The sequence below is a fragment of the Pollicipes pollicipes genome, unplaced genomic scaffold (genome assembly GCF_011947565.3).
Source record: "Pollicipes pollicipes isolate AB1234 unplaced genomic scaffold, Ppol_2.1 Scaffold_3087;HRSCAF=3621_pilon_pilon_pilon, whole genome shotgun sequence".
Taxonomy (NCBI): Eukaryota; Metazoa; Arthropoda; class Thecostraca; order Pollicipedomorpha; family Pollicipedidae; genus Pollicipes; species Pollicipes pollicipes.
Window position 1 is genome coordinate 6,256,178 of NW_023596225.1, and position 144,179 is coordinate 6,400,356.

A 144,179-nucleotide genomic window follows, 5' to 3' on the forward strand; every position below is an offset into this window, starting at 1 on the left:
TAGCTTGCTTTGCGACAATATTGCAGAACTTCGTTGTCTCCCGGCAGCTTCTTATGGCTCATTGTTATCTCGGACTTACGTTATTGTGAATAAAGCACGCAGACCAGCCGAGCTCACCTCCACATTCAAAAACACGTCCCATGTTGGCTGCTCGGCGCAGGCCGCTCGCCCTGACCCGAGCTGGCCCGACCTGTCCCGACCAGACCCGAGCTGGCCCGATCTGACCGGACCTGACCAGACCTGACCAGACCTGGCCCGACTTAACCCGACCTGGCCCGACACGGCCCGAACTGACCCGACCATACCTGGCCTGACCTGACCCGACCTGACTTGATCTGGATCAACGCGACCTGATCTGACCTGACCCGACCTCAACCTGGCTTCATCTGACCTGACGTGACCGGCCCAACAGAACTTGACCCCACACATGTACCCGATCTCAGCTATTATCCTTGTAATTTATCTGATTGCGGATGGATTACAAGGTTCGCGCTCACATATTGTCTCACCAGATGGAAACGGACCCTGCATTACACCTGCGTTCGGATAAGGGGTGGTGATGGCGAAATTCCGTTTCTCTTTATAGCTCATGCAGTAACCTGCTGACCAAAATTTTGAATGCATACACATTTATTTGGCATCAAATGTGTGATGTTTTCACGTCTCATGCGTCTTAGACAACATTCGCCTATCTGACCACATCCATGTTAGTCCTACCGAAGTGATGCAGACCGTCGAAAAACAGCAAGTTTCCATCGGACTTGGTGTCGTGAGAGCTGAATGCATAGGTGACATGTTTACAGAGATAGCAACGGACCTACAGGCACGCGACATGACTCATAACTGAGCTGTTTAAGATCTCGAATTTTGCTATGCAGCACATGCCTATCAATACTCATTCATCGATTAACTGGGCATGCAATCAGAACAAAGGGTGCGGTTCTTTTGGCCGTAGCGAACAGGGTCCCTGCCGCTGTCGTTTGCAATAGGTACCTGCCTTCTCCCTCAGTCCCGTCTAGGCGTCACGCGTAGTCTGGATATTGCTCCTTACTGATCTCCAAACCGACTGATTAACTGCTGCTTGCCAATCAGTCAGCCGCACTTAAGCAGTAGAGCTCTAGGACAAAACGCTGGATGTTGGAGGGAGACTGAGGCGACCTTTAAACAGTACAACGCTGGCCTGAAATGCGCTGGTGTATTTGCTAATTAAGGCCCAGAAATACTCATTATTTCCGCGTCGCCTAACTGCCGCCCAGAAAGCAAGCGTCAGGTGACATGCCTTACTTTGCTATGCCTGTTGTATGGCCACCTTATGGGGCAATGTTCCTGCACTGTCGTATATTTTTTTAAAGCCGCATTCCTCGGTCCCGTGCTTAAAGGACCATTCTACATTTGTATGGGCTTTGAGCTGATATAACAATTGTCATGATCATTCCCTGCACCCTGCAACCATGCCCTCTTTTAGACTTCGAACCCTCATGTTCTGAGCGTGATGCGCGGAAACTTGTGCAGTCTACCTCGCGCTGCATATGGGAACGTCACCTTGGCATGTATTACGTCATAGAGACGTCACGGGAATGCCGCACCTCATTGGCTGTATTATGCTCATGGTCAAGCTCAATGTGGCCGTTTGAGCATTCGTGTTTGCGGTTAGAACGCAATTGGCCAACAGTCAGATTGTGCGGCTGAGTGCGTGTCTCGACCACTAATCGCATGCTGCCATAAGTAACACACATTTGGGCCACTTCTAGATATGAATATGAGGCTGGAAGTTGAATAACTTAAAAGTGGTGCCGTAATCGAACCGACAATGTAACTATGGAAGAAGTATGCCATCACGGTAAATATATGCAAACATGCCACAAGAAAAGCCCAAACCACACGCTTCTAATGCTCGTACGCTAAATGTAAATGTGTAAACCGACAACGCCACCTTTCGGCGTGTAGAAGTACCACAAATGAGTCACACCGTTCACTACAAGGGCAGTTCTGATCTGACAACTTGGTCAAGGACTTTGACGTCATAAAAACGGCTCATAGCGTAATCAAACGATGGTATATTGAAGCACAGAGGTGCCTGTAGGTGCAATTTCGTGCTTTAGAGCAGTCTTTTGCATTTAAAGGATGTCAATTAGAAGCGATGTTCTCCGTTACATCTAACGCTTGCCTCAATATCTTCTAATGTGGAACATTCCCTTCAACTTTTGTGGATTCGAGTTTGTCAAGGGCCGCTGAGGACATTTTACTGCATCATTCATTTCAGCGTAGCAAATGAAGGCAAGCTGCGCCACGCGTTTGCCTATTTTATTGGAAGGCAGGCTGCGCCTTGTGTTTACCTATTCTATTGGAAGGCAAGCTGCACCCTGTGTTTACCTATTCTATTGGAAGGCAAGCTGCGCCACGCGTTTACCTATTCTATTGGAAGGCAAGCTGCGCCACGCGTTTACCTTTTCTATTGGAAGGCAAGCTGCGCCTTGTGTTAACCTATTCTATTGGGAATGTTCCGGTCATGAGTCAGGGTCATGACCGCGGAGTCATGGGTCATGAGTACTCGCGGTCGGGATTTATGGGCAGCAATCCATCGAGCTATAATGCCGTGCGGCTGCCAACGCCGTCAGACTGGCCTCTTTGTGTTGTCGGTAGGACCCGCAACGATGGAACCAAACCGCCATGTGTAGTGTGTTCGTAGCCGCTGAAGCCGCGTGGTGGGCGGACGCCTTAGCTGCCGCCGGTCTGACGGCCTTGTCACCCGTCTTCAGCGGCTGAAACAGACTCTGCAGCGCCAGGAGAAGCCGGCAGCGGCGGGCGCGGCCGCCGAGCGCTCGCCGCCGGTCGGCGCCCACCCGGCACTGGGCCAGGCCGCTACTCCCACCGAGGATAGTCTGCGGCGCGAGCGGAACAGGTAAGAGCTCGCTCACCCGGCGCTGGGTCAGGCCGCCGCCCCCACCGAGGATAGTCTGCGGCGCGCGCGGAACAGGTGAGAGCCCGCTCACCCAGCGCTGGGTCAGGCCGCCGCCCCACCGAGGATACTCTGCGGCGCGAGCGGAACAGGTGAGAGCCCGCCAGCCCGTCTGCGGGCGCAACCGGAGTGGTACAGACTTTTGGACAGCTGGAGGTCGTACACCGGTTGCGAACCTGCCACAGTTGTCGCGTCAAGGAGAGATTCCCCGTGGCCTCTTTCCGATTGCCGAGGAATTTCCGAGAAAACCTCTCCGCTCGTACTGCCTAGGAGCGGAGAGAAGTGTTCTCGGTAGACGCTCGCACCAGCGGGACCTCTGGTGCATGACAAGGAAAGGGGGAGGGGGAGAGAGAGAGAGAGAGAGAGGGGGGAGAGAGAGAGAGAGAGAGAGGGAGAGAGAGAGAGAGAGAGAGAGAGAGAGAGAGAGAGAGAGAGAGAGAGAGAGAGAGAGAGAGAGAGAGAGAGGAGAGAGAGAGAGAGAGAGCGAGAGAGAGAGAGAGAGAGAGAGAGAGAGAGAGAGAGAGAGAGAGAGAGAGAGAGAGAGAGAGAGAGAGAGAGAGAGAGAGAGAGAGAGAGAGGAGAGAGAGAGAGAGAGAGAGAGAGAGAGAGAGAGAGAGAGAGAGAGAGAGAGAGAGAGAGAGAGAGAGAGAGAGAGAGAGAGAGAGAGAGAGAGGAGAGAGAGAGAGAGAGAGAGAGAGAGAGAGAGAGAGAGAGAGAGAGAGAGAGAGAGAGAGAGAGAGAGAGAGAGGAGAGAGAGAGAGAGAGAGAGAGAGAGGAGAGAGAGAGGAGAGAGAGAGAGAGAGAGAGAGAGAGAGAGTACTGCGGTGACGTGGTCGGTACACTGATTTATTACTACGATCACATGCTAGGCAGAGCACCGCGTTCTAGTACCGTCAACAGGACCGTGCGCCTGCCGTCGGTGAGTCGTGATCTACGCCGCAGATGTGATGGAGACAAACAGTGCGACGTCGGGAGACGGTCGGATGCCCACCCGCGACGTCCTGGAGTGCGTTGCCATGCGAATAATGGAGCCCCCGTGGCCTTGCTGAGCATCGCAGAATCATGCATTATGCATCTGTGATGATAATTACGATGTCGAGTATAGCTGGTTTCCCAACGTCTTTGCATCATGTGGCGCGCTCATGTCTGTGCTCCATGACCTCATTAGAGGGGAGGAGGGGGGAGGGGGCTTCGGCCGCACCGGGCCGCTTTGTTGGCCGGACGGCTTGGTCGAGCGTTGGGAGCGATTGCACATATGCGGATTTGCTCCGTAAGCCTGGTGAAAACGATGCGCCAGTCCGGAGCACTGGGTTAGTGCAATCAGGCTGGCAGCAAGCTCGTGAGTGTTGGAAAAGCGTATGATTGAAGCGATCCGGCTCTTTGGAAGCACTGTGAATTGCTGGAAGTCCCAGTGTGTCGTGCAGCAAGACTGTCCAATAATATTAACAATGTTGATATATTGAAGTGAGGGAAAATGTGGAACAACTAACGGACATCGATCCTGCGCAAGTGTATGACTCTTCACAAACGTTGACATGAGGGTCGAACGGCGAGTCTGAGCATCGGATGGCCGGCAGAGCCCCGCTGGGCTGGCGAGAAACACCGCCCTGCTGACGAGAGCCGTGGCGCCCTGTGGACGGGAACGGTGCAGTAATACCCTTTTGACGGGGGGGGGGGGGGGGAGAGGTGCGGTGACACCCCATTGACGGGGGGGGGGGGAGAGGTGCGGTGACACCCCATTGACGGGGGGGGGGGGCGGTGCTGTAACATCATATTGGCAGGGGCGGTGCAATGACACCCTTATGACGGGGGCGGTGCAGCGACACCCTATTGACGGGGGCGGTGCTGTAACATCTATTGATGGGGGCGGTGCAGGAACACCCTATTGACGGGGCGGTGCAGTGTCATCCTATTGACGGGGGCGGTGCAGTGACACCCTATTGACGGGAGGGGGGGGGGGGGGGGTGCTGGACATTCTATTGACGGCGGCGGCGCAGTGACGGCCTGTTGACGGCGGCGCTGCAGTGACAGCCTATGGACGGGACGGTGCAGTGACAGCCTGTGGGCGGGGCGGTGCAGTGACAGCCTATGGACGGGGCGGAGCAGTGACAGCCTATGGACGGCGCCCGGGGCGTGAGAGCATCGGCCCTATCTAATCGCCAGCGGAGGCAAACAGCCTGTCTGTCCCCGGCCGACAGCGCTTCCGCAATTAGCCGCCGCCGCCGGCTCACTCGCAACGGCGCCCCGCATTGGCGCGGTCTCTTTCTTCTGCGTTCGGGCCTCGTCTGTGGTGCGGCGCCGCGCTTCCTGCTGGCCGGGCCGGGCCTCCTGCGGCGATGGGCCGTTGTGCTGGCCACTATATGGCCGGGGCTGTGTTCGCCGTGTTCCGGTCGGCCGCGTGGCGTGTCGCCCGGTCGGCCGGGCCCCGACGAGCGGCGGCACCCCCGGCTCTTTTGGACTGCCGCGAAATCACGACCCGGGCGGCGGCGGCGCCGGCCCGGGCGGCCGGGCCCCGACGAGCGGCGGCCACCCGCGGCTCTTTCGGACCGGCGCGAAGTCACGACCCGGGCGGCGGCGGCGGCGGCGCCGGCCCGGGCGGCGACAGCGGCGGCACCCCCGGCTCTTTCGGACCGGCGCGAAATCACGACCTGGGCGGCGGCGGCTACAGCGGCGACAGCGGCGGCGGCGGCGGCGGCGGCGGAGGCGGCGGCAGCGGCAGCGGCAGCGGCAGCGGCAGCGGCAGCGGCGGCGGCAGCGGCGGCCGGGCCCCGACGAGCAGCGGCGCCCCTGGGTCTTTCGGACCGGCGCGAAATCACGACCCGGGCGGCGACAGCGGCGGCGGCGCCGGCCCGGGCGGCCGCCCTCATATAGATATGGGCTGCGCGCGTATCGACCCAGCTTGAGCCGGGTGTCGGCCGATCGGCCGGCCGGACCGTAGCCGGGTCGGCGCCGCCGAGTGCGGCCGTCGGACCCGCGGCACCGGCAGAACAGGCCCGGTCCGGCGGCCCGCGCTGGTCGCCCGGCATCTGGGTTTCCACGGCGCCGCTCGGGCCGCGCAGAGACTGGGGCCGCGGGCTGCAGGTGGGAATGCTCGCTTTCAGCGCGGTGGAGGGGAAGCGCAGTGATCACTCGATGACCGTTTGTTTAGAGATTAGAAATGCGATGAAAGAGGTCCGTCAGAGCGCGGCGCCACCTATCCGTGGTCGCCCACGGCTCGGTTGTCTTCTGCTGTGGGCGTTGCGCCAAAATGGCCTCCGACATCGGAGGATGCTGCGCGAGGAAGGAACGAAATTGAACAGCCACAGCTGATGTTATCTGATGACATCTTGGCAGTGGACGGGCTTGGATATCGACCATCAGCTCCGCATGTGTGGCATGCCAGTGAGACGTCTGGCGCGGCACGGGGCGGGCGGGACGGTAACAGAAGCGGCCAGTGAGACGCCTGGCGCGGCGCGGGACGGGCGGGGTGGTAACGGAAGCGGCCAGTGAGACTCCTGGCGCGGCGCGGGACGGGCTGGGTGGTAACAGAAGCGGCCAGTGAGACTCCTGGCGCGGCGCGGGACGGGCTGGGTGGTAACAGAAGTGGCCAATGAGACTCCTGGCGCGGCGCGGGACGGGCGGGGTGGTAACAAGGGCGGCCGGTGAGACGCCTGGCGCGGCGCGGGACAGGCTGGGTGGTAACAGAAGCGGCCAGTGAGACTCCTGGCGCGGCGCGAGACGGGCTGGGTGGTAACAGAAGCGGCCAGTGAGACGCCTGGCGTGGCGCGGGACGGGCTGGGTGGTAACAGAAGCGGCCAGTGAGACTCCTGGCGCGGCGCGAGACGGGCTGGGTGGTGACAGAAGCGGCCAGTGAGACGCCTGGCGCGGCGCAGGACGGGCTGGGTGGTAACAGAAGTGGCCAGTGAGACGCCTGGCGCGGCGCGGGACGGGCTGGGTGGTAACAGAAGTGGCCAGTGAGACTCCTGGCGCGGCGCGAGACGGGCTGGGTGGTAACAGAAGCGGACAGTGAGACGCCTGGCGCGGCGCGGGACGGGCGGGGTGGTAACAAGGGCGGCCGGTGAGACTCCTGGCGCGGCGCGGGACGGGCGGGGTGGTAACAAGGGCGGCCGGTGAGACGCCTGGCGCGGCGCGGGACGGGCGGGGTGGTAACAAGGGCGGCCGGTGAGACGCCTGGCACGGCGCGGGACGGGCGGGGTGGCAACAAGTGCGGCCGGTGAAACGCTTGATGCGGGGCGGGGCGGCCGGGACGGTAACAAAAGCGGCCAGTGAGACGCTTGGTGCAGCGCGAGGCGAGCGTGGCAGTAACCAAGAGCGGCCGGTGAGATGCCTGGCGCGGCGCGGGCGGTAACAGAAGCGGCAGCTATCAGCTGTCAGGTAGATGATGTCAAAAGCTAAGCTAGTAGAGCGAGATGCGCCGGGTAGCCGATACCAGTAGCTTTCATCAGGGCGTTGGAAAGTTAATATTTTATGAAAATCTGACGGGCCGAGATCCGCTAAGGCAACATTTGTGCACCAATCTGCAAACAATGTACCTGAAAATGTGACTGGTCTGTTAAGATCTGCATTGTAATCCAGGACACCGATAACCGCAGTGGTTTACGGTTGTTAGAGTCGTCACCAGAATAACGTTGCGAGAAACGTTGTTTTACGTCTACGTTTTGAGCTCACTGACGAAAGCATACGTGTTGCTTAAAATATATATATATATATATATATATATATATATATATATATATTCATATCATAGGCTGTTAAGTTTGTTGGTCTACCTAAGACAGTGATAGTTCACCCAGAGCCTGGCAAAAGTCCGTGGTATGAGGCCATTGAATGTGCCGAGCCAAAACTTTGCAACGGCACTTAGCCCTCAAAAATTGCTCGCCCGGTCCTGGATCTGGGATCTTACAGAATCCACGGCACATTTTCGTGTCTTGTCGGATGATGTGTTATCCAGGACGCATTGTTGAGTTTTTCTTAAAGACTTTCCAGAATCTGGAATGTCTGGGAACTTTTCGAAGTGTTTTGGATCCCAAAACTGTTTTATCTTTTAAAACTCGCTTGTCTTGATTTCGAAGCATGCCTTAGGATCTGGGATGCTTTCGGGGATGCTGGCACATAACTGGTGGCATTCTTGTTTTGCTGAATGACGCGGGCGTGTGGACACAGTCCGGAGGAAAACCGCGCTCCTCTCGACCCGAAAGAAAGGTATCGCTCCGCAGCAAGGATATGAGGGGAGGTGGCTCGGGGATCGATGCTAAATTTCAAAGAGATGCTACCGCGTGCCGCTAGCAGGTATTTTTGACGGCCCTTGAGGATGTAGATAACCGAACAAGCTCTTTGGCTTCAAGGTCCGGCTGACACCATTGGCAGCAGTATGGAATGGTGACCGAGGTCGGGACACATTTCACGTTTGTGTTCTGTGACTGGCCTTGGTTTGTGAAGAATAAATCGCTCTATTTTTCCGCTGATCGAGTATTACAACTTGGCACATAGTCGGTCTAGTTTGCTATCTGAATGATAACATCATGACGCATGTTGACAGCTGTCAAGGGAAATAATGACAATTCATTGTGCCCGCTTGAATACATTATTTCGCTTTCGGGTTTCAAGTCAGCAAATAATTTTGGCACCACCCGGATTTAAGAGCTCGTTTGGTCGAACCCCGACGACTGAAACGTTGTGGGCCAGCCGCTGATGCAGTTCACATCAAATGCTGTGTATCGTCTGAAGACATTTAAAGACCCGCGCCCCTGAGCCCCAACCATTACATCGTAGACCCTTGCGCATTCCATGTCAGCTTGTATCGATTTTTGTCAAAACGGCACGCTAGTGACAGCGTTCCCACGCCAGTTTTGTCGAAAGCCACTTCTTCGCGTCGCGCTGAGTGACCTTCATGCTTTTGCACCTCCTAGGTCGCGGAGCGTGGCCGATCGCGGCCGGACGGGCCGGCGATTGCGGCGCCGGAGCGGAGCCCGTCACTGTCGGCCGCCGCCGCCGCCGCCGCCGCCGCCGGCTCTGATGATCGCTCCCCGTGACCCCGCCCGTCTGCGGCGCTATCTCCCCGCGGCGCGCCGCACTTTGGCCGCCGATCGATGCCGTGTGCTGCGGCCGCCGCCGCTGCCCCGGGGGCGGCCGCCGCCCACGGCCCCGGCCGCCGCCCTGCCGACCTTGTTTGCGCGCGGTGTGCGGCGAGCCGGTGAGGTCCCTGATTAGCCCGAGTCCGAGCCAGCGGCCGGGCGGCGGCTCGGCTCGGCGCTCGCGCTGCAGCTCGGCCGCCGCTGGACCGGGCGCCGCTGCCGCAGCCAGCAGCGTCGCACGGCACCGGCCCGGTGGCACGTTCATTCCGCTTTGGGCGTGGACAGTACGCCATTTTATGCTGTCGGCGCTGGGCTTTATAGAATTTGCTTCACATTACCCAATTATGTATGCAATTTGCGCGTAACGAAGTTTTCCAGGCTTCTAGTTAAGACATGAATAGCGCGGATTCGAATTCAAAGTGATACGTTAGCTCGTTAGTTTGAAGAAAATTTCTAAGAACTTCATTTTGCTGTGATTTATGGAGCATATCGCTGTCGTAAACACTGAAATCGATCGCTCAACCTTTTTAGTTGTCACATAGTCGGGGCCGTAATATACTGCAGCTTTCTTACCGGGGCCATGGCCAAACGACTTGAGTTCTCCCACAAACGCCCTGCGACTGACTCGTCCGATGTGTGACTGCCCGGGCGTGACCGGGCGCCCCACCATTGACCGCTCACGCCGTGGCCGCTGTCAGCTGCAGCGTGCCGCACCCGTCGGGTGACCCCTCCCTCCCCGCCCCGCCCCCCGCTCTGGACCTCTGTGACCTCGGCCCACACCGCAGGGCTTCCACTGAACGCGGAATGGTCTGACCCGGCGGGGCGGCCGTCTCGACCTTGACCCTGTGACCTTGGCGGTGCCCCCGGCGCCACGTCTGCTTAGACCTGACCTCTGTAACCCCGGCCGTGCCCCAGGGCGGCGGCCAACCGGTGGCGGGCGCGGAAGAAGCGCGACCAGCAGCAGATGGCCAGCTCGATGGAGTCGCTCTCGCTCAGCGTGCGCCAGCTACGCCGCGAAAACGGCGAACTCAGAGCGGAGGTGGCCAAGCTGAAGCTGCTCCTCATCCAGCACCGCGAGTGTGACGTCACCCGTGGCCTCAGGCGTGAGTACATGCGTGGCGTTACACCCAGCACGGCGAGCGTGACGTCACACGCGTCGTCATATGCAGCGTCGTGTCGGGCATGGGGCTTGTGACGTCCGACGCGACCTCAGGTGTGGGCTCAGATCTAGCCGTGTTGAAACATCCATGCCGGAGCAAATAACAGATGTTTGGCCATTAACCGTAGAAAAGCCGTCGATGTTATGCCCAGTCACAGGGACACTTCGGTGTGTATGCTGCTGACCCGCACGTCGGCTGCGATGCGCAGGGAGCCCACTTAATGTCCAAAAAAACAATATTTAGCATTTATGCGGTAACCTACCTCGAACATGCTTGTCTTACCATCGCGGTTGTTACCTAATCCAGGGTTTTTCGGCAATCGTACAAATGGTGCACCAGCAGCCGACAATACTGCGACTTATGCTGTGCCTACTGCAACTGCCTCTAGATATGGTCCAATTAACAGAGACGTTGATTGAATTTACCAGTGGAACAAACCAAAGGAACCGAAGCGGATGTCGGACTGATGTTTTTTGTTTAACGTCCAGCACGAGCCTTTAACGTTGAAATGTTATTGGCTGTGGCTGAGGCGCTCTTGAGATTCGTACGGTAGCAGTTATTATATTCTGGAATGGCATAAGGACTCGCCAGCGTTTTGTTACCTTATTAAACTAAACCGCTTCCTGCGCCCCCCCCCCCCCCCCCCCATGTATTCGGGTTTACCCATGGAGCAGAAATGTGATGAGCGATGATGAGAGCGATGCGAGCGAGCGATGATGAGAAATGAAGATTCGTCTAATGGTGAATTTACAGCGTTGGTGAAATGGACTCAAGCTTCGCTGCTCAGCACCCTGCATGCCATGAAGCATGTCAAACCGGGAATTGCGCATTAAATCCTGTTTAAATGGATATGCCTCCTGCCTGAGATATCACTAAAACCACCTGCAGTGAGCGCGCGAGGCTAGCCAACGCCGCACATACAACAAAGCGCAACTGGCCCTCCCAGGGTGTACATTAGCATGCTTTTTATGAAAAACGGCACGTCTAAAGATCCGTTCCGAGTTTTGCACGGCATTACATTGCTTCAAATATTTCCGCCGCCAGCGCGTCGTTGGGCGGCCAATCACAGAACAGATGTTTGAATATCGGCGTATATCGGGCCGACAGGCCTCCAGCAGCCGCATTGTCCAACGATTTTGCATCAATCGCGGTCTTAAATATGCACTGCAATGCATAGCCAAAATGCTGGCATACTCCCTGGCTCCCTGCTAACTTACTGCCTGGTCTGTGTCAAACTAAAATATTGCGCACGCTCTGGCAGCCCTTTGATAAGTATCGTATAGATGAGGGTGTTATGGACCCGCTCACCAGCGAAATATTCTGTGGCTAACGACGTTGAATATACCATTTATTTTTTTTAATATTCGCACTTTCGCTGACCGCACAAATCGGCATGGCTGCGATCAGATTGCGTGCGTGCCACATTAACACAGCAGTCAATCTTCACCCTGCGTCATTATGAATGGATTTATGTCCAAGTAGAGGCCTTGATGGGCAAGATTTTTTCCGCCCAATATTCGCCTGCTGCCCATGGGGCTTTGCCCGTGCCCACCCGCGACCCAGTCTAAATTAGTTGAAGACCCCCCCCCCTCCCCGTTGCTCGCCCGTTTGTGTTTTTCAGCACCTTTATTCTAAACTATAGAACAAATTCAGGAAATTTTACACCCAAACTTCGTCTTTCACGTTTATAATTGACATAATAAAGCGAATGGAGCTTGCTATAGCGAAGCACAGGCATCAACATTGTGTAGTATTTCGTTAAGTACCTAAGCAAGATTTCGTGAACACCTTACCCGTACCCTTAACCGTAGTTTTCCCAGAATATGAACCCAACCCAACCCGCTGGCATTCCATATGGATTACTCATTGGCTTACCCAACTTGTGAAGTTCGTTATGCATAATAGTTCCAACCTACGGTTTGAAGCAGGTATGCGTCCCTGCTCAACAATTATATATGTTCTTGTTTTTACCAAAACGACCGGCGGAGGGCACGCGGAGTCTCCCATCCATGCTCGTCAAGATGGCGGGCATCTGTGATTATACAGGTCAACTACAAAACGTTCCAAGGTATGGGAGTTTGGTGGGCTTGAAACGTCCTAACCGATTCGTAACGACACGTTGCGAAGGGGGCTTGCCGCTGCCAACATGTGGTTGATATCGGGCGCGGAAGCCCTGTTCCTTGGTGACTGTAACGCCTCGCGACAAGATTAACGGAATGTTTATTGCTGAAAGAATGTAAAAGTTACTATGAGATGTGTTTAAGGCATCTCTCTGACAAATGGTACAGAACACAGATTTGGCCACAAGTGCGACAAAAAAATGAGCCAAGGTAACCATTCATCTTTGTTGCGATGGCTTACCGAGACGTAGCGAGAAGTGGTACCGCCCTCGACGAGTGATAATACGGCGCTCAACGACACATGCAATGCATGCTATGTAGGGACCTTGTTTAGTTAAATATAAGCCGCTTTCGCGATGGATTCTAGAACAAAACTTAATTTTTCTAACGGCAAAGCTTTTATCAGCGATTTTTGGCTTTGAGTACTTGGTGAAAAGTTTGTGAAGACATACGTTCTGATAAAATTGGACACGGTCGGCTGGCTGTAAGCAAGACCATGTTTTACGGGCAGGTATGATGCGAGATTTCTTCCTACCGAAACTTTTCAAAGCTCCTTAAAAGCTTTCGGTAACATGTCTCACGCAGAGACGACAAAACAACTTCCAGTCGCCTGGCCGCGCCCCTGCTCATAGGTATGCAGTACTTACAAAGCTGATGTGCCTGAACACGATCCACGATTAATGATCCTGAACGCCGGCCTTGCTCCACACAGCATCAATGCAAACAATAATGGCGCAGCCAGCGTCTAACGCCCTACACCGATCCCCACCACTGATTGGCAGGCTTAGCATTCGCCTAGACTTGGGATGAAGTAAAGGCATGGGCTAAAATAAGAAATGCGTATAAAGTGGCTCGTATTATATAAGTAATTTATTCTTCGATGCGCGTGTCTTAGCTATGAAATGTCAATGAAAGTGCATGGAAACGACCAAATTCTGGTTCAGTGTTCCGTATATGTTGGAATTTCAAAGAAACATTTCAAAAACTTCAGCGCATTGATCTGTCGTGAAAACCGATATAGGTTCATCTCCGTAATTTGCGATTGTTGGGGCCCCACCAGTACTGTCTTTGTAGATGGGGGTGGGGATGAAACTCTCGCACTGTCCTTGTATTGATGCCGGTTGACAATAGCGGTTGTAACGCTTGTTCATTCAACGGTTATTTTAAACAAGTATGTGGTGCAGGCCGGTATAAACCCGTGTTTGATAAAAGTATATGTGTCTCCAACCATGGACCAGCCAAAAATCCCCCAAAACGATATCGCTAGAGAGGGCTATCAACATATTTGTCACAGCTAGGACCCTCCTCGAACATTCTGCCTGTTTCCCATGACAATGTGGACGCTGCAAATGCCTGCGAAATAAATAATGTGTTTTTCTCGCGTCTGCCCTCAGGACAGATGGTTCTGGCGCGGGACCCCGCTTTAAACAGTTGCATAAATGCCAAATCTAGGCCATTTGAAGGGTCATCCATCGTAAAGGGAGCAAAAGAAATTCCTGTGAAAAAGCTTGCTAATTGTATCCGCCTGCGCGTGGCTTCTCTCTTCTGCGCCATGCGGGTCTCCCCCCAGCCGCGGTTATCACGGCAGGGTGCTCATCCGTCTAGAGGCTGAAGCACGGCGAACAATCTGACTGCACACACAAACTTCCGCACTCAGGCTGTCGCACTGCTCTCAGCGGAGCGGTGGCCGGCGGCCGTGGCCCGTGGCGCGGCGCCGCTCGGCTCGGCGCCGCTCGGCCGGGAGGTAACCGAAGCCGCCGGCGCCGCCCGCTGCCTCGCGTCTCCAGGGAGCGCCCGCAGGCGACGCCGGCGGTGCGCGGCTCGCGACGACGGCCGCCGGCCCTATAGCGTTATCAGGCGGAGATGGCGCCGCTGATTACGACGCTGATGCTGTTTCGGAAGTGCGCGGGTGCTGTATTTGAAAGGAATGTGGGACAGGAATGGTTCGGTTTGAGTGAATCTACAGCTCGGAGAAATTTGTCACGGCTGATATCGCCTGGGCGCCGGCCGCGTAAGAAAGAGTAAGATGGCGGATAAGACGGGCTGGCTTTGTTGCGGGCATTTTAAGTCAGAATTCGGCTCCAGTTGGGTTCGAGCGCCGCCAGGGTGCAGAGGGCGGTACACGCGGGAGACATTAGCGGGGATACAAGTGTACCAAGGCAAGAACTGCCATCATACGGATCATAGGGCCCGGAGACGCAATCCGAGACACTGCTGGAGCGCTCCGCGGCGGGGTGGTGGCGGCGTTCGGCTGCGCCCGACGTGAGCAGTTTTGTTACATCTGCCAGGATGATGTCTACATGTGAGCCAGTCTGAGCTATGCTGGCAACACATATATTGCATTCATAATCATACTTTTGCCGTTCTTTCCAAACATCTTAAGCAAAACCAGGCTGAGGTTGAACACAAACCTGCTTAGTTTGCAGGCCGTATGCTGATGACTTCTCACACAAGACTGCATACACGCCAGCTGGAAGGAAATTGAAAATGTTAAGTTGGTGTCCCTTTTGATGTTGTCCGAGGGAAAATACATCAATAAAGATCTGAAAACATGATTAATCAGGGTTGCGCAGTTGTTGCTCCTGCGATGACAAAAAAGATCAGGCATCGAAGATCAACCAAGGTCAAATGCCGACACCCGTGCATTTCTTAACATCCAGCCGAAGAAATCAAATAAAAACGCCCGCGTCCGCAAACGCCGCCCAGGGTGAATACGGCGAGGTCCGGGACAATGGGCCCCACAACACAGCGAATGGGAGGCCATGCCGATATGGATAGGATTGCAGCCACAACGGAATGGCGTAATTAGTGTATTGTAAATGGCCTCAATTGAGCGTTAAGCTGCGATCGCTGCCACGGCAACGAGTCGCAGATTCAGCTCGGGGCGGAGTGAGATTGCTGATCCCGGTGTCTGCCCGACTGACCACCTGCCCCGGGAGGTGGTCAGTGACCACCTGCCCCGCTAACCCTGGGAGGCCCTCAGCACCGCCGCTGGCCCCGGGAGGCCCTCAGCACCGCCGCTCTCCCCGGGAGGCCGTCAGCGCTGCCACTCGCTCGACAGGGGGCTTCCGAACACCCGTTGGATTTGGGCCCGCCGAATGTTTTCGCCAATTGTGTTTATTGGTATGTGGTTGTCCTGTTCCACTTGCCAAGCTTTGCAGCTGTGGCTGTGCCATTTTCGTCATGTTTCATACCTGTTAGTAGCCGAAAGTCGAGACAACGCTATATGATATTTAGAAATAGCGTGCACCGTTGCAGTGAGTACGGTTAAGCGTTAATGTGTCTTGTTGCTGAACCCCTTCCGGATCGTTCAAATTGAATGGTGAACGCCAATCGATACAGCTCTAACGTCATGCCAGAGATAAACCGTCCGTCTGTTCCGGATCCGGGGACGTAACGTGTTCTCGAATGAATATCGGATGATCACTTCTGAACGATCAATTTCTGCCGAGCCCCTCGTAACCTCGTTATATGTGCTGAAATTCAATCTGCAGAACTAAATTGTTTGCGAACGGCACGCAAGTGTCTTTTTCTTCGTCGTAGTTTGAGGTTTAAGCGGCTAGCCACGGTTTCTCAAATATGATGACGCGTCAGAGAGAGAGAGTGGTAGCTCTTAACCTTTTGCTTTGTGGCCACTGCGTCTAGGTCCGGCGCTGATGTTCCTCGTAAACTCTCATCGACTCAATCTTGTTCGCGACCTTTTCAAAGTTAGGGAAACTTCATTCGAGAACTGGCCGGAGGACTATGCTGCTCGACGACCCGGGACAAGACAGCGCACTTTACACAAGCGCGACGGCACTTCCTGGCTGGATACCACGTGTGCTGTATTGCTGTGGTGGCTTTGGAAAGGACCGAGTTACTTCATGCAGGCGTTTCTGTCATGGGCCGTTTTCAGTACTTCCCACGGAGTTTGACGGCAGCTGGCTGCACTGGCTGTAAAAGCGTTCTGTCGACGATCCGCTTCCGGCGGCGGCCAAGAGCAGCACCAAAGGGTGCGCGACGTCCGCATGCAGCGCCGACGCCCTTCAGAGCCGCGCTTATAGTTTTGCACGCAGGCCATCAGTTCAGAGGAGCCATAACATCGCCGTGCCTCACGACCCAGTGGGCCCTCCGAGAACTCCATGATCAGGTCATTACGGACGAAAACGCTGGTGGTAGGATCAATCAATTTGAGCCTGGTGGAAAGAGACCAGCGACGGGCGTGGTTAAAGCCCGACTGCGATGTTTTCTAACCCAGCCAAACTAGTTTAAAGTAGCAGATGGTGTTGCCCAGGCCCTCAGCTACGGCGGGGTAATCAAGGTGGCGATTGCATTAGCAACACCCACGCAGCGAAGAAGAGGCGGATAAAACACGTTAGGCGTTGTCATGAGACCAATTTGAGAACCTTGACAGCTATTACCATTCAGTGTATCTCTGCGGCTCCCGGCTATGCCGCGTTTGAACGGCTTGTCCGCCGTGTACTCCTCTCGTCTCCGACGAGCCGCGTACGTGTCTGTCCGGCTGGCCGCCCACGCCCCGGGGCGGACCGACGCGGCGGAAGCGCACGTGACGGACCGAGGCCGGTCACCGTCCGGGCCGGCGCGGCAGCGCAGACCCGGCCGCCGCGACCGTGTAGATTATGTAAATACCGCTCGTGACGCCGCGCAATCATTCACAGCCGACGACTGGTCGGGCTCGGGGCGCATCCGGACGACGCATGCTTCTGTATGCAGTGACGGCGTGCAGCTCCGATGGGCGGCGTAACTCACCCCCGCACCGCAGGCGCGGTCCCCGGCGCTCCGGCGCTGATGCACGGCGATGGCGGAGATTAACTTAACTGGCTGGCGACTGCTCGTGCATTCAGCGGCGTCGTGGCGATTCGACTGCCGCCATTTCTCCGGTCTGGCGGCAGACCGGCCGCGGCCCGGGGGAGCCGGCTGCGGCGAGCCGTGCCTTGCCGGCCGGCCCGAGCCCGGCGCGCCCGCTGGGCGGACGGCGGGGCCCCGCCGTCGCCCGTGCTCGGTCTGCCGGGCGTCGCTAGGGCGTGCCGCAAGCAAGAACGGACGGCGGCGGGCAGGAACCCGCAGGCTTTTGGCTGGATTATGGGCCAGACTTGGCGGGCTCTTGCGGGTCAAATATTTTAGCAGGCAAAATAATGTTAGTTTTTTTTCGCTATTCATTCAGCTTTAAAATCAACCCAAAACCAGGGTGTGCTTACAAACTCAAAGAAAACAAGAAACAGGCGTGTGTTTTACTTGTTACAGCAGGAACATCAGCGACAGAAAACCCATGGCAGACAAAACATCAGTAAACCAGGTTGCATGGATTGGATAGCTTAAAGCAAATACCTCACTTAAAAATTCAAGAACAATGCCCGCATTTTTTAAACCTGATTGATTTTCTACCAATAGCTTGATTTCACTGAGCAACAGGCAGGTGGGTCCTTAATATAAATACAGCTGCATACCGCACTTTGCTGTTACTGTCAGAGCGTGGTGCACTCAATCTTTCTTGATTCACACAAAGACCATACCTCACAAATCGCAATCAATATCCATGATTAGTGAAATGGATGGGAAACTCAGTCTTTCAACCCTAGCTTCACTCACTTCTCAATAACCCAGCAGTTACGGGCTTATCGAATGCGCGACAGTTGTCGAAACCGAAAAAGGTGGTAGTGGCATCGAGTTTGTTCGTCCTTGTCTGAGGAAGACGCAATTTGCGACCACGACTACAGAGCACTATATCCCCTTCGCACTGTATCAAGCGGCGCGATGATGTTTGTGCGATGGAGCGCGGATGGTGGTAAGAGAGAAACGTGGATCATTTGAAAGCTACCATGTGGTAGCTTTGAAAGCTGCCGTGTGGTTGCATGGTGTATCCACTAAGGACAGGGCACACTAGATATGAGGCTGGCGCTGTTTCTTCAATGAGAAATATGACATTATTACAATTGTGACCCAATCGAATGCTGATCGAGCGTATGTGCGTTGTAATGAACTGACACCATCCTTGGCTCGAAACATCCAACATTTTTACTCAGCGCAAAGTTAATGCAAAGGATTCATTTAATGTATGCAATCTTAGAAGAAATCACCCTTGGTCTGTTGAGATGGAGTAGGAGGGTGAAACATTTGGCGCAATCTGGTGAAAGGCAATTTTATGCACACTTAAGTGCACAGGTCTAAAGTTAAGATGAAATTATGAAATGCATCTTGCATTAAATAAGGTCTTGCGAGTTAATGGCGGATCAGTTTTGAAGCATAGCGGGCTTTTGCGGTCTAGATCACAAGCTAGGGGGGGGGGGGGGGCTCAGCTCCGGACTTGTTTTGTGGTGGGCTCAGCTGCGGACTTGTTTTATGGTGGGTTCAGCTACGGACTTGTTTTGTGGAGAAAGTTGCGTCTCAAGTTGGGATCCATGATCCGGTGGACGCACAACTGGTGTTGGGATATGCGGACGGCTGGTGTTGGGATATCCGGCGGGCGAACGGCTGGTGTTGGGATATCCGGCGGACGGACGGCTGGTGTTGGAATATCCGGCGGAAGAACGGCTGGTGTTGGGATATCCGGCGGACGCGCAGCTTGTGTTGGGATCTCTGATCCAGCGGACGGACAACCGGTGTTGGGATATGCGGACGGCTGGTGTTGGAATATCCGGTGGACAGACGGCTGGTATTGGGATATCCGGCGGACGGACGGCTGGTATTGGGATACCCGGCGGTTGGACGGCTGGTGTTGGGATATCCGGCGGACGGACGGCTGGTGTTGGTATCTCTGATCCGATGGACGGACAGACGGTGTTGGGATCCCTCATCCAGCGAACGGACGGCCGGTGTTGGGGTCTGATCCGGCGGCCGGTGTTGGGATCTCTGATCTAGCGGGCGGTCGGCTCCGCGATCAATGGCTCCGTCCTCCGCCAGGAGCCGCTGCGGTGGCGTCCGTCGCGCGGACCGGCCGCTCGTGCTCGACTGAGCGTGCCCCCCGCCGAACTTCTCGTGTAGGGGGGGGGGGGGCGCCGCCCCCGCATCGACCCGGCGGAGCGGCGTCGTGGCGGGCGGCTCGCAGGCGGCAGTCGCCGGCGGCAGATTGGGTCACGTTGCCTGTCCCGGCTGAAATTGGATCGCGCCGCGCGCCTGTGGCGGACGCTGGTCTCGTCTGTGACGGGCGCGGGTCTGGTCTGGCGCACGCTGGCCCGGTCTGTGGCAGACACGGGTCTGGTGGACGCTGGCCCCGTATGTGACGGATACTGGCCTGGCGGATGGCCCGGTTTGTGACAGACGCTGGTCTGGTCTGTGGCGGAAGCCGGTGTCGCCTGTGGATGAGTTATAATGAACACAGCCTGACCCCGGATACGAAAAACAGATCTCTGGACGCGGATCCAAATCTTGTCATTGAATGACTACGGAATCGAAATACCTTGAATTCAGACACACGTTTCCGGTTGGACGCTGTGCTGGGCTGTGATAGACACCGATTTGGGCTGGCGTCGGATACATTCTAGGGTTTTTGAAGCTAGAGGGGTGCTATAAAATATTGGACACTCGTTCCAATCAATGGCATGGTGCGTGATGTAGCATCACGTATGTTCTGGATATCTGAATTTAAACTTAAGTCTGTACACGGCACACGACGGCCGGGATATCATCACGGACGTGTATGCCAGCTTCGATTTTGCGCATCCCTCATCTGACTGCTCTTGATGCGAACCGGAACAGTAACAATATCATAATTGTTTGTCGTTCCTGTAATCTTGTGAGCTTCATTTCGCTGATGGTCTATTTTTCTGAGAGAAAACCGAATTTGGTTTAGGTCGGCTGCATTTGATGGAGAGCCGCGTCTCATTCTGACAGCCCATCGTTGCACTAGGATTAGCCTCGCGTGTTCTTCTGATTTGGGACGCTTGTGAAGTAGTGTGTCTGATCGTGGCAGGTTCATCCATGCATAATCAGTGTAGCCTATGCTCGATAGAGACTGAGCACGGGATTATACTGCTTTCTGTGGGCGCTGGGAGTGCTTGTGAGCGCGTTTGAGCGCTTGTGAGCGCTCGCGAGTGCTGATAGCGCTTTTGAGCACTGAGTATTGCGCTTGTGAGCATTGTGAGCACTTGTGAGCACTGCGAGCGCTCGCGAGCACTATGAGCGCTCGCGAGCACAATGAGTGTTCGCGAGTGCTGTGAGCAATGAGCACTGAACGCTAAACTCGATGGGTTTCCTTTGCTAGAGCTGATTGCGTGTGACCATGGGGACAGTTTCTCTGGGACTGAGGTTGATTGTGACATGTTGGATGCTCCCGTTTTAAGGAGCAAGGGTTTGATGCGTTTATTTTTGCACCCAGCCTAAACATACGAGCATTGCTAGCATCTAAGGCGGTGTGTGGGGCTTGCTGCTGACTGGCCGGCTCCCGGGCTCTATGCTACGTGGAACATGTCCTCTTGTCGCTGAAAACACCCCGTTTTTTGGCGGCATTTTGTGTTTTTTTTTGTGTTGACTTGAATGTCTCAAAAACAGCGAAAATGTTTCGGAAGGATCATTTATCTAGTACTTCATCACACAATTATAGTATTTTAAAACTGCAGGTGGTTGCGAGATTTCCATTCCCGCTGTTCAATTTATTTGAGGCGGTTGCACGAGCAGGTGAGCAGAGGGGACTCAGACTGAGATGGAACTGACCACGTTCAAGTGTTCCTCGCAGGCAGTGCATGCCACGGATGAAAAAACCATGTTTGGTATACCGCGACTCTCAGTGACCATCCGCCTTGCACCATGCGGGGTCGCGGTGCCACCTACCGTGGGTATAGGGATGTGACGTCAGACGAAATGGTGTGCCCCTAAACACTGACTAATTGCCGCCCGCAGTAATGCCTTGCCAGTGTAACCCACCGATGCCGAATAGAAGAGTGAGGAATTTGATGCTTGAAACACGACCATGGTGGTCAGTCACACGGTTTCAGCTAACGTGCTCTATTTTGTATGGTTCTTAAATAACGCGCTCACAGCTCGGTACAAAAGGGTTATAAAGAAGTACGGTGTATGGCACTACATGCCATAATTCGCAGCAGAAGAAGACAGCGCCTTTTTACCGCCAGTGCCAGAATAACCAGGCGTAAAATGAACTGGCAACTTTATGCACGCTATGTTTACTATAACATCCATCACGGGCCAGCTGAGCTACTAATTGTCTTCAGCTTTCAAACTCACCTTCTCACTCAGCGTCTTCGAACCCCTGTAAAGGGCGGTTTGTGGAGCTATATAGAGCCAGTGTTTCAGTCGCATCATGACGTATATATTCTGCTTATTTACGGTGCTTTACTTGTAGCACCGTATCATTATAATTACGTACGTCGTCATGATGTTGGTTATGACGTATGTTTGGAGCGTGTCCTGTCGCTGTTTTTATGCCAGATGTTGTGATTCCAACGGCCTTTAGAGATGGTCGTGTCGCGGTCGAGTCGCTTGAATAAACATGCGGGGGGCTGCTGACTTCATACATATTTTGACAGATTTCTGTTCGCACATACACAACACGCGGGCGTGCCCTGAAGGAACTTGCAAAGCTGGAGTGTTTGTAAGCAAATGGATAGCATTGCCATTTTTAGATGATGTTCTCACGTTTGATGTATTAAGAATGCCTGAAAAGTTTTCTTTCGCCCGTTAGTTGCTTTCTTGTCCTCACTTCCTGCTTAAGAGGCCACCACGTTCGTCTCAGATGGTTGTGAATCATTGTTGGACATTGTGCAGAGCACGCTGGTGAATTCGGCCAAAAGATGCGGGCCGTGAGCCCGCTATGTGAATGCCAACTGACCGGGAATGTTGCAGCGACAGCAACCCGGCCAGACACGACTTTGACGGGCTTGGGTTTATGCACCCACTGATCGTATCGCCAATAGCTTTTCAGCAATGCTAGTGCGGCTCTTAAAAAGGTGGGCCGCCACATTATCATGACGCCTCGTCACGGGCCGTGTGGCCAGCGTCTCGGTGCAGCGCTTCTTCATCACCTTTATGTCATATCTCCGTTTTATGAGGTCAGTTTTTCAAGCGGCAAATGAAATTAAGGGGAGTGTTTCACATTTATATTAGGGCCTCTACTGAAATAGCCATTTCGTTTATCTGAAATAGCTTTCTGAAATAGCCAGATCGATCAGTGCAGTTCACGGTACTGCCTTTCTTAAGATGTGAATTCATCTAGTTCCTGAGCTACACGCCGCGAAGATGTGCATACTATTTCGGGGAGACTATTTCAAGGTAACCTAGACATTCATAACATGACAAGATCATAACATTCCTGTCATTGCATTAGTCATGCAGCGAACAATGCCACAATAAGTCGAAGTGTCGAGTTGTTCGTGTCTGGCGTTCACTGAGTGCAATATCCAGACATAACGGCCTCCAATTAGCTCTCAATCAATGTTGCGCCTGGTGCAATGACGTAATCATATAATGACGTATGGAGGAGCATATTTACTTAAGGAGATATTGTGTTGTGAACTGTCCTTGCCACTTTTAAGTATATCAACGGTTATAAGTGAGAACATTTCATCACGTCTGATGCCTGCTTCAATGTCTACAAATGAAGAATATTCCCTCAAAGCAATCTCGCCGCCATTTCACCCATAGGTGCCCCAGCAAACAAAGGGAGCAGCCGTTCCATCCTTATCTGAAGGCGGCTTAAAAATTATCTCGCTGTGGTCGAAATTAAGACGGGTGGAACAAGAAAGCTGCGGAGATCTGCGGCGCAGTTTATTGACAAATCCACCCAAAACATTGCCTTTTTCTACAGGTGTGCCACAGTCACCAGAAGCGGAGACTACCTCAGTTTTTACTTGCCCTATTTTATTTGTCGACGTCAACAGCCGGTAAGGCAACTTTGGCCTGGCAGGAAACGCTACGTTTTTCAAGTGGAAATTTTTGCTCCCTGCGAGCCAAAAGCAAATTGTCTCAAGTATACGGGCGAACAAGTTGGAAACTTGGCGAGATGTCTAACTCACTTCTTACCTTGCAGTGGCCATGACGTGGCGGATTTCGGAATTTCAAAAATTTCCGCAGTCCAGTACGGAAATTCAAAGTTTGTTCTATACCGTTACCCAAGAACAGGTAACCGGTAGTGCCCTCCCTCTATACCATCGACGCAGTAAACCCTGCGTTAAGCATAAAAAATCAAGTTGCGGGACTCCTAGCTAAGAAGAGGAAACGAACATGAAGAAGCAGCCAAGGAGGTGGTGCAGACCCGGCAGGTTATCGTGTTATGCAATAGACAGGGACAAATACATGAGAAGGCTTAAAGTAACCGCGGCCTAAATCAGCTAATGACAGCCCACAAAACCACCCAATAAGCTACTACCACTCATTTACGGTGTTCGTAGGGATTGTATAGTCACACTAGTCGGAGGGGCAATGGCCTGGCCTTTTCGTGCTGGGGTTGGAGCTGGATCTCCTGGGAGTCCACCCAGTTAAGCGGAGCTTGTTGCTGGGAAAGCTCTCGGAACCAGCGCCATGCAATTTGGTACAAGTGTTTGCAATGTCTTCAGATATGTTGGTTACGTTAATAGGTGTGCAAGAAATGCTTGCGAATGGTGTTCTTAACGATGGTTTTGATCCAGAAATATCAGTTATTCTTGGGAAATATGAAATCATGATATCGTTCCACAGCTTAGGGCCAAGACGAGATGCCGTAAATAACCTACAATTGCGATCATCGGCGACTGGTATTAGTGATTTCGGTATCGGAGAATCGGTGATTAAATTCTTTTACTCCCCTCGTGCGCATTTTATTTGGTTCGTAGAGTCTGGTTATTGAATCGAATGATACATGAAGGTGGAAGTTAGAAATTTGCGCATCATGATTAACATTTGGGATTAAGCGATATCCGATAGTTCCAAAATCTTGTACCGTTTAACACGCGCCCGGGTGGCCGGCTAGATACCCTTCACTCGGGTGGGGGTCAATTTGACCCCCCCCCCCCTGAGGTCTTGTGAACTAAGAAAGCTAGAGACACCAAATTTATAGGGTGTGTTGAACAATATGTGAACTCACCTACGTCAAAGTTTCAAATTCCTGGGTCATGACTTTCGGGCCAAAAAAGGTCAAGCAAGGTCAAGTTTCAGGTTGGTGTCCAAAGTGCCCCAGAACCTAGTTAACTGTTTCTAAGCGAAAGGTCACATGCTCGTTGAAGGCCAGTGACCTTATTTGACCATTTGAAGGCCAAGGTGATAAAAATTATACAAGTTTGCCTTGAGTTTTGCATCTGACTAAGCGACAAAGATTACGCTAGGCAGTATGTTCCTAAAATAACATGTTGACCTGGGTCATGTTAGGTTAATGACCAATTCTGACCTCTATCTAGTCCGTGGAAGATGTATAATGCGGTTCCTGCTATCAGTAAATTCGAAATGAGCACCAGAAACTATCCCATACAGCAAGCCCTAGAGTAACAAAACAGGTTGGTTTTGACCTTGTTGTGACCTTCATACCTGACCTTAGGTCAATTTTACTTCCTCATTCAATGGTTTCGTTGCCTAAGAAAGCATCTCAGAGATGTATGGCTTCCTCTAACACTCCGTTGTGATCAGATTGAAGGATTCCCTAGAAACTGACCGCTGAAACCATGGCCTGACTTTGACCTGCCATAGGTCAGCGACCCTTTTAGGTACATGTAAATTTTGTATGCCAAACGATTCGCTATTCAATTGTCTACAGCTACGCAAAATTTGGCGCGGCTACGCCGCACTATTCGGAAACCATTCTGGTAAAACCTCCGGGGGGGGGGGGGCAGTTTAACCCCCCCCCACCCGAGCGCGTGTTAAAGATGGGCTCTGAGGTTTATGTAGGATACACGTTTTCTGTAAGACGCACAGCCTTTTTTGCAAAATTACTAACCCATCTAGTTGAAAAACGTTGTTAACACCCCGAATCAAGCAGCAATACTCCAATTAGAGAAAAATTAAAGTTTTATAGAGATGTGACTTTGTTTTATCAATGAAGTACCTAATCCTACTAGTTGTTTCAATATCTGTGCTTGATACGCATGCAGCAAAATTAACGTGAGGCGTAAATTTAAGAGATATGGCAATGAGCACACCAAGGTATTTGATTTTTTTTCTCTTTAATGGGTGAATCGTTAATTTGTACATTTAGTTGGAAATGCGAAGAAAGGGTAGTATAATGCTACGTAAATGTTCTTGATGCGTTGAGTGAAAGAAAACTGGCACTTAACCAACAGGTCATCACGAGCATGAGGGCATTGACATTGCTTCGAAGCTTTGCAATACTTAAATTACTAAAAATTAATCATAGATGGGCGATGATTTTCTATCGCCCCTCTAGTTAAGGGCATTCCTTTGGTTTTTTGTGGACTGCCGATGCCATTTAGTCATGTCGCAAAATTACATCGTTCTCAGTTTATTTAACGTAGATACGCATAAGTTACCCGGGATTATTTTATTTCTTTTCATGCGATTCGAGTGAGAGAATGTGGCGACGTGAGTAGTCATTGGTTGAAGACAGAAGGCAGTTAACACAAAAATTAGGAAGTTTTGAACAACCTGATTTTTTGACACTAGATGGATAGCTGGTCCATTGTTGGACTTTGGATTCGACCTTGGACAAGAGCTTCCTGAGGGCGACACCTCTGTTTAAAACACGGTAGCCCGAAAACCTATCAGAAGAGCATATAACAGTGGTCTCTAGTGTCATTGCGTCGCGGCATTTGTAGTGTGGTGCAATGGTGCAGTAACCCGATGACCCCACATACATGGACAATCGTATGAACTGAGCACAACACACATGAATCTGTCCTCTGTAATCTACCCATCTGTTGAAATCGGCATGCTCTCTTTGCCGGGAATTCCATGAAGGTCCAAAACTGCTCCCTGAGACGTAAACCTTCCGCCTAAAACTTATTTGTAACTGTCTCCTGCTTCGTGATTCCCTGGCGCGCTTTGCGAGTCGTTTACCCCGACACGGTCAGTGGTTAACTATAAATGTTAAGACGACGGTGTTTTGTTTGCCCTCCCCAAATTTTGCTGTGTTAGAAATCCTCATTGTCTGAAGAAGTCATGCGATTGAGAACCAATAATTTTCCCATTTTTCGCGTGGTTCTCAGTTGTAGACATGGCGCATCAATGTTGGGAATAGTTCGGAGGTGTTGTGACTGTGATAGTTGTTGAATGTGCTCCAGAACCTTCCCTCTCTGTGTTTTACTAAGCGTGTTGAACACCTACCCAAAATTTCGGACTATGCAGTGTACTGCTTAAGAGCATGCTGGTCTATTTCCTCGTCCTTTAGTCGTGTTTTTCTCTCCACCGTTCATTTGCCAGGTAGGGGAGAGGGGGAGGGGAAGAGTTGGGTTTTCACAGAGCGCATAGATTCTCCTGGCAATCAACGAATCGTATTTCTGCGGCCTAAACCCAAAGCCCAACGATATGGAGTGGCATCTCCCGCTAAAGTAGTCACCCGGTTACAAATGCAACACTGTCATTTGGGTGATGGTGATCGTTTGCCTTCCTCAAATGATATACGGCCTTCTGAGTAGCGGTCGCCTCCAGCGGCCGGTGGAGATGTGGTGCATTCAGGGCAGCCGTCCGACCTGAATGCGACAATCTCGAACAGGGACAAGGCAGCGGTCTGGCCTGAATGCGGCAATCCCGATCGGGAACAAGACAGCGGTCTGATTTGAACGGCAAAATTTCGAAGCTGTACTTAAAGCTGTACAATTCAGTGGTAGTTAGCAACTGGCGCACTGAAGTCTGGTAGAAATAATGTGTAACCGTCTGTTGGAAGCCCTTCCGAACGGAACCAGCCCGCCAATTATGTGTACTGGAATGACACGGGTGACGATGGGCACCGGAACAATGCCCGTAAATAGCACCTGGGCGTCTCCATGGTTGGTGCCTCGGGATATCAGCCGTTATCACCTGTCGACACGTCCGTGCGACGCGACGGTTGGGGCAGAATTGGCCGAGTGTGATGGAGCCATGATATGGGTAGTGTTACATCCCCATGTATGGACTTTGGCAGTTAGAACTGTGTTTGAAAAAAGAGTCAAGTTGACACCTCTATACTTGCTATATGAGGCCATGTGATGTCGACTGCCTTGATCTTTTTTCATGGAAACATGCCCTATGTAGGTAGGAAGTTAGGATATCCAAATCAGCTCGCGGCACTTGTGCAAATTTGAGCATTTCTCAGATTGCAATATGGCGGCCACCACCGTTTCAAGATTTTGTCTCCTAACGTTTGAGAATGTCGTGTGACACCGGTTTTTTTTTTGGGGGGGGGGGCGGTGGGAGGTCTGTGGCAGGGAGCCCATTTCTGCAGCCATAGCGCAGTCGGGTGGCATGCAAACTACTGCGAGTGTGGGGGATAAATCACATGCTATAGCCGTTGCACCAGCAAGCAGATGGATATCGAAGACAACGGAGGGGAGCTAGGTGTACATAGTGATGATTATGAAAGGTAGCAGGGGAACGTGACAGGTGCTGGCTGGTAGTGGTGCGCTCAAGGTCTCTTAAATTGTCACGACACTCGGAGGTCGGAGGTCGGAGGAGGACTGGCGTGGACCTTAAGACCTCGTAACCCAAAAATATGCCCAGAAACAAACTGAGTCACCACCCATGATAACCCCATGAAGAGATATTATTCGACCGTCTGTGACATCCAGATCAAAAGCAGAAAATATATTAGCCGTTAAGGTAGCGGAGGACGCCATCTTGAATTATGAAAAATGGTTAAAGCTGCAAAATATCACCCGGGCTAATTTGGCTTTCTTCATTACATTGGCCATATTTATCTTTAAAAAACGTTTGCAGTAGTTAATATTGCGGAGTCAACAAGTTCGCAACTTGACTGAATATGTGGTCTCGATTGCAAACCATGTTTGGGCTTCATCACATTTATTTGTTCCCATCCATTCGTAATGAAACATTCCTTGGATGTTCACGATGCACACAGCTCACGTATTTTGTCAGCTCAATTATGGTCATGTCTGATATAAACTTCTGACCTTTAATGGCTGGACTACGCGTAATATCATCGTCTTGAACCACATTGGAACCTGAAATTCATTTTGTGTAAGTTCCGAAATATGTGCCAAATAAGGTACGTCATATCGTCCGTAACCACATTGGGAACTTAAACTTGTACTGTGTACGTTCCGAAATGAATTCCGGATTTGCTAGCGACTAGACAAATTTGTTTCGGTACAGAGTTACAAATTCACCAGTCGAAGTCGCACGAAATCATGCATCAGGCTTATGGCCAACGGTGCATTTGACGACGTAGGCGGTATGCCGAGTAGTTGTTAAATGAACTCGAGTACTCTAATTTTTCAGTAGTCTTTCTTTGTACAATCTTCCGGGGTATCGTGATAAGGCAAGTGCGCACATCAGCCCAATATGGCCCCCAGTTCTGCGGAAAACAATCCTTTAGGTATTCAGGAAATGAATTAAACCAGTTCTATCACCGAATCGTTGTCATTCTTCGTTATCTCAGTATGCTAGAGCGCTAGACTCGTAAACAGGAGATCCCGGCTCGAATTTCAGCAATCCCAAGGAGAACATGACGACTGGAATATCACCGGCCCGCAGCGTTGTGGACACATTAACACAGTGGAGGAGGACAACAGCTCGAACAATTATTTCACCCGTGATCATACATCGCGTCAATAATTCCGTAAGACTAGGCCCGGCGGGGTCTTCGTGGTGTCATTCCATGCTGCCTCAGGCCAGGCAGGTCACACATTGCAGTGAAGTGTCCGACCTGGTAGCAAAGAAAGGATGTCCTTAGCGAGTTTTTCTTTGTATTTTGCCTCTCCGTCTTTGCATGTCTTTCTGTTTGCCCACATCTCCAACTCTTCGCGTCGTTGTCGCTCCTTCCAATCCGAAGTTCATTCCTGTGAACCCAGGCCTGTTCCAATCACCTTGGTCTTAACACCACTGTGGTATTAGTTTCTAAATCCAAAATTGATCCGTAGTTGAACGTCTATGTTGAGCGACCCGGCTGACTTTATCCATTATCAGTTCCCTCCTACAGCAATTTCATTTCCTCAAGGGCCTTTCGGAACGGGTCGGACATGTGAATGAAGCAGCAGCGCCCCGACATCAATGCTCTCTGGGGGTAATGCGAGTTGTAGCCCCGATATTAAAGCGACGTCTAGCGGATCACAGTCGGCGGGCCCCAGCAGCCTTAAATTAGTATGCGGGAGCAAGCACACTTCGTCGATGAAAAACGTTTGTACACGTGTGCCTTGTAATGCATGGTGTGGAGACCTGTGCTAGCCGTGGTACGAAATTGAGTGTTCGCGTGGTCATCAAACTTCGGGACCGTGGTCGTGTGGTCGTCAAACTTCGAATAAGCACTGCATTAAGATGGGATTCTGCTGTTGAGCAAACGGTTTTGTGTATTTAATTACGTCCTGATATGTTTCTGTATAGGGGCTTCTTAATGAATCAAAAGTTATCGGTATCCAATGTTTTACGAGTCTAAGAATTTAAGAAAACAAGCTTTAATTTCATGTCATAGACCTAACATTAGCATTCGTAAAATGTGTGTTCTTTTCCTCGTCTGCATTTGTGTTGATCCGTTCCACATGTTGTATTGCACAGTCAAATATGAAAGCAGCCAAAATGGATAAGATCTGCCCAAATAGTAAAGCTTACACTGAAGCGCCTTTCCTAACATCCGACGACAAAGCCTTAGAAGAGTCGGCCGCCAGGGCCCGGATTTCCCCGCCGCTGGGGCCCGCTCTGACGGGCGTGAGATGAGAGGTGCGATACTGGAGACAGCACTGAGCGCCGCGTGCGGTTGCGCCGAGCCTGTCGGCAGTCGGCTGAGAGAGGGCTTCACCGCTGTCATGCGGCTGCCCGGCACCGTCCCCGACAGCCTCCCGTTCCGCTGAGGCAGAGCCCATGCTTCTCGGCGGGGGTTTATCGTCAAAATCGTGAGAGCGTAATGTGCTCCGCGGTGTAGCGAGACCTGCACTGATTTTAAGGAGGCGTCAAAGGTGACTGATTTGCGGCTAGACGTTGGAGACAGATACGATCGTGACGTAGCCTGTGCTGTTCGTCGCTGCCCGTCGCTGGTGGCCAATGTTTCCGGACCAGCGCTGACGGTCCCGTGGTTATATCACGCGTCATCCATCACTGTGTGAACATCGCCGATCTCTTGCGACACGATGTGTCTATCCATTGGATGTCGAACGGAGATGCATCTGACATATCCGGATCTGTTACTGAGGGAATGGACGCCGGCGAAAACTGTATCGAACTGTGATCGCGACTGTGTATTCGTGCTTCTGCTTTGCGCTTACATGGTACGAATATTTCACCAGGGTGTTGATGATTTCTATAGCCTTTTGAACCGAGCTTATTTGTAAAAAATATTGGTCTAAAGGAAAGCTTTATGTTCGTAGAAAGTCATTTGAAGTTTTATGGCCGAAGTTTTCCTATGTGAACAGGCGGCTGCTCGAGCTTAGTTTGTGGCGAGCCGCAGCGTGGCGCCTCAGCCCGCCTGCCCGCGGGTCGGCGCACGGCCGCCTCGTGCCGCGGCGTGACCCAGCCAACCCTCTTCCGGCAGCATTGGCCGAGGCCGACGGCCTGGGCCATCTGGAGCTGGAGGCGTTCGGCCGGCCGGAGGAGGCGGCCGCACGGCCGGCGCCGCTACCGCTCGTGCTGGCTGCTCCCGTCTCAGCCATGCCCGTGCAAGCGGGCGCCACGCACCAGCTGATCCTGGTGTCGGCGGCCGGTGCTCGGCCGGTGTCGGCGCAGCCTCCCGTACAAACCGTGCCGGCGCGCCACTGCCGCCGCCCGAGCCGCGCTGCAGACCAGCCGCCGGCCGGGCCGCACTGCTGACCCAGCCGCCGGCCGGGCCGCCCTGCTGACCCAGCCGCGGCGCCGACCTGCCGCCCATCGCCGCCGCCGGCGACGACGCGAAAGGCCGGCGTCGCGCCAAGAGGCGGCCGCTGCCGTGAAACTGCCTACGTCGGTCGGGCAGTTGGCCGAAGTTTCCGGCAAACTGCTGATCGGGCCGTCCGCAGACGGGGGCCGCGCGGCCGGCTCGGTCCGCTCATAAAATCAGCCTGTGGTCTCTGTTTGGTACTGCGCCGACCCGGCCCGCCAAGTGACGGACGTCGTCGGCCTGCTGCGATGACGTGCCGCGACCAGATGAGTGAAGCCAGTCAGCGATTTTACTGGCGCGCCGCTACGAGATGACAGCCGTCGCTCGGACGCGACACGGCCACGTCGCCGGCGGGGACAGGCGTCGTTCGGCGAGACGCCGCCGGCGCCAGCGGTCGATCTCACTGCGCGGCCGCCCGCCGCTGCCTAGCCCGTCCGCCCCGCGAGCGGTCGCCGGGACGAGTGGCGCCGAGCGCGATCCGGCCCGGCCCGGGCGACTCCACTTGTCGGCCGGCGGCGCGGGCACCGGCGGCCGCGTTCGGCGCTCCCGCGGGGCGTTGGCGTCGATCGGCCGACCCCGGCTGGCTCGGCACCATCCGGCTGACCTTTGTCCGCTGCCGCGGCGTCATTTGGCCGACTTGGCGACGGGCGCTGCCATCCGGAAGCGCAGTGGCAGCGGCGGCCGGCGGGAGGAACGTAAGAGGCTCTGGACCCCGCTGCCATTCTCCGCCGCTGCGGTGGAGCCCCGGCACTTTCTTCCGTCTTTGTGGTGGAGGGCGATTGTGTACGCTCGTGTCGTGGTGCCGGTACCCGTCTCCGGCAGAGTAACCGACTTCTGTTGCTCTGCCTCTCCCACGCCGTGCACTTCTGTCCCTCTGCACTGCCTGGCGTGTTGGAAGCACCCCGCAACATTACACGACTCCTGTCGTTCTGGCCATTCTTTTAGCACGCTAATGATGCCTAGCGGTCAGCGAAGGTGAGTTCTTATGTTGGGTAATAGATGAGCGATGTCAGGTGGATCCCCCAGACCACTTGAGCGCGGTAGCCGAATGCCCCGAGTATCACTTCCGTGTGTCTCGTGTGCGTCGTCGGTGTGAACGAGTGGTGCTTTGGAAGCTTTTGACGCACGTCGCGGGTTGGCGAAGCGTTGTAGTTAACAGAACAGCTGACGGTAGTGCCGCGCCGCGTGTCTCGTCACTGTGGTGCGTGCAGAGGGGGCCAGGCGCGCCGATAGCTGGGAGCAGAAGTTGATACCGAAGGCATCATGTGCAAGTACGGATTCTGGAACGCTGAGAACCATTGTACATATACCATCCGATCTTACATGTCAATATTTGAACGTAGTCATTTCCAGAAAAAACGCGTTTGTCAGCTGGGTGAGTGCATTTTTGTGAGAACGTAAGCGCTGGTGAATTGAGTAGGATCTTTGTACGCGATGCCATTGAGGATCTGTGCACGCGATGCCGTTGAGGGCGATGTGTGTGCGTGATGCCATTGAGGGGATCTGTGTACGTGATGCCATTGAGAGGGATCTATGTACGCGACGCCATTGAGGGATCTGTGTACGCGATGCCGTTGAGGGCGATCTGTGTACGCGATGCCGTTGAGGGCGATCTGTGTACGTAATGTCATTGAGGGCGATCTGTGTACGTGATGCCATTGAGGGCGATCTGTGTACGCGATGCCATTGAGGGGATCTATGTACGCGATGCCATCGCGGTTTGTTAGCCCTGACCATATTGTTAGGCTGGCACCGGGAAGGCTTATGCATTTTATGATTGGTTTGTGGTGGGTTGTTTACCACAAGCGAGTATGCATGGTTAAGCATTGGCAATGCCAGTGCCTGCAGCTCGTGTGTCGTTTCGGCATAACGAGCCTTTTAGTGAAGGTGTTCGTTGCTTTCCGACAGCCATTTGTAGATCACATTTAAGTGGCATTCTGCTGGTCATAGATTATGTTGAAGCACTGAAAATGGGACGGATATCACTTGGTTAACTCATGAATAGATTATCGCATGACATGGCAAACGCACTACCATTGTTTACGTTGAAATGTTTTAATAATGACATAATCCCGTACATTTGAAGTGTTGGCATGCACGCGCTTTTCGTGTTCTTGGCTATAACCGATGGCGTTTTTGCTCTGTCACGTACCTGACGGCCCCCGCCCCCGGGCGTGTGGAAGTGGCGGCCAGCGGGGTGTGCCAGCGCAGTGTACCTCTGTACGGGTGCTGGCTCGCCGACGCCGGGTGGGGCGCCGCTGGCAACCGGCCAGGCTCTGACCCGACGGCCAGACCTCACTCGTCTTCGGTGATGCATTCGTGATCGCGCGAGAATACACTGCCGACCTGAGACGGTGGGGGTTTCGGCGGGGGTGGGGTCTGTCTGCAGCGCTCGTTTCGCGCGAGAATACACTGCTGACCTGAGAGGGTAGAGGTTTCGGCGGGGGTGGGGTCTGTCTGCGGCGCTCGTTGTATCCAGCTGGGGCTAGCCGAAAGGGGGGGGGGACTGGGGCGTCAACCACTCAGCACCCTCTCTGGGCGGTGTCGTGTGGGGGGGGGGGGACTCCGACTATTCGCTGCTCCCCTTGAGCACAGGCATGACAGGAATCTCCGACCTGCGGGCCGTGGGAAGGGGCTGACGCAAGCGCTCCTGGCAACAGGTGAAGGGTGCTCGCAAACGGTCCGGTCGGACTCGTGATATCACACACCCTACACCCCCGATCCTAACATCAGGGCACATTACACCCGCTTTGTTTGGCTTACCCCCCCCCCCCCCCCCACCCGCCCTCGCATTCGTCGATGCCTTGCTTATCGATGGCAAATAAATGGGTCGAGGTCGTGGTGTTTGGTGGCGCTCCTGAGCCTAATATTTGCCGACGATGTCAGAGCCGGATAGACACTATGGCAACGTTCCGTGGTGTCGACCATCAGGTCTTTTCCAGAAAGGCGTGGCCGAACGCTGGGTCAGGGTGATGCCAGCTGGGTTGAATCAGCGGTCGTTCTACATGTTGCCTGGGGGACTCAGCCTCACACCGCCAATCAGGTTTGGTGCCTTGCCGAGTCAGTGCGGCAATGATTCATGGCGGGCCGCGACAGGCAAAATTATTATTGCAGCGTGTTCGCTTTCGTTGCTGATGTGTATTCCGAATGCCGAGGCTTTACTTTCTGGCTGGAATGCAAAGCGACTGAGACGGCTAAAGCGACGATGCCCCGCTCAAGTCATACACTGATATCGCGTGTGGATGGTTGCGAGCAAACAAGTCGTATCCGTCATCAACAGGCATTGGAATTGTGGCAATGGACTAGAGGGAGCCCAAGTAGTGACGGTGGCGGGGAGGTAGAGACGCCCATGGATCGTGCTTGTCGTAAGCCGCGTGTTAAGTAGCTCGTCAGCGCCAGGCGTCACTGATGGGCGCAAAATGACCACTGCAGTCGACGCGCCCGAAAACTCCAATGAGCAACAACAACAAAGCCAGGCGTCACTGTATTTCTTGTTGCGATTCTGAGTGAACTGCCAGCCCGGTCCTGGTTATGCAGCCCCCCTCCCCCCCCCCCCCCCCGACAGAGTCTGGACGCGATGCGATAATTGCGATGCGGGGCTTGATGGTACATCGGTCCCCGGACTAATCCCGAGTTGCGGTATAGTCTGGCTTGACGTGCTCCCAGTTCCGTGAATGATTCCGGTAAAATGAGGTCTCAGATGCCTGCCAGGCCTCTGCTATGTATGTGGCGCGCATTCGTTTGCGGCGGTGTCATTGGCGACCTGTTCGCTAACAATACTCCGCACTCAAAGCCAGTTCAGAGAATCTTTTCTGGACTCACCGGGAGCCGTTAAGCCCGTTCGGCATCTTTCTTTGTCAGGTGTGCTTGCACGATATATTCGCCGCGGCGAGGTGAATGCCTGTGGAAAGGAGCTGGGCAAAAACCGCGTTGTCATCTCCACACTCGAGAGAGTCCACCGTTACGCTTCTACCGCGTTCTAACGCGGTTTTGTGAACAGGATTCTGCTGAGTGACACCCAACGCCTATTACCAACCAAGCACGCCGCTAAACCATATCTTCACTCGCCCGCATGGCCACGAGGGTGAAAAAGTACTCTTCGCGTTGTGCCGGAAGGTACCGAATGGAAATCTGCAAATGAGCATTTACTAAATGATACAGTTACAGAATAAATAAACAATGAGAGATGGAGGTCAATGTTTGGGGGCTTGTGCTGATCGCAGCGTACGTTGTTCCAATCAGGCCTATTTACGGTTATTTGCGGTTATTTACGGTATAATTTCCGTCGGAGTGGACAATCGTGGTGAACCACGGCATGCGCCTGGATGCCCCTGTCGAGGCAGCCCGCACGGTTACCTCTGCACGGAATATGCGTCCGACGTCGGAAGGAGCCAGTACCAGGAGCACTTAGGCCCACTCATGGCTGGCGCATGGAAGATGCAGGACGAAGCAGTACTGAGGAAAAGATGTCGGATTGGAATAGGACCACTTTTGAACAGCCAAGTTGAAAAGTCCGCAGGGCACCCGTGCGATAAAGAAACTTAGTACTCATATAGTTTTGCAGCAGTCAGGTTCACAAAGAAAGCAACCATGCATACATCTTTCATTTGTCCCTACGTCGTTTGCGGGCCAAAGTGAGGATGCCGAAGAAAAATGGTCGACCATAGGGTGTGCTGCGTGAGGGAGGAGAGATCGCGTGTCAGGAAATTATTATTTTCACACGACACATTTTGCACTGAGGTAAAGTGGGTCACCCCAGTGCAGTTCTCATAGACGTATGCATGAAACATTGATAAACATTGATCACGCTCCATATATATATATATATATATATATATATATATATATATATATATATATATATATATATATACATACATGTGTGTGTGTAGGATCACTTTTGTGTGCAAAATATTTTCATATGTATTTATGCACATATATATATATATATATATATATATATATATATATATATATATATATATATATATATATATATATATATGTATGTATATGTAGTTTGTGCAAAACCACTCATGTCTTCGCCATTGTGTTATCACGTTTCAAGATGTTATTTCATCGTCGGATAAGTCTAAACGGCACAAAAAAATAAGTTTTGAGTTTTTAATGATCAATATTGTGTGTTACTTTTGCAAAACATTTTTAGTACGGAGAAGGCAAGTGAAGCATGACCAATTGAAGACAGAATCCTTTTATCACTTTGATGCATATAAAATACACCGAGAATGGAACCACTACAAAGACACGAAATGCATTGCCGCAATCACGTCAAAGTATTTATCGCCCAGCATGTAATGACTCAATGGTTGTGCACGAATATCTTTGTTTAGGGCTGGAGAGTGCGTTAATAAATAGACTTCCCCAAATTCGAAGGCGTCTTCTGTCATTGCACGCCTGAAGAACGTGAGTGTTGCTCGTCAATTGTTGTGTCAATGTCCTGTCATGTTCGTGATACATGTTGTCCAGAGGTGCCACATCACCTAAGTGTATTGTCAAGCGTCACCTCACGAGGCCTGACAATGTACTTACGTGATGGGGCACCTCTGGACCACATGCGATACGACCATGACAAGACATTGACACAACAACTCACTGACAACACTGGCATTCTTCAGACGCGCAGCGACATAACATGTCTTCAAATTTGGGAAATTATATATATTAACAAACTCTCCAGCGTCAAACAGACAAACAGATTCGTGCACAACCCTCGAGTTATTAGGTAGTGGGCAGTGGGCACTATTGATGTGGTTCTGGCAATGTCTTTGTATCTTTGTAGTGTTTCCATTGTGGGTGTATTTTGTATGCATCAAGGTAATAATGATATTCAATCTCATTTCAATAGCTCATGCTCCATCTGTTTTCTTCGTACAAAAATATGTTTTCCAACATAAATCCACAATACTCATCCTTAAAAAATTCAAAACTTATTTCTTGTGTCTTTTAGACTTCTCCGATCATGAGATTACATTTCGGAACGTAAGAATATACAGATTGACGAATATATGAGTGATTTTACGCGAGTTTTCTTTCGTCTGAACGATAATGCTCAGCCAAAAACCCAGAAACTCGAACGATATATATATATATATATATATATATATATATGCGCCAATGGATTTATATAAAATGTATGTGCAATTGGGTGTTATCACTACGGAATAATCAGACAACATGGACTTGTGATACCGTGTGCTGGAGAATGCTTCTTCTGCAGAATGAGATGTGTTACAGCATTGGAAAGTTAAGTAAAAAAACAATTAATTGGAGATGTTGTATACCCACCCCATTTTTGCTAGTAACGCCCAAAAAAGGTCTCCTAGGGGTCTCTACGTAGGCTAAGGCTCAGCAGTTACCCCACGGCTAAGCCGATGTAGTCTGGCCGCACCGTTGTAGCCAAGCCGCACCGTTATCCATTCTCCTGCATCTCATGGCCCCGAAATGATCACTTCTGATCGAAAGACTTTAATCCAAACAACCAAGCAACCAATTGTAATTGCAACTTGCACACCTTGCTCAATATTGGATGAGAGTCAATTGACGTCCACTAGAGTTGAAAATCGTGCCCACCGGCGCCACATTTGAATGACGCGACGAAAATTTTCATCCGGGCCTGGAACGCGCGATAGGCTTTGGGGTGACAGGGATTGAATGGCATTGATATTGCGTTATGCAAGCCTGGATGGCCTTGCAATAGTTTAGCTTAGAAACTTGAGGGTTCTAGGGCGTAACACGCGCTCGGGGGGTCAAATTGACCCCCTCCGAAGCTTTTTTCTGAATGGTTTCTGAACGGCGGGCGTAGCCGCGCCAAATTTTGCATAGCTGTGAACAATTAAATAGCGGATTGTTTTGTATCAAAATTAAGATGTACCTTGGAAGGCCGCTGATTTATGGCAGGTCAAAGTCACGTCATGCCGTCAGCGAAGTCCATTTCCAGGGACTCGCTCAATCTGATGCAACAACGAGGTGTCAGACAAAGTCATACATCCCTAAGATGCTTTCTTAGGCAACACAAATATCGAATGACCAAATTACGTTGACCTTAGGTCAGGTATAAAGGTCAGACCAGGGTGAACACCAACCTCTTTTATTACTCTAGGGTTTGCTGCATGGGATAGTTTCCGGTGCTCATTTCGAATTTACTGAAAGCAGAAACCACATTATACACCTTCCATCTACTTCTTTGAGATCAGAACAGGCCGTTGGCATAAATCAACCCAGGTCAACATTTTGTTTTCAGAAGCGTACTGCTTAGCGTAATCTTTGTCGCTTATTCAAATGCAAAACTCAGAGCAGTCTTGTATGATTTTGGTCACCATAACCTTCAAAAGGTTAAACAAGGCCACTGACCTTGAATGAGCACGCGACCGTTTGCTTAGAAACGGTCACCTGGGTTCCGGGTGCACTTTGGAGACCAACCTAGATTTTGAACTTGTTTGACACTTTTTGACTCAAATGTCATTATCTAGGCACCTCAAATTTTGGCCTAAGTGAGTTCACGTACAGATCAACACACCCTGTAAATTTGGTGTCTCTAGCTTCCTTAGGTCCCAAGATCTCAGGGGGTCAAGTTGACCCCCACCCGGGTGAAGGGCATCTAGCCGGTCACCAGGGCGCGTGTTAAGAAGGGCGGGCTGTCAACTGCACTGTAGGGTCTTCAGAATGGCTATATCAGTACAAAACCTCATACACATGTGGAGCACTCCTTTTAAGCCCCTTCAGTGTCCTTCTGAACCCTCGTCCCCAATGCATGTGAGCAAAAAAGGGAACATCGGTGCAATAAAATGCAGCTAGTGTCTGAACTGCTAGTACAGTGCGTCAAAAACGCATCCCTATCTGTATCGTCATTATCGCTCACATCAGCTGCAAAAGGGAATTCATTTCTCAACATCAAAAACATTTGAAACGAAAATCAATGTGGACGAAATCTGGGGATAATTTAGGATTTGAGGGTAGGTTAGGTCAACTCTATTGGGTCACCAACCTATTAAGAAAGTTGCACCCCTGCGTCCATCCTTGCTTCGGAACAACATGTGAAAAAATACATAATTTTTTTTCAGCCTGTGTGCTTACAAGGCCAGGAGCCAGAGCACCGATGATGGGGTTGGCAGTTTCCATCAGACCGAGCGGCAGCCGGCGCCTGACACCCGAGAACAGCTGTCGTCAAATGATACTTCCTAAAAATCTTTCAAAATTGATTTGTGTAAAATTGAACTGAGGCATAAATTTCAGAAGTCAAATTTGTAGGCGTCCTCTGAACACACAACAAGCGCTAGCAACAAGAAGAAAGATCTTATGCTTGCTGGTCTAGTTTAACCACCAAAGTCGGACACCGGTTCGCAGTGCTATGAATGATAATCTATTCCCATTATAAGTATATAAATTACGTAGGTTAAACATGTTCCCGGACCACCCTCTGCGCGTACAAATTGACACCCTACACGCTCAAAGGTACTGCTTTCGGCAGGGGTGCTAAAACTCGCCGACTTGGTGGATAAGGTCCGCGACAAAAAAGGTTTATTTTCAAGCGACACTGAGTGGCAAAAATGTTTTGGCCGACAGTTTTGGTGACGACCACGACAAAACATTACAGCGTACATTCCATAACGTTACATGGGTTTCAATGATAATATACTTCACCTCACAACACCAACAAGCCAACATGCTCTTGACCGTACCCTATGGCCCTATGGTATCTTTCTCAGGCTTCGTTCCAAGCCGGCGACAAAAATGCCGTTTGTTTTTTAGTTGGTCGCTTGCTTCGGTGACAGGTCGGCGACAAATCAGTGCATTTCCAACAGCCCAGCCGGTCGGCCGATTCGCTGTTTTTAGAGCCGACTCTGTGTTTCAGCATTTCCTACTTTGCTAGACCGAAGGAAATATTGCTGTGTGCAGCGTGAAGAAAAATGTCCGTGCTGAATGAGAATGACCCATCCTCTGCCTCCTCACTAGGACCCATTTGGCTACCCATAGGCCCCTGTCACAGATAGGTGAGCCTCAGCTGGCCACCGTGTGCATTCGAGTCGACAGTTAGGTCCCTTTTGCCACGAAAAAGTCCCTTCAGCACATAGAATAACTTCGGAATTACCTAGGTCCTCCTGGACCGTTTTAGTGTGATCGTTAAAATGCGCACCGGAGAAACCAGAGATACAGCGATCGATTCTCCGCTGTGCCCACCCTCTCCGCCAGGATGAGGAGCAGGTGACGCCATTTAGCATAACGTCTCAGAAGCTCCGCTCGACGTCAGCCCCATGACAGCATCCTTTCACGGGCCGCGCTCACCGCTCGACCCTCTGTGTATCCAGGGCCCCTCTGGTCGCTCACAAGCCGTTTTTGCTGATCAATGCACTTCTGGCTGCTGAGGGGCCCCTTTGGGTAATGACGAGCCTCTTGTAGTTGGGATCCCTCTCTGACAGCTTAGGGACTTAACTGGTCGCCCAGCCTCCCCGGTCGCGAAGGGGAACTTTTGATCGCTTGTGGCCCCTTCCGGCCATCGAAGTTTTCGTTTGGCTGCTGATAGTCCACTGCCGCCCAACAACTCATCTGGCCGTCAGAGCATATATCTATGATTAAATGACCCGCCTGGACACCTGTGTTAGGAGGACGATCAGTGGATAAGATAAGCTTGTCATGCTGCTGAGGGACTGCCCCCGGGCCCCTAAAGCCCCTCGGACTACTGAGATGATCTCTGAGTTTTCAGAGCTCAGGGTCCGCTCAGGACTTCAATAGGAGCTCAAAACCCTTTATGTCCGCAAAACACTCTGTATAATTGCATGAACTTTTCTATGCAAAGGGTAATAGAGACGCTAGGATCGCCGATAGCTGCTTTGTACCGTGTTGGTGGAAGTAGATCCCATTTCATTGTTCAAACGGCGGGAAATCGTTAAGCCTGAGTCCGGAATTTCAGGTCACTTCGGTTCGTCAAAGCATGAAACAATCTTCTGAAGGCGGATCACAGCCGTAAAGGATTTTTTTCCGTTCTTTTATGTTTTTGTTTTTGTGTCTTACCCAGCATGACAAGAATGTGAAACAGCCGACATTTGCATCCCTCAAACAGTTCCGTGATCCCCTTTTTCCGCGACTCCGATGCATTCTTTTTCCAGCACGCCCCCACCACTTCTTGCCCAGCACTTGCGAAGTCGCCTTCACCTCAATGTGAGCCCAACCCGGAACCCAATATATTACTCCTTCTTTTCCAGGCGGCCTACAAACCTATTTTAAACCTATAAAAACATCGAAAGAAGCCCACCAGGCAACACATGCCGTGCCAGGCTTGGAGCATGCCTCAAGTATGGTGGAGAGTATGACTATGGTTAGGGTCGGGCTCGAAGCGCACGCGTGGCTTCCATGAGAAGACGCGGCCTCGAGAAGGCCTGCATGTTGAACGTTATCCCTCAGCGTTACCTGCCACCGGCCAAATAAAATTTTGTCACGTGCTTAACCGTCCCGGCTGTCGAAGTCCTTCGCCGTTTTTTAAAACGGTCGAGGATGGCAAGTTCAGCCGTAGGTCGAACTTTAACGTGAGGACAAGGTAAGTCCCGAGGGTGAAGAAAGGCTGTTTGTTTCTGATTGAACTATCCCGCGGCGTGGCGCCGGTGCGCCGGCATTCCTCGCGGCAACACATATTCTGGTATTAGTTGAATGGCATTGTGTAAATGAACGTTTCGTTTGCTGTGCATGATACTGCAAGTTGCGGTGACAAAAGAGGCTTTCGGTACTACGCCGATTTCTGATTGCGCTGCTGGACATAGACGTCATTGCCATTTATTGTCATATATTATCGCGTTAAAATGCTGACGACAATTTTGGTCGCGAAGATTAGGTCGGCGACTCAAAGTACATTTTATCACCGCTGACTTTCAGAAACGTTGCCGTTTTCGTCCACTACTCACCGGCCACCGCCAAATATCAACAAGGCAGTCAACCAGGCTGCAACAATGGAGACTGCAACGCCGGACATCGGAGTTTGTTCCAAGGCTTGAAAGCCCGCATGGTCAAAGCTGTGGCATAAATTATTTCACTTCGCGGTTCTGGACGGATATTGAACCTCCCTTGACGAACATGGTCACTGGGGAGACAGCTAAACCAGCAACGCTTTTACAACCAACGTGCGTTGCGTGTGACGTTGGCACTACGGTCGTTTCACTTGCCGTACATCCGAACTACAGCAGGTTGAGGTCACTTTTCTTATGGTAGGGTTACAGCTTGGAACGGTGTCTCCCAGAAGTACAGCTGGCTCACAGTGCGTGTTTTATGAAGTGAGCAGGGAAAGGCATTATCAAGAGCGGGCACACGCCTTAGCATTTTGGGGAAAGGCTGAGAACCCTTTTCTAAAATGATATGTGGGGGAGCGCTTTTATTATCGGTACAATTTGGGACATGTCGAGAAGCTTCATGTAAACGTGATGCAACGCCAAATATGTTGGGGACACTATTCTTGTGAATACATGCATATACACAACAAAAAATAACAGAAACACAGGGTGGTAAATTGTGGGCATATTTTACGTTTCAGTACGCAAGAGAAGTGCAAATACACCCCTTCAGTTTCACGAAACAAGTGCGTTTTTACGAAGCTCATGCAAGCTGTCAGGCTGCCATATGTGATTGCTGTAACTAGACACATGAGCTTAGAAAACATGTAGTAGGTTAAGTTAATATATGCACGCATATATATATATATATATATATATATATATATATATATATGCGTGTATATGTATATTGGGTGGCCAGAAACCAGAACATAAGTTAACTATAGCCCAGAAAATTTTCATATGTGTCATCCTATGGGGACTTCCAAAACTCTCCCCCCCCCCTCCAATCGTTTTTGCACACCCACACCCTACCTTGGCAGTGCTTTTCTAGACGGGCTCACAAAATTTTAGCCGTTGTTGCGTTTGTTGGAAATCAAATGGGACCGACCATTATTTCTGGGGACAATAATTATCTGTCAACTAAACAGCATACGTTTGCACCACAGCTGCGACGTGCATGTCCATTGCTGTAGCGTTTCGTGCCCTTCGATCTGCAATGGTTTGAGCCACATTGCTGGGATCTGGAGTAAACATTTCTGCTTTGCGATGCGATCTGTGGTCGAAGTTCGGAGATGTGCCATTGCAGATCACCAACAAAACTTCATCGCTGGGACTGCGTGGCTATTACACGCATTTTCTGAAACGGTGGCACGCTATCACAAGCAATTACACGCAACCGCCCTCTCGCCAGCAACGAATGGATGCACGTTTCAAAAGGCCAATCAACTCCCAGCGCTGAATCGCCCATGCTGTGCGGCGGACTGGCTGACAGTGCTGTTAGTAATTGGTCCGCTCATTTGCCCATTCAGACGCGTCATCGCAAGCGGCAGCATTGACCCATCGGTCGTCGCAGGGAGGCAGTTCTTACATAGTTGGTCGGAAACTTTTGAATGGATGGATTTGTCGGACCGGAGCCCTCACTAAGCAGTGCCTGTTACGTGAACCCTCCATCCGATCGTGAAATTCTACGCTACCTTTTGTGGCACAAGACTAGCGTGCCGCAATGCTCGGCCAGGTCGACCTTGCCGCCGCAAGCCATCCCTCAGAAACAAAAACAAAAAGCGACTTAACCGATTTGAGCCCACCTCGCCACGCCTAGGTAAACCGGGAGTACGCGCTCGATCCCACTAAGCTACCAGGAGTTTGTAGCATGCGGGGATGCAATTTCAAAAACGCTTTCTTTTTTTCAAATCGTCTATAATACGTGAAGACCAACTGCAATTCACGGCCAACATCTCGGAGAACGCACCCTATCAGATTACGCACTCCCGGACGTTAGAAAGATGACAGTGATACTGCTCCGGACGAATCCCCCACACCAGATGGATGCTACCGTCCGAGCGCCGAGAAGAGAGTGGCTGCGCGTGAAATGTGCCCTGCCGGCCTGGCCCGGTCTCTCCAGGGCTTGTGTACTGTGACAACATAGCCTCGCTCAGCTCCCAAGGCGTTTTATCTCAGCCCTAATTAACAGTCCCGTCGCCATTCAGGAAGTGCTTGAAAATTGTCAAGCCGCGTCCCGCGGACGGCGAGACCTTTACACGACGTGACAGAGCATATTGATGCAAATCAGCGAGGTAAAATCCTGCGAAGAGCTGGCGCGGGCATAAAAGAGTCTCGTCTCTCTCGACGTGTTTTTCGTCGCATCGAATATTAAAGACGGCCAATAGGATTCGAATGAGCAGTCGGAGCACTGGAGAAAGATGGAGATCAATAAATACGGCTATAGCAGTGGACGAACGATAGTCTAGCTGTTAAGGACAGTGACCCAGGACGTCGGCTGCCACTCTAACTAGGGATCAGCTCATTCCTCCCAGCTCCGTACCGTACAGCTCCGCAGTTCCGTCAAAGACCGCCACAACTGATTCGCCCCACTTGTAAAACCATTAGACCATAAGACCATTGAAGACCAAAAACAGACACAGCCAAGAATCGTCGATGATATCACTTGCCCCCTCAAGTTTTGATTGCATACCTTCGGAAATCGTCATTGAATGCTCTAGAACGCGGCTCAGCGGCAGTGGAGTAATTATTCCCAATTGGCTGGAATGACATGGCTATTGGTGAGTTTTTGGGCTTTTTCGTCCTGCTTTACTCCAGGATCCTTTCCACTTTCCTTACATCTTTATTTTGGCAGCACGTTGTCACTGGATCCAGCGTAAATAAAAACTTACCTCAGTAATGGTTCCTGTAAAAGCGTCGGGTCAATTGCGTCTTCCTCTTGCGAACAGGCGTCTTCCAGTCTCGATGTAGGGCTTAAGGTCAACCACGCGCCCGCCTGCACACACAAGCCAAAGTGAAGGCCGGTATCTATATCAACCGTTAAATTTCAACAGGAAAATTTGTTTGGGTTTAAAGAGCGTTTTTTTGTTTGTTTGTTCCCTTCAATGCTGTCAAACGGTATTGCTTTAGTATGGTGTTAATAACGGTTTTGGATGTACTGAACCTTGGAAATCTAGGCGCATTCTTTCAATGGGAAACAGCTTGTTTTTTCGCGCATTACTGCGGCAGACAAAAACTGAGGCTAAAAACCTTAGTTGTGATCGGTTGCTGGAAGGATTACAATGTGCATACAGTTAATACTTGCAAACATACCAGAACCGTATTATCAGGATGCCCAATAATATCCGCATTACATTATACACTTATTGGCAGTCTCTCGGGCAGAAAATCACGTGCATGGGGCTGCAACGCAATTACGTCTTCTTCCCATCTTTGTCAAGGGTTTAGTGTTTCGTAGTCTATGTAACCATATTAAGTCGATCAAATTCGCGGTGAAATTGAGGATGTCGATGTGAGTGATACCAAATGGCCGAAATATTGAAACTGATTGTCCTGTGTTTTATAGGCTTTTCATTCGCGCAACAAGGGGAGGATGAAGACGATCCCAAGGTGAAGGCAAGATGGAACGACTACAACTCAATTTTCATTCGGTACGGATACCGAATGTTCGACGAGGGTCAGATTAGGAAGTTTGAAGTTTGGCAGAACATGCTCATGCCAGTTAGCATCCGTGACATGATGGTCGGCAAAGCTAAATTTTTTCATCCATCAGTCCCATGGCTTGCACCAGATGGTAGTGTGGCTGAAATAAAGTATATGCTGAGTAAGGATAAACCTCCAAATGAAACTCTCTTTGAGCATGCTAAAAAGGAAGTGGAAGAAAATACGTGCATCCGTTTTAAAGAAGTCAAAGAAACTCCTGACATGAATTGTCAAGCAGAAGGTGAGACGGAATACTTTTGTGTTTATGGAGAGGAAGGGGCGTGCGCGGCTGAGTATGGGCAAAACCTATCGCACCCAGCTCTTTTTAGCGTATCTGATAACTGCGGAAAGCGTGGTGCAGTCCGTGAGATTGGTCACGTACTGGGCCTTCAAAACGCACAGAGCAGATCAGATAGAAGAAAATTTATTGCAATAGCTTTCAAGAACATTGGTTATACGCATGATGACTTGTTTCGGAGGGCAGCCTTCTCTGATTTTCAGTCATGCGTCGATTCAAGGGAAGAAAACTTGAAAATGCCATACGACTACGTATCTGTAATGCATCAAGGGGTCCTGCAATGGACTGACAACTATGAGCTTGTGATGGTTCCAAACGATCCAAAGTACTTGTATATGATAGATTACGCTCAAGACTTCCATCCCCATTTGTCCCACTACGACAAATTGCTGCTTAACACCATTTACAAATGTGACAAAAGACTCGGGAAAAAATGTGGCTCTAAGTCATGCAAAAATTTAGGCTACCTGACCAAGGACTGCAAATGCGTATGCCCGAAGGGAACATCCGGAGAAACATGTTCGAGCGTTGGTTCTTCTACGGATGTGTACGATCTCCCAGAAAAACCAGCGTGCTGGAGGGAGGTTACATCGGATGACGACAGCTTTACGCTAAGTAGCGCTGGTTTGGCCCCATTAAAAGATCTCCAGCCCCCATTTACCCAGCACTGCGTCATCGTGGTAACCGCAAGTCGTTGCAAACTACCGATGGTTACGGTAGATGCACGGATTGCCATGCTAGGCTTGCGTCCGAAGATAAAGTGGTGGTTTGACAACGATCTATTGTCGTGCTCCTACTTCAGCATTTTCTACAATGTGAGCGGAATGCATACTAGAAATATCTGTTGGGATCAACTAGTGGACAATCCGGTTTACTGGATATTTTCGAGAACAGGTCACATGTGGCTTTTTGCCCGATTCCGAGACCAAGAAATGGCGGGAGTTGCTGGACGGATCAAGCTATTCTTCCATAGCACTGGCGATTTCCGTTGCAAACTAGGCAACAACGAGATCTTTGACGCGGTCAATGCAGGAAGAATGCGATCCACCGGGGGCGCCGCTCAGTCAGCACAAGCTATGGCGATTATTCTACCAGCAGTGGCCGTGTGTTTGCTGCTGGTACTGGGCTTTGTGTACTGGAAGTTTATACGAGCGCCAATGGCCTCAGATGAGGAGCAGGCTGAAGAAGAAAACGCGGATACGGGTGATCAGCCGCCTGCCGAAGATGCTGAACAGCCTGCTGCAGAATAAAGCTTCGTCGTCCCAGAGCCACCGGTCGCCTCTTTTGTCAGAGCCAAGCTCATTAACCGATTACAAATTCCTGTGTAGTTGTGTTAAAGCGAGACCACGAAGATTTGCATTGCGTCCTGTTGATGTCAAGGTATGTGTTGTTCACATCTCGATGATAACTAAATAATCACTAGCGAGGGTGCATATTTTGTTACACTCGCTATCAGAACATACGCACTCAGTGTAGAGACGAGCTTGATCTGACCTTTGCCGGGGAAGTGGATATTCGGGCTGGTGTTTTGGCCTTCAACCCATGCAATGTCGTTACAAAAGTTAAGAGGAATGGCTACGTCCGATTGATATCAGCAAGTGCCAGCAAACCGGCCTGAATGCGTTTCGGTTTACGATTGCTGATGTGCTGAATGACTTTCAAAATACGGTTTGTTTGCGGAAATCATCTGGGCTGATTAGCCTCCTGAAGAAGGGTTGGCATATAAATATATGAGAGTACCACTTAAGATTTTTAACGCCAAACGTTTGGGTCTTTTTCTTAGCTCCAGACAAACTTCTTTTTTTCTTCTTGAAAGGTAGAAAATATGGTCGCATGAAAGTTGTGAGGATACACAGAACACATCGTCGCGACCAAGGGCGGTGCCAGAGATTTTGAGATGGGGGGAAGGATTTTTCAGCGTGTCTCCGGGACAAAATAGGTGTTCTAACAAGGGGTTTCCAGCGCAGCGTCCTTTTCGAGGGGGACGTGCACCGAGGGCTCGTGCCCTTTATCAAACCGTTACATGTATCGTATCCCAGTAAATAAAAATCGACATTTGAAAATTCTGGAGTAGGGGCCATCCAATCACTCGGCAAAAGGTCTCACTAACCCAAAACAAGGCCTACCAATGTATAGGGAGGCCTCCTAACTTAGAACGGAATGCTACGACTCACGAAGGAGACCTCCAGATCTATCCAAGAGACCTCGCTGTCCCAAATCAGGGCGTCCCGATCCGGAACAGCGGCCATCTGATGCATGAAAAAGACATACTCTTCTAGAAATGGGGCCTTCTGCTCCAGAAATGGGGCCTCCTAGCTGAAAAGGGTGCCTCCTAAATCAGCACAGGGGCCTCCTAGTTTGTAACGAGAGCCTCCTGAGCCAGCAAATGCGGACCTCCTTAACACAATACTGGGCCTCCTGATCAAGACCATAGGCTACCATAGGCGCAAATATGGCCCCAGGACCCAGAAGACATATCTATTGATGTAGCAGAGGGTCTTTTGAGGCAGCTATATCACTGTATAGTTCAATTATGAGGCCTCCTCGGTCTGGATTTTGGAACTCATTGTGTGGGTACAATGCATTTAGTTGGGGGAAAAGGGGCCTCCAAAAAAGGGAAGGGAAAAAGCCTGTTTTATCCGCTACCTTGCTTTCCTGCTTGCTGGTAGGGGCAGTTGTCCCCTTTGCCCGCCCCCCCCCCGCCCCCCCCCTCCCCTGCCGCGCCGCCCCTGGTCGCGACATATGAACATGTCTCCGTAGAAAACAAAAGATCCAGCAAGCCAGCAAGCCAGCAAGATCATCTGCAGAGCTCCCCGTGCAATTCGAGTACGCGGCAGTATGGCTGAAATGATGCTGAGCTAGATGAATAATTACATCACAACATGGACAGGTGTTTTCCGGGTCCGTACCCAGCGCTGCGCTGTGTAGCATCACATGACCGTCATTGCTTGATCTATCCGGTCACTTGGATTCATTGATGTTGCAAGTGAAACATCACGAGCAGTTTCAACACTCAGTTATTCTTTGATTGGTGCCAAACATTTGCAAAATAGGCTCAGCATACACCCAGCTGGAGCAATGTTGCACTGGCCCATACATCAGTCGGTGACGATGGAACTAGACGCGCTTCAGTCCAATAGGTTCGAGAGACCTGCGCACGCGGCGGATGGAGGGGCTCATATCCTGGTTGAGGTCACTCGAACCTATAGGATCATCAGACACTAATAACATCTCATGAGTATTCTAATGCCCAAACACATGCCATAACACGTAAGCGTTTCCACGCGGTCACGACGGCGCCGACACCGCACGGCTCGGGGAGCGTCACTGTCGCAGCGCTACACTGCATGTTCTTGAAGCACGCGGTAGTCGATCCACACAACGAGCGCGGCGCTGAGCATGAGGCCTATGACCAGCAGTATCTCGAGCACGCAGAGCGCCAGCAGAGTGTCGCTCAGCGCACCGCGACTCAGCGTCAGCACGGTGAGCACGATGAGCACGGTGTTGCCGACGCCGGCCACCAGCCACGTCACGGTGACGCCCAGCGCCGGCTGCCGGGTCAGAAACAAATGTCGCTGCACTCAGAGCGGCGGCGATCAGACGCGAGTCAGACGGGGCTTCTGGGAAGAGAATGTCAGAGAGCGGTGTCCAAGCGGAACGTCAGAGACGAGTTTACCAGGGGAGAGCCAGAGAGTGACTTTAGGAGTGCATGCATCAGACGATGCGGGAGGGAGTGTCGAAGGAGAGACCACCGGAAAGGGTGGGTGTCAGAGAGAGAAAGTCTCTGGGATGAGGCCGTCAGAGGGCATTGTAGGAGACGGCCGCCAGTGATAAGTCCACCAGAGGAAGTCAGACGGTGATTTCACAGAGGAAAGCGTCGAAAGTGTGTAAGAAAGTGACATCAGAAATCAGGCCGTCCGTAGCAGGCGAGGCCTCAGAAGGGGGTGCCAGGAAGGGCACCATCGCAGACGGAGGCATCAAATGGAAAATCATCGCTTGACCGATCTTTAAGTTCGATCCCAGTATGCACTCACACACGTCAGCCCGTAAACGTAAGAGATGGATTTCATTTTAGAGCAGAGCATCACCGCACTGACGCACATTTCAGACACTAAATAAGAAGGGCTTATAGTGCATGGGATACTGAGCAGTACGCTGAAACGCGTTTTAACATGAAGTCTGTTAGGAAATCAGATCAAACCTCGTATGCAGTCCTGTTTATTTTCAACATGTGAAGCATAATTCAACCGTAAATGGACGATTCACTGTACCTTTTATTGGATGCTGCTATGGCCATAAGAGTCAAATGCTTCTTTGGATGCCACCATGAGCCACAATGCAATAAGATGCGTCATGAGCCACAACGCAATAAGATGTGCCATGAACCACGAAAGAGTAAGACGTGTTAATAAGCACAACATTGACTAATATTGGAGTTAGCATGCTCGTTCACAGTACGTATTTTGTCACGTCATGTGCACCACATGTGTCTTTTGGTCGTCTTACTCGAATTTGCATCAGCTTTCGCAATACGCTCCTCGGGCCTTCCGTGCACCACGCGTGCATTATGCTAGTCTTATGTCAACATTTAATGTGCGTCATGGACACAGTTTGGAGTTGCCATACTTGCGATGTAACATCATGCATGCAGGGATGTATGCAATCATGCCTTCGATCTTTCGAATGATTCTCAACTATGCATGAGCAAGTATGGTCGGCATCGTGAACAATAACAGGCCTTAGGACGACCAACGCGACAAAGCACCCGCAATAACCGAAATGAGCCAAACATTCATGGCGAAATGTCCATACCATACTTCGTTTCGTCGAACCCAACAACGCAGCCGAGCTGCACCAAGAAACTACGCTGAATTGCCCCTCTTTATTGATGGAGCAATATCGACACATGCCAGCCATTCATGTGACACGTCCGCGACATATATGACATCCGACATCGCAGACGCAACAGGCATGCCAGTCAGCCGAATGACGGGAAGCCATGCGCGCTATTCTGTGATGGGTTGTGCACATGCGGGACGTATATCAAGATGCTCTTACCCGGTGCGGTTTAGTGAAGATGGACGGGAGATGAAACCGCGGCTGCCGCTTGATCTCCACGTTCCACGAGTGATACAAATTGTCAAAGTAACTACTGTGCTGTATACTTACACCTGGGGACAGAGAAACTAATGAACATAGGGAGCTGCACTCGCTTTCAACGCCAATGAAAAATTACGTGGATGACATTATCCTCCAGCCACCTCTACCGTTTTATTCAATCCCTTCGCAGCACATCGCGGTTCCATATGCTGAGTAGACAGAGGGGGTTTGGAGAAATTTGCGATGGCAGATATATTATTCTCTCTCAGCCTTTTAATTTCTTCCGATGAATCAAACATGATTTACCATGGTCGAAAGAGTCTCCCAACCAAACCAAGTCATCCATCAGGATCGCTCAACGCATGACAGATATCACTCCCTCAGTGTTAACTCCCAGTGTCAGTGAACTTCATGACATTACAATTTGTAGAGACCAGTCACCGGCTTCTATCCACTTGTGGAGTCAACCCGCTTCAACATAGTCGGCTAAGACAACCTACCATACTGGGGAAAAAATCATCCAAACTAGGCCATCTTGCTGGTGTGAAAATAAATCAGTGGCTTCTTGTTTTCGCTATCGGACTGATATCGGCAATGATTGAATACTCCCTTGGAAAGACGATTATCAACGCTTAGCAGTGCATCCGTATATCAGACAACTTCGAGGATGACAAGGTAGCCTCCTGATTGGCTTATGCAAGGTAACTCTTGATTGGCTTTTCCAGGAAACCACCCCCGACGTATGCTGACGTATTCCTTCTTATTGGTCGACCATTATGTAAGATCACATTTCTGTTCCACGTGGTCACGGTCGCTCACCCTGGAAAAACACTGTGCTTAAAATGAGTCGCTTGTACCTGGGAGGATTTAAAGAATCACTGAGGAACTAGACTGGTGTTGGTGACGATTATGCCTATGAGTACTGTTGGGCGTGGTGTGTGTTGGTGAAAGTGGTTGTGTGGAAAAATGACGAAGAGAAGCACTGAGCTCCCGAAGATTTATCTTTGAGAGGAGCTAGTAAGAAAGAATGACACTGGCGAGATCGTCACTGGTCGAGCTGTAACGCCAGACAGTCGGTAATCTGCTGCAAAGTGGTATACAGGGCCTTGCACAAGCCTACGTTAACCATTTACCGCAGGGGTCTTGACATTTTGGAAGCATGTGCAAATCGTGGTTGCGCAACCACCAAATTTGGTAACTATATCAAATAGTCTAGAAAATGTACCAGGCAAACCTGAGAGCCCGACATAGGGGCGATCGTCACCTTAATTTTTCCTCTGCTTTATGTTTTGTTATATCGGCCTCTCTCCGTTTTCCTTGCTCTCCCTCTCCCCCTTCTCTCTCTCTCTCTCTCTCTCTCTCTCCTCTCTCTCTCTCTCTCTCTCTCTCTCTCTCTCTCTCTCTCTCTCTCTCTCTCTCTCTCCTCTCTCTCTCTCTCTCTCTCTCTCTCTCTCTCTCTCTCTCTCTCTCTCTCTCTCTCTCTCTCTCTCTCTCCTCTCCTCTCTCTCTCTCTCTCTCTCTCTCTCTCCTCTCTCTCTCTCTCTCTCTCTCTCTCTCCTCTCTCTCTCTTCTCTCTCTCCTCTCTCTCTCTCTCTCTCTCTCTCTCTCTCTCTCTCTCTCTCTCTCTCTCTCTCTCTCTCTCTCTCTCTCTCTCTCTCTCTCTCTCTCTCTCTCTCTCTCTCTCTCTCCTCTCTCTCTCTCTCTCTCTCTCTCTCTCTCTCCTCTCTCTCTCTCTCTCTCTCTCTCTCTCTCTCTCTCTCTCTCTCTCTCTCTCTCTCTCTCTCTCTCTCTCTCCTCTCTCTTCTCTCTCTCTCTCTCTCTCTCCCTCTCTCTCTCCGGCCTGAACACAGCCATTGCAGTCGGCGCACCTTAAAATTCCAATCAACGCTATCATCACCAGCTTGCCAGTCATCCTCTCTCAGAGTCCTTTCTTTCGAAGTCACGTCTCCCCAGATAATAAACACCGCTTCTACTTTGTTGGGAAGGGCATGCCATGATTGATTTCACCGTTACCAGAAATTTCCGGAAACCGATGCCATACCTAGTGCCAAAGCAATTAACGGACCAGGATTTCTCAGTCAGAATGTGGGAGCTCCATTATACTATATTACGTCATTCACAAACGATGTAGGTGCGTGGACGAGTTACGATGCACGTATAATCGAATTCGCGTGGTTATAGACAGAAAATATATGAGCAACTTTGCTTTCTACCCGATTATCTCAAGGTGATTTTATTCATAAATTCAGCAATACCACGTTGTCAGATAGCCGACCGAATGTGGGTTTGGATGAGTTGATGGCGATGGTAATCAAAGCATGGCGAAGCAGTGGAAGTGGTGCTGCAGAATATCAATAAAACCTCCTCTCTTCCGGTTTACCTCTGAATCCTCACCCGCTCGCTAAAGCGTAACCACGGTCCTAAACTTCATGACCCATCTAGACGAGGAATACGCATTTTCAAAACACCGGTTCCGCGTCAAGAGATACGTTTACCATACAGCCAAATGATCGTTCCCGTCAATTCGCATCTACCTTCTACGCCAAATCACCGTGAGAGTGCCGTCATCCAGCGGGCTAATCATGTACGCGGTTTCGTTGTTGACATAAGGCCCTGCAGACGTGGAGACAATGATTGCGAGACGTGAAATCTGTGTGATCTTGGCACATTAAAGTAACGTTCACCTTCGTAACGTTAGATTCTCACAGTGCTGCGGAGCTTGCCACATGATGAAAATCACTTATGAGGCTATCATCCTATAGGATTTAGGGCTCATGTCACATGCTCTGGTTAAAAAATATGTGGTACATCGAAACAACGTCTTAAGTGAATGCACAAAATGCTTTAGCATGCCCTCCCGAATAATTTGTTTCCTTTTTGATACAAACATTATTTTTACGTGCAGTAATTTTGCACAATTTTCAGTTTAAAACAGGGCCAATGGCCGGAGAAGAGCGCACCTGGTTCTACATCATTGCAGCAGAGCGTCAACAGCCTTACGGCCGAGGGCAAAGAGCTGAAGTACCATTTCAGGTGTTGAGAGGGGTTGAGTCTGTAGGCTGCTTTCGGAACCTTCCGCGCAAGCAATGCAGAGAAGATATGTTTGCATATTTCGGGGACAATAAGATACACACGTTTTCGAAAAGTATAAATCCCTTAAATCAAGAATGAGAAACGTGGTGGTGAAAACAGCTTTAAAATTTATAACTTAGCTTACTTGGCCCAGCCTAGCATACACAGCCGGGTAACTCACATTTGTCACATATTTGCTATTTGGTCAAATGTTTGTACCAGCCCGGTGGACCTTCATGACGTTATCAATAACAAATAGCACAATGCTTTACAAGTTGAACTATACGATTATTACGGCAGTCTTAGCGTACACTCTTTGATCCGGTGACGTCTTTCTGCATTGTCGCAATTGCGCCGCGATTTCACCAGGCCATGGGATTAACAAAGGAAATAGAAATTCTCAAATCGAAAAAACAGCTAAAAAATGGGGCAGGAACAGGCCCAGACCTCGGCTACCAATGCTCAAAGCACGATGAGGTTAACGCATGCTGACGGAGGAAAACACGGATAATCGTACTAGCAAAAATGTAGATGCGTCGAAAACATGCCACGCGCAATTGCACGCGAACCTGGGATTCGCCCATGTTTAGGCGCCTCAAGGACTAAGATCAGGACTTGCCAGCCAGAGCAGGTGGAGACATAAAACCACCTGTACGGTGTAGGCGAACTCGCCGTCTTCAAAATATCAGCCGTCCCCATACCTTTTCACTTATCCGTGCTCCATTAATAGCCTGCAAAGTACCGAGTGCCTTTCTCCAGAAACCGGCCCCAAAAGCAAACACATTGGCTTGGATTAACACAAAGCGGGCCGTGCAGTTTGTGTAGACCCGTGATTCAATTTCTTGTGACTGCTACAGATCCAAAAAATTGAAACTGAGCATTTCCAACGGTTTCTTCAGTCATCAAAAATACATGCTAATTCAAATTTATCTGCCTTGTTGAAGTTGCCCTGTTTCACCGGCGTAAAACCAGCTAATAAATACACCAGCAACATCAGTTGTAGATTTGTACGTGCATGACAAGCCTCAGCGTACGTCTGCCTGCCAGTCTGATGAAAAACAATAACTCCATAGCGTATGCACCATAACGTCTTATGCACCAAAACGTATGCACCATAACGTCCCGAATAGGCCGATGGCCCCACTGACGTGTTTTTGGTTGGAGTCCCCCGGTGACCACGGCTGTGGCGTTATTACCCCGCTCGTCCCACGCCAAAGCAGGCGTCTCACGGACTCCCAGCGAGGCCGCAGACCAAGTGAGCCTTCTTAAAACATGGGATTAAAAAAATAATAAACAGCCGGGCGGCCGTCGTCTTTTTTAAGCCACCATTTTGCATCCAGTCTCTGCAGCCTTGAGCAACTTTCCAACATAAATAACGCAAATCTTTTAAAGTTTGGCTTCAAAATGACTGCACATTGGCATGCAAGCTGCTTGATCTGGTGCAGTTTTCCGAAAACATCACAATTTCAATGCGTTTATTTTCCCACATTCGAATAACATGGGAAGTGTTCGGTTTTCAAACTACAACGATGCTGAAGAAGGCGTGTCGGAACCGCATTCAGATCTTGACGACGCGCCGCCGCAGCGACACAGTCCGAACGGACTCAGACGGAGAATCGGACGGAGCATCGTACTTGCAAAAGTATGGGTCCACGTTTACGGGCGATCATGCGCTGTCGTGAACGTGTACAGGCGATCGCGCGCTCTCGTGAACATGTACAGGCGGTTGCGCGCTCTCGTGGACATGTGCAGGCGATCACGCGCTCTCATAGACGCTTACCGGCGATCACGCGCTCTCATGGAGAAACCATAGTTTTGCGTCGTTTTTAAGAATTATTGTCAGATCTTGGTAATTAGAGAAAGTGAAGGCGGGAAACCAACCGCACGGTGTGGACGGACAGTCCGGCGGCGACCCGCCATCGATCCTCAGAACCGTCCGACTCGTTAGCAAACCTCAAAACAGTCCGACCCATACATACGCCAGTTACCGACCGCCGCATTGCGACTTATCAACTTCGTTCATTATAATTGCCGAGCCTCATCGGATTCCGCAAGCTATTTTTTCAAGCAGCGCTGTTCGTGACTTTGACCGCAAATGGTCCATCAGGGGGCCATCACCACCTAAAAGCTCACGAATGATAGACATTGAAAGGCACTGATAAAATCCATTGATATTATTTGCCGAATGTGTCAGGCTAGTTTTTGGCAATATCTTCATGACAGGCGGCATTTCTCGCACCTGTTATCGCCTCTCTCGGCCCACGTCGCGCACAGTGTCTTACGGGCTTGTGAAGCAATGCATCTAAGTTAGGTTATTCTGCCAGCTGTACTCTGATGAAGTGCTTAAACTATTATGTATTCTCGGCAAAAAGCTAAAATTTCGTCTCTAGCTTGCCTCCGACACCTTTGAAGTATCAATCGTTAACTCAGGTAAGGTGGTTACATCAGGAACGATGCATGACATTTTGTTCGAACGGCCCGTTCTCACTTTGCCAAGTGGAAGATCTTTGTTCACATATTCACGGCCTACAAGTTATCTGCTATTATTTTCACATACTTTTGTCATCAAGTCCAAGGAAATGTTCGCCAGGACAGCCTTTGGATAACGTAACAGATTAAGCATGATATCGAAGATAAAAATCCTTTCCTACTTATATCGAAAAAGAAGGGAGACGCGCAAGCGCCCACATAATGTACATTTCACGCCGAAATATCCCTATTAGCTACGGTTGTGCAGTTTAAAGTGTCTTACTATTGTACGTGCCGCACAGGGGCGAGCGGCGCGCGCGCCGCCGACGCGGTGCCGGGCGGCCGGTCACACCGCAGGCAAATACCACGACTCTACGCCTCGGGGAGGTTGACCGGGTGACCTGAAGTCTAATCAGGGAATCGCAGTGTGGCAGGTGAAGGGCGAGGCATAATGTTTTTCTTACTTGAGCTTAAACATTTATGATAAACAGAATTCTGGGTTGACCACCTTTGGAGACGCGAACTAAGAACATGCTGCTAACATGCCCGCTGCATGTAGTTCGTATCGCTGCGAAAGGTTCTCACCATTCGTTCCATTGCGCGACTATGAATCAATATAAATTATGAATTTGTGGGTTCCCTGCAATTTTGAGTGAAAGCTAATTCATGGAGAAAAATGTATTCAGGCAATCATGTTGCCAGTCATGCCAGTTTCTGATTGAAAGACGTTCTACCTCGTTCAAAGAGGAACCAAATGCGATGGAATGAATAGCTGATTTAGTTAACGGCACCTGGCACCATTAGTTTCAAATTTAGGCAACAATGAGCACGTGAAGCCATGTTTTTTCCTTCAAAATAGGTCGTGCTATTGCACAAGCTTTCGCCGTTCACTCAGGTTACAGCTCAGTTCACGAGGAATACAATTTCCCCCCAAAACTAACATTCTCTTTTAATATCCGAACAAAATGCATATCATTAATAACGAAACACTATTTTTATAAACATTATGTGCCAAGTGCGCTTCGTAAAAATGGTTCTTACTTGCGGCCAAAACAGTTAAGGCGCCGGAAAGAAGCCCCATGGCTAGGTTGAAGCGTTTCTCTTCGATGAAGGCCACTGCTGCCAAAATCATGCAGCCGATTCCGCAGAAGATCTGTGGACAGGGTTTAAAACACCAGGTAGCATGCCAGCACCGAAGAACGAACATTCAGCAATGTCTGGCAAGGCCTATTTTAAGGTGTAAGTGTCGCAGCATACGGTACATAATCGAATGAGTGCCTATCAGTAAACACTGCACGCACAGCTGAGAACTGTACCCACGTGTGATAATAGTTCAGTATCCATCTTGACATTTGGACACGGTTACATGGGATACGGACTGACAGTTTTGGCGTGGGCAAGACTGATATGGATTAAAACGTCGTGTTTCGCGCTACTTTCATATTTTACATGCGCTCACACTTTTCCGCTCTGTTCCGTTTCACACAGCTGCATTCTGGGTTTTTCCCTGAGCCTCCGGGCCGCGACAGCACTATCACCACCGCACCCTCTCCTGGTACGGGCTCAGCAAAATGGAAACAACACCTTCGGAACCCAGATCCCCGAGGCTTGTTGGCAACTAACTGTCTAAGGATACTAGGAGAAGGCACCCGAGGGAGCGGCGGGAAAAATAGCGAACCTTCGCAATTCAAGGAAACAGACGCTGAAATAGACACCGGCGGGAATGGGCCGACGACCTGCGTGCATCCCAACAACGTCAGGCCGCCGAGAAGACACCGGGCTGTGACCTGGCGACCTGCAGTCGGCCCGTCCCGGGACAGTCACAGTTCGTCGTGGCCCAGCCCAGCCCAGTCCCACAGTCCCATAGCCCCAGCACGGCCCGGGCAGACTTCCCGGTCCAGCCCGACTCAGCCCAATCCCGCCACAGGCCAGACAGGCTCGCCCAGCCCGGTTGAGCGGACAGCGTCATCTTCATCCATAGGCCCGAGGACGAGGTCCCGCCCAATAACGCGTCGGCGCTCACCTGAAATACCCGTATGCGGAGCAGCTGGGAGAGTGCGCGGCAGTGGGCGGGCGGCGCGGCGCCGCGGCCACCGCCCGTCAGCCGCACCGTCTCCACCATCTCGATGGTGTCGGCCTCAGGGCCAGAGGCTGCGCCCGCCGGGTCAGTGGTCACCATGTCAGAGGCGGCCGGGCGGGTCACGCCACCCCACCGCTCCCTCGCTCAGCCTGCCGGCACGGGACGGCCAACCGGTCAGGTCAGCGGGGCGGAGAAGGCGGCCCGCGGGGAACGGGCAAGAGTTTTTGTGGAAGGACAGGGAAGAGAAGTCATCGCGGGGGGAGGGTAGACAACACGGCAGGACACGACAGGTTGAGGCAGGATGAATCAATATTTGTCAGCTATAGGCGGGGATGGGACGAATAAAGTAGGGCAAGACGGGCAGGGCAGAATAGAGGTGGTGAGGGGGCTGAGGGCCCGGGACAAGCCAGGGGAGCAGGACAGAACGCGTCAGGCGCGTCTGGAGATGGCGGCGTAGACTAAAGCTAGAGGGCACAGGAGTCCGGTCATCTGAGGCTGCGGCGTTGGCCGGGCAAGTTAGGTAGAGAGATCTTGTCCCAAACTCCCCTGAAATGGCATGCAGTTTAGTTAAGCCTACTTGGTAGTCGTCAGACAGAATGGAGACGGTTTTTAAGGAGCGCTTGTTTTGCGCTGGTCGCCTAACTTATTGTTTTGCAACGTTAATTTTCAAAGGCGAGGGTTACACCAGATCCAGAAGGTGACACGTACCGCCAAGTTCATTTTGCTGCCACATCGTGTCACGTAAAACATCCCAAGTACAACGTAGTTACAGTCAGTCCTGTGCTACACCGATAACAGCACTTAAGAGATGTTTGCCCCGTGCCTTCCTCCATCAGTGTAATGTAGCCATTTTCAGGGTAACAACAGCTGTTTGGGAGGAAAATGGATGGGGGCATTCATTCCGGTTATATCAGATTAAACAGCTCGGTGCTTCCGACAGTCAGCGAGTGCTGATGCCTCCGATTGGTGCTCCCGACAGTCAGCGAGTGCTGATGCCTCCGACTGCACCCAGAGCACTCCTGGATGACCTTCTGGAAAGGTCGGGCTTGAAGCTTGCCAAGGCGCGACGGGGAGATGTGCTATGTCGCACTTCGATCCGCACCGTTTTTATTAAGGAGGTCCAAAAGAGCCGAACTGCCAGCCTTACGCAAAATTAAATGCAAGCAACCACCAAAAGTCTGGCCATCTCGCCTCCGACGTTGTGCTGGACTTTCTGAAGACGAGCACATGGAAACCATACTTGTAGCTGGACGAATTTGAAACATTCAGGCGCCAGGCCCCGATCGCGCCTGGGCAGGCGCGGCTCGCAGACGCACTGCAACAGGGGCGACAACACAGTCGAGCACCATGTCCACGCTTGTCTTCAGCTCGCACAGCACTGGATAGCTTCATTTCTGCTATATAATTTTCACTGATAGTTCACTTGACTGGGTCACGTACATGACGGCTGAAAAGTTTTGCCCGGCCATATGATGCCTGCAGATCCCACAGACACTGAACAGGCCAACTGGACGCATGGTGTGCTGATATGCCGTGCAAAGCCCTTCTGTTGCCCTTTTTTGTTGACGGGGTGCATATGCCCGAAACTGTTTGTCACATTAAAACACTTCTTCGCAATCGGCACATTCCAATATTATTTTTCTGAAGGAATTTTTTCTATCCAATCACGACTAAATTTTTCATTCTATGGACTCTCTGAATGAACTATATTCTATTCTCTTATTCTATGAACTCTCTGAATGAACTATTTTCTATTCTCTCATTCTATGAACACTATGAATGAACTCTAAATTTCCTTCAGCTACGCTTTCACAACATGACACATCATTAGGACCTCAACGTGGCTAAAGGAGGTGACAGTGAACGTTTTGGGCAAATTCCAAAAAGAATCGAGATATCTTACGCCCCCACAACTCCTTTCTCCCGTCTTGATTCTCATCAGGCCTGCAGCCATCCTAATGAAATAAATCCTGTTGTCTATGGGCCGGTTTTACATAATTCACCCAGCTTAACTAAGGGCTGCTCTTTTAGGGCTGCGGCTCGTGACAAAGGTTCGTCTTGAAAGAATCAGGGGCGGCTGGATTTATGTTTTGCTGACTTCCATTTCGCTTGGTGGAAACTCCATTGAAACAAAATGCTGAAATACTGGCGAAAACGTTTAGTTGATGTTGATGTGGAGTGTTTTCTTCAATGGCTCGTTCTTTTGAATCTCTACCAGTTTTCCTTGAGAATCGAGCCGTTTAGTCGCTTAACCCCTTTTTGAACCACTCATTGAACCACTTATTGAGCCGTTGGCCAGCAGATTAATGCCCAGCCGGTAAATGGATTGTTCGAATTTTTCAATGAAACCACTTTAGGTCTAAAAGTAGGAAGATTAAAGCCGTCGAGGTCCAATGGTAGTAGTACTTTTTATGGGAATAACTTCCTTTCCGCGCGAAATAACGGTTTAAAATGCGCGGCGACGCCAAACATGTACTGCCTTCAAAATTAACTGAAGCACTGTTGCCATTCTCTTGGATTTGAACACAAAAGCTTAGTTGTTGCATATTGTGCGCACATACAAGTTTTGGTCTCCTACCATTTTTCTGAGCTATGCCATTATAACGTTGGACCGCTGTGTCTATCAACTGTTTCATTTGCTCATAATTTCAAGACGAAGTACTTTGTCAGCGCTGCAGTTTTGAATAAAAGCCAAGAGTGCCCAGTGTCTTCGACACTTACTGAAATCGCCTGGGTTGCGACACAAATCATGACGAAGATAGTGGATTTCATCATCAGTGGCGTAGCTCTTATTCTTTTAATCTCTTTCAAGGACGGCTTTGGCGCCGGTGTTGTGTGGATGCTGTCTCGCCGGCCGTGCGGACCAGCTGGCAGCAGGTCAGGACCAGCTGGCAGCCGGTCAGGACCAGCTGGCAACCGGTCAGGACCAGCTGGCGGCTGGTCTCGACCAGCTGGCGGCTGGTCCACCAGCGGCGGCCGCACCCTGGCACGCGACACGCGGGCCCGCGCGGAGGAACAACCGCGGCTTCCGCGTTTGGCTATGCCGGCAGTCAAGCAACGAGGTTTTCTAAGGTCAATCACGACGAAGGTGCGGCTGCCTGTGCTTGACAGGGAGCTATAATCCCGCCACGGTGACACTCAGAACCTTTTTTAGAACGCATTTCAGTCACAGAAAATTAAGCTCGTTCGAGTTGGATAAAATGGAGCTGTTACTCTGGCGACCGCAACCGATCTGACATGCACCCCACATCCGGGTCGAAACAGCGGAAATTCCCCGCCGACACCGGTTCTGCCCCATGCATGTATGGGCAGATCTCTGCCCTCCGACTCAGTCCTCGCCAAATGGGGTGGTTTTGCCACCTTCACCAGCGTGACGGTAGAGGTGGCCGACCCGCCGCCCGGGGACAGCCGGCGATCTGAAGTAAAACTTGTCATATTCCGTACGCATTTGACACCTTTCAATACGCCGCTTCAAGTGACGTCTTATGATTAACTCTCAAAGTTCCATCGAACGAGCAAAGGCCACGTTTTGTTATCGGCGGGCAGGTTGCCACGTGTCCACAGCAAGTGCGATTCACGTCAAACCGTACGCCGTTCGTTTAGGTACAAGGGGTACGAAAGGCTTTTTGTGCACTACCATGGTCCTGTCCTTGCAGATAATCTTGAGCTTGCAATCTTCAAGCATGTACGTGGCGTTGGCGCACTTTAAAGAAACAATAAAAGCACTTCGCATGATTATCCAGGCGTGGACTGGCATAACTTAAAACGAGCCCGTATGTGAAGGTTGCAGCAGCCACGCAACTGTGCAAGAGTGCTCTGGTAAATGCTCTGGGCAAAGCTCATCTGGATAAATGTTATGCCTCCAAGAAAGGAGGAGAGAGAAGGAGGCGCCTCTCTGCCCCTGTTGGAGATGGATGCCCTGCGCGGGAGTGTAAGGGGTCAATACCACCCTCATCATGATGAAGCAAACAGGCGATATTCCGCAGCGCCAAGAGCCCTCCCGAGCTGGCCACCACCGGAACGCGTCGTTGTGCGCGGGTCGATTCGCCCTGTTGCCCACTTTCGGCCGGCCGGCGGCGCTGGTTGGTACCCCCTGCCGCATGATTGCGGCTGCGGCGGCTCATAACGGTGCTGCCGGCGACGGGTGGTCCAGGCGCGCACCAATCCCGACCGTCCCAGGCACGGCGCCCCGGGCCCAATGGACGTGACGACCCGGCAGGCGCCGGGGCAGAGGCGCCAGCCAGCGGACGGCACCATCCGAAGGCGAGAAGACGCTCTCTCTCGGCCGCCCGGCCGGCGGTGCAATGTCCATTTCAGATAAATGCGTTTGTGACCGACAGTGCTCAAAACCGACTCCCAACGGGGCACAGGGCCATGAAAAACAAGCTGCCTCTGTTAACCCTCTGGTCCACCTGAGGCTACCGGAGGACCACAGAGGCGCGCGCTCGATGGGGCACATCCGGCCTTAACCAGATTGGACCATTTCCGTGCCACGGTCGCCGGCGCCACGGTGGCAGACTTACCGTAGCGGACTGGAGGACGTCTGGTTGTGTCCGACTGTACGCCCATTTCCACGCCACGGTCGCCGGCGCCACGGTGGCAGACTTACCGTAGCGGACTGCACTTAACGGCCCGGCGACCCGTGAAGGGGAATAACGCAGGGCAGTTCCGAACGGCAAAGACGATGGAGGTCATGCAGTGAAGCTGTTGAGTTTTTGTTGAACTGAATTTTCAGTCGAGCTGAATCCTCGGTGATCTACGCTGACGTGTGTCCCTGTTTTGGCTGAGGGACGTGAAGCGTCCTTGCCCTTGGTGGCACCACCTGTCCACCAAAGCCACCACCCGTCCGCCAGGCTTGTGCTGAATTCCACGCGGTGACATCGGTTCTAATCTAAGCCAAAGCCGATCTAGTCGAATTCAAATTCGATTAAAAACGACTGGTAAGTACTGGCATCGAATCCGATCCTGATTCTAACACAGTTCAAACAGCGGAATCTGAAATTTACAGGTGCATGTACGAAGTGTATGTACATGCGCATACTACGTGTGCGTGTGTATGTGAGTGTTTCTTAATGTATGACATCAGCGGGTGCCATTGTCCAAAAAATGGTTGAAACGGATGAAACAATGCAGGGTCGCTATCGAATGCCTCAACAAATACACAAGAACATCAATGTTTTGCGTACACATGTTTTATAATGAATAGCTCGGGATATGAACGATAGGATACGTTACTAAAATAGAGAAATACATAATGCGTGCATCACTTGAAAGGAACATCCCACCTTCAGAAATATTGAAACAGGCATCTCACGTAATGACATAACTTTCCTTATAAATATTGGGTTACTTTTGTGTCTGAAAATACTACTGTAGGCAACAGTTTCTATGTTGAGTACCTAAATGTGCTCCTCAATACGTCATTGTTTGATTATATCATCGTACATTGCAAAACATTTATTTAAAGCCACTTGATGGTGGTTACATCTGGAAATCATACTCATGAACGCCAGATATTAACGACCCGACAACTCTTCTGTATGACCATGTGTTTGCAACCACAGCACCACTGATGTGTTAAAAATGCCAGGCGGTGCGCCCCGTGACGAGGTGGCCGAGGGGTTAATGCGACGGACTGCTAGTCCATTGTGCTCTGTGCGCGTGAGTTCTAATCCCAGCCCCGTCGGCGTGGTTTTAGGTCACGCAGACCACCTGAGCTCTTCCACCACAGAACCGGTCTGTTCGCCCCGTCCATACCGACGCAGTGCCCGACTTGGAAAACCATTATTAGTTTATCGTAATTAGCCCAGCCAACCAACTGTTATTCGTAATTCACCTCGCCTCGTTCATCTCGCCTCATTCATCTCGCATTACAACAAGGAGAGGACGGGAATTCATGAAAGATCTATTACCTAGACCAACAGCTTATCGAACTAAAAATAAGACGATGTTGCTAATGCTTTTGATTATTGAGAACTGTAACAACATGGCTCTTAAGGGGATGTCCCACGGTTGAAGGTGTTGAAGCAAGCATCAGATGCTATGAAATAAGTTCCTTTATAAGTATGGGTATACTTTTGTGTGGAAAACCGCACTGGACAACCCAATCTCTTTGCATAGTAAATATGTTCCTCAATACGTCATTGTTTGATTACGTCATCGCACCTACGCAACATTAATTGAGAACCAATGGATGGCCGTTACATCTAGAAAACATGTCCACGAACGCCAGACATGAATGACTCAACGATTTTATATTTCTTGGCCTTGATTACCACATGCTAATGGAGTAACTGGATGTAAATGACGTTCTTATGACGTCGTGGATGCCTGGGTGACGTTGAATAGTCTCCACAAATACCCTGCACGTGTTTGCGGTTATGCAGATCAGAAACATCATATAAATTTAGGCATTAAGAAGGGGAAATTGCACCGAATTGGCTTCAAGATGGCTATTTCAGTTAAAAACCTCTTACAAATGTAAAACACCCTCTTTAACCCGCACACAACGAGTTGACCTGACAGCTCCCCTTTCCTTAGAATTTCCTGGAATAGCTTGGAAAATATTAGAGACATCACACTCACTTTTCAGTAGCACATTTTCGAGATTTCCCCCATCATCACAATTTTCAACGCCCTCGTCTAAATTGGTCGTGACCTATGACCCATCTGTGAAAGCCGAGCTAGTCAGGTTTCTCGCCAAGCCATTATACAGTTAGCTTGTTGGCAATCAGGGTATGTTACGTATTTGCTCTTAAAGGGGGTGTCCCACATTTATATGGGTTGTAAACTGAAATAGTCTTCTTTAAGACCTTTCGATGCTGTTCACAATCCTGCCCTTCTTAAGACCTAAACCCCTCTAGTATCTGACCTAAGCGCCCACGAAAATGCAAAAATGGGGAAGGTATATCAGGGAGAGCATTTCAAAGTCACCTTGATATTTATAACGTTATAACTACGTCATCTAAATTTTGTCATTCCATAAGCTATGCAGTGATCAAGGCCAATAAATATATCGTTGTCGAAGCGTTCATAACCGGCGTTCGTAAGCACGGTTTCAAAACATAACGGCCGGCAATTTTCTCTCAATCAACGTCGTGCAAGGTACGATGACGCCATCAAACCATGACGCATCGAAGAGCACATCAACCAAACAGAGAACTGCGCTGTCTAGCGCAGTACTTTTCACTTGAAAGTGTATCAATAGCCATGAGCGACTTTATTCTATCACATCTGAATCTCGTTTCAATATCCTCAAATGTGAAACATTCCCTTTAAAACTAATCGATTTTCGATGCCGGTAATTGTGTCGGAGGATTAGAAGTCTGGTCAACAGAGTTCAAGCAAGTCAGCCGTATCAAATTTTTCTAACTGGATTTATGCGAACTGCTCTTGGAAACAATGTCCTCCTACAATTTACCACATAAGCATTATCCTGACAATCATCCTGTAACCAGTTGTAGCGACTTTCTTAGGTCACGGTCACGCTGGGCCATATAAATTGAAAAACAGGTATGGTTAACGCCCTAGGTGATGCATAAGTGTTTTATTCGCAACTGTTCATTTTCAAACTAACTTTACTGATGGGTATTTGCATGAAAGTGACACTGGTCTTCCAAAGGTGAAGCAGCGTCATAACCTTAGATCATTGGTGCATGTATGCATCATGGTTTCCTGACATCGTCCGTTTTAATATGCATTCAATACAGCTTTAGTACACTTACCCAGTATTGCTCTTCATTTCGTAACGCACTGCAAAACATTGTAACACCCAAAGACCTCGCTTAACCTGGCACATGTCTTTCAGGAGGTTTTAAACATACGCCATCTGAAAAATCCGTAAAATTGCTCTCAATGTTTTTTATCGGGTAGCATAGATGGTTACATAATGGATCGATGAAATATTCGGTCTCATAACGAGCCTGACCTTGACCTGTGAAAGGTCAAATGCATATAATACTAATAATCCCAGGCTTGAAAAACGTCCAAAAATTAATATCATCTTCATGCATCGATCACTGTACAAATATGTATATTTGATAGCAATGCAACGTAAGCGTTACCCCAGCGACCTAGCCCGACCTCAGAACCCACAAATGGAGCCAAGAACAAAACATATTGAGTTGAACAGCTTGCAGATGATGATCAATGCATTCATTATCGTCCGTCACCCCATATTATCCAGTATGGCAGCTACGGATATTGGGACTGAATATCACGCACTCCAAGCGACATCCCAGCTGTGACTAATGTTAAATGATCCGATATATCACTTGAATGATCCACGCCAACAAACCCGCACATTTACAAAATCGCAGAATAGCGAGCAAAACGTAGGTGCTTACATAATTGTCTTTTGTCTATATGTTTAGAACTTATATCGGCGAGAGCATTCGTAACCTTTCCGCCATTTCGCGACTTGCCGTTCCTTTCATGGTTTAGAAGGTCAGCCATTGACCTGGAGCCGAACGACCGTATATCTCTGGATATCTTAGACAAGAGCAGCACTCCGGTTTTCGTCCTGATGCCCTATCCGTCTTTGTTAACAAGTCAGGCCCTAACCCCGTCGCGCGAGAGAAGGTTCTCACCGTGGGTGCATGCCAAGAGTGATAGGACAAAGCTGCCTTCATTCAAAACTATGAAGTTTCGGAGTCCTCAAGATCTGAATCCGATTCAATCGAACAGCCAGTGGAACTGAATACAAATTCGAACTTGACTCTGGCCGAAACGGAATCGATTCCGCTAGAGTTAAGCGCGGATCCGCAATCCGCAGTGTCCAATTCCAGACGTCCTCTCCGGGTGGTGAAATCTCCCATCAGGTCGGCAGGCTCTGCGCCAGCCATGTCATCGGAGCTACGCCTTACTGCGGAGTCATTTACCCGTGCTCACGTCACTGACCAAGTCGGATTTGTAGCGCATCACAGCGTAGGCTGCCGCATACGCGTCCGCTCTGTTGACTCCAGCACATCAGAGGGACGACAACCCCTACCAGTGGCCGAACGATGGTGCTCTCGCCGCGCGCATAACGCTCGTGGCCATTGTATCTGAGCCTTTCCGAGCGTTTTCATCTAACTTTTAATCCTAAGGTAATCCCACGTTAAGGTTTTTGCAATGTCGGCACCGGCTGCTTTTTCTTACTTTCCATAACAAGGCCCATTCGGTGAGCGCTCCCGGCTGGTTGGATACGAGGCGTCATCTCTGGAGGTCTTCACTTCCATTCACTTCCCACATTCATTTCCGTCCGTTTCCTGTCGCTCTTGTGATGCTGCCCTATGTTTGCTAACAAAGGTTGTCCAGGCGCTCATAAAAACCGAGATGACAATTTTATCCTTGGTTGCAGGCGGTGGCGAAATGTTGGAGACAGCAACGTTGTTCAAACGTCAGACAGAACCGGGGTGTTCTGGAACGACGCCTCTTTTAGAAGTGGAAGTGGACGCGAGATTTTTTACCAAGTATTCCAAAGGGAGCGTTTCTTTTCAGTTTTGCAAAACACATCCCAGCAAATACTCGGACCGCGGTATTACCACTGATAGCAATATAAGTCCGTTTGAGGGCTCTAACAACAACAAATCAATGGATTGAAAAATCATAGGCTTCAAAGCTATATACGCTAGACGGGTGCCAAAACAGCTCTATGGGGGACGACAGGAATGACACCAGTCGCCTGGACAGAAACAAGCAATACGACCAGACTTGTGAGTTCCAGAGGAGAATCCAGGATCTCGTAGGGTCAATAGGATCCTAAGATCTTTTTGGGCTTCTGGCACGTGTATGCCAGTGCGTATGACAAATAATTGCGCAGCGAGAAACTGATTAATTGTGCGACTAAAACACCACGGAACATACTGATCCAATGTGTCGTTGATCATAGGCCATACCTATTACGACAAGTGTCTTCACCAAGGACCAACAATATCACGGTCACTGACAACATAAAGGCACATGTTCTTTTAGGCATAAAAAACACATTGCATAAAATGTGCCCTCGACATAAGTAAAAAAAATTTGAGCACCTGGATCTAAGACTCATCATGCTGGAAGTGAGTCAACACTAAAATCTTGAAAGATGTCTGTTCAACATTAACGTGATGTGTCCATGCGTTAGATTAGGCGCATGCGTAACTTGGTTCCGTCTTTGATGGTTCGAGGACAGTTGTGAGGTCCTACGGAGCGTCAGCGACCTCAACTGCACCCACAACTGGGCAGCTGGGAGACGAACCATTCTAGCGATTGGATATGAGCCAGTGAAAGGTTGATTACATGGAAATCGCGAAGCAATGTGATGCGTTGTCTGATGTGCTGATATCTTGGCACTCATAAAATATTTACTGCCTATATATACCTGCTTTTTCATACCCTTTGGGGAAAGTAATTAAGAATGCACAGCTCCTATATAAAATTCGGGTAAACCTGTGCTACAGGTGCGAAACATCAACACATGACTAGCATATTTCAGCCGAAAAGTGGCTGGAGCCGTGAGACAGAAAAAAACCTGCCTGCATCGTCACCATCTTCACATCAAGGTCTGCGCACACCCATTTCATACTGGTTCACGTGATGTGCCAATGTTCAGCAGACATGCAACGCATGACTGACTGACTGATGTGGTGGTGCAAAACGCTGTAATGTTCCGCGCACGGCAAGCCTTCCTCACAACTGACAACAGAAGCGTTTTGGCAATGTAAATGAAACTGAAAACTTTTATCTGCCAGCCAAAGCTAGATTCTCTTGATGGTCTTAGTACATATGATTCCATTTGATAATTCTTGCATTATTCATCTTTTGTACATAACCTGGAAAGAATGTATAGGAAAAAGGAGTTGAACGTATCCAGTAATATTTCTAACAAGCATCATAAGATAACTATAATCGATGCAGTAAAGATGAGAGAGGAGAAGAGAGAGAGAGAGAGAGAGGAGAGAGACGAGAGAGGAGAGAGAGAAGAGAGAGAGAGAGAGAGAGAGAGATAGCGAGAGGAGAGAGGAATGCAGACGCCGAGAGCGAGAGCCCTTCGCGGACGCGAGCTCTAGAGCGCGAGAGAGCTCGGAGAGAGAGAGAGAGCTTCGGGAGAGAGAGATAGCTCGAGAGCAGAGATCGCTCTCGCGGAGAGGACGAGAGAGAGAGAGAGATATATCTCTCTCTAATATTATCCTATATATATCTACTATTTATATTCTCTCTATATATTATTCTCTCTATCTAATATATATTATATTATAGTTTCGTTTCGCCCAAACCTTCTTTATATAAGCGAAATAATATTCAAAAGCCGCAAGGTTTGCTCGTTGGAGAACTTTGCAATACCATTTAACGATATTAGTTGTTTCCTTTCGCACCCTCTCTAACGCGTCTGCATTACTATGTTAGATCCCAGGTGTGGTTGCCTTAACTGGCTGAAACAGGTTATGCTTGCTATTTTGTACTAATTGAAACCGGACATCAGAAACCACTGCTTAGCAACGCTAAAAAGCCTAGTCGAATCTCAAGTGGAGCAAAGCGTGTTGATACAACTGAGCGCGCTTACCCAGATCAGCAAGCTTGGCTAAATCACTCCGCATTACATGTTGAGCATTCTCAGTGTGTTTAAATTTACACCTGAGTTATACGTTATTGCCGCCGGCATTGAAAGTAGACAATACCAATCATGTTTTTATATGACGTACTGAGGCCCGCACAGTGTGACTCAAAACGACCGAGATTTGCTCGAACAGCTACGACGCACACCTTGGCAGGACAGTCATTGAAAACCACAGCTAAATGTGGCACCGTTTTTAGGACGTGTATAAATTTCAGCAGACCGTCATAAATCCACAAGCGTGAGCAGAACAGGCAGCCACCTAACCCCCCCCCCCCCCCCGTTTATCTCATCATCCAAAGCTACAAATGAATCGTTTGCACAATTTTCGTCGGCTGCGGTTCTTGAAAACTGCTGCCAGTGCTGATGAGCTCCCTAACTGGAAAACCATTCGCCGACGCTGACAATACGGTTTCCGTATGCGCAGTGCATTAGTGGCGAACAAGTTTTGGTGTCATCTGATAAATTTGATACGCTAGAATTCTTTTTAGAGCATATTGAAATATAAAGCCAAAGGTCATAACTTGTCAAAAACGACTGACACCATTCGGCATAATTAGGAAATGCCTATCATTTTATGTGGACAGTTAACATTCCAGGTTTCAGTAGACAGGCTCCCTGGACAGGTCATCCGGCGACTGGCCACCTGGGAGCGTGTTAACCACTCCCCCAACAGAGCAAAGGGTGTTCAAGCAGCCACCCAGACCCGCGTGAACACGCGCTTGGGCGGCTGGTTTAATACCCTTTGCTTGGGTGGGGGAGGGGGTCGGTTTGACCCTCGCTGATGCCTCAAAAACTAAGAGAGCTAAAGACACTTAATTCACACGACGGCATGGTTTGTATGTGAATTCATTCATGAAGACTTAAGGTTCCTAGGTCACGACTTTCGGATGAACTAATGTCAAACAAGGCCAGACTCCAGATCAGTGTCCAAAGTAACCCAGACCTTCTCATGTCACCGTTTTGAGCCTCGATACCCGTTCTAAGCAAACAGTTTTTGGAACTTGTACAAGGCCAACGGCCTTGTCTGACCTTTAAAACGTCATGGTGACCAAATCCTACGGGACTATTTTGATTTTTGCATTTGAATAAACGTAAAGGATTACGTTAGCGGCATGTGTCTACAATCAAAATGTTAATCTGGGCTAGCTTAGGTCTGTAGTCTACTCTGACGGTGAAGAAGTCCATAGGAAATGTCTGTGGTGGTCTCTGTTCTTACTTAATTCTAAATGAGCACCAGGAACTATCCTGTGCACCAAGTTCTCCAAAAAAAACGCATTGGCTTAGACTCCGGCGTGACTTTAATACCTGGCCCTAAGTCCATGGATTTCGATGTGATCATAAATTTGATTGTTGTATTACCCAAACAACTGTCTCAGAGTGCGTGGCTTCGTCTGAAATTCCTTTGCCGCATCAGCTTGAACAATGCTCTAGAGATTGCCTTCGCTGAGAGCCACGGCCCGACTCTAATCTGCCGACACTTCGTGATCTAAAGTCACAACACCGAAGCCAGGTCATCTCAGTTGCTGTTCAGGCAAGCTAATAAAGCTGTTGGATGCTTTTGATGTCAATTAACAGCCTGCCACATTTTTTTCGCAGATTTAAAAAAGTCTCGTGGGGATACTATTCCCAACACGGTTTCAACATAACATGTTTGAAAAGCATTCGCAGTATGGAGCACTCACCCCTCCAAACAGACGCAGGCGCATAGCCCCTGAACTTTCTCGACAGCCGAACATCCAGCAGTACCCGAGAGTCGCAGAGGTCAGCCCGAAGGTCCCACTGGGCGTCGACAAACAGAGAATGCACCCGGCCTGAAACGCACACCTCCGCTCACCACCGCGTCCTCCGGCCCTACAGCTGCGCGACACGCTCTCGCTAATGGACAACCGGCGTCGGTGCGACAGTTAGGAGGCGAATGTCGCACGGGAACGGTGCCGCCACCCACACAGCGTCGCCGCCGTCGAGCCGAAAACGGGGCCGCCTGTGTCCACATCTGAGGACAAGTGTGCGCGACGGCACAGCACGACGCGAGCAGACATGCACGATGACTGACGCATCGCGGCGTGGCAAGAACGCTCTGCTCTCAAATGAAGTCGTCTCGGCGAACACTCTGCGTCCTAAGGCTTGCAAACAAATGCTACTGAACAACACCTAAGATTATATAATGAACTAGAGCAACGTAAGTGTTGAGCGAGTCATACGCCCGTCCTGCAATCTTGATGCCCTTTCTTTCAGAGACAAAGGCAACCAGCTTACTGGATTCGGGTGCATGCTCTAAGCACTCAACCTGCTCAAAATGCCTGGAATTGTTCAGACCTCGCCGGCTTTCCTGGGCTACCGTATGACAGCCGGTATGGTAACAACTGACATCGTCACGCGCCTTGGCAAGCATTTCGGGTTCAATAAGTTGCTCAGGAATTTCACCACAGGCTTCGTATAAACCTACTGGGCTTCAAAAGCAGCCGAGGGAAGGAGCGGATGCCGCAGGCAATAACCTGAAGCCACACCAGGATTGGTCAATTCAGCTAGTTTCGCGGCTCGACGGGGGCTCCCGTCAGCTGACGGTGTGGCGGTGAGATCAGGTCAGCGGTGAGGTCAGGTCAGCGGTGAGGTCAGGTCAGCGGTGCGGCCAGGTCCAGTGGTGAGGTCAGGTCAGCGGTGAGGTCAGGTCAGCGGTGAGGTCAGGTCAGCGGTGCGGCCAGGTCAGCGGTGGGGTCAGGTCAGCGGTGCGGTCAGGTCAGCGGTGAGGTCAGGTCAGCGGTGTGGCCGGGTCAGCGGTGCGGTCAGGTCAGCAGTGCGGTCAGGTCAGCGGTGCGGTCAGGTCAGCGGTGCAGCCAGGTCAACGGTGCGGCCAGGTCAGCGGTGCGGTCGGGCAAGCGGTGCGGCCAGGTCAGCGGTGCGGTCAGGTCAGCGGTGCGGCCAGGTCAGCGGTGTGGCCGGGTCAACAATGTGGCCATGCAGCGGTGTGACCAGGTCAGCGGTGTGGCCGCGTCAGCAGTGTGGCCTCATCAGCGGCGTGTAGTCAGTGGTGCGGCCAGGTCAGCGGTGAGGCTGAGTCAGCGGTGTTACTGGGTCAGCGGTGTGGCCGGGTCAGCGGCGTGTGGTCATTGGTGTGGCCAGGTCGGCGGTGCGGCCGAGTCGGTGATGTGGGGTCAGCGGAGTGGCCAGGCCAGCGGTGTGGCCGAGTCAGCGGAGTGGCCGGGTGCGGGAATGTGTGGAGTCCGTGACGCTTGGTATAGTCTGCACACGTATCAACACTGTACCAAACATTGCTCTATCATGCAACAACAGCAGTGTTGCGGTATATATAGTAGGGACATGTTAGTTTTGGATTGCAATGCATCGGCAAGTGTCACACGTCTTTGTTAAAAAATGAAACCATACTTTTCAAAATCTTGCATCCCACTGATGCAAAGATAGGTTGCAGATATGTGCATGAGATTACCATTTTACCGTATTTTTCGCTCGATATCTATCAGCAGCCAAGACTGCACTCTGTAGACCCCGAACGGTGAGCTCCTGGGTCAATGGTCCCCGCGCGCACCTCAGAGCCGGCACCCGAGCGGTGAGCTCCTGGGTCAGTGGTCCACGCACGCACCTCAGAGCCGGCACCCGAGCGGTGAGCTCCTGGGTCGGTGGTCCCCGCGCGCACCTCAGAGCCGGTACCCGAGCGGTGAGCTCCTGGGTCGATGGTTCCCGCGCGCACCTCAGAGCCGGCACCCGAGCGGTGAGCTCCTGGGTCGGTGGCCCACGCGCGCACCTCAGAGCCGGTACCCGAGCGGTGAGCTCCTGGGTCGGTGGTCCACGCGCGCACCTCAGAGCCGGCACCCGAGCGGTGAGTCTCCTGGGTCGGTGGCCCACGCGCGCACCTCAGAGCCGGTACCCGAGCGGTGAGCTCCTGGGGCCGGTGGTTCCCCCGCGCGCACCTCGAGCCGGTACCGAGCGGTGAGCTCCTGGGCCGGTGGTTCCCGCGCGCATAGGGTCAGAGCGGCACCGAGCGGTGAGCTCCTGGGTCGGTGGCCCACGCGCGCACCTCAAGCCGGTACCCCGAGCGGTGAGCTCCTGGTCGGTGGTCCCCGCGCGCACCTCAGAGCCGGCACCCGAGCGGTGAGCTCCTGGGTCGGTGGTCCCCGCGCGCACCTCAGAGCCGGTACCCGAGCGGTGAGCTCCTGGGCCGGTGGTTCCCGCGCGCACCTCAGAGCCGGTACCCGAGCGGTGAGCTCCTGGGTCGGTGGTCCACGCGCGCACCTCAGAGCCGGCACCCGAGCGGTGAGCTCCTGGGCCGGTGGTCCACGCGCGCACCTCAGACCGGCCCCGAGCGGTGAGCTCCTGGGTCGGTGGTCCACGCGCGCACCTTCAGAGCCGGTACCCCAGCTGTGAGCTCCTGGTCGGGTGGTCCACGCGCCGCACCTCAGAGCCCGGCACCCCGAGCGGTGAAGCTTCTGGTCGGTGGTCCCCTCGCGCACCCTCGAAGCCGGCACCCGAGCGTGGAGCTCCTGGGTCGGTGGTTCCGCGCGCACCACTCAGGCAGCCGGCACCCGAGGCGGTGAGCTCCTGGGTCGGTGTTTCCGCGCGGCACCTCAGAGGCCGGTAAACCCGAGCGGTGAGCTCCTGGGGGTCGGTGGTCACCCGCGCGCACCTCAGAGCCGGCACCCCGAGCGGTGGAAGCTCCGGGTCTGTGGTCCCCGCGCGCACCTTCAGAGCCGGCACCGAGCGGTGAGCTCCTGGGTCGGTGGTTCCCGCGCGCACCTCAGAGCCGGTACCCGAGCGGTGAGCTCCTGGGTCAGTGGTCCACGCACGCACCTCAGAGCCGGTACCCGAGCGGTGAGCTCCTGGGCCGGTGGTTCCCGCGTGCACCTCAGAGCCGGTACCCGAGCGGTGAGCTCCTGGGTCGGTGGCCCACGCGCGCACCTCAGAGCCGGCACCCGAGCGGTGAGCTCCTGGGTCGGTGGTCCCACGCGCGCACCTCAGAGCCGGCACCCGAGCGGTGAGCTCCTGGGTCGGTGGTCCACGCGCGCACCTCAGAGCCGGTACCCGAGCGGTGAGCTCCTGGGCCGGTGGTTCCCGCGTGCACCTCAGAGCCGGTACCCGAGCGGTGAGCTCCTGGGTCGGTGGCCCACGCGCGCACCTCAGAGCCGGCACCCGAGCGGTGAGCTCCTGGGTCGGTGGTCCACGCGCGCACCTCAGAGCCGGTACCCGAGCGGTGAGCTCCTGGGTCGGTGGTCCACGCGCGCACCTCAGAGCCGGTACCCGAGCGGTGAGCTCCTGGGTCGGTGGCCCACGCGCGCACCTCAGAGCCGGCACCCGAGCGGTGAGCTCCTGGGTCGGTGGTCCACGCGCGCACCTCAGAGCCGGCACCCGAGCGGTGAGCTCCTGGGTCGGTGGTCCACGCGCGCACCTCAGAGCCGGCACCCGAGCGGTGAGCTCCTGGGTCGGTGGTCCACGCGCGCACCTCAGAGCCGGTACCCCAGCGGTGAGCTCCTGGGTCGGTGGCCCACGCGCGCACCTCAGAGCCGGCACCCGAGCGGTGAGCTCCTGGGTCGGTGGTCCACGCGCGCACCTCAGAGCCGGTACCCCAGCGGTGAGCTCCTGGGTCGGTGGTCCACGCGCGCACCTCAGAGCCGGCACCCGAGCGGTGAGCTCCTGGGTCGGTGGTCCACGCGCGCACCTCAGAGCCGGCACCCGAGCGGTGAGCTCCTGGGTCGGTGGTCCACGCGCGCACCTCAGAGCCGGTACCCGAGCGGTGAGCTCCTGGGTCGGTGGCCCACGCGCGCACCTCAGAGCCGGTACCCGAGCGGTGAGCTCCTGGGTCGGTGGTCCCCGCGCGCACCTCAGAGCCGGTACCCGAGCGGTGAGCTCCTGGGCCGGTGGTCCACGCGCGCACCTCAGAGCCGGTACCCGAGCGGTGAGCTCCTGGGCCGGTGGTCCACGCGCGCACCTCAGAGCCGGTACCACCCAGCGGTGAGCTCCTGGGTCGGTGGCCCACGCGCGCACCTCAGAGCCCGGTGCCCGAACGGCTGAAGAGCTCAGTCACGTTGGAAATGGATGAGGTGACGCATCAGCACTAGCTGTGGTAGTGGATCGCTCTTCTCTGCCCCGCTGAGACGGATACGCTTTGAACGTATGATAAGTATAGTCTCGTAGATGTTTTGTCCTTTCGCAATATGCGCGATTAAAATGCACCGCGCTATTTTACTCACGGCACGCCAATTCACCAAAAAGTCTATCTCCGCTGACACATACTGGCTATCCCAGTCCTACACCCGATACAACATTACTGCTCCACAAGGCAGCTTCTCTTGGCCTCTCTCCGTTTACGTGTCTTTAGCTGTCCATTCGTGTGCTGGGAGGCGTCCTTACTTCAGCCTCGGATGCATGCTTGAACGGTTGTGGGAATGCTGTAAACTTGTTTCCATAGTGCGATGCCGCCAACGTCCGCATCAGGCATATTTCTCCGATAATCTGTTGGCTGCCGCTTTCATCGCCTTTGTTTCTGGCCTCTGTCTAAACAAATATTAAACAACGAATTATGAAAGTAAGGAAACTAGAAATGCAAAGATTGAATGCTGTAGGCACGACGCCGTGTCTAATTTTGCACAAAACTTAAGCAAGCAGCCTGCGCCCATTTCGTACCCGAGGAAAATTGGTATTTAAGGAAATTTCGGAACCTCTTATTAAACCCAGAGTAAAACCATGAACTTACCATACAACATATGACCAAAGCTAGCCGCAATGGCGGCAACATTTTCATGTTCATGCTCGTTTGACGAGCATAAAGTAAAGTGTGGCAAATGGCAAAACATGAAAAGAAGCCGGATCTCATATCGATCAAAATTAAATTGTCAAAAGCAAGTAATCTTCCTTATCTATGATAGCCAACAATTGAAAGTAAAACATAACGAAGTTCACGGTGCGTCGTGAACGAAATACCTTGACCAGGTAGGCCGTAGGAGTTCAGCTTCTCTATACAAAAAAGGGCGACGTATCGGCTAAAGACTATTACGCAATTTTTCGTTTCATACCAGGTTCATTGAAATTGCCTGATATATCGTAATTCATAGTCATATGAAAAACGTGCCTTTAACACGTGAACCCTAAGGACTTGTAAGAAAACTACGGCGTAGAGCGGTTGTACTAGTAATGCATTTCGGCGGGGCTGGGAAGCAATGAACTTATCTTTTTGCATGCGACCAATACGCAAACTAACCTCGATTGGGCCATATTTGCTATTATTTCAGCAACTCGCCCCTTGTGCCCTTTGACTAAGCGAAGGGACCATTGCTGCCACCAAGCAAATGACCGCAAACAGCACGCGTGTGTGACCCTGTCCAGGGCCCGCCTGCTTGCCGCACCCTGACTGTGTCGTGGAGGCACAGGCAAGTGGTCGGAGCCGGTGACGGTGCCAGATTTTCGGGAAACTGTGTAACTCGACATGTAATCTTACGGGTATAGAAAGGCGTGAAGCATTTTGAGCCTCTGGCCGGTCAATGCACGCTTGATTAACCTGGCACCAAGTCGCCAAGGTTTATTAACTCGAATTACATTATGTCACCAGTTCGCCAATCCGTATTCATTTCTCCAGCGGCTCATCGCTACCTAGTTCAATCAACCGACAGGCCCCTCTATTGTTCTCATTTTAAAGCTCTACACACTTAAGATAGCGAGCGATGCTTCATCCTGTTGCTCCGACCACCCTCGGATGCTTAAGCTTCCTGGAGCTTCAGCTTCTTGACTCCGTTGCCGAGGGCGGCACAACCTCCGCTGTTCGGCCACCCCTCTTCAGCCCAGCAGCCAACGAGTCTGGCCGCCAGCGAAGGCCCGTGAGGCAGCAGCAACGACACGCCTTATATCTGCATAGGCGCGGATTTCTCAGCATAATCACGGGTGCCCAACAACGCACCGATCTTTAAAAGCACCCATCCCCACCCTTAGCCCGGCGACCCGAAAGTTTACGTGGGCTATCAAATGGCTATTTGATATAAGTGACTACTTTTTGTGGGCTTTCCGGCCGGGCTGGGCTCTGACCTCCGCATTCATTTTGGGCTGGACTGCGACGGGCCGAGCGAGCCGGCTTGGACCACCCGCTGGTACTGTAGATGTCGGTCTGGGCCACCCGCTGGCACTGTAGATGTCGGCCTGGACCACCCGCTGGCACTGTAGATGTCGACCTGGACCACCCGCTGGCACTGTAGGTGGCGACCTGGGCCACCCGCTGGCACTGTAGATGTCGATACCCTTGCCGACCCGCGATCCTTTCTAAGAGAACAATCAGTGGATGTGTCTCTGTCGAATACATTTTAGCTATTTTGATACCCGCCATTTCTGCCCAAGCAACTCGTTGCCCGGCTGAGGGCTCGTTTCTTCGCACTGAGAGCGTGCAGCTACACATGAGACGAAACTGCACACATCAGAACGCGTTCGAAATTGTGATAAAACCCCGAGGCGTGGACTATCAGCGAGGAAGAAGTTGGCAAATGTCGCCTTTGCGCCACGCTCCCTGGCTGCATGTAAAACATGGCCTTTGCGTGGCTCCTCTCACGCTAAATGTGTCGGGAATATGAGAATGGAACACCTCCCGGAGAAGTGCACCGCCAGGGCCGCGGGGACCGCGACCGCGCTACCCGCGGTCCCCTGAGCCCCGCAGCTATCCCTTGGGGACGCACGCAATATCAGGGACACACGGGAGTACATACCGAATACCATTCCTGCTCTAATAAGCATGCGACTTTTGTTTACCTCCTCTCATGCTCATGGTTTCTAAAATCGTGTATGCCTAATACGTCTGCAAATTGTTTTTAATTTGTGCTCTGCAGCGTAAACGAACCAGTCCGAACGCTTAGCCACCTATCCAGCTATCCAAACAGCTATCCTCATAACAGGGCCGGCGAAACGATGACTGCATGTAATGCAGCTGTGTCGGCTAGGCCAAAGCGAGCGGTCCCCGGGGCCGCTCGTCCCCGGCCATCTATGCGTTGCGCGCCTCGCCCAGTCGCGCGAGGTCGCTGTCTCGCTCGCCCTGGGGATCCCGGCGGGCTGCTGCTCCGCCGTCACGACGCTCATGATCGAGCGGGCACCCGGCCGCCCGGCGCTAACTGAGGGTCCCCACGCGGTGCATCGGCTCGATTGGCGCCTTCCCCCCTCCTCCCCTCCCCCAGCCGTCGTCACGTGTCGACCGCCCAAGTCCGCTGGAACGGCTCCAAAGCCGAGGGCACGCAGCGCCAGCGCGTGCCACCTAATGGGAGTACGGGTCCGCCGGAGGTCGTCAACGGCACGGCTATTGGCGCCGTCAGGACGTCAGGGTCTGCATCTCGGTTGCGCTGGCGAGGGCTGTCCGCTGGCCGGGCGCCCCCCTCCCCCTCCCCCTCCCCGGGCGAGCGCTGGGTAACCGGCGGCGGGTCGGGCCGCACTTCGGACTCATTCGGTAACCCACCACATATAACCGCAGTTCGTCGGCTACGAGCGTTTTATTGGTCATAAACTGTGGCGCGCGCCGAAGCTTTCGCGGTCTTTTGGCAGCGGCGCGGCGCTCGCAAATTGGGCCTGGCCCAGCTTCCGACTAGGCTCGGCCCAACAGCTAATGAAGCTGACGGGCCTGCCAAGAGGCTCAGCCAAGGTACAGCAGTTCTGAACGACTACAGCACGGCACGAATATTCAATCCTTTTATGTGCTTCAGGGGTTCGTGCTTCGTGCTAACAAGTTAGCCTTTCAAGTGTTTATCAGAGGCAGGGGGACGGTGTTTAACGTAATGTTTCATACAGAAACGCCTTTGAGGCGTGGACAATGCAAATTTGCGATTATCTGCATCAGGGAAAAACCCAGCGTGAGCAACGCACGCACTAATTCCCCTAAAAAGATCGACCTATGCCTCATTTCGCACGGGCGTTATATAGTCTATATTGAAACCATCCACGGTTGAAGTCAGCGAATGACGTCAGCGAGCGAAGCTTTGACGCCGAAAATAATCGCACAGGCTACAACGACGGCGTCACATTTGACGTGGGGTTCCGACAGCACCGCCCCAAACTGTTGAGCGTTATAGAAAGTGCTATTCGGTGTCCAGCATGGAAGCTCTCGGCAGGCTGCAGTTAAACGGCACACATGACATAACCCAGAGTACAAACTAAGTAGCGGCGCGCGCATGATACAAATGTTGCCCTGTACAAACTTGTGCTGATGTGGGCTCATACACACTGCCTGCTGCTTAGCAGCTTGCTGAGCAACGTCTAGAGAAAGCTCGCAAGAAAAGTGCACTTTTGCCCATGAAATAAGAAATATGGTTCCAAGTGGGTGCTCCATTGTTCTGCGATTCAATAAGAAATATAAAAATACATCAGCTGCGGTAAGTACTGTAAAAATATTATCATACATCACAACTTCGCCTGAGCTTGACCAGGTCAATGACAAGTTCAAGGTTGTGTTTTTCACTGTCGCATGACACCCACGCATCCGTTTTCATAAAAATATCACAGCCACACAGACCTGCGGAAATGCGTGCCTTATTTTCTTTCCGGCAACCTTCTCCAAATCCCACCAGCAAGGGCATCACCTTTCGCAGGGCGCTTCACCTTTCAAACATTAAGACAGGGACCGGTCCACTAGCATACACCGTTTAACGGCATGCCCATTTCGAAAGCCACAGCACGTAGATCGCTCGATGACAGGGAAGAAACAGCAGCTTTGCCACACTGCCTGGCTTTGCAACCTTATGAGACAGTGGCAATGCTGCTGTAGGCTGCATGTAAAGCCCGCAAATTACGAGACGGAACCGACCGCCCTCAATACGGCTGGCAGGCGCCAGCTCGCGCTCAAACCCGACGAGCGCGACCGAGCCGGAGGGCTGGCGCCACGGCTGCCACTATATTACATTCCGGGAAGGCGTCCATCCCTGACAGTCTCATGGGGCTCCTATGTCCGAGTTCACGACGCTGGGTATGATTTGGTCGCGCACTTGGCCGAGAAAATCCGGAGCATTCGTTCCAGTTAGGCGAGAGTCACTGCTGTTTCGGAGCGCCTTTCCAACGGATGTGATTGCAAAGATAGAGATCTAGCGATTTGCTGGGTGCTTACTTTATCTCTGTAAGAACTTCGGGCTGGACATTTCCCAGATTAGTGGCGTGGGTTATTCATCACATTTGCGATCTCGCTGCACTTAAATGCTTGATTGCACTACCGGGGCTTCGGGATAAATATCTGTAATATAATGAGCTGTTCTGGCCGGAGAGAGAGAGAGAGAGAGAGAGAGAGAGAGAGAGAGAAGAGAGAGAGAGCGAGAGAGGAGAGAGAGAGAGAGAGAGAGATAGAGAGAGAGAGAGAGAGAGAGAGAAGAGAGGAGAGAGAGAGAGAGAGAGAGAGAGAGAGAGAGGGAGAGAGAGAGAGAGAGAGAGGAGAGAGAGAGGAGAGAGAGAGAGAGAGAGGCGAAGAGAGAGAGAGAGAGAGAGAGAGAGAGAGAAGAGAGAGAGAGATAGTAGAGAGAGAGAGAGAGAGAGAGAGAGAAGAGGAGAGAGAGAGAGGAGAGAGGATAGAGAGAGAGAGAGAGAGAGAGGAGAGAGAGAGAGAGAGAGAAGAGGATATAGAAGAGAGAGAGAGAGAGGAGAGAGAGAGAGAGAGAGAGAGAGAGAGAGAGAGAGAGAGAAGAGAAGATAGAGAGAGAGAGAGAGCGAGAAAGAGAGGAGAGAGAGAGAAAAAGAGAGAGAGAGAGATGAGAGCGAGAGATAGAGAGAGAGAAGAGAGAGAGAGAGAGAGAGAGATGAGAGAGAGATGAGAGAGAGAGAGGGAGAGAGAACCAGAACCAAAACAAGAACCAGAACCAGAACCAGAACCAGAGCCAGAACCATAACCAGAACCAAAACCAGAGCCAGAGCCAAAACCAGAGCCAGAGCCAGAGCCAGGACCAGAGCAGAGCCAGAGCCAGAGCCAGAACCAGAACCAGAGCCAGAACCAGAGCCAGACGGACGGAGGGAGGGAGGGCGGAGGGGGGGGGGGGGGGGAAGGAGAGGAGAGTGAACAGTACGCGGGCCACGCCGGGCGGAGTACCCATTTCCATCAAAGATAATCGCATTGGCGGTCTATCTGATAAATTGGGCGATCTGTTATGGACAGCGAGCAGAAACCGCAGCACCCCTAGTAAAAACCAAAGCCAGATAACGCCGCCCAGGAACAACAGCCCCTCGGGTGTAACAACAAAAGGGTGGTGGCCTGGTAACGACGCTCCGACCGCTTGGCTCTACGCCATAGCTTAAAGCAGGCAAACTCGGCGTCATATGTCCGCCGTTAAAATCCCCGGTTCAGACGTCAGCAGCGAATGTCGCGCGCAATCGTGATGTGATCGAAGGAGATGGCGTAGCTTGTACGCGCGCTTCCGGCAATCTGCCGCTTCTCCAGTCACAGCCGTGGGGTGTAGCGCTCTCTGAGCGGATGACCGCACGGGCTGGTCTACCGTGAATTCTCAATGGGCCTGCTGTCCGAGCTGATCGAGTAGGAGAAGTAATTTTTCCAGCGGCATGTCTGACCCGACGACAGCCTGCTCTTCATTACAATACAAAGAGTTTACCCTGGCGGGGTTCCATGACGTTTTCAGCAAGCTCGCCAAGGTGCCCGCTCTGGTGGGGCAGCAGGTCTAAAATGACGCCTTTACACAAGAAGTTAACCGCTTTCGCTCCGTTTTGAATCGAACTGCGGCCATCTGAAATATGAGTTTTACTGCACATTAACTAAATAAATCTAGATATATTCAACTGAGAGGTGGATGGTGGAAACTGCTGAAACCATCTCATGCAAGGCATCCTCTGAATACTGTATTATTCGGTCACGAACATTTTACTAAAACAATTAATCCCAGAGACTTGAGGCATTGGATTCTTCTAAGACACGCGTGTTCGGTATTTTCCGTTCTGTCAATGCGCATGTTGCGTCGTCATCTGGTGGGAGACTGCGGGGCCTGATCAACAGGCAGGCAGCCACGACCACCTGGGCTTCAGCTGACTGCAGACTGCTGATCAGATGCTCACGCGACAAGCTGGCAGACGGCATGCGACGGCCCTCTGACCGCGACAACAAAACAACAGCCGGCGTTGTGGCAGACTGAGACCAACTAGGAGAGCGATCAATACCGGCGGTGAACGGTCATCTGAGCCGTCCAGCATAGTGAACACGTCGGAGGCGTGGACATTTCAACGATCAATGACCCTCTAATTCCTGAAGCAGACGTCGATGCTTCTCGCAATTATCTGGCGCCACAAATTAGCCGGTCGCTTGCTGCTTGCAGTATTGCATTACAAAACACAGGAACGAAAGTATTAGCTCTTGAAGTGATTCTGCCTGTCTCTTAATTGAAAATCGTTGACCTACGACTTCACAGCCCACGACACCAGTTACAACTTGCGGTCAATTCAGCCGAACGCCTTGAACAGCGTTACACGTTCGCACTCCCATTACTCCTCAAGGGCCGATCAATGTTTGTCCCACTATGCTAGAATAATTGGAAGCATCAGTCGGGGATCGCCCAGCCTTGTGCCGTGTGAAGCAGACCGGAGGGTGTGGTGAGCATGCCGCTAGTTGTTTGACTTCATGAGGATGGCATGCTCCCCGCGTGTCGAAGTGGGCTGGACACTGGTACGAGACGAGCAGCACTCAGAGCTGGTTTATTTCATAAGCCGGTGGGCAAGGGGAAACTCCATCCGGAAGTTTATTATGATTCAATTGTCCAGACACGTCAATTCAGTCAATCTATATCCTAGCGTTGTGTGAAGAGGATGAGAAAACCGGTAACGTCTAAGACAGCAGATATCTGCATTTCAATGCCCGATAGTCCCACAGAAGAAGCTAACACTTGGGTTGGGATCGCCCATATTTCCCACACGTGGTGGTTGGATGTATCCCCATCGTGCTTCTTACCATGAAAGGAAGAACTTACATTTCAGGAGAGATAAAGCTGCGTGCAGGTAAATTGATCGAAGTCGGAAAACTTGAAGTTTTCCTCAGCCCTGTTAGTGCACTCAGAAAATCAGTCAGCCTTCCACATGCCTTCAGCAGTTTGAGTGTACAAAACATCGACACCCCTTCCTCGAGCGTGACCTGTTAACTGTCCACCGCCCGCACAGGTCCCCAAGTGCTCCCAACAGTTCGCCAGCGCCGCTCGTACCACTCTCTTCCGTCTTCGATCGCACTTCGAGAGATTAACGGCGCATTTTGTGGCAGACAGCCCGCGTGCGGGTGAGATCCGCTGCCGTTCCTTCCTTGTCGAGCCACTGGCACCTGGCGTCGATCGCTGCAGGGCTCGAGACTGTGGAGTCAAACGGATGCTGGAGGGCTCGAGACTGTCGAGTCAAACTGACGCTGGAGGGCTCGACACTGTGAAGTCAAACGGATGCTGGAGCGCTCGAGACTGTCGAGTCAAACGGATTCTGGAGGGCTCGAGACTGTGGAGTCAAACGGATGCTGGGGAGCTCGAGACTGTGGAGTCAAACGGATGCTGGAGAGCTCGAGACTGTGGAGTCAAACGGATGCTGAAGAGCTCGAGGCTGTGGAGTCAAACGGACGCTGGAGGGCCCCAGACTGTGGAGTCAAACGGACGCTTCATGAGTGACGTGAAATAGCTGCCAGTGGAGCACGTCAGGACGCTGCTTTGGCTCTCTCTTAACTCACCATCAAAGGAAACTTGCCATGGCAGTGCATTGGTCAGGGTACCAGGAATGCTGACCTTTTCCTCCTAACTTTTTATGACAGTGTTGACCCAAACATCGGAACGGTGGCGATATGGATATATATATATATATATATATATATATATATATATATATTTACGGTTGTACCATTACGTAAAAAATGCATGCATGTATGCATTCATGTATTATATGCATAGATGCATACCTGCATGCATGACTGCATGCGTATCCATGTTTGTTTCATGCATGGCTACTGCTGCAATGCTTTGCTATCGTTACATGTATTGATGTGAATACATTTATGTAAAAACGCACGCAGTCATGACACGCAACTACATAGGTGGAGTGGAGATCACCGGCATGAAATAAGAAAGCTGTTCGAAGACATAGTTATTTTGACATGGCTGAGACCGATTTGTCATGCCCATCCATGTGCCTTATATTTGGGAACAAAACGTGCCATGAAACGGCTATTACTCCGACATTAAGATCCCTGACATCAGGGGCGGATCGAAGGGGGGGGGGGGGGCACGGGTTCATGGCGTCCTTTGGGCCTCGAATGGGCCCATAGAGTTCGAAGAGGCCCACAGCCAACCGGACAAACGCAAATTTAGCACAAAGCGCAACACAATTGGATGTCTTTGGCTTCCAGGCGACCAAGAAAAGTCGCAAGCAAAAGTTAAGGACCCATAAGCAGACACAAATAATCATTCACTGGCTGAGACAGTGACGCTTGAGATATTGTAAGACTCATTACGTTATCCTGGGAGCACTATATGTCCTGGATTATCCTGGGAGTACCATTCGTCCACTTGCATGGGCAATCCGATTGCCAAGGAGCCTTTCACGTTGCCCTTGGTTTCTTCACATTTGCTCGCAGGGCGCTCCGCCATTGTCGGGGCCCTTTCTGTTGACATGCCGGGGTATTTTTGTCGATCGGGGGCTTTTCGCGGATTTTTCCCAATCGCCGGAAAGACTCTATATGTTAAAGCAAGGGCCCCATTTGTTGAACTGCCGGGGTATTCCGGGTTGCTCAGGGGCCCTTCACATTGGTTTCAGTTAACCTTCCGACACACTCGCGACATGCTCATGGGTCCTCTGCATTGGGCTAGGGGTCTTCTTATTCGCTGTCACTTGCCGAGGGTTCTACGCTCTTGTCGGAGCCACCCATCTGTTAACCTGCTCAGGCGCACTCGCTCGTTCGGAGGTCCTCCACGTTGGGTCTTGGGCACTTCTTATTTGAATGGAGGGCCCTACGCTCTTGCTGAGGACCATTTGTTAAACTCACCTCAGGCACACTCGATAGTTGGGGGCCCCTCCAAGGTGGGCCAATATGCGTCTAATTTATTTGGAGGGCTTTACGCTCCTATCGGGGGTCCCATCTTTTAAACCGCTCAGGCACACTCGATCTTTTACGGACCCATCACGCACTCAGTCTTGGGTAATCCTATTGGCTATCCCATTGGCCCTACGCTTTTGACAATACCCTATCCGTTAGGTCGCTAGGGCACACTCCATCGTTCGGGGGCCTTCCACGGTGGGTCTTGGGTCCTTCCTATTCGAATGGAGGGCGCTAAGCTTTTGTCGGGCGCCATCTGCTAACCTGCTCGAGCACACTCGATTGTTCGACGCTCTGCGCATTGGGTTTTGGGTACTTCCTTTCTAAATGGAGGGTCCTTCATAGCAGGGTTCTACTATCTGCTTACATGCCTGGCTCTCTTAATCGATCAAGGGCTCCCCCATGGATTCTTCACATTCGTTAGGAAGTCTCTACACACTATTACCGGGCCCATATGCTTGGGTATAACGGGTTGTTCACCGACCCTTCATATTGGTTTCGGGTTCTTTCCACTTTCTCGCACGGCCCTGTGCTGTTCTGGGTCCCATATAAGGTAACGCTTCGAGGCACTCGATGGTCAGGGGCCTCTACATTGATCTAGTGCTGTTTCCGTTTGAGCTCTGTTGTAGAAGACCCTTCACTCTAGTCAAGGCCCTCTGTTAGCCTGCCCGGACACTTCCGATCGCACATAAGTATTACTTCATGTACACTGGCCTTGAGTTATTCCCCTTTACTCAGAGGGTCCTGTGCTCTGGCGGGACCCTCTTTATTAGCCTTCCGGGTACTCCCGATTGTTCAGGGGCCCCACTGCGTTAGTCTTAAGTTATTCTAGTCAGCTCTGAGAAGCCTGCACTGTTGACGGGAGCCTCCTTGTTGGCCGGTCATGGCATTGTCGATCACTCAGGCGCCGAACCAGTTGGCCTTAGGTTTTTCCATAGTATAGATGGGCTTATGGTGCTCACGTGCACCTAAATCTTAAAAATAATGTCTGGGGATTTACGTCTCACCGACTGCCAGGGACATTGCGAGGTGGATGCCGTAAGGCCCGAAACTCAGACTGACAGGTCCAGAGTCGGGAGAGCTAACCCTTATGGTACCACCACCCCGGACCTAAATCTTAATCGGCCAGTCCACTCTTGATCGTCCTCCACCGGGGCCCTCCACACCCTTGGTCGTCCTCCACCGGGGCCCTCCACACTCTTGATCGTCTTCCACCGGGGCCCTCCACACTCTTGACCGTCCTCCACCGGGGTCCTCCACACTTTTGATCGTCCTCCACCGGGGCCCTCCACAATATTGATCGTCCCCCACCGGGGCCCTCCACACTCTCGACCGTCGTCCACCGGGGCCCTCCACACTCTTGACCGTCCTCCACCGGGGCCCTCCACACTCTTGATCGTCCTCCACCGAGGCCCTCCACACTCTTGATCGTCCTCCATCGGGGCCCTCCACAAAATTGATCGTCCCCCACCGGGGCCCTCCACACTCTTGACCGTCCTCCTACAGGGCCCTCCACACTCTTGACCGTCCTCCACCGGGGCCCTCCACACTCTTGATCGTCCTGCACCGAGGCCCTCCACACTCTTGACCGTCCTCCACCGGGGCCCTCCACATTGGTCCAGAGCTTTTTCGATGAGGTGAGAAGGATCTCACTCTGCTGCCGAGAGCCCCACCTGTGCTTGCGAGCGCCAGGACGTTTCGCTTGCTCGTGTGTACCGGCCTGATAAATCACTTTTTGTATACGAGGCAAATATCACAGAATGATATATCCTTGGCGTATTAGCTCTAGAGCAGCTGTCGGGTATGTGGCGGTGACTTTTTACGCGTAACTGTCGAACATATTTGTACGTGCCGCCGACGTCGCTCACGTCATTTCCGTTGGCTATTGAAGCTGTGATACTTATTATACTTGCGCATCACGCCGTGGCGAAATCGTTGATCCACCCCCGCCTGCTATCCCAACTGCAATCAGCAGTGCGGAAAGATCATCAGGCTATAAGGTATGGCACGTCCTGGACGTTGAATGAAAAGTTGTCAGAAGACATCGTACTTACCTTATCTGCATCACTCGGGCACGTCATTGTCAACCCAGCGTTGGATCTGCAACAACGTGATATGACAAGGGGTTAACAGACACTCACGGTCAGACAAACACCAATCTCAAATATTCAATCCCAACGCTAAGCGAAGAGAGGCGTCTTAGACCTAAAGCGCGTATACAGTGACCAGATATACCGTGTTCGAGACATGTATGTATGCATTGACGTTCAAAACACTCTACAGCATAAAGTAGCTTCACGAGTGTCAAGTCGATGAGATTAAGAGGAGAGGCATGTTAAAAGGGGCACTCGTAGCAACGATTACACAGGAATACATCAAAGGCATACATATAAAACACACCTCAAATACACACACACACACACACACACACACACACACACACACACACACACACACACACACACACACACAACACACACACACACACACACACACACACACACACACACACACACACACACACACACACACACACACACACACACACACACACACACACACACACACACACACACACACACACGCACACACACACACACACACACACACAACGCACGCACGCACGCACGCACGCACGCACGCACGCACGCACGCACGCACACACACACACACACACACACACACACACACACATATGTAACGTCATCAATTTCAAAGAAAAGGTCAACAGATGCGAGTGACATAGACTTCAAAAATAATGTCGATGTTTAACAGTAATGCCTGAAACAATTGATTTTGTTGGGTTAAATTCAAAGTTTTCAGTGGGCTTTTTCAATAACCCGTGTGGGCTTCTTCAATGGCCCATGAAGTGCCGAGCTCTGAATCCCGTCATGCTTTCCGACATTGATTCGTACATTTATGCATCGACTCCCTATCTCTCTGCCCGTCGACCCGCCATCCCATCCATTCATCCCTGCTCGTGCACCCATGCATAAATGTGTGACGTTCCAGCCATTCGTCCAACTGCATTTACTCTAGTGGCTGCAGAACCTCCGAATGGTTGACACCACCTACTGGTGATAGTTTGGATAAACTTAGATATTTGGACTACGACTTATAGTTACAGTCTCATTGGGTATTTAATCTCTGTTGCCGCTCGTCCTCGCGATCTCTCGCCACGGCGGCGGCCCGACAGCCAACAGGTCGCCTGTAGCCGGATTCGAACCCCCGCCACCGGGCACATGGCATCCACACGAGTGATTTTCCCAGAGTATCGGATTCGAACCCCCGCCACCGGGCACATGACATCCACACGAGTGATTTTCCCAGAGTATCGGATTCGAACCCCCGCCACCGGGCACATGGCATCCACACGAGTGATTTTCCCAGAGTATCGCTGCCGCCCGGCCCACCCCCGCGTCCGCATATCCATCCAACTGGTATCTCCACATCCGTGCATCCATCCATACAGCGAGCATCGATCCCCCCTTCTGCCAGGTGTCAGCTGGTGCCGGAGGCGGGAAGGCCTCGCTCGTACGCCGCCGCCAGCCTGGCCGGCGGCACTGAGCACCGACTGCTGACGTTACGCCGAGCAAACGCTACGGCCATTGGTCCGGCACCTAATGACGCTATGATTCGGCAATCGATGCAGACAATGTGTACGTGCGCGAGCCCGGCGGCATTAGCGACAACCAGGATGCCTGAGAGTATTACACAAAACACGACGGCAACAATTAGCCTGTGGGCGGCTGACCGTTTCTGTGACTGAAAAATATACCTTGATGTTAATGTATGGTAATTTCATGTTCAAACCAAGTTGCAATAGTGCTATTTCTCGTATCATAAATTGTTATCACAAAACAGTAGTAAATGAAATTTAGTTATATCACGGCTTCCACCTTATAAATTCGTTTTGCGCTTCCAACAATTTTTCATTTCCAAGCACACCTGCACGTTTACAACGCTGCTGGAGACTATGCTACGATTAGTCTGAATAATAGGTGATTAAACGCCACGTTTCTGCACAGCCGGTGGTATCGCAGATTCTTCTACCACACCGTCGTATGAGCGAGCCAGCATCAATCCCGGTCAACCTCCAGCCTAACAACGACCACCTGTCGGGACACTGACGGTTGCCACCGGCGGCTTCTGATGACCTTGGCCTGTTGTCTTAACTTGACGTCTGACGCGCCTTCTGTCGGGAGCTTCTCGCGGCTCGTGCACGCGGCCGTAATCTCCGGCCCCCGGTCCGAGCCGCGCGTTACCTGGTGCCGGGCGACCAGCAGAAGCCGGCCGGCGCCGGGGATTCCGGCGGACCCGCGAGTCGCGGCCACGGCGGAAACGGCACCAGCTCCGACTGCCCCGGCGGTTTGACCGACTCGGCAGCTCCGGCAGCCCAGGGACTGCGGCGGCTCCGGGTACTCGGACCGCCGCCAACTCTGACCATCTAGGGTTTCGATGTGGCCGAAAAACCAGGCGGACGTTGATGAGTTTTGATGATGATGATGATTTGGGCTTTGGAGCGCACCGACTACAATGATCATATGACGCCCACACTGATGAGTATTAAGCCGTCGCCAGAGCAGCCCCACGTGGTTCACAGGACTTCTTAGCACAGGGTTTGAGGGCCTGACCGTTCTCGGAGGCTCCTTGAAACACTCGAATATGTTACGGACTGCCCTCTGCATTAGAACCTACATCCTCGAACCTGGGAAATCCGTCTGTCTGGCCCCACCATTTTGCAAGTTGTGGGATCGTTCTGGATGCTTACATTGCTTTAGGAACCTGAACTGCTCCCAGCCTCGTCCATCTCGAGAGCCTATTATCATTTTTTCTAGTCGTCTACATCATTTAAGTATTGGGCCTACCGAAAAAAACTTCGGATCATCTTCATGTCGGATGATTTCGATCTCAGGAAACAGTTCTGTTTCTCAACAAACCACCCAAATATCAGCAATTCCGCACTCTGTCTCCAGTCGTAACGCTGTCACAACCAGGAGCACGGAGGCTTGTTTACCCAGAATTAGGGACGAAGAGGAGGAACAGAGACATTTTGATTCGTTGGTCGCTTCTTTCCTGGCACCACCATGACACAGAGCTAAAAACCTAATGAGAAGTACATAACCAAACAAAGCAAACCACTTCTCGATGAAACCGAATGTTTGTGAGAGTTCGAGCTTCCAACACTTTCTCACGCTATGGTTACAGCATCATGTCTAAAGCGCTGACGTAATGGAGCTACGCTCCAGGTGACATCCGAACGCCATCGGGCCACTGTCAACGTCAAAACTCCACATGATTATCACATCGTAAAGGGGAAACTCTGAAATAAAAGCAAAAATAAAAAGTCGAATGAAATCTTGACTTTATGGTACAACTTGCAACATCATTACGCCGTGCCAATCGCGGAGCACCCTCATCAGTACGGAGCCCCTCGTCGGGCGAGGCGGTGTTTCGTCGGGCGTATATAGGGCCCGTCGCGGCGTAATGCCGCAGCTCTGCACCGCGGGCGACGTGACCTGGCAGCAAGGTCGGCTGGCGCCGGGCGCCGAGGATCATCAGCAGCGGCCGCAAGATGGCGTGTGATGCACATTGTTTTTGCTGGATGCTCCCAGTGCTCATCACGCGCAGATCTGCATCGCTCGGCTAAGGCTCAACGGAGCTTCTCCGGCCACGCGCACTCGGCGGCGGCTCCAGCGGCGCCTCGGGATATCATCTCTATGTGACCTCACCGTTCTCACATGAACGCTCCCAGGCACTGGAGCGGCCATCGGGTGCGGTCTCGACTTCGCCGCGCGTCCCCGGCTGGTCCAGCAGTGAGCTGCGTTGAAGTGGACCAAACGATCGAAGTCCACCTAATCAGGGTAAGTGGCGGCTCCTGGAGAGGCCGCCCCGGAGGGTCTCCGAAGGCGGCGCCCTCGCCACTATCGTGCTCAGCAAGAGGGCAGCACAATTAGCGGACGTGTGAAGTCGTCACAGTGCCACTCTCAGCAAAGTGGCCATAAAAATCCCTTTTATAGTTTAAGTGCATACTTGTGCATTTGATGTGCTGTTGGATTAGTCCAAGATTTTAGCGTTACAGTGCTTAACAGCACGTACGTAGCTAAGTATTGCGGGGGCATTAGCATCATTATGCCTATAAGCCGATCGTAAATCTATCATCTCTGCAACAATACATCCTGAATATTTACTCATAAGGTAGCATAGTGCCTTTGGCATACAAGCCAAGGGGCGTATGCATGCAGGCTTATGCCAACGCTCAAAACCTTTCGAGCCGGGCCAACAAAACCAATTACCTTTATTGGTGCAGTTTGAGTCGGACCATTGGGACCAGCTAGCCCCTGCGGACAGACGCCTCATAGGTCAAGTCGGACAACTGGGACCAGCTGCCCCCCTCCCCCCCGACAAGCGTTCCGTCGGTTACGTCGGACCACTGGGACCAGCTGCCCCTCCCCCTCCCCCCTCCCGACAGGCGTTCCGTCGGTCACGTCGCTTCGGACCATAGCCCAATCGTTGACATGTCGTCATTCGTTGGGTATGAAGTCTTCTCTTACCAGCCACGTGTCAGCAGTTTTCATTCCTTGCAAACGTGCGGTTTCAGCTATTCAGTCGTGTGACTATATCGTGCTGCTTAGTTCGCATGCATGCTTGACCGGTTTCAGGCGCCACTCCCACTGGACCGGGGGGAGCAGTTGGCGCCTATAAGGTTTTGGCTCTCATGTATATGTATATGTATGCATCCATATATATATATATATATATATATATATATATATATATATATATATATTCACTCTTCCGCTATAGTAAAGGAACGGTTGGTTGTGTCCGTTGGTTCACCTACAGGCTTAATGGTAGGGAATGTTTGCATCAGATTTGCACACGACCGAGATCCGCCGGCTGCGCTTGGCAGCGTCGCGTCAAAATTCTGAGTTTCGCAAAAATGAGCGCGTGTCGAGAGAAGAAAACAACGCAAAAATCCCATAGGGTGATTTTTGGCGACGCCAGTTTCACGATTACGGCCGACGGCCCGACACGCCTCGCTTCCCGGGGCCGTATCTCGCTAACTAACGGTCGCAGCGACATGTAACTTGCACGGTGTGATAGAGCAAGGAATGGGCCATCGCAATCGGTTGCGTTTTTGGCGCCACGTCATATGTGGCACGTGCACACGTGTTGACGAGATGAAATCTGCCGTTCTTGACGCGTTTTTACGTTGACAGTTTTACTCGGTACGGGAAGAATGTGGAGGCCTGAATTTCGTTTCCTAACAATCACAATAAAAGCGCCAATATTTTCAGTGTGCATTGCAAGCTTCTACAACGCACCGCTACGCCGCAACTTGTAAAATAAATTTCAGGATGCCAAGTCTAAAAACCCGCGCCGAATGCAAGCCCGTACCGTCAAAACTATGCGTGATCTAGCGTTAAAAACCACATCATCGTTTTGGTCGATTTATCCTGCCTCTGATGCATCCTTTTGATGACCGGATTTTAAAAAATATCGCCCGCAAATGAACTTAGCCTAAGGGGATGCATGACGGCATTTTCGCCGCGACGGCGGCAAGTTGCTGTCCCGACCCCCTGCGCACACGCCGGGCGTTGGGGGTTAAAATGACCTTTCGCGCGGCGGTCTGTCGACTTTGTTCACGCTCCCGGCGTTCATGTTAAAGTTTATGTTCATGTTCATGCGTTCATGTAAGATGTTCATGTTCATGTTCATGCACTTTAAAATGTCTTCAGTCTGTCCGGCTGTGGGCCTGGGGCGGGTTATCCGCGGGCGCAGTCTCGGCCCACGTGTGGTCGTCGGCGGCGCTCGACATGTGCCGGTCGTCGTGTTCGCCGTGCGCGTACAGGCGTGGGTTTTGTTTCCCAACATTCAAAATTGACCCAGGTACACCTTCAGTCGCATCGCGAGTTTTTACAACGCACCGTTGCGCTGCAAATTGCAGGACAAGTTGCCAGGTGCCATGTTTTAAAAATAGACGCCGAATATACAAGCCGCTACCGTCAAATCCTTTCACGCTCTATCGTTGAAACCACATCGGCGTGTTGGCCGATTCATTCTCGCTCTATACCACCCTTTTATTGATCACATTTTAGCATATGTCGCTCGCAAATGAGGCTGGAGAGAGAGGCCGACTGCCGTAATTCATTGCCTCCGACCGATTGTACCATCTCGCACCGGTATCTCGACAACGGTGGGTCGCAGCGACACGGGAAGGGCATGAAAAGGTGTACCTGCGAAAAAGCACGGTCGCACGCATCACGTGGCGCGGGCTCAACAGTGGATTTTGCCCTCTTTCACGGGTTTGCACGTTTTGTGCCACATCTCGGCACCCATGGCACGAAGCACTCGGGATTGGCGCGCTTCGATGATGAATGAAAGGAGCGAGATGATAATGTGTGATGACATGAGTCAAATGTGATGGCGCCCATGTGTTGAACAATGGATTTATAGGTTTTTGCTCTTTTTACTTACAGAAGGGACTTACACCTTTTTGTGTTATCTAAGAAACTAGGGAATAAAGTATGTCGAGACTGGTATGCTCCGATAGGCGATCTAACGGGCAATCACTGAAACGTATGCCATGTGATGCTGAATGAGTTATGTGACACGTGCACATTTGTTGTTAAGATGCATTTTGCCGATTTCGTCCATTTTACGCTTTACGCGTGATTTCCGCTCTTAAGGCACGAAGTAACACAAGACTAGCATGCTGCGACAGGCCATTGAACGGGAAATCCCTTAGTGCCACAAGTGCGGGGTGGCACGTTACACGTGTCGGGCACACACGAGCCAGGAAGATGGATTTTGCTCTTGTCCACGGGTTTACACGCTTTGCGCCAAATCTCGGCATCCAGGGCACGGAGCCACTGGGGAGTGGCTTGCACTGATAGGTAGTCAAACAGACAATGACGCCGCATGAATTGTCATGTCGCACGTGCTGCGTGTAACGCATGCACGAGCCAGCACGATAGATTTGGCCGTTACCGGCCGTTTTTCACATTTTGCGCCACATCTCGGCCACAGGGCACCTGAAACCATGATGATGGATGGCTTTCACTTAGGATGCTGGATGATTTTGCTCTCTTCCACAGTTCTGTACATTTTGTGCCACATCTCTGCATCCAGGCCACGGACGCACCCGGGAGTAGCATGCTTTGGTGGGGAATCGAACGGACAATCACGTGCTTTAGATTGTAGCGTCACGAGCGCGTAGTGTGCGCGAGCCAGGCATATTGATTTGGCCGCTACCGACCGTTGTTCCCTGTTCCATACAACACAATGCTATTTAATACAATAGCAGTGCGTGCTGCCATCATTCAAAAGGCTGACAGTTGATAGAAGGGGTAAAAATCACCGGTCATAGCCCGCGATAAATCGCCGATCCCATAGAATAGGTTCGGTTGTGTTGAAGAGAGCACAGGTGAAATGCGCTCTTTCCGGCCGGTAGCCGCCAGAGGTTGCCATCACCGCGCGGCCGTGGCCGAGTCTTTTTCACACTTTGCGCGATATTTCGGCAACCAGGGCACCTAGAGCCGTGGTTCCAAATGCAACAGATACATACTAAAAAAACATACACAACCTGCAAAACATACACGATTAAAACTTCTAAATTGTTCATTTAGCGCAGCGAAGCAAGCGTACAAACGCTTGTATTGCACCAAAAGTAAAATGTCGGTGGATAGGTGTCTCTGAGACCAGTTGAACTCACACCACATACTTGAGCTCATGTTCATTTTGAGGTCGCCAGATGTCACCTAAGGTCAGGGCACGTGCATAGAAATCTGAAAACTAAGGCGGACGAAATCGAATATCAATGACGAATAAAAAACAAATAAATTGTGGCGAGTGTGTTGCACAGGTACATATTTGCACCTTCAACACAGGTCAAGCCAAGTCCAATCAGGTCAGGTCAGGCCAGGCCAGGTCAGGTCAGGACAGGCCAACGTTCCCACTTGACGCACATGCACGGGTGAAATACCTTTCAGTGCTCTTCACTTATGGACGCGCTTTTTACACCTGATATGCTTTAGCAAGGGTGCTTATGTGAAACTAGATACTCAAGAACCATTCCAAAATGATCTAAAGATCGGCTAGAGTCAATCAATGCCTCATTTTCAAAGAGTTGTAGTTCAAATATCTTGAATGAGACGTCCTTTCGAAGTAAAAAGAGGCCTATTAATCCCAAGAGGAGTCATGTGAGGCTGAATAAGGTCCCCCACATAATCTGCTCTGCTCTGGATTCTTGCACCGCCTTTGCTTGGCTGGGGGTGATAAGCCGTTTACATGATACGTGCTCTTAATACGTGACTTCTTGCGGTCAAGATAACCGTAGACGCAAATTCTCTAATTGATAAATAAGACATTGTGCTGAGTGAAATAGCAGACTCCTGAATTTAAGTCATAATCGTTGACCTTACACCGCATTAGGCACATAGGCTGCTTTTCTTTTGAGTAAAGGTTTTCATGGGTAAAGCCAAACATCGATCTCAAATTTGACATGCATTTTTTGTCACGACACTTGGTGCCAAAGTAAAACCATGAGAGTGGGCATTGGAGGTGTGCCTCTTAAAAACATAGCTTCGTTATCCGAAATACTTTAATGTAGGCGTACTCTGATCTCAGGGCCAACTGCGCATGCAACCCTTCGCTGAACAACGTGACGGGATGCCAAGCATCGCTGATATAACAGCAGATTGAGCAATACATAAGTACATGCTGATGATATATGACTGCATCTTGAAAAAATTCATGTTTGGTATTCGTTTCAATTTGGTATTTCGTTTTCACCTGATGCAGTAACTCACTCAAGACCACAAAGGGCTGTCAAGCGCACTGTCGTTGCCACGTTACTCTTCGGACCTCGAATAACCTGCAATGACCTTTTATATCCTGGGTTAAGATCTGAGGCTATTTCCGAGTAACGAATTAAAATTCAGCGTGTATATGTGGTTCAGAAAGCAGAAATGCACTGTTAAATGCGACTAACTTGATGAATCATGATCTCGGCCAATGGTTATTCTGGTGAAATAAATATTTCCATAAGTTAGACACCATGATATTTTTATATGCTGGTGATGACATCTGAGAATGTCATCCTATGAAAATGAGGTAAAATTGAGTCCGATTCTCCGAACGGAAAGCTAGAACCATGAACACAGGTAACGAATATTCGGAAACACCTAAAATACCAGCATTGCATGTTCTGTGGTTCACCCCATAAAGCTACTACCGGTCGAACTTTCTTCCTGGATGGGCTCTTCACCTGATCTGTGTCCATGATTGTGCTATAATTTTCATGTAAAGTTTGCTCGATGTCTAGAACAAAACAAGGTACAAATTTCCCATACTTAACCGCACTGCCCATTTTTCTTTCTGACAACCGACCATACTGGGGCGGGGACGTTCAGAAACGTTGCTGTGCCATGCCGTTGTATGTTCATGCTGCAATCCTTGGCCGTTGTACGACGCGCTGCGGTGCTTCGCCGTTGTACGACGCGCTGCGATCCTTGGCCGTTGTACGACGCGCTGCAATCCTTGGCCGTTGTACGACGCGCTGCGATCCTCCCGTACCGGTAGATTGTTTAGAAAGCCAGGGTCAGGGCCCGTTGGACTGGAATAGCTCCGCAGCACTTGACTGGCGATAGGGTCTTGGCAATAAGCCATGCTTAAAAATGACTGGTGATGAAACTACCCCCCAAAAGACGTATTCAAAGTCACTAAACACAGTGCTCAGAATAGCCATCATCATGAGATGTCACTGGTACGGATCTGCGCAATATCCTTCCTTTCAGCCGCCTCTCGACATTTTATACCAGTTGCCTGACACCAAGAATACCTATTAGGACATTATAAGTGCGTTACAAGTAAGCCCATACGTTGCATATATTAGTACGACGCCGTATACATTACGACGCTGTATATATTAGTAGTCTATTGTGTGTATCACCGTCCATGTTGTGCATATGCATGTAAAGCATCCCCATACTTTGCATGCATGTCGTCAAAGCATTTCCGATGTGTCTGGAGTGCAGTGGGCTGAGAACAGATAAGGTCGGAACAAGATTTCAGAAAAAGTGATTGCCAATAACCGGGTAGTTCAAGGTCATCAACGCTGCAACGTAAACAATCATGCCACTCAGCTAGTTCACACCATCGGGGATGTTAATATCATGTACTCACATCATAGGGGATTTACGAGGGAGTCTGGTAACGAGTTTTCCAGCGGGCCTGGACATAAACAATACTGTACAGCAATTAATTCCCATTTCTCGCTTAAAAAGCGTGAATGAAACATGTTTTGTTTGGTAGATGGAAAGCTCTTCCGACAGCTAAAAAGTTTCCAGTGGAAGTCAAAACCCCCTTGGCAGATGCAATAAATGAAAACCCAGAATCGTCAAACGTCGCTTAGAGGCAGCCTCGTCAGTAACCTGCTGGGGGCGGGGCTGCTTATCGGGACCCTTATCAACTATTTTTAGGGCTTCAACGACGCGTTTGACATTAAAATAATCTGAAGTCAGCATTTTGAACACCAACTGCCTCAAGGCATTGGTGCCACGACACACGAAATAAGACACACTAGCACTGGGGCCGTAACGGGCTCGCATGCGTAACCTTCTGCACGCGGTCGCGGGGCGTGAAGGTAAATGCACACTGTGCAATTACCATTTATCATGTGCATTGCACAGATAACCATCATGCAGCGCATTGCGTGTACACTGACGGTGCGGACGGATGTGGACTCAGTGAGACCTTAGTGAGTCAAATATGCGCATTTTCGGGTGAAAAGCAGCGTGTCCATCTATAGGCGCGCCAGCGACGTTTACAGAATAACGTTAGAGTAAGAAAGAAGAGGAGAATAATGACATTGATACAGGACGGCGCTGGGGCGGGATGGCGCTGGGGCAGGATGGCGCTGGGGCAGGATGGCGCTGGGGCAGGACGCCAACTTTGAGGGGCCGGAAGCCGTAGTGGGCTCGGATTTCAACACGCTCTCTTACGAAGTGCGCGGAAAACATCACACATAAATCCGCAATTGCAGTTGTAACCCTTCCTCAACAACTTACGCAAAGTGCACTGCGCACTGGTGCAATATGAACCAGTGTGAGCCCCGGCGTCATGAGACAACCACATAACAAATCCCGGTTATCAACAATGAGCCCGGCCCAGGCCAGGACCGTTCCAGCCGATCAATCTGCCACAAGTTCGACTCTTCGGAGTATTTTTTGGAAATTTCATTCTGATATGATCCGGAAAATATTGAAACTTTGTGCATCATGCAGTGCAGTAGTCTAAAGCTTTGTGACGTTGGCCAAAAAGGTGGGCGATGTCCATGTTTCTTTCAGAGCACTGGCTTTTTCACATCACTGGCTAGTAAAGCATGGCAGATGAATGTGTCCAACGGTAATTTATTTTATTTGATTCCACCTCGGCTGGCTGGCTCTACCTTAGCACTAACTGAAATTTAGGGCCCAGGCCCATCCAGATGACGTTGATTTTCTGGCATTAGAGGTTCGGCCCTGGCTCGCTTGCGGCCTAGCCATGACCCATGGTGCCAGTCGGGCCGATGCGTATGAACGTTCTGCGTCTTAAGTTTCGTGAAAGGTGTTTTAGCCCCCCGTGATAGCTGAAACATCCTGGCGGGACGAACAAATTGGAAATATCGGCCGTCCCAAGCGGGTTACCTTTTCGCGGCGCCGCCTGACCTAACGCGGCACGTCCTAAGAGTCTGAGCCAGATCTGGCCGAATTCAATCTTCCGGCACTGAATCACGCCTCTACGGCCCTCTCCAGAAGCTGCTGACGATATTTGGAGCCGGGGATTTGGCGGAGCTGCGGTGCCGGCCAGGAACGACAGCCGCTCGACGCCGAGTCACCTGAGCTGCACGGCACCATCTCCATGCCGCCGCCGACGCCGGCCAGCCGGAGCATATCGATCCCAAGCCGGCGGCATCGGCTGTGGCTATGGAAAATATTGAACCAAGGCCGACTTGCAGCTACTCGAAAGTCGGCTCATCTGTTGTTCAGCGCGCCATCTAGGTGGTGCTTAAATAAACCAGCCCAGCGTTTTGAGGCGTGATCATAAATCTTGCAGACATTGTTTGGAGAGCGCCGGCTTTGCTGGCGTCGGTGTCTGTTTCATCAGGAGCCAGTGGTCGTCTCTAAGCGTCTCTCCAACCTGACCGCTAGCGCTGAAAAACGAACAGCTTAGCTCACGCTTTCGGGTCTCTATGTCCATGACTCTGGTTGAAAGCAGCTAAACCAACTGCTCTTTACCTTCGCCTTGCCTCGCCGTTTTTCATCATGTGAACTAAGAGAGGAGAGGATTCGAGGTTAGATTCTACCCAATAACGATTCCAAACAAAGAAAGATACAACCTCGCAGACAAAACCAGCGGATCATTTTCGACGGGACGTCGCGATTGGTAATATGTTTTATATTTCTACGTCAACAGTTGACCCTGCTAAGCCAGGCCAAAGGGTATTTTCCTGCGAATATAGCTATGCCAGCTTTAGGTGCCAAATTTTACGAAACTATGTAACGTAGCGGCATCGAACTTCAACACCTGTGTTTTGTGTTGAGCTCGGAGCACGCTGACATGTAGCTTTGAGCGTCATGAGCATAAATGCATGATGAACGGATCCATAAATGTACCAGGGTCGGCCCGCCGCGCATGATCGGCAGATTCGCCGATGCCCATCGCTTTCCATGCCGACCGTGGATCACCGTACAGTACTCCAAAAACCCGTCGTTACTCAAAAATCAGAAATATAGAATGTGTTTTGCGTTGGAGCACGCAAAATAAATATCCTAGATGCTATATAAAATTTGGGCGCAGTTGCGCGACATACTAAACAGAAATCCTCAGAAAACCTTAACACGCGCTCGGGTGGGGGTTAAACTGACCCCCCGAAGGTTTTTCCAGAATGGTTTCCGAACGGCGCGGCAAAGCCACGCCAAATTTTGCATAGCTGTAGACAATTACGTAGCGGATCGTTTGACATCAAACATTTAGATGTACCTTGTAAGGTCGCTGACCTATGACGGGTCAAAGTCAGGCCGTGGTCTCAGCAAAGTCCATTTCTAGGGCATCGTTCAATCTAACCCAACAACGGAGTGTTAAACGAAGCCGTACATCTCTGAGATGCTTTCTTAGGCAACACAACAGTTGAATGAGTAAATTAAATTGACATAAGGTCAAGTATGAAGGTCACACCAAGGTCAAAACCAACCTGTTTTGTTACCCTAGGGTTTGCTGTATGGGATAATTTATGATGCTCATTTCGAGTTTATTGATAGAAGAAACCGCATTATACATCTTCAATGAACTTCTTAGGGGTCAGAATGGGTCATTGATCTAAAATTACCCAGGTTAACATTTTGTTTTAGCAACATACCGCCTAGCATAATCTTCGTCGCTTAGTCAAATGCAAAACTCAAAGCAATCTTGTGTGATTTTGGTCACCTTGACCTTCAAAAGGTCAAACAAGGTCACTGACCTTGAATGCGAATGTGACCTTTTGCTTAAAAACGGTTATCTAGGATTTGGGGGCACTTTGGAGACCGACCTAGAATTTGACCTTATTTGACCTTTTTTGACCCAAAGGTCATGACCTAGGAACATGAAACTTTGACCTAAGTGATTTCACGTACAGGTCAATACACCCTGTAAATTTGGTGTCTCTATCTTTCTTAGTTTCCGAGATCTCGGGGGGGGGGTGTCAAATTGACCCCCACCACCGGAGCGAAGGGTATCTAGCCGGCCACGCGGGCGCGTGTTTAAAGATCGCGTCGGCGTCCGCCCCTATCAGACGAGAGTTAAAATTACACGAATCTGAAAGCTGTGCTAAAAGCGAGGGCACTTTCAGACGGGCAATGCATGACTTATTCAGTATTATTGAGCGGGCACGCAATAAGCCAGCAGCGTTCCATTGCTGCCCAAAACAAGGTAACGAACTTATTTAAACCATCAGCCCAGCTAACTAAAGGAAGAAACCAAGCCTAACGTGCAAAGTTTGGGGGTCCAACTTTTCGTAGAATACATGTCTTGGACATCTGGAGCACTTATCATGAGATCACGGATATAAAGATGCTGAGAGGGCATCATCAAATATCCCAAATAACAGGATTGAGCAGTTTCGTGCAATGGCCGAATACAACTACAACAAAGTTGAATGGCACTCATTGAGGCTGGCGAGCACTGTGCAACGCGTAACATTCATCATCCAGCTGAAGCTTTTCCGGTCTCCGCGTCGTCATCCCAGGTGACCTTGTCCTTGGAACGTGCCCTGAACAAATCACCTTCAAGTGGAGGAGACGTATACTTTCGGTCTAACGAAGGATAGGATGTGACATATGTGGGATAGCAATTTGGAAGGATTTTTTTCAAAATTCATTCTTTCAAGGTTGATTTTTTTCCAAATTCATTTTTTCAAAATTCTTTTTTTTTCAAAATTCATTTTTTTTTCAAAATTCAGATCAAAATTTAGATCCATATGTGCACCGTTTTGATGCCATCTCGATTCAGTGCACCAATCAAGATAAAACGCTCCTGTTTCCGTGATTTGCGACTGTGTTTTGTTTTCCATGGATTACTGTTCTGGTCTGCGGGCCGCTATGATACCCCTCTACAAATTCCAGCACGGTATTTAATCAAATCAAACGGTTATTTTTTGGATTCCACAGATGTCAAGACAACTTAAAGGTATCCTTGACACCTTTGCCTGTGAGGAAGGCGCACAACGAGAATCAAACCCAACTTTGGTTTTACTTTCAGGGAAACCATTCACGTCCCTGCATGTTGAAGAGAATGTTTCACATCTGAAGATACTGACGCAAGAATTAAATATGATGAGCAAGCCCTGCTTAAACTGTTAGTATACTTTTAAGTGGAAAAGACTGCTCTAAACAACACATTACCTATATTTAGTGAACATGGTCTTCAATACGTCATTTTTCGGAAGCGTCATCGTGTCTTGCACAACATTAAATGAGAGCCAATTGACGTCCGTATGTCTGGAAATCGTGCTCACGAGCGCCATAAGTGAACCACTGGATTGAACTGATGAATTACTACTGGATGAATTACTTTTGCCTTGGTCTTGATCGGCGCATGAGCAATGGAATGACGGGATTTAGATGACGACAGTATGACTTCACGCATTATAAGGCGACCTTGAAATACTCTCCCACAGTTACTACCCCACAGTTTTGCGGCTTTTAAGCTCAGGAACCAGAGGATTTTAGGTCCTAAAGGACATGGCTGTGAGCTGCATCAAAAGGTCTTCAATACGACTACTTCAATTCAAAATCTCATACAAATGTTGAAGACTTTCTTTGAAGGGTCTCTGAAGGGTCTCCACGTCTCTATGGGGTTTGGAACCGAAATAGCCATGTTGAAGACGGCTATTGGCTTCGGTGCTGTTTACATCCCCGCCGTTCTTAAAACCTAAATTCCTCTATTTCCTGAGCCAAACGGCCGCGAAAATGGGGAGAGTATTTGGGGCTGAGCATTTCAAATTCGTCTTAACATTCATGACGTAATAATAACGTCATTTAAATCCTGTCATTCCATAAGTCAAACGGCAATCAAGGCCAAGAAAAAGGACACAAATACATTGTCAAGGTGTTCATGTCTGGCGGTCGTGAGCACGATTTCCAGATATGACAGCCGTCAATAATTGGCTCTTAATCCATGTTGTTCAGGGTGCGATGACGTCATAAAACCATGGTGCACTGAAGAATATATTTACTAAACAGAGAATTGTGACGTCTAGGGCAGTCTTTCCCACTTCAAAATATACCAATAATTAGAAGTGAGGTTGTGTCATCGTATCTCATGCTTGCTTCATTATCTTCAAATGCGAAACGTTCCCTTTACGAAACACCCAGCCACGTAAAGGGAACATATATTCTAACCCATGTTGGCTTTTCTAGGTAGCACCCATGGGTTGCGCACTATTTAAATCAAGCTTCACAATAGTCTGTTTGAGGCTGCTCAGACTATGGTGCAGCATGAAATGTACTCTTGATCACGAAATAGGCTTGTAAGTACATTGCAAAAGCCCAAAAATGTGGCGCAAAATGGCCACGCTCGAACTTTTCAATTCCATAGATTTAGGCAGGTTTTGGGAACGCTAAATTTTGTCATAGCTATGTCATGCTAAACAGCTTTACTTGTCACTTTGTATGCTACTCAAATATGCAAAGATCCCCGCTGATAAGCTAAATACGTATTAAAATTACGACCTGCTTGATAAGCTGAGTACTACAACTAAGACAAACACAACTTCAACCCTGAGGCTCCGATACAAGAAAAACTAACGACACGCACTGGAATGCGGAGGTCTTTTGAGATACAGACATTTCTTAGCCTCTAAAAAGCATGTGAGTGATGAGGAAAAACCTGAGGGATGTCATTTGTACTTCACGTTTACATAATTTTCATAAGATATATTTCTCATATTATATAGTGTCCACCTAGGAGCATATGAATGCTAGTCAAATATTAGCGGCGCACAATCATTGCACGTTGATCGACTAGACGGCGGCCGGTAAGCCGCAGGCCAGCCTTTACTGGGCTACCGAATCCCGCTGAATTCTGCTGGACATCAGATAAAATCTGGTGGGGTCACCCGACTTCTTAGCCTGGTCACGCGTTTAATTTAAGGCACATTTAACGCAAAACCATTTCAATATGGTAGGCGACGTTTAGTGCTCCACATATTTTTTGCCGAGAGTTTGTAACAAAAGCTGATAAAGTAATGGAGAGTTACACAATCTATCTGAACTTCCCCTTATGTCTGGTAGCAGCTGGCCAAAATTTTTGTTTCCGTCTAAAGTAAGCCATTGACAGCACGCATGCGTTGCGAGATGATTGGCGATACGCTGGGGTGTGGCCCTTGGTCGGGCGGACTGCGAAAAACATACCGGCGATCACTTGGGTCCTGAACCTTTCAGGCGCTTGGGGACAGGAGAATGCAGCTAGGTGTAATACACAAACCGTACCTGCCGCAAATCTCTCTGCTCCGGTCAAGAGAAACCCAACGGACCTAGCAGAGGCTGCGAAAACGAAACCTGAGGAGGATGGCGCGGCCATATATTTCGATAAGTTAATTATGTACGGGAAAACCTGATCCAGGTGTGCAATGCTGGTCAAAAAGAAACAAACGAATGAAATGGTATACCCTTACCTCCTACAGCCTCGGCAGTACTTTTTAAGTAGATATCTATAGGATGATGTCCTAGGTCGATCGCGGCGACCTTGCGCCCTTGACTGTCTTTGTTACCGTCTTTGTGTTTCCACGGTAGTTGGCCTACACCGTCACCGTTATCAGGCGTCCCCCCTGTGTGGACACTAATTAACCATATGCACTGTTCCAACACACGTTCAGAGCTTTATACCTAAACTGGATACTGATGTTGAGGAAAAGGCGACCAGCAGCCCTCAGGCAACGATCACTGCAGAGCGGACAGAAGGATCGTGAGCACTATTTGCCGCCGTCGGTCACCTGATTTCCACTTCGATGACAATAACAGTTGTAGCGCAGCAAAGACGAGGTCGCGGCGGAAATCGTCCGATGCTAGCAATGCACGAGCGCCATGGCTGAGGAGCGCAGAGGGACGGGGAGGACGTCATGATGCGACGCCACGGCCGACGGACGGCCGGGCTTTACAGCACCCTTGGGCCGAGTCCGTTTCGGTCGTAAACCATGCCAGCGCCGTGCATGAGAGTGACGCACGGCGCGCTGCATCAGAAACTGGACACTGCCAACTGACGCGTGCCGATCCCATCACTGACCGATGCCAAATTTAGCAGCTTTTTTAGTAGGGTGCATCCGTCGAATACAAAGGTCCCCCCGCAGGAGTGGTGAATCAGGAGGCAGGGGCAAGTCTGCTGACTTCTGAACCATGCTACAGCACTGCTTGCGCTGAATCTGCTGGACATCATGCGGCAGCAGGCGACGACCGTCATGAACGCAGCGGCGCCCGACGTAGCCTGAAGGACCACCTCCAGAGCCAATGCAGCAAGGAAACACTGGTGTCCAGGGCGCCACCGGCGGAACTGGCGAGCCCCACCGTGCCACAGTAGTCAGAGCCGGCGAGCGTGACCAAGGGCAGCTGGCAGGGCGTGTTATGGCGGGAGGGGGGGGGGGGGGGGGGGGCGAGCCTGACGAGGCAGCTCCAGAGCCAGACGGCGGAGGAGCCAATGTGGTCTCACTACCCACGATAAGGACAACAGGATGTCCCAGCCCGTGGAGACAGCGTCGTCAAACATGAGGACATTCGCGACACGACGCTGCTCGACGAAGACCATCGGACTGAAACACCGATTTCTGGTGATAAATGTCATCACTTGTAATGAGTTTGCCCCCAGATTGTCAACTAGCTATTGTGTTATTTCAGGCTTTCTCCTAAACACATCGTTGCGCTTTCAAGCATTATTTACGCATCGTACCCTTCAGGGGGACAGAGCTGTACACGGCCAGAGGGTGCTGACCTCTCCACGGGCTCCACATGCGCCATTTGCGCCGCAACTTCGCCAGTCCGTCTCCGGTGTATTTGCAGGGGCGGGCGACTGCCGCCAAGAGAGCTGATCGGGCAGGGCGTGTTGGAGCCCGGAGGAGTCGCGAACTGTCTACTGGTGCACCACAGTCCCACAGATACCAAAGTGACGGGAGGTTCAAGCGCTACACTGTGAAGTGTCGCGCCGAACAGGGAGCGGTACGCTGCCGGCTGGCACAGCGCACGTCAATGGAGAATGCGGCCAGCCACCACGCAGTAGGAGGTACGCTGCCGGCTGGCACAGCGGACGTCAACGGTGGGTGCTGTCAGCGGCGATCCCAAAGGCGATTAATTCAGCGTAGCCGGTGAGCCCCAAAGCCCGAATCATCATCACAGTCTAATTTGCTTCCTACATCTTTCGCACCGCTGGCATTGTTACAATGTTAAATAGAATGTCTGAGTATGTTGCTAATTCGCTACCAGATAAACTTGGGGGCAAATAGGGAGCTGTAGTGACGCGATCTACGTTCGTGAGTACTGGCGACGCAGCGAGCCCCCAGGGCATCATGAGCTACCTGTACTTGTGCTTTGGAGTATAAGAACGCATTACGGAAGAGCACATCCTCACTGTGTTCGTTTTGTGCATATGGTGGCTGGGCCGAGCATAAAGCTGTTTCTCAACGGCCCTGGTGGAGCAGATTTTCCCCTCGAATACGAGACGGTGCACCATCTGGTGGCAGTACGACGATGCCTGCAGCGGCTGACAACAGTTTCAGCCAGTGACGCCACTTAGACCGCTCTACCGAAGCGCCAAAATGCGATGACCAATGATCCAGTTTGACATCCGAAACACGTTGTTAACGCTTTACAAACTGGTAATCCTCCTGCGTTGCTAGCGGTGGCCGACATGGGCTCGATGCTGCGTCCGTTAATCATTTCCAAATGATGTTCTTAACTTATCGCCATTCTCTCCTTCCCAAGCAGTTGTTTGGCAAGTCTCTCTGGCCACACCGGCCGTGCTCGAGGCATCGGGGCTAGTACCGTCAGCGCGTGGCCACCTGCCGGCGCCGGCGGCTTCGGTGACCTGAGCCGGCCCCCCAGGCCTGGTACTTACGTCTGTTTGGCGAGAGTCGAGGTCACGCGACGTAAAACCCTCATTGCATGAACCACACGTTCGTGTAGGGTGAGCCGAAAACATGCAACCAACCAACAACACGTTCCCGCCTACCAATGCGACTCATTGCTTTGTTTTCAGTTTTCCCATTGCAATAAAAATGCATTGCGTGCCAAACATAACCGAGAATTGGTTGCTAGCTACAACCTTTTGCGATGTCATTAATCTCTAAACATGCATTTCCCTGATTTATCTGATCTAAGAAGACTGCCAGTGTCATAAGATAATCCGTCGTTGTCGTCGACAAACACGGTATCTGCACCGCGCTAAGACGCCCGCTGCCGTCGTCGGCATACCTCTCGTATAAATACTTATACGAAAGAAATCCAAATTATTTCTGTTTGGATGTATTTCTGTGTTTAGAGCTCACGCTAAGCCGTGCTTATTGTGTGAGCCCTGGCCCTTGCCATCCCATCACGCAATTCCAGGTCAATGGGAACTTTGGATGCGAAGCTATAATGTGCCACAATGTTTGACACGGTCTGTCCTGCCCTCTAACGTCACATGACCTTAATCGCAGCCACGGCCACCGGCCACAGGTCATATCCGTCAAGGACAAATAGCGGGCGCTGGAAGAAACTGGAACCCACAGAGCCGCGGGTGGGGGAATCGGAAGGCATGCGCTCTAACCAACTGAGCCATCGGGATAGACTCGCGCTATATCGGTCCAAAATGAGTCTTTCTCGTGGACAGAACAAAATGTGTCATAAACAAAATCATAACAAAGCAGATATAACAAAAGAGCTTGACAAAACTGAGTGGAATTGGTTTTGACCTGATCTACGCGGAGAGCAAACGAAATATCTGCAAATAGGCCATATATACATATATATGCATATATACATATACACACAGATGTATATATATATATATATATATATATATATCTATCTATATATATCTATATATATATATATATCTATATATATATCAACGCTATAGAAAGAAGCCTGAGCTACCCGCAATAATTTTCATTTTTTCTATACCTTCTCCTGAGGAACGGGCACGATTATTTCAGACCGGCAGACAGCCAGCGGGCAGAACACAAAGTTGACGACGGGGGTGGCCAATATGCACTGCCTCGAAATGTTTTTAGCTATCAAATTTCGGTGTATCCAAACGCAAATGCACTTAAGCGTGCAGTAAAAATTTAACAAGAATCTCACCAGCATAAAATCATTAAAGCAATGTAAACGTTTATGTAGTTAGGTCAAAGGCCAATTCAGTTTACACAGCAGAGTGCTGGCTACTCCAGGACGATAGGCCTTGCTTTTATCATGACTATAAGGTATACCGTATAATCGTGCATGCTTCAGAAATACTTGCTGTTCATATTCATGATACACAACTAGCATTTTCATCTGCTAGTGTTCGCCTTGTCAGGGTGTTCTCTGATATTAGCTTGGCAAAGAAGTGTCAATGCCTTTCACATATTTTACTCCAACGCCTCATCCCTCCTTTCCGCACCCATAACTCGCGTGATGTAAATGCTGAATGCTTCTCCACCTCAGAGTACCTCGGAAGACAATTACGGCGAAGTCGCATACGGGCTTGCCACCAGCCGTCGTACAAAGCTAAACGGCGGAGTCCGCTCACTGGCGCAGAACAACACACACCGGACGACCCACTTAAAGGCTAAAAGATACATGCGTTTCGGGCTGCTGTGTCTGTTTATGCGTTGACAATCCGTATGTCAAGATATCTCTGAATGTTATGAGGAAACATAAGTTTTAAGCGAGCCGTCACACTTGAAAGAAGATTCTCTGTAAAGACTGTCAGGCTCAGTAAAGGCTGTAACACTGCCTACAGGGCCTGCACGTGCCTACGTGCCGCGCGTCTCGCGAATTACACGGAGTGCTTTAAAGGTTTAGCGCGTGTCATATGTGCCGAATAATGGAGGACCTAACTAGCCTTCACAAGCAGACCTCAGAGGGCCCTCAGATTTTAAATGACACAATTTCAGCGAGTGTTAAGTCAACAATTACCACAGCACTAGTTATCTGTTTTTACCCATTTGGTACAGTTTTGCCATTATTTTTCTTTTACGATTCTTCTCCACGTATAACCTCTTTTCTAGCATCACTTCAGCCATGCGTCGCGTTCACGTGCCTAATAAGGTCTGTTTGTTAAGAAGCATGATTGGAAGGGCTATTCTGAACGGATTTCTTCAATCCTCCATTACCTGATGATATAGGTCTACAATCGCAAGCAATGCCAAGACTAGTCAAAACTTTAAAATAATCTTTACTTAACGTAACAGCTGGCCATGTATCTGATAAGCAATGTGTGTTTGGATCAGAAATATGAAACCTACGGCAGGAGAACCTTAGCTCAATTGACGTTAGCACCGGCCCAGGCCACCTAGCATCACCGGAAGTGGCTATTCATATACACTTAGTTCTGATTACTCGGCCGGAATTCAGACACGCCTCCTTCGGAATATATCCGATCAATACCACGCACCAACATCCCAGGTAAGTACCCATGATTATGCTAACGCTGGATAAAGCATGCAAGTAGTGTATTCCGATATCAGCCCATACTTCGGAAAGGAAGGCTCGGTGCAGGAGCTGGGAGGCAATCACCGAGAAATCGCCTGAATGAACTACTGCGACGTGCGACTGCCTACACTATGAACTACTGCGACGTGTGACTGCCTACACTGTGAACTACTGCGACGGGTGACTGGCCTTTACAATGAACTAATGCGACGAGTGACTTTCTGCACTATCTGCTCCGACACTACTCCGACGGATGATGCCTCATCTGCCGCCGTCACTGTGCTTCCGTCCTGCTACAAATGGAAATGCACATAAAAAATTCCATACCAATATCATCCAAACAACACCCCATCGCTAGGATTGCGCAAATGGCCGAACAAATGGATGACCGCCGCTGGGCAGTGTGTCGAGCTGGTCGCACAGTGGACCGCCCGGCACCCGTCCACATCTGCCGGCTGCTGGCGGCGGCCACGCGGCCGCGTCCCGCCGCCGGTACTCACCCAGCAGCGGCCGCGGTACGTCTGCTCGCGGCCCGGCGCGCGGGGACCGACTGACGGCGGCGCCGGGCTCGGCCCCAGGCGGCCGGCGCCACGCAACAAGTCGACGCCGCCCATCGGCGGTCGTTCTCCTGGGCGGCGGCGGGCGCCGGCCAGCCCCCTCTCGTCGCAAAGGAGCAGCCGCTGGCGTCGCCAGTGTGGCGGGTCGGGGGGGGGGGGGCGCTCGGAAGAGTGGTTGGGGCCTCTCGGAAGTGTCCACTCTGGAGTGATCGCTCCGGAGGGGTGGCTTGGCGGCTAAGAGGGCGTGACCACTCTTCAAGTGTCCGCATAAGTCAAAGTCGCGATTCGACAGATTGCTCTCCGCACAATGTTCTCCGAAGAGAACATGCTGAGGATTTCTGTAGAGGCATCGGCATTTTATTGTCAAGCCAAATTTGGCGACAATTCTGAGTGATTTTTGCTCACGTTTCCAGCCCAGAATGAACTAAAAGCTTACGTGTCGGGCACGTTCCATGTCGGCTGTGTTACCGGAATCAGCCTTGTCAGAACGCGCGCAGCCGGGTCGAGAATTAATGTGCTGAAATACGTTACTGCTGTCAACGACCATAGACCACCTGTTTTCAGCCGCTTCTTTGAAATGGACGACTTGTTACCCACCGTGACAAATCGCTTTGTGTTCTCGAATCGACGAATCCTGAAGCCTCTTGTGAATGATAAGCATCCTACACCACACACACCCCGAATTAGTTGCGGTCCGGTTACGCATGGTCGTGATGAAGGCCTCACGCCTCGAGTGAGGCCTTCATCTCGCCGCAGCTCTGAGCGTCATGTGGAAGATCTCTTCTCTCAAGCGTGAAGAGCGCCCGCGGTCAGAGAGCTGGGGTCGGACTCGCTCTGTTCACAGTGCTGAGGACACCGCGGTTTTAAAGGAGGTTCAGTGCCAAGTGGCGTCGAGGCCGGCGCCGCCCTTCGGCCTCTCGGAACAACTTCGCCGTCACGGCAGCGCGGCTCTGAATGACACCACGAAGCAGAGATAATTGAGCTTTTCCGGCCCACCTGACTCGCGGTCTGATAAATGCGGGGCGTATAGTGGTGGGTTATGTCAGCTAAACGAAAGTTGCAACTCCCACTGCACTGAAGAGTGGGGGATTAGTGGGAAATGCGTGGCGAGCACTTGCTTACTTCTCGGCTGCATTGTCAACTATTTCCAGAATGTCAGGCGACTCAGTTACTAATAACAACCGTTCCGTTATTTGTCAGCGCACGTAACAGCAATTTGTGGGGGAATTATACTGAAAGTTCGAAGTTAACGTGTTGCCAGGGATATCGCTGAAGACAAACAACGCTTATTGCGCCCAGCGAGTACAATTGCACAAGGGTCGCCAAGTAACGGAACCATACCTGAAGTGTATTCGTTTGTTTGATGTAGACACTTGCAACGGCTCTTGGTGCCCTCGGCTGCGCCATCGAGGTCATCACGTGACTGGCCGCAATGTCAACCATTTCTGAAAAAAACCATGAACAGGGTTTTTAATGCCGAGATTGCCGGCGCGGCCGCCAATTTTGAGGCATGTACGGATGCCTTGTTTGTTGGTTCAGGCCGCGGCGGAAGAAAATACTAGTTTTGGAACGCTGCTCATATGGCAGCAAGAAATTCGTTTTTCTGCAAGCATTGTCCATAACCCCCGTAAACTTTCGTACGCCTACATTATTTGTTCAGTTGCTTGAAACATGTAGCCTTTTACCTGAACAAAACTTGGCACTGGCAAGGTCGGGGCCTAAGCAGGCAAAACAGCCAAACTTGCTCCAAAATACGTGAAACACGGATTGTACCCTAAATGTGGTTCACCTTCCGATCACTGGTGAGATGGTAGATGAGGTCTCTGACTGGATGCGAAACTACACCCCCGGCTTGGTTCACTGAACGGCGACATTACTTCAATTAAAATGTCTTAGAGGAGGGTTTAGTGCAACACGACACAGCTAATGCTAAAAGCAAAGCTAGAAAGTTGTACCTGTCATCGATATCTTGTTGCGCAAACTACAGCTTTTGCTCCTACGCTACGCATGGCAAATCGACAAAATAACGTAACACGATGCATGGTCATTTTTCGTATTGGCGCAACAAACGTTTACTTCCAGCATTGCCCAGTTGGGGTTCCAATCTGGATTACTTCACACCCTTGCTAGGTGTCTAGGCGTTTTGCGCTCGACGGCAGTAGAGGTAATGTCGCATATACGTAAAGACTGTATACATTTTGCGCTCCGCGGCAATTGGCCGCAGTAGAGACAATGTCGCGTATACGTAAAGACTGTATACATTTTGCGCTCCACGGCAATTGGCCGCAGTAGAGGTAGTGTTGCGCGTTGTATACATTTTTGCAGCAACGGTATTAAAGCTCTATTTTTTAGTATAAGTTTTGCCGCGTAGCACTAAAGTTGCGGATAGGTATGTGCAGTAGAAGTAACTATATTTTAAAAGCATGCGTTTTGCCGCGTAGCACTTCATTCACGGATATGCAGGTATGATTGGTAGGTATGTGTGGTAGAATTAATGTCATATAAGCAACAATGGTTTAGATTTTTGTAGTAGAGGTGACGACTAGTATATGAATTTGAACGAAAAGTTTTGTCTTGCGGCACTTATGTCGCTTAGGAATTTTTGTAGAAGAAGCAATGTCGTATGTAAGTGATGTCTGTGTAAGCTTTTGCAGTGGAAGTAATGACGTACATAAGTTTTTGGATTATAAGGTGCGTCGTGTAACACTAACGTCGCGTACAAGTCTGCTCTAGAAGTAGTGTCGTGTATAATTCGTGGCTGTACAAGATATTGGTACGGAAATCATGACGGGCACACATTTTTGCGGTGAAAGTTTTGTCGCGTGACACTAACGTTGTGTTTTTGTATTGGCGGCAGAAATAACGCCGCAGCACCCCTGCATGTAATAGCTTTTTTGTAGCACTAATGCCGCCCAGCCGTTGCGATGTGTGCATCCGCTGAATACTGCATGGATACAAAATAATAATAAAAATTAGTGGAACAACGCAGAAACGCGTGCATTTTCACTCATAGTAAACCAATGCATAGCTGCCCAGAATGAATTACTGCATTCTGCATCCAGAATGCATTACTGCATTCTGGGTAACGACGCTGTGGCGCTATCATGGGACAAAGTCATATGGCCCCAACGTTCTGGCGGCGTAAAAACGCTGTGCTTTGCTGGCTGCTTTAAGCATGAATATTTCCACAAGCCAATTTTTTTCGACCTAGCACATTCAATGAAGCATTTTCAGCTGGAAAAAGGTGTTGGTTTGCACCAGAGCCACACAATTATTGCTGAAATGCGCTCCCAGCCTGCCCGCGACAGAGAGATGCGGCTGCCCATTCACCAGTGGTTTATCCCGGAGAACTCTAGCCGGAGGTGATTAGAACCAGTCTGTGTAAAAGAGTGCAACATTGAACAACAGCGACAACATTGAACAACAGTAACAACATTGAACGGAAATGAAATACGGCGGGCTAGACGGGTTCGCAACATCCTTCGACGCGCATTGAGAAGTTGGAATGCATATCCTGTTGTCTTAGGGGGAGCGTTGTCAAGGTGGTTGCAGGGTTGGCCTGCACGTATGGGCGTAGTGAGTGAGGAATCCCAGTGGGCTTAAATACAGCGCGCGCCATTTCAATTCAAGATAACATAATTTTCCTGTAAAATGGGCCTATTTCTGGCAAGTTTTGCAATTTCTGCCAGTCAAAGAGTGGAGACCCAGATCTTAGCCCGGAAATAGCCTAATAGGAATATTTTAGGGCGGTGGAGGTATCATTCTCTGCGAACCATTTTTATCTAACCCATCCATCATTATGTATATATATATATATATATATATATATATATATATATATATATATATATATATACATGCAAGTTAACCAACGCCTAGGAGGATCATAGCACAGCAACAGCAAAATCCTTGGCACCCGCCCTCCTCACGTTGCCTTACTTTCACATTTCGCCTCCTATAGGTACTGCAGTACAAACATGTATGCGCAATCATTGCCCATTAATTGATGTAATGTAAACATGACAGATCACTTTTATTTAGTTAAATATAAATACCCCTTTTGCAAAAACGCTTTTCATATAGATATTCACGCACGTTGGCCACGACGAATATGGCGTGGATACTAGAAGTAGAAGTGGATGCTAGAAGTGGATGCTAGAAGTAAGAGTGGTTTAGTATAATTTATTTTTTAAATCAGAGCCTAGTATTGGTTTGCCTTTAGAATAAATGAAATGCAAAATTACAATATCTAATCACATAACATTGAAACAAAGGTGTAGAACAAGGTTGCCATCCAGTTCAATGGCGAAATCTTCGCTTTTAGTCAGGTGGCGAGTGTCCACCAACCTTTCCGTAATGTCGTCAAAAACCAACTGCGCTCTACCAAATTTTAGTCTCATGGTGACGCCACGTCTGCGAAGTCTTTGTTTAGCAGCCTTGTAGTGAACAAAGAAGAATCAAGGGAGTGATGCATGAATATGCAGAACGACAAGCACTGCAGAGACTTGAACGCAAATTTGCATAAGATGGCTCAGTCGCTTGAAAATATTTTAGAGTTGCTGGCTAAATAGGCAAGAAAAATTGGGCTTTATTAGGGATTAAGCTAACTAAGCCTGTTAGGGTAAATGGGCTTATAAGATAATTTCGAGTTGCAACGTTTTCACAGTTTGTATTTGCTCTCCCTGTTGTGCGTAGCCTGTGGTGAGTAGGCTGCATCCACCAACCGATGAGAAACCAGAGACGGGTTCGAAATACGTGAGAAATGTCTCATTTTTCTGATAGAAATTTACGTAAGTTTCTTTCTGCTTTACAAATGCAATTTTTCTGTTAAGTAAATATGCTTCTCGATACGCCCTTCTTTGATCACGTGATCGTACCTTGCACAGCGTTGATTGTGAGCCAATAACTTGTCACTTTATCTGGGAATTGTGCTTAAGATTGTGGGGCTTAAGAAACTGACAAAGAGAGGCTGCATCATGTGAAAAAGAAATCACAAAGCATTTTCAGAGACATCAAAGAATGGTTTATTTCGACACCGGTTTAAATTAACGTGTGCACATGGACGAGGCAGTCACGCAAAATTCGGTGCAGCCACTCTCAAAGCCAACGTTAAATATTCCTTTGCAAAATAATATAATATGTGTATATTATATATACATATATGTATATGTATGAATATATATATATATATATAATATAAACAAAACATAAGCAAAATAAAGTTCTACGGCGCAGGTCAATGGCGTTTCCTTAAACTTTCGCGCAAGGTCAGTAGAGCAACGCTTTTACCAGCACTTGCTTTCGGTGGAAAAGGTGAAAACCTCATTCGGCATGAGATCTCCTGTACGGTCATGCAAGTGTTATGCATGCACTAATGGTTGGACAGCACGGATGAACGTTTGAGACCAGGGATCCACGCGTCCGGCGGCGATCACTGCTAATTGGCTTCTGACAATGGCGGTCTGGTTTAAACCAGGTCCACGGCGGCCCTTCATGCTAAGACAGTGTACCACTAAAGTACTGTCACGATCCTTGCACACTTTGTTTGATTTCTTGTCAGAATCCATTCAAGTCTTACATGCCGTTCTGACACCACCGCGATGAAACAACTTATGATTCTCCCAAGATCTTGACTGATGCTGACCGTGCGATTCGGCTTACTGTACTCTGCCTCTTGTCGTAGTCACGTAACAGTCAAACTTTTTTTGACCAATCATAGTTTTTACGTCGCTAAGTGTCCCAGCTCATGTTTGACCTTCACATTTCCGTTTTCACATTCCAGAACAATGGCATTTGTGATGCAAAAATGGCCCGAGAAACTAATACGCAATATTTTATCCCTTCACATACTTTTTGTCCGAGGCGCGCCCTAAACTTTATCAGAGTCCAATGATTTTTACGAACCGAGGAAGGGAAACACGGATCATTGTAAAAAAAAACAGCCATGATTCTCCCTCGGCTGAAATCCAGGTGATGCTCTTTTCGATACCGTATATCTAAATGCTTTGGGCAAATATCGATGTTATGGTCGACAGCAAACACGTGCCACGGTTTAAATACATTTCCCAGGTGTTGTAAAGGTCGCGCAAACGCTGCTAATCATTCCGATGCATAGGCCTGGAAACGTTCCCCATAACGGGATGCGCGATGACATATGCTAGCGTCTGGAGATGGCAGTCACCTATGAGCTGCATAAACCGCATTCATGATGAAATCAGCATGCATAAATGCTTCCAGATGGTGGAGTCCAAACTGAAACTAGGTGAGAGCCATGTTGTGGGAAACACTGCCCGGCGAAACATAATCATCACCTAATAATTTTAGAGACTTAGCTGTTAATTACAACAGGCTTATACAACTTAACGAACTGTGGCCTTGGACGTTGGAATAGACGTGTCCACAATATCAACAATGAAACATCGCGCTGGGAGCTTTTCGCCTTGTTGCGTTGCGATACAGTGCGAGGGGAGACGTAACGGACAGCATTATTGCTTACAACGCAATACTACTGGAAAGTGGCATTGCGTGGCAATCAATGAGCATAGCGTCGACGCTGTAGCCTGTGTGTGAGACGGAGCCAGTGCCATCGGCTGACGGAAAAAGCTGAATGCAGTAAATTATAGTTTCTCATCGCAAAGGATTTCGGTGAAAACGGCCGTTGTCGGCCATCTTGACCAAATTAAGCGAATGCGTCCTGGTGGTTTGTTTCCATCAAGGCACGAGTCTTATACCTTGTCTGTAAGTGCCTCACTGAAGCGTGCAATTCTGGGGATTAAGTATGCGTATTTGAGCATGTTATGCCGAGGTGTGTATTTAAGGTTCGTGAACGTAAATTCGAGCACGTCGTCACTTCCTCGGCATATCTACCTTGTGTCGGGTACTTTTTGTATCATTGGGACAATTTCTACGCGCTCAGCCCTGCCGAGGCTATCTAGCATCATTTGCCTCTCACTCTGGCAGAAGGGGCAGGGACCGCGGGGAATCGTGTCTCGTACCTTTAGTTTTCCAGACGCATAGCCAAACCATTGCAATATCCATACCCTTTATATGGGGGTCGTAGAATGTCGCAATGGCCGGCGATTGGGAGTGCAAAATGCAGACCACGGTTTGAGATATTTTTCATGTTGATCCTGGTGATGTTGTAAAAAGGAATATTCCGCATTTGAATGCAGTGAGGCAAGCATCAAGTATGATGGGAAACGCTCACCTCTGACTTTTGCCGTTGTTTTAGGTGCGAAAGGCTGCTTTTTAGAATGCAACGCCACGTTTTAATAGATATGCTCCTCGATAAGCCATGGCTTGATAACGCATGACACGTTTTTATGGCGCCAGTGTCGCTGCCAGACTGACTGTGTTAGAATTGCCACTGCCGCGGACGGGCTGATTTACTAGCATTGCTTCTGAGCGCCGCAGGATAACGTGGCGGTGTACGCGTGTATATTTACATCTTGACCGGCATGTTATATTTTATTGCTGCATTTCCGCTCTCGGTTACGACGCCACTGTTCATTTATTTGACTCCCAGTATCATGTCCGTCCTCACCAGTAGGACCGCCCACATGCCTGTATTGTGTCTGTCACCAAACACGGTTCACGACCGAGACTGGCATTAAACACGTTCAGCTGTTCGATGGCCAACTTCTGTCGGTTGTGACGATTTGTGCTGATGCACTCAGGACACGAAAACTTCAGTGGTTCTTTTATCTTGAACATGAGCACAGAATAGCCATTGAGGAGGCGGAATTCGTATGACGTCTGTATGACGCCATACATATCTGGTAGCCTCCAGAAAATATCCCGCGAAATAGTATGGACAAATTTGCGGGCGGCCAACCCAAATTCTGTTTTTTTCTCATCCCATTCGTCATTTATTTATCTGTTATTGTCATTCATCATTTGGTTATTCATGATTCATTCGTTTGTGCCTATAGCTCAAAAGCAATAAAACTTGAAGTCTTACAAATGACGTAGCTATGAACTGCACGGAATCATATTTAAAATGGCCACCTCAGTTACAAAAACCTAATGCCAGTGTAGAACAATCCCTTTAACAAGAGGCAAACCGATGTGACTGGCGTTGGCTTGGAGTCAAAACGTAGACCGATGAATGCAACGGATATGACTAAAAGACAACCATGTACTGCATTTACAAATCTTCAGAGTTCGGCAGGAACGGCTAGATGGTTTGTGCAAATATTTCTATGTACACTAATTTTCGAGTCTCTGGGTTACAGCTCGGAGGCTACCAAGTCAAACGCACCACACCCGCACGCAGCCCGAATTCTGGTATTGATCACCTTGATCTTGATGTGCGTAGGCGGCTGTTTGTTAGGGAAGACTTCGTGAAGTCTGGAGCACGTAGCTGCTAAGGCTTCTGATACTGAGAGCTCCCAATGGTGGAAGGCTGCAACTCAGCACAAGCGTCTCGTACACCATGGGTCGGAGCTATCGGATCAAAAATCATTTTTTTACTGACGGACGTGAATGTTAGAAGCCTGCCTGTCAAATGTCACCGCTCTGACAGTTGAAGGTTGGCTACAATGCCAGAGTGGTGCCAATCTATGATTACCTCCCACATGCAAGGTATAGACCCTTACTAACTGGATGCAATTAAAACCGATCCCCTCGGGAAAAGCCTAACCCTCCTCCTGAGGAAGGTATGCTTTCGGAGAAGGCCTGATCCCCCCTGAGGAAGGTATGCCCGAGCCCCCCCCCCCCCCTCCCCCAGTGCTGACGCAAGCCCCTCAGTGCTCTTCTGAACCTTTCACAATGCTTACGAGCAAAACATTGAATAATGAGCCAATAAAACGCAGCAGGTGTCTAAACTGCTGGCGCACTAGATACCAAAACACATTACCATCAGTGCCATTATCATACTTAATCATCACCAGCGCATTGGCTTCAAAAGGGGGGAATTCCCCAACGTCAAAGCTGTTTTGGAACCGAGCCAATGTTCCAGTTGAAAAATGTATTGCGACGCCGGGGACACAAACCAAAGTGTCTATACGGACAGTCTATTTCTAAGAGGCCTGCTCATCTCCCCGGCAAAAGCGACATGCGCGTGTGCATTGCGCCCCACTACGAGAATGCGAGTGATATTGGCACCATTCAGGCACCGGCCCCATCACGCTGGGAGCACCATGACGGTGAGACCAACTGAGAGGACAAAACACAGCGCTGCATGCTCCCTTATCTCAGATGCAGCCAGGAAAGCGCGGTCGCCAGCTACGAGTATGCTGTACACTGCGCTGCCGGGTTTCAGACCTTCGTTCCCTCCGCTTCCTGTCAGTGGCTGCGGTCGAACGCTATGACCAGGCACCCGCACCCCGAACCCGCTCAGGGGTCACGCGACGCCTTGGGTCTGTGGTGCGGCCGGGAGGGGCCACGCGACGCCCCGGGTCTGTGGTGTGGCCGGGAGGGGCCACGCGACGCCCCGGGTCTGTGGTGTGGCCGGGAGGGGCCACGCGACGCCCCGGGTCTGTGGTGTGGCCGGAAGCCTTCCCACGCCACGTCGTACCAGGAGCCGCGTTACTACCGGCCGTATCAGCTTACGTACGCCGTCAGCGACCGGCATCTTGTTCTCCCAGAATAAGAACAGAGGCACCAATGTCGTACAGGGCTACTGCTCGGTCAATCTGCCGGACGACCGGGTCCAGCGTGTCAAGTACACGGCTGACAGCGGGGGGGGGGGGGGGTACGGTGGCTACAGCGCCGAGGTCATATACGACGGGGAAGCCCAGCGCCACCAGCAGGCCAGCCATGCTCCCGCCACCCTCTCCTACAAGCCAGTTCACACTTCCCAGTCTGCTTACCAGGCAGCCAGATCTTACCAGCCTGCTATTTACCAGGCAGCCAGATCTTACCAGTTTGCTACTTACCAAGCGGCCAGATCTTACCAGCCTGCTACTCTCTTTCGTATGTCTGCTCCCTCTTAACAGCTAGTTGATCCTTTCTACAGGCCAGCTCGTTCTCTCCAGTGTGTCCGTTCTCACAGTCTGCCTCGTTGTTGTACCAGCCGGCCTCCTCTTACAGGCCTGCTGCACGTACTGAGTAACTTCGCTGGAATATGTGACCCGCTACATGCGTCAGCGATGTTTGTGTTTGGCACCTGATTACTGAGACATCTACGTAGTTCAGGGAAATCATGATGAATGCTGGACACTGGTGCGGTGCGTTGTGGGAATCAGATAGGCAAATGTTGCAAACACGACTTGCTAGAAAGTACTCAAAACGAATAATGAATAAAAAGACACAAAACTGCATGAAAGATAAAAATATGATAACATAGAACAAATAAATGCCTAAAAATATGATGCCTAAAATACAGGCACTGCCCATGCAGCAGTGTACCGGCAATGCTGCCCACCTCCTGTGTGATGCGAGGCAGACATTCGACGGCTGTAGGGCTGCCCAGGCGTGTGATCTCCAGCAGCGGCAGGACGCATGCACAGTTAACAGTGCAGCGCGGTGCAGCACGAGCTATGCATGTGCGGCCGGCCCGAAGACATGCAGCAAGAGGGCTCGTATAATCGAGAGCTCTCATACCCACCGTCATCATCTTGGACGTCGCTCACACCAACCATGCTGGAAATATGCACAGCAGCCAGAGGCTAGACTTGTGCTCATGGGCGTAGTTCTGCAAAATCAGTTTGGTAAGGGGGAGGGGGGACTGAGCGGCGGAAAATGACGCAACCTACACCCTAAATACTCAACATATGGGTGAAATCTAAATGCATCAAATTCCCCCGGATTTGACCCACTGTCTTCTTTAAGTTGGGGGAGCTGGAGCCCAAGTTGGGGGAGGGGCAGAGCTGAAAAGGAAACTCAAGGCCCGTTGGTCATGGGAGGACATTTTACCAAACGATGTCTCCCAACACTACACACAACACACAACACCTCTAACGAAATACATTAGTTTTGTTAGAGCCCTTTGTTGGGCCTATTAACATAAGCACGAAGTAGTCAAATGAGCGGCGGTTCTGTAAATAGGAATAAACACCTTCTAAGGTGGACAGCATTCTAAAGAAGGCAAACGTCGATATAACCCCAGTGATTTGTTCAGAAATAAGACGGTTGAAGACAGCATCACACGAGCCATATTTGTAGGATGACGAGGGAGGACAGTAATACCTCGAGAATGTAGCAAATGACACTCTTGGCGACTTTAAACTAATGAAGGATGGATGGGTCTATCACGACAATCGGCGTGAGCACGTGCGTGCAAACTATGCAGGGCATGACACGAACATGGCACTGCGCACAAGGCGGGACACCTTGCTATGAACCCTGACAAAACATGACTGGTACCAGGGGTGTAGTGTCCTATTAAGCTAGGGGACTCCAACTCCCTCACTTCCCACATCTTGGCCTCCAACCCCAACTTTGAGAATAAGGCGGGCCAAAGACAGAGAAAAACACATTTGCTGGCGCATTTTAGAGGTGCAGGTTGCCTCATTTTCAACGCTCAGACCCAACACATTTTGCGAAACTACACCGGCGCACACGCTGGCGCGGAAGTTCGATGTTACGACGTGTCTGGGCTCAGCTACCGCACCTTGAGGGGTCTTTCCGGAAAATGCCCTTTCATCTTTCGCCTCAACACCGCTTCGCCGCTTCACCGGATCAGGCTATCGAGGACTTCTCCCCAGAGACAGCCAAGGTAACAGGAGCACCCAACCCTCCGCGTCAGCCGTCCGGCAAAATGTGGCCCACACCTACGCATCCGTCCCACCCCACACCTCATCCCGTCCACCAAGCTCGGGATAAAAGGCAGAACCGAGTCGGCCAGCAGTGCCACGAGGGTGACCAGGTCAAGTCTCAGTCGAAGACCAGCCAGTCACGACCGCTGGAACCGAGTCAGCTCCAGCTGGCGCGTGCCTGCTTGAGGTCAGACAGGCCCCTGGTAGAGCCGCGCCACTGACCGTCCAGACAACGGACGCAGCGGCGAAAAAGCGTCTGACGTACCGGATGTGATCAGCGGCAAATACGGTCACTTTTACAAGTTATAAAATAGGGGCAAATCACAACAGACCATTCCTGGCAGTTGACACTCCAAGCTCAATATTGGCCTGAGCTCGCCAATACTTGCAGCGTGAGTTTGTCTAGAATTTATGCGAGTACATGCGTCCGGAACGTTGACATTAGCAGCCTAGACCACCAAAATGCTTCCAAATGTTGTTTTTTCCATCCGCATATTTGCTAGGAGCTGACACAACTAAACTACAAACTAGCCGTTTCGGAGAAACCAGTGAAAACTTGAGGGGGAGGGGGGTGAGTGAATCCCCCCCCCCCCCTGAATGACAGAGCTAATACGAACAAGCAAAGGCTTTCAGTTCCTTGCTTTTCGGCCTCATTAGTTGTGGCACTGAAAATAATGGACCATCAGTTAAGTACCAGGAGGCAGTATTAACCAGCGTTACCAAGCATAAGCACATTCGTATGCTGCAAAGAAATTCTTCTCGAGGCACACCCCTGGTCAAGAACGCGCGGAACGTTATAAACGTGCGACGTTGACCTAGCTTAGTGAAGTTTATACCTACATGACATTGAGCTTTTGATAGACTTTTGGATGCAGACCTCGCTGGAATTGTCGGGATGCTGCCCTAAATCACAGCACACAGAAGGTCTTATGGCCGAAACGTTTACGGATGATTACCCTCTGCTGTGTACGGCATATAGGCCAAAAACCATGAGGAAGACCTCAATAGTTAGTTATTAAGTTGTAAGGACGCGTCAACCGCATTGGTTATTCGCGCCGTTGGGAAGGCGTCGTTAGGCTCGTTGCAAATGAGGTGAACTCCTTCTGAACATTGTAGACAAGGCCGGCCCGGAGTCCGGGCACGATGTTTTGTTTGTTCTCAAGATTTTTCAGGATGCGGTCCAAGATGCACTGTCTGTCTGTAGGGTCCAGAAAGCATCTTGTCCACGGGGCCGTTTCTCCTCGCGTTGCACAACCGAATTCGTTATTTCAGAACCGGCCTGGGGCTACCTCTTCCTCCTACATGACGAAGGGCTGGGGCTGTCACGGAGCGCGGCGTGGTCGGGGTCTGAATGGATGCCGAACGACCAGCGATCAGGGGTGAGAGTCGATCGGCTCCCCCGGCTACGACCCATAACGTACCGCCACTCTCGGCGCGGCTGCACATGCTCCGTTTAAACTCCCGCTTCATGTAGCAGCTAGACTGACGCTGGCAACCGTTTAGGTAGGGGTCATAACATCCAATATCCCTTTTCCGGCTGTATGCTGGGGTGTGGGCTCGCTTGCAAGTGAGGAGTCCCGCCGTGCTCGCCGGTGCTCGCTGCCGTTTGGACTGGACTAAGACAGAGCATTGAATCGTGTGCACTCAATATTTGTGGTTAAACGTTCCGGTTAACGAATTGCTATCAATATTTGCGATGAAACGTTGAACTGAACCATTTAGATTAGGCGCTCGTAGTGAAACGCTGTACCAGACTAAAACTTTTCGGCAAAAGGTTTTAGTCGACTTTTTGAACTCAGGGGTTGCCATTTGTGTGTGCGGATCTGCCCGGGCGCATATGTGTTTTCCACTGCCGCTGTTGTGCATTTTGGCCGCTGGGTTGGCGGGAAACAAAAGATTGCAGAGAGCAAATAGCTTTGTTGATGGAGTAAAGATCAGAACTGACGTGCGACGTCTACGCTTCGGTAAACGGCTTTACTCATGAGCTATATTACAAATTGGCCGAACCAGCCGAACGGCGTGTGCAGACAGCGCGCGCGCGTGCACACACACACACACACACACACACACACACACACACACACACACACACACACACACACACACACACACACACACACACACACACACACACACACACACACGCGCGCGCGCGCGCCCACCATCCAATCCCACACCCACACCCACGCACACACACGCACGCACCTCCTCTTGGGTGTCTTGGGAAGTAACGTGTGTAGGTGTGGCCGTGTCAAATGCACACGTCCTTACCTGTACCGCCGCCTTGGAAGCGCAAACACTCGGGCATACGAAGAAACAATGCCAAGTTTTCCAAGTATTGACATGCACACATCGGCAATTGAACTGTCAACAAAGTGCGTGTGTGTGTGTGTGTGGCGTAGTTCTAGAGGCTGCGTAGCTCTAGAGGCTGCGTGGTAAGTGCGCCATGCGGAGTGGTACGCGTCGACCACGGGAATGAAAGCTTTTCACCCCATTCAACTAAGCTGACACGGGAGACTTACGTTCTTACATTAAAGTGATCAGATTTTGCTGTGGATCTGGTGCAATTCCAGTGCAAAGTGTAACGGTACAAGAAGGGTATAAATCCTTAATTGCACCCTCCTTGCCTGGAAAGGTGTAGATATTTTTCCCAGCGTATTGCGTTTAGCGATTTCAGCAAACTGTACAAATAACCAGTGTCGCAATTCGGCCATCGCTGCTGCGTGGGAACACAAGAGGCCATGTGTAATATCTGGTCACGAATGGTTATAGAAAAATTACCATCACATGAGAAAGTCGCTGATCGCTTTGTGTCTTTTGTGATATTTAGACACCCATATGCCTGAAGCGATTTGAAATGTTTTTCACTGAGACTCCCTATTCATGGGAAATATCTCTGGAGCAGCATTAACTTCCTCAACTTCCAACCAAGCTACAGTGTGAACCAAAAATGGCTGTGCGCATGTAACTCCCAAAGCGGGGGACGGTTACACATCGAGCTTGTATCATACATTCTCCAAAGCAGAGTGTGTCTACGCACCTGGCTTTTACATCCTCCAAACCGAAGGATATCTATGCAGCGGAATTTCACGTCCTCCAAAATTCCTGGGGCTGGCAAATACGCGGCCAGGTTTCCAAAATGGGTTCCACTGGTTGTTGGAATTTGCGTCGCTGATGCCTACCCGACCACCACAGCTCAAACGCCAGATTTATTCCACTGCCGTACTGATCTATGCGGGCGCCGCCAGCATGCTTGCAAGCATTGCTCCTTTTCGCGGCCGGCCGGTGGCTTTGCAAGCAATATCGGTGCAGTAGATTAGGCAGTAATACTGGAAACTTTTCTTATTCTCAGTCGTTAAGCCCGATCCATCATGCTGCACACACTATGCGACGTCTATATGCCGCCATTTCAGGGGTGACCAGGGCGGCGGAGACGAAATGTTGTGGAAGCTATGCAAGATTCTAACACGAATTACATTTTGTGCTGTACCATGCAAAAAGCTATACATTTTTCCTGGTATTTTCGGAAATCAAGCTTGCAATTGAATAACATAAAGAGGGTTCCACCTTCGGATCGTATTTCAAAAACATATTCTCGTGAAACCTCAGGACCAGTTGCGTCTCAAAATAGCAATGAGTAGTGCCACAACCGTCAAGATGCAGTAAACATGTTAATTTTAATCATTTTTGGGTCCAAATTACGCTGTTCACGCTCTGTAACAGCACTATGCTTCTTCCCTGCAGTTATCGCGACCGCCGTGATCATGAAAACCGCAGTGGCGCCTCTACTGGTACGATTAAAAGAACGTTTGTGCTTAACCCAGCTGGCGCCAAGTGCCGGCTACCTAGAAGTTTATTGGTTGAAGTTTTACCAAAGCGTCAAATGGATCATCCGATAACCCATGCCCAATGCCCAAGAGCACCTCGAAAAGGGTCTCTGTGGTAAACGTCACGCATGGAAAAACTTAAAGCTATAGTTTAACGCTTCGTTGAATTCGCCTGATAAAAGCTTCATGTCTGCATGCATTTTTCTAAGCAGAGTTTGTTCAAACTTTCGTAGAATTTATTACACAAACTTTTCGACTTATTATTGTGCTGTCAACATTACGGAACACGCACGCTGGCAAAAGCAAGGCAATTGAAATGTTTCACTTTCATAATGTTAATCAGGGAATCTAAAGAAATTTATCTCACAAGAGTGGCTGTTCAAATAAGCATTTTGAGCTATCTAAGAGTATTTCGATGAAACTGGTATCACTGATCAAATCGTATGTGTCTGATCTAGCAAAAAGTGGAGGGCACAAAAAGTTGGCATATTCTCTTTAAATATAGGGTTATTGCCGAGTACGTGAGTACAAGTAACCATCGCAACTAACTGATTAACATACATCACACCACGAAATGGGCCACAACGCGCGTGCATAACGCTTTGTGATTTAGCGAACACTTTCAGCCCATGCCTGGCATCTTTAGGAAGATTAAAGAACCACTAGTGAGTGCTCTCATGCAAACGTTCCATGAAGCTATCAGACAATGACGAATTGAGTAGCGCACTTACTGAAAAGAACCATGTTGTCGTCTAGAGCGGTATTTTTGTCATTTAAAGGCATACCAGTACTTTTATGTGGGCTTATTTCATTACATCTAATGCTTGCCCCAGTATCTTCAGATATGGAGCATTCTCTTTACGCATCATAGACAGCTCATTCGGTTATCAAATAATGACCGCTCGCTGAGTTCGCCCCCCCCCCCCCCCTTCCCCCCAATCACACGTACATTGTGACTTTTGTGTGCGTGGGTGATAATGTTTGAGCACACTTGCAAACACTGTCCCAGCCTCTTACTTCCTCTTCACTCTGTGAACCGCTTTTTTGTACCGGCGATGCGCGTGGTAGTTGCGTCAGGACGTTTCGAGACTTGTTACCTCAGAAGAACCGCGAAAAGCGTTGCAAAATGGCAAAAGAGTATGATGCACCTGATCACTGTATGTATGGTATTAGAGTAAACCTGTTAAGTGAAGATTAACTCTTTCATTACTTACCAACGGCTGTATTCTGTATTCCACACGTGTAATATGACATGGCGTGTGATAAGATTTCTGCCAAACCCGACCATACACGCATTGAACTGAAAGCGTGGTTCCCGGCGGTTCAGACTCTAACCCGAACTATTCGCTCTACGCGCCCGTTATCATTATTGCGCAAGGCAAAGGCAAAAGCAACCACCGCCGCCGCGACCAGAGTTCAGGGATAGTGCAAAGTGCTACTAAAATACATTTAAATACTTAAAAGTATCTGACTCCACTTTTACGAGGAAAATGAAAGCTACATTTCTTATATGCATACTGAAGTGATCTCTTGTGTCGTGCCACAATCAAAAAGATTGCTTTGGTGGAATCTAACAAATGATCTTTTGAGTCTTGCGGCATATCCCAACAGAGCATATCAATCGCGGGCTCCAGCAACTCCATGAGGTCAAGAACTGTCTCCCAAATCGGTCAAATCCCTCCATGACCATGCGGTCAAATGCGGTCAAACCTGGTCATATGCCCTTGTCCGTTGAAGGGGCTTGAGCTCAGATGTAGTTCGCGTTTGACCAGTTTTTATAGCTTTTATGCTTGCACTTGCTTCCCTCCAGGACCCTTAGCGCGCGTAGGGCTGGCGCGTATAACCGTCACCGACATGTTTTATGGCGGGCGTATAAGTCCTGTGCGTAATAGCCGTCTGTTTGAAAGGGTGTGTATACACACGATAACAAAATCAGTATGCTTCTAATCAGCATTCCATGCGCTTTTTAGACCGCTGAGATTAGATAGATGTGAACGCTACAGCAGGCTTTGATCAATCGTCTTCAGGCCTTCCATCAAGCTCCAGTCTCCAGCCGTCTGTAGTGAACATCAAACACGATGTGGTCGAGACAAGATGTCGTAACCAGCTAGGCGCTGTAAACGCCAGGCGGCAAAGAAAACAAAGGGCGTCGGCCGAGTGGTTCAGCGTCCGAAGTGGGTTCATATTTTCATTAGCAGCCGAGAAAGTAAAGGCAAACACCTACTTAAGTCTTCCAAGCACCGAGGGCTGAACGAGAAGAGCAGGGTTGGATACATGCAAGATAAACATATGAAGCGTTAATTAATCCGGCTATCAACAGCCCCAGGCTGTTTTCCCACTTTCTAAGAACTTTGCTTACAGGGTAAAACGGAGCCCTGATAAGACCATCATGAAATAATTACCACTGCGAAAGAAATGCAGTCTTGAGGAAGTTCTGCATATGCTGTGTCAATGGGCAACTGGCTGTTCCATACAGAGTTTTTTTTCTGATGCACTTTTTGCGTGCGTAATCAAAACAAGTTGCGTGTCAACATGGAGCTATGGTGACCAACCTAATTGTCGCCCTGATAGGGGAGGGGTTCGATGCCACCTGCCTCCGTCAGGTTGTTCTGAGGACATCTCTCGGGCATGTCGTGCAATCGCGCTCAGGTTCTCAGTGGCCTATGGCACATCCACTGCGCGTGCTGACATACCGAATAGATGTCTGGCATTTCTGGTTTCCGAACATTGGCCTGGTTTCCGGTTTTCGGTTCTGGTGCCCGACAAGTTGCGAGCACTGCATGGAGATCTACGGCCGGCGCAAGCGGCACGCGCCGGCTGACGCCTGAACCGATGGCGCGCGGCGGCTGGCGCTGTCACATTAGCGTGGCCTTGCAACATCAATGTGTGCTCAAAACACACATCAATGCATACCATAATACTCAAAATTACGAAAGAACACGCCTGTGCAAGTTTCATGTCGCTACGCGGCACGTTGTCATAGATATGACAATATAAAGCCGAAGATGCGATTTTTGCGGAACTTGAGCTCGGTCCTGACATAACAGGGTCCATTATTGACTCATCAACATTAAATGTGGTACCAATCACAAGATATCGTCGCAAAAAAAATCATTATTTGTTTCTGCGAGGCTCTGTCGTTCTTAGTTTAGAACCAGCAGGGGATGTCGCCAGTTTGTTTGCATTTTGTAGTCAATTACCGGAACGAAGTGATCGTTTATGACTGCATGTAATAAATGTCGGCATGCACTTCAATGCTTTCCATATACACACTGTTACCACTTTGATTTTTCACTTGACTTGTATATGAATTCACCTAATTACCTAAGTCGACCTCAGCTGATCTCCAAGTCAGCCTTACACAGTCTGCTCTCTTCCGACGTGGTGTGCTCCAGACCTCATGAGCCCTTGACGCTTGTAGGGAGGGCGGCAAATGACCGGGTCCCCGGACAGGCCGGCCAAGCCGAGTCTGCCAAAGTGCGCCGGCCGTGTGGACCGTAAGGCGTAACGCAGAACGCAGGTCACGCTGGGTGCTCGCTGTCTGTCGATGGATTCTACCGCCCCCTCAGGCGTGCTCTGGTTGACAGGCGCCCAGGCGTCCGAGCGACGTAATGTGGGGCGGTGCCTTGCAAAGCTCACTCCGGCAGGCGGGAGGCAAGGGCGCAGTAGCGCCGGAGGCGACCACTCTGTGCTGGACGGGGCGCTGCCTGAGGCGTGTGCGCGGCAGTGGGATGCTGCGAGCGATGGGCGCAGCCGAACGAGGGGTGGGTCGCTTCACCGTGGACGAGACGCGGGGGAGCGCTGTTGGAATAGGGAGGAGATGACGACTCACGGGGGAGCGCTGTCGGAATAGGAAGGAGATGATGACTCGCGGGGGAGCGCTGTCGGAATAGGGAGGAGATGACGACTCGCGGGGGAGCGCTGTCGGAATAGGGAGGAGATGACGACTCGCGGGGGAGCGCTGTCGGAATAGGGAGGAGATGACGACTCGCGGGGGAGCGCTGTCGGAATAGGGAGGAAATGACGACTCGCGGGGGAGCGCTGTCGGAATAGGGAGGAAATGACGACTCGCGGGGGAGTGCTGTCGGAATAGGAAGGAGATGACGACTTGCGGGGGAGCGCTGTCGGAATAGGGAGGAGATGACGACTCGCGGGGGAGCGCTGTCGGAATAGGGAGGAAATAACGACTCGTTTCCTCGTTCTGGTGAGTCGTCATTTAGCTTTGAAGCACCTGATACCCGTCCAGTAGCCACGCTAGTGCCATGCTGATAACAAAGTTATCTGATACGTTTTAAATACAGTATGCACGTGGCTTCACTTGGCAATTAGGATGCGTCAAATGAATTCAGTTTAGCTCAACGAGGACTCGCGCAAAAGTGCCAGCTATATTTCCAATTCGCCGAATAAGATGTGAGCGGGGGGGGAGGGGGTGCAAAGGGGAGGAAGGTCCTACCCGTGTGCGAGCCTAGCATGAGGCGGGTGACGTGACAGCAAATGTGCGTACTTGGAGGGAGTGTGGTGTGGCGCCGAGTGCATGAAGTCTGTGTGGATTAGTTACGGACGAGGGGACTCCCAGGGTTGATATCCAGAGGCCCCTCGCCAATGCAATTTGCTGGTTGCGGGAGATCCCTGCCAATGTAGGCATACCAAATTGGCAAGTATTTAAGGAAGAAGTTTTTAGCACCAGTATTTTTTTCAATGTACCTGATCCCGGTTTTGCCCGTTTCAATATTATCACCAGCCAAACGGTGGAAGTGGGATGCCTTGGTTATGAGCATACAACCATGCACGGAGAGACCACCGTTCCTGTCCTTGACTGAACCTACCACCTAGCCAATACGCCGATCATCCGCTTCATCCTAGCCCTGTCGCTCACACGTGAGTGTTGTCGTCGGACGTACCGGTGTCATAATGTGTCGAGTCGTGCGTGTAACATTATTTGACTCGTATGCTGACCAGTGTGCTCCTTAGTATAAATTTGCTTGCGTGGGAAGATGTGACGGTGGCAGCCGGCGACGCAGAACATCAGATAGCAGCGCAGCGCACGCACCCTACCACGGAGCCCCCGTCATAAACTCCTGAAGATATTCATTTTACAAGGAATACGTGGGTGTTTCCTAAACCGATAGAACTCCAAGACTTTGCCAGATTTGTTCTGGGTTCTACAAAGATGTTGAGGAATCTGTGAACGCTTTCTGCAGATCGAAATTGGGTAAAACAAATTGCATCACCATGTCCATCTCATGTTCGTCTGGTAATGCTCAGCCTTTAATGGGATCGATTTCTGAGAAAGTAGCACATTTCTGAATATGTGCGCTCGCAATTTCAGACTCAACGGTCATGCGTACTCGTAAGTTCCGTTTAATTGTCTTTCTGTCCCAGCGCGGGGTGCGTACTGGTTCCTATGCTGCGACACGGGCGGGATATCCTGGTCGATCCGGAGGCCCTTGAAGGTATACAACGGTCTGCTCCCTGACGCGGGAGGCCTCTGGCCGGGCTTGATCTTCTGTCCTAAAAGCCCTCATCCGGCCTCTCGATCATTTCCCCTACCTAATTCGGCCTCCTCGCCAATACGGAACTGATGTAAGACACTCTTAGCTCTTGGCAAATACAGGGCCCCTCATTGAATCAGGGGTCCGATCAATGTAAGCCGTGGGACCCTGCCTTGTCCTTGCTTGGGAAATGAGCCCTCAGACCCAGACGGACACGGATCCGACTGTTCCTTACTGGTGGTGCCTGACCGGCATAGAGACCCTCACCGATTCAGGGTGCCCCCCCCCCTCCCGATCAGCGCAAAGGGCCCGGCACGTAGGGTCGGGATGCCTAGCATGACCTCCAACCAAACTTTCGTAACCTCAATTGTCGGCCTGCCCAGGGGCTCCTCAGGACCTAAGGAGGACAGGCAGGACAAGTTGCTGCACCTGCCCAGGCCGAGGACTGAGGCCGGGAGGAGGACGTTGGGTTCCGTGCCCCGGCTGCTAACAACTAGCTGGCAAACGGCGAGGTCGAGTCTTTGTCCCGGCAGTGCTTCGTTTGGGCTGTGAAGCGATAGTTGCTGGCTGCCGGTCGGGTCTGGACGTATGCCTTCGGGTAATCTTACTTGTATTGTGCTTTTGTCGTATGCTGTGTGCAAAGATTACGGTTGGTACGTTTGGGTGAGTGTATGTCTTGGTTTAATACCATGACTGGACAGTAATATCCAAGTACTCGTGTGGATTGCCCTTAGCCAGTGCAAATACAAATGCATACACACATACCAACCATGTATGCGCCACAACCCGAACATTCTGCTTGGAATTACTGGGACTTAAACCATGATCTTCTCAATTACGTGCCCATTACTTGGGAAGGACTAGCTGTTCTCTCGGTTTCGCTCAGATCAATACAAGTTTTGACGCACATTACTCATAATTAACTCTTACGCTGCCACCAACTAATGTTGGTTGAAAACTGGCGTTTTTAAGGTGCGCTCGGCGTACGACACGGGCTTTTAAAAAGTACAACTTAAGCGTGCAATTGAATTAAGCTATATCAAAATAAATCTGACTTTAAAGATTTCTTAGGGTGCAATGATCAATTTATTTTTTAAACCACACCCAAATTGAAGAAAAAACGCCATCCGTTAGTGCGTTTCCAACTGCTAGCGTTAGCTGATTTTACAGACAGTACGCGGATGCATCACCGCGCATTTCGAAAGGTTATTTGGCGGATGACTCCATTTACAGGCCAAGCAATGCTGTTACCACTGGACTTTTACAACCGTGATCTACTTCACTTTGAACTAATTCAGTACTTGTGAAAAAAACTGTAAAATCCTGGTGAACGCAAACATTATGCAAAGCTCACCTGTACTGATAACGAAGCGGCGAAGCCGCCGCGTGTGAATGGGACAGAACTCTAACGTCGGCTTGTTTGCAACATTAAGTCAATGCCCGTTATTCATGTGAATAATTGAGTGATGCCCAATTGATTGCCAATGGTGTGATTGATAAATCATGGATTGCTAATTGTGTGGGCATAAATGCTATTCACAACATGTATTTCAAGTGCAATGCAAGGAATCAGTCATGTCATGCCAAGCACATGCATCAATGGTTATGATTTGGTAATATTTTATCAAACATGGTGTGGTCATCACCCAGTTGTCACTTTTGTGAAAACGCTCTCGAGTGTTGACATCAATAATCTAATGTGTGTAGCTATTACGCAACAAAATTATTGGTAAAACTATGATAGGTGCAGCAAGACTTACAGATCAAGTTGGAATTGAAGTTGCATCCATTTTCAATCCCCCCAATATGCATGGCCTGACAAATTCTCAAATCCGATCTCATCCTAATTTATATGGTGCTTGAATTTTGCGGTGCGGTTTCCGTGAAACGCTGCGGTGTTAACATCTCGATTACAGCTCAGACGATAAGAACTGGATCGCTTAACCTGCCTTGGTCTGGCTTGAAGAAGATATAACAAACATCCACATCTTTGTACGGACAAACCAAGAAGACTCTTGCACAAAATTGTGGGGAAACGCTAAATCCTAAACGATCTTTTGGAAAATTATTACAAAGGCAAAGATCTTGCAAGGCGTCTCGGCAAACTTACACAGAAAAGCCAAGGTCCCAAAAGACGTTTTGACAAAATTTAAAATGAGTTTTAGATCCCAGAAGACTCTTTGATGAAATTTGGAAAGGGCTTTGATTGAGAGCGCTGGATCCAGGGCTTGGAGACCCTGTGCCATGCTTGCCCCCTCTGCGCGAGAAACACGTGATCCTTGCCTTCGATGCCACCGGTCCCGATCACTAGATCCGATCCCGAGATCCGATCCCGAGATCCGATCCCGAGATCCGATCCCGAGATCCGATCCCGAGATCCGATCCAGAGATCCATTTCGGGAACATAGAAACATGTATGTGCTGCGATAGAAGCGACGCCGGACATACATTAGAGGGATCAGCAATCACAGCAATGCGAATGTATCTGGAAGCCACCCACAGGTCGTGACGCAGTGATACAATTGGGATAGGAAATGCACGACACGATTGGAAATTATGTTTAAGCCGATGATGCAAAAAAAGCTTTTCTTTTGTACATGATCAGTGCTTGCTCCAATTTCGAAGATGAATTACGTGCAATAATGCACAGTGACATGACGTTTCTTGGATCATCGTTTTTTGATGACGCTAAAAAAACATCGCAGCGCTCTCACGCCCGTTGATGTCCGCATAGCCACTTACCTGGATTCAGGGAAGGCCGGCACGTGCAGGATCGGTAGACCGTGGCATCTCGTCACCATGCCTCATGGCACATGCAGGCTGTTCCGGCCAGCCGAACACAGCTGACGGGCATGACATGGATCAATTAGTCGACGACCCGGCCCGACTCGGCCGTCAATCAATCGCCCCCATCACCGAGCCCTGGACGCAACGCGCTCCAGAACACCAATTTGTCTGAAACGCCGATGCATCATGTCTCGTTATGTGCGCCGCACATCCGCAGCCAAAACGTGAAGGCCAGCGTGAGATTGGACCAAGCAGCCGCTAGCCAGTCAGGGAAGATTTATAGCGCTCCTGACTTACGAGGCAGATGCTGCTCTTTGTCGCGGGAGGATTGGTTGGGCTGCGGGCTGAACCATGGGTGAGGACCGGGGGTGATTGAAACCGGCCAGCGTGCGTACATGGGCACTGACACAGTGAAGGTCGATGGATTCAATGTGCCGAATATACTCTAGACTTTATTTTGGTCAGACGTTCAAGCCATCCCCGTTGCCACTTCTCGGTAAAGTATGACCACGGTGTTGGTAAGGGCTAAGGAATTCGAAGCTGCATGGTTTGCTAACAGAGAAGAAGAAAGACACTATATAGTGTCAAAGCGTTATTGTGATATATTGGCCCATGTTCTCTCCAGATTGAGTTCAGGGCTTTCAAGAGTCATTGCAACCGAAAAATAAAGGTCTGACGAGGTCAAAGGCTGCTTGAAGCGAATGCGTCATCTTTGCAGATATTAAACATCAGATGTGATGAAATAAGCTAACATAACTAATTGCCTTCAAGTGGAAAAGACTGCGCCAGACAACACAATTTTTCCATACTTAGAGTGCTTGCTATACTGGTTACTAAGATCCTCAAGACGGCATTCTCTGACTGCGCAGCGTACCGTGCGCAGCATTGATTGAGAGCCAATTGGCCGGCGTTATATCTGGAAGTCGTGCTCACTAACGTCAGATCTGAACGACTCGACAATAAAATACCATTTTTGGCCATGGTCGTCACACGATCAGTCCCAGGCAGGGTTTGGCATTGTGAATGTCCAGATGACCTTGAACTAGTCTGCACGAAATAGTCTGCACATCTTTACAGGCGTGTAGTTCCGAAACTAGCTGAATTGATGTCTGAAGAAGAGCGGGGCCGTGAACTGTGCCGAATGATCCTCAGGATGGCTATTTCAGCTCAAAACCAGAAGCAAATGTGGAACACTCCGCTTAAAGTGCAACCGGAGCGCAATACCACGGCCTTCTATATACCAAATATATGTTTGACCTGGCGAGCATCTCTTCTTGGTTTACTTTTATCCATATGGGCAGAGTGTGAATCGAATGAAGACGTCATTCAGTCTCCATATGATTCGATAGAACATCAGAGATATTAGATTGGATATTGGATTTTGATTACATTGGATATTTGAGAACTATGTGAGAGCTACATTTTCCATAAACACATGGAATTGCGATAGCTGCCTGCCTCAGCAAGCGTAGCACCATTACATCGCTATGGTGATTTGATTACGGCTCCTTACCTACATCTACCGTGGACTACAGCCGTCCATGTATCACATCCGGCAGAGCGTCCGCCATTCTGACTCACATCTCGCATTTGTGTCGGATTCGTCTCAAACGCGTGTTGTGGCTCGTTACCGACGGTCAGCTGATTATTGCATGATGTTTCTGATGGCCAGCTAGCCGCAGTTTTATTAAAACATACATTTTTGAAAAGGTCTTTTTAAGTTTTCTACAAAAAAATTTAGCCACAAATTTGTGCCTGCCTATTGTATCGTTAAAAAATATACGCTGAAAAATTGTTAAAACTCAGAAAGTTTCGCACCGTTATCTAACGTGGAGACGGTTGATATCTCAGTCCCTATCTCAATCTCTAAAATCTCCGACTCCTTATTTCATGTGAAAATATACACTGATTTCGCACCGCAATTAATCTTGGAAGCAGCTGATATCCCAGTACCTCTAAATTTGGTGTACTTGGAAAGCTGCCTTGTGGAAGGACGGCGTTCTGCTGGTTCTGAGATAAACAGGACGAGAAAGCTTTTGTTAACAAGAAAAGCCTTTTCGTGAACTCCACACAACGTTCAAGATTTTGCAGCAAACATACTTCTGTTAGATGTAATTGATCCACCGGCATAGTGAAAATAGAATCTTCGCTACGAGCTATGATAAGCAGGAACTACGGTCCCATAGCCATCCTTCAAACCAGGCCGTCAAATTGGTACGCCTGAAAAAGCTTCGCATCACTCGTTATCGCTCGTCGCCGCCGCCGCCCCTTCGCAAAACAAGAAGGAACGCGAGCGCGGATGCCCGGCGCGATGGCACGACAGGTTCCATCCTCGCAGAGCAACCACGACTGTACCCGGCACCCATTGCCGCCACGGCCGCAGCCTATCCCGCCACACACAAGGCCAGTCGATCTGGGTAATGTCATCAGTTCGAGTGGACGGCGGTGATCTCCGCAGCCAGAAGCCAGTGGCCTGTCTTCGACGGAGCTCCACTAGCCGGGAGATGGTGGCATGATTCCGACAGAGTGCAGCAGGCGTTAGCGGACGACAGCTGAGGGGGTCTTGCAGTCTGCGCAGAGCTGGCCACCGTCGGCGCGGGAGCGTCTTTGCCTGCTCCGGGAGCTCGCCGTGTTCTCCTTCGCCCATCGCCCGATCAATGCGCAGCAGCCCCCTCAGCTCTCAGGAATACCCGCCGCATAGAGCGTAGCTGGCACCCCGAGAGCAGGTCCCCGAAGGCAGGCCACTGAGGATATACCAAGACCCAGCGAGCTGCGCCGGGCCAGGCGGCCAGGCATCACCTCCCGATAATTGGCCCGGTCGTTACCACTCTCTCTGCGCCGTGCCCCGGGCAGCGGGCGCCGGACGGCCGAGCGCCGGGGCGCGGGCGCCCTACCCCGGACAGCGGGCGCCGGAACAGGGTGACGATGAGCCGCCTGACGGAGTGGCGTTCACGGTACAGGGGCGGACCACCCAGCAGCGCGCTGACGGCACATCGGCCGAAGTGGTCCGGCAGCGGATCTGCCGAAGTGGCCCGGCAGCGGATCTGCCGAAGTGGCCCGGCAGCGGATCTGCCGAAGTGGCCCGGCAGCGGATCGGCCGAAGTGGCCCGGCGGCGGATCTGCCGAAGTGGCCCGGCAGCGGATCTGCCGAAGTGGCCTGGCAGCGGATCTGCCGAAGTGGCCTGGCAGCGGATCGGCCGAAGTGGCCCGGCAGCGGATCTGCCGAGGTGGCCCGGCAGCGGATCTGCCGAAGTAGTCAGGCAGCGGATCGGCCGAAGTGGCCTGCCGTCAGCGGATCGGCCGAAGTGGCCCGCCGTCAGCTCCAGCGGGCGCGGCTCGTCACCACGCCTGTCTGCTTTACCGAAGTGTGGCTTCTCGTGATTCTGTTTGGTTAGAATAGTCATTTAGCAGTTATCCTCATGTGTAATGTTATTGTTTAAAAAGACGCGACGTGGAGTGTGACTTTTGGCATGGCTCGAGCAGCTAGAAAGTTATACCGAACGGTAAGTGGGTTATGCCATCAAAGGATGCGCTGAATTATGGAAACGCATGCGCCGTCTCCCGCCTGCAGTCGTGAAGCAAGTGGGGTGGGGTGGTGGGCACATGCGTTCAGCTAGAATAACTGCATGCTCCGTGAGGCCTAAGAATGTTGACAGCAAGCATCATGCGACTTATCCAAAGTCTACGTGGCATATTACAGCCAGTTGGACCAGAGCATAACCAACTGGCACATGCTACAGTCAGGCTCGATATCTGACCTCATTTATGACATCTCTTCTCGTTCGCCGTCCAGTTGTTATCTCCTCCAGTTCACTCTCTTTTTACCTGCTTGCCGGTTGGACGCTTCAGCACTTCTGCAGCTAAAGCGTAGTTTTGAGCTGGCGTCGATATTGCCACGGTACGCTGCGGCTGTTCATCGCTGCAGTAATGAAATATGAGCCATCGGGGTACAGGTCGTCAGGTCCGTGCAACAGCACACTACCTTTGTGTGCAGAGGGATCGCACTTCATGACACCTGGGTCATCTTCTCGCCCGGCCGTGACGGTCCTTGAGCGCACTTGTCTCCACCTCCCAGCCACTGAGGCGTGGGGTGACCCGGGCACTCGACCCCATGACGTCAAACGGCTCCTGAAGCTCCGCCCAGCGACAAGGTGGGCGGACAGCGATAAGGGAGGCGGCTACAATGTCGGCACGTCCGAGTCCCCAGTCAGCCGTCTTCTGTGACGAACCATTTCCAAACATTGTAGGTTGATGACTGCAGTGATCTTCGCGGGCATGTGCCTCTTAGACTAGAAGGGTTTAGGTCTTAAGAACAGCATGACTGTGAACTGCACTGAGTTGTCTTCAACATGGCTATTTTGGTTCAAAAAACCCACACAAATGTGGAAAACTCCCTTTAAGATTGGACCCCTTCAACCCCTACAGGAAACTAGTTTCGTTTAACAAGATATATTAGTAAAACTATAAACAAGCAGATGTCATTTAGCCAAACAGTAGTCAGTCGTTGGAATGGACTGTCAGATACCGCCACCATGTAGTGTTCAGGGTCAAAGGTTATATTCTCATGGAGGCGCGCGACAGTGCGATTTACGGTATTAACGATTGCACGCTGGCCTGCAATGCATTTAATGCGCTGAGTGCAAGTTTCGCATACGAATCATGTTTTGTTCATCATATTAAAAAGTTGGGACGTGGTACTAGTTATGACAGAAATGAGACCGGTAATTTGAATATGCCACTAATAACACCATACACGAGTGTGTGAATGCAAGTGAAAAATATAAATACACGGACTATATATGTAACAGGGCATCCAGCTTAATTTAAGTTCCCTACACTCATCTCACGACCCTTTCCTGCCTGTTTCTGTCGCGCCGTTTTCGCCTCCTGCCACTTTCCTTTGTGTGAGCTCGCCCCGCGAGATTAATTGGCAGTGTGCCACATGAGCCCACTGAGGACACTACTTGGTTTGTACATGGCACGCACGTGCCAGGAGCTGCTTCTACACCACGTTGCAAGCCAGATAATGAGTGTGGCCGGTACAGTTTAATTACCTCACCTCACGGTATCATTCAATTGGCTGGAGCTGGAATCATTGCTGGTTTGATCTTGATTCAGCTATGTATGTTGCGGAAGTCGTGGCTCAGGATGAACAGCCTTGGAACAGTTGTGGTGCAGTCGGATGCTGCTGAGTGAAGAGCGACAATCAGCTGCTTGCTGGGCATGATTGGAGATGTGATGACATTGAAATGTGCTGAATGGTCTGGTGCTTGATTAGCACATCCTTTGCTTTCTGATATGAATTGCTGATGTGCTTTTTTGGATGAATGCATGGTGCCAAAGGCAGAGGCTTAGAGGTTTGGACATTGCTTGGGCCATCCCTCTCCCTCCAGTATGCTCTCTGGAGAGCATTCCAGTGCTCGAGGAGGATATCCAACCTCGGAAAGATGAAAAACAGTGGGACCATCTCCGAGAAGTGAGCAAGAGCATCCATGGGCTGAATGCAGGGGTGGGGCTTTTGATTGGTGTGAACGATCCCCCTGTCATGCAGCCTTAAGACGTTGTCATGAGTCAGGGAGGTGGCCCATTTGAAATCAAAACAAGGCTGGGCTGGGTCATCAATGGGCCATCGAGACAGCTTGCGAAGCAGTCGGCGATGAATGTCACAGTGAATCAGATTGGCGTGACGCAGTTAGCCGCTGCCTATCACGAGGGCATCGAGAGCCTGGCGACGGATCAGCTCGGGTTGTCTTTAGGAGATGCTAGATGGCCAGCCACCGTGGAATCTGGATGTGAGATGGTGGATGGTCACTACTCAATGCCGCTGCCATCGAATAAAGAAGATCTGAGTATGCCAAACAACAAGGAGGTTACTCTGCGAAGGCCGCAGGCTCTGAAGAAAAAGTTCTCGAACTCAAAGTTTGCTGCTGAGTATCGAGATATTAGGAATGACATGATTGTAAAAGGCTATGCAGAAGAAGTACCCGATGATGACCTGGAAGGAAGTGACGGCGGCGTGTGGCACATCCCTGGGCACGCTGTCCTGAACTCGAAGAAGGCAAAGATCCAAGTCGTGCTTGATTGCGCGGGGAAGTTTGGCGGCATTCCTTTAAATGACACATTTCTCTCCGGACCGAATCTCACCAACCCGTTGGTGGATATACTAATTCGCTTCCGAGAGGGACAGGAAGCCTTTGTGGCTCATATCGAGGCCATGTTTTACCAGGTTAGGGTCCAGGTGGTTGATCGCAAATTTCTGAGTTCCCTGTGGTGGCCCAATGGTGATGTGAATTCACAACCCACAGAATATCGTATCACTGTTCATCTGTTTGGCGTGTCCTCGTCGCCAAGCTGTGCTAGTTTTGCGCTGCGCGGACCTGCTGTGGACTTCGGTGGTGAGTGCCATCTTAAGGCCGTGTCTGCGGTCCTGGAAAGGTTTTACTTGGACGATTGCCTCTGCTTGACTGAGACGGGGGAGCAAACCCTGCGACTCGCACACCAACTGCAATTACTATGTGCCCGGAGTGGGTTCAACCTGACCAAGTACGTCAGTAACAGCAAACCAGTCCTGACTTCCATCAAAAGAAAAGACGGAGGCAAGCAGATGCAAGAGCCGAACCTGAACCGAGACAGCTTACCTGCTGAACGAGTGCTGGGTGTAAGCTGGGTGGTGGAAGCCAACCTGGTCGGTCGCGAAGTTGGAAGTCTGAGTGACGAACGTAGCGACGGAATACCCTGGCTGTAGTAGGGTCTACACGCAGCGACGGAATATACTGGCTGTAGTAGGGTCTACGTACGATCCCATCGGTTTGTCTGCACCTGTTGTGCCCATGGGAAGGCTTGTCCTTCAGGAACTGGCCAACTTGTAGATGAGCTGGGATGACGAGGCCCCGCCTGAGCTGCAGGTTAGGTGGAACAAGAAGACAAACGAACTCCTCTGCTGTCCGATGTGAAGGTCGAAAGGTGCTGTTCCTTCCGGTTTTGGGGCGATCGTGTCGCGGGAGATCCACCACTTTTCTGATGTCAGCAGCCGCGGCTACGGTACGAAAGCGTACCTATGCATTTTCAACGACAAGGGTGAAGTGCACTGTTCCCTCCTGTTTGCCAAGTCGCGTCTAGCGCCAGTCAAGGGTGTGAGTATCCCTCGTTAGGAGTTGACGGCGGCTACGCTGTCGGTGCGTGTCGGTAACATTCTTCAGCGTGACATCCTGTGACATCCTTCAGTGTGACGTGTTTCTTCGACAGTGATCCAGAAGTGAAACGGTCGCCAGCTCTGGGTGCGTTGAATGTGAGGGAAGATCATATTAGCACTCTAGTAAGCCACTTCTCAAACTGGACACGGCTCAGACGTGCTGTGGCGTGGATCCTGCGTGTCAAGAGGAGGCTTTTGTCCATGGTCAGGTGGGAGCCACAGGATTAGGGAATTGAAGAGCTACCGCAGCTGTTTGAGCCGTGGGAATTGGATGAGGCGGAGTTTGCCTTGGTTAGATACACGCAAGAGAAGGCTTGCGCGTCGGAGTTTGCTTCCCTTAGAGACTCTGGGCGTGTTAAGTCTTCTAGCAGCATTGCGAGGTTGGCCTCATTCCTGGAGGATGGAATGGCCAAGGTCAGCGAACGCCTGTCTCAAGCGACACGATATTTGCATGGAAGGGAGGCATCCGATAATACTACCGAGGGACAGCGTGGTGGCGAAGTTCATCATCAACTAGGCTCATGAGGAGCCTGGTCACCAAGGAAAAGAGCATGTCCTGTCGGTCCTGTGAGAGAGAGATACTGGGTATTGACAGGGAGCACAGCGGGGCGTCGTGTCCTGGTTCTTTTTTCCAACTGTCGTCGTCGTCAGAGACCAGCTGAACAACAGAAGATGGCTGATCTGCACCGGACCGTATGGCTGCGGATGAGCCACCATTTACACACTCTGGGGTGGATTATTTCGGACCCTTCTTGGTCAATAGAGAAAGAGCACAAATCAGAAAGTACCGGGTCATCTTCACATGTTTTACCTGCAGGGCGGTTCATGTGGAAGTGTCGGATTCCCTGACGACGAACTCGTTTATCTGTGCTCTCAGGCGTTTCATTGCCAGAAGGAGCAATGTGAAAAGTCTGAGATCCGACCGGAGCACAAGCTTCATTGGAACCTGTCGTGAACTGGAGCGCGAGCTCGAGGAGCTTTGTAAGTCGGACTTAAACGTACATGAAGCAATGCTCGCTGAGAAGATCGAGTGGGCGTTCAATCATCCTGCAGTCTTTAGTTTTGGGGTGCGTGCGAGCGACTTATCCAAAGTGCGCGCAAAATCTTGGACGCACTTCTTGGGCAGCACTCACTAACCGAATAAGTCCTGCAAACACTGCTGTGTGAAGAAGCGGGCCGTTGTCAGCGGTGTCCTCCGATCATCGGGATTCCAGGCCACTCACTTTGAACGACCTCTTGCTCCTTGGAGGCGATCCGACTGTGCCCCCCCCCCCCCCCCCCCCCGGCGTCTTTCGATCACAGGACCTATTCTGCAACAGGAGGCGCAGGCAGTGCCAGTACTTGGCTGACGAGCCCTGGCGTCGGTGGAAAGGGGAGTGCATGAGCACCCTCCGAGCGAGGCAGAAATGGCTCAAACCTCGCAGAAGCATTTCGGAGGGGACATTGTACTAGTGGCCAGTGAAGCCACACCAAGGTGTGGTTGGCCGCTTGAGCGCGTGGTTCAGGTGAGGAAGAGCGGGGACGGTCTCGTCCGCAGTGTTGATGTGTTGTCGAGGGGGGGGGGGGCGATTCTGAGGCGGCCAGTGAACAAGGTCGTCCTGGTTAGCGACGTGAACTGGTGGGACAATGGGGCCGAGGTCTGGGATGACTGTCTTGTTGCCACGTCGCCAAGGTTGAAAACCCCAGAGGTTTAAAAGGGGAGGGTGTGGGTTCCGGACATACAGCTTAAATTTAGTTCCCTGAACCCATCTCATCATTTTTTATGTATGCCTCTGTCGCATCATTCTCGCCTCCTGCCACTTTCCTTTGTGTGAGCTCGCCCCGCGAGATTAATTGGCAGTGTGCCACATGAGCCCACTGAGGACACTACTTGGTTTGTATATGGATCTAAGTTATGCTTGATTGTGTTGTGCTTGTGCATGATGCCTGATGCGCTAGAATGTCCTGGGACTATCTGGCTGCGGAATGACTGTTATTTATCCTTTGTTTACAGCTTGTTGTACTGTTGCAGAAACCGACACGATGATGCGTGAGCATCCTCGGCATGAATACAGCTTTGCGTAGTGCTAGATCCGCAATATCTGCACGCATATGCCAGGAGCTGCTTCTACGCCGCGTT

At 50.6% G+C, this 144,179-nt stretch overlaps 3 protein-coding genes across 3 annotated transcripts; 2 read left to right on the forward strand and 1 right to left on the reverse strand.

Annotated features, from left to right (window-relative positions):
• Positions 1-1,818: 1,818 nt before the first annotated feature.
• Positions 1,819-32,126, forward strand: LOC119089295 (cyclic AMP-dependent transcription factor ATF-7). The gene is made up of 5 exons (XM_037211960.1): positions 1,819-1,827; positions 2,760-2,902; positions 9,949-10,136; positions 30,861-31,057; positions 32,004-32,126. The coding sequence occupies exons 1-5, from the start codon at positions 1,819-1,821 to the stop codon at positions 32,124-32,126; spliced, it is 660 nt and encodes a 219-aa protein (XP_037067855.1).
• Positions 32,127-45,455: 13,329 nt separating this feature from the next.
• Positions 45,456-47,763, forward strand: LOC119090632 (uncharacterized). The gene has a single exon (XM_037213474.1). It carries the CDS (start codon positions 45,545-45,547, stop codon positions 47,267-47,269), a length of 1,725 nt encoding a protein of 574 aa, XP_037069369.1. The 5' UTR covers positions 45,456-45,544; the 3' UTR covers positions 47,270-47,763.
• A 1,262-nt stretch (positions 47,764-49,025) lies between these two features.
• Positions 49,026-111,041, reverse strand: LOC119090665 (uncharacterized). The gene is made up of 6 exons (XM_037213515.1): positions 111,007-111,041; positions 88,376-88,421; positions 58,684-58,889; positions 57,702-57,813; positions 51,078-51,190; positions 49,026-49,570 (listed from the first exon to the last, which is right to left on the reverse strand). The coding sequence occupies exons 3-6, from the start codon at positions 58,837-58,839 to the stop codon at positions 49,358-49,360; spliced, it is 594 nt and encodes a 197-aa protein (XP_037069410.1). The 5' UTR covers positions 58,840-58,889; positions 88,376-88,421; positions 111,007-111,041; the 3' UTR covers positions 49,026-49,357.
• Positions 111,042-144,179: the final 33,138 nt, after the last annotated feature.

Bases quoted from the DNA above. Each gene is read 5' to 3' on its own strand.
- LOC119089295 (XM_037211960.1), top strand. The intron at 2,903-9,948 runs GTAAGAGCTCGC...GCCGTGCCCCAG, and splicing joins CTGCGGCGCGAGCGGAACAG to GGCGGCGGCCAACCGGTGGC. The intron at 10,137-30,860 runs GTGAGTACATGC...CTCTTCCGGCAG, and splicing joins CGTCACCCGTGGCCTCAGGC to CATTGGCCGAGGCCGACGGC.
- LOC119090632 (XM_037213474.1), top strand. From the start codon at position 45,545: ATGGCCGAAATATTGAAACTGATTGTCCTGTGTTTTATAGGCTTTTCA.
- LOC119090665 (XM_037213515.1), bottom strand. From the start codon at position 58,839: ATGGTGACCACTGACCCGGCGGGCGCAGCCTCTGGCCCTGAGGCCGAC. The intron at 57,814-58,683 runs GTGAGCGCCGAC...CCCTGTCCACAG, and splicing joins TCCGCATACGGGTATTTCAG to ATCTTCTGCGGAATCGGCTG. The intron at 51,191-57,701 runs GTAAGAACCATT...CTCTGTCCCCAG, and splicing joins CTTAACTGTTTTGGCCGCAA to GTGTAAGTATACAGCACAGT.